The following is a 123000-nucleotide window of genomic DNA, read 5'->3' as shown; positions in this document are numbered from 1 at the left end:
TCACCTGAAATGCTCACAGTGCTTCTGCACTTCGTAGCCAAATGTCATGACCTCAAAGAGCCAGTCATGACAGAACCGACTTGTTCTGCGAATTTAACTGTAGAATGTTTTCCTCTGATGATATTCTATTGTGAAAGACACATCTTTTTCGACGATACCTTGAATAAGGAAAGTAGCATCGTAGTAGCACTTAAATGGCACTTACTAGCACTTTGTAGTTTAACTTTCTTGAAGAAATTGTACTTTCTTGATTCTTGTTGTTCTGAGTTTGTACTCATGGTTGAATGCACTTATTGTAAGTCGCTTTGGATAAAAGCATCAGCTAAATGAAATGTAATGTAATGTAATGAAAGAACTTGTGTAGAGAAATCAGACAAATGCGGACAACAGGTGGATGATGGTAAGAAAGATGAATGCACTCACAGACATAACATGTCAAAAAACAGTTAATTCTTGTGAAATCTCAGGGATCCTACAAGATGATGGTGATAAGTCCATAATATGTCATTATTTTCTCTTCATTCAATCTAATCACAAAAATTACAAGAGAAGAATATATATTGTTTGTGTAAACATGTCTCATGCAACATCGATAGCTGTGTCTCTAATTTTCAGCATTTTGTGACATAATAACATTTATATTATTACTGAACTCTCCACAACTATATTGGTTTCCGATGTTCTTGCTTTTGACCAATTAAAAAATAAGTAAACAATAAGTTTAAGTATATTCGATGTATTTGTATATTGAGGTAAATTACAATGTAAAGTGGCAAAATAATGATTTTAAAATGAAAGTCTACATTACCACATGTTGCACAAAAAAAAGCGCAATATATATTTTTATATTATTATTATTAGTAGTAGTATTAGTAAAAGCAGTAGCATCCTAAAACAGGACTTTTATTTTGAAATCTAGAATACCCGAACCTGATTGGTGCATTTCGCTCTGACGCGGCCACGGAAAAATGGCCACGCAAGCGAATGGAATCACAACATTGCATTTGAAGTGTCTCTACTTGCCCTCTTATCGATTAATTCCAGCTATTGAATTTACCCTTTCACATTGAGGATGCTTCTAACTATCGCTGAGGGGCAGCGATGTTCCAGAAAACGTGAAGTATTTAGTTGCGTGTAGATGAAAACATGCTGCTGGTCGCTGTGAAAGCTAACCGACAGCAAACGGAACTAGCTAGCAAACGGCTGTTCGGCTGTGATGTCTGTCACCGTGGAAAGTAAGAGAAATACTCTCGTTGTGTCTAAAAGCTTTGTTATATGTGCTGTTTAGATTCACAAGGTAGCCCCTCTGGCATTAAGAAAACAACAAAAAACAGCTAAATAATGTACTGTTCAGAGGAAGTCATTGAAGTTGTTGTGTGTTTTATTTCAGATGACAAGAAGACGAGGGAGACGGTTAGCTAACAGCATGTGACACACACACGAGCTGTCTGCTCACACACGCACAAACACACCCCTACACCCCTCCTCCCCAAACAAAAACAAAGTTGCGTGTCAAAGATGCCTCGTCTGGAAGAGCTGGCCAACGTTGTCCTCAGGGTGCCGAGCATACTGGTGCTGGACCTGCTGTACAAATGTGACATTGAAGGCTTGACGGAGCACCTCAAGGCCAAGAATGAAGACATGCTCTTCAAGTACAAATATGTCATCTGGAACATGTACTACTTTGGTAAGCATGCACATGAGACAGTGAAGAACATAGCAGTCACGTACACAGTTTTAAACAGGGCAGAGGGGATTTGACTCTTTTGCACTTAACTAAATCAGAGTTCATCTCTAAAATGTCAGCTATTGAGCCGCTTGGTGTTCAGTCTGATTTAATGGGCATTCATCCTGATTAAAGTCTTGTGAAGAAGAAAAGATGTCAGCCCAAAATAAAAGCGTAGGTTTCACTGAGGGTTTTATTCTCCTAAAGGTCTAAAGGTGATTTCAGTTGGATGATCTGCAGGTATTATCTTAAAATATACTACATCCTGAAAGAAAACAACAAATACAAGTATTTGTATGGACTAATCAAAGAATTACCTAAAACATAGAACATATAGTTTAATCAGAACTACGGACTGATAATTATGTGGGGACTAAATTATTTCTGTTTTTTAACTACTGTCTTTGGTAACTGGACAAATAGAGAATGAAACTAAGTTTTAAACTGTCTATTATTTATTAAGCTATTTAGTAGAAGTATACGTATTGCTTTTGACCCTTTCCATGTATCTATAAACAATTTACACAAGATCACAAGGAAGAAAAGGTTTTTACGGTAGCCTTTTTTTATTGTGTCTGTATAAAGCACGTTTTACTTTCTTTCTTCTGTTCGGTTTAGAACAATGATAAGCAGTAAAAACATATACAGTATATATATTCCCTAGAGCTGCAGCTATGAGCCTTTTAATAGAATAGTTGATTGACAGAAAGTTAATCAGCAGCTATTTTGCTGATGGATTTTATTGTTTTACTTGTCAGATGTTAGGAGTTGCTGCTTTTAATTGTTCATAAAACTGAACTGTTCGTTGGACAAAACAAGATATTTGAAAACGACACCTGACGTTTTTGACAAAACTGCAGATTAATCAATGATGAAAGTTATCCTGAGTTGAAGTCACGAGTTTAACGCAACGTAGTTGTGTAAATTGCCAGCGTAGTCGGTCTGATTATTAAAGTCAAAGACACCAAAATTGTGATTCAGACATTCAGAATTTGCAAAGATACCAAAGATCTGATGACAAGAGTTGGATGTGAATTCACTTTCTAGCGTGTAAGTATCTTCCCTCTTGGCTTGATCAAAACCAGAAAACATAAAGTGAACATTTTCATTTGTCTGCCAGGTCATCTGCTGAACCTGGTGGTGTTGGTTTTGCCGTTGAGACACATTGTGACGCTCTACCTCCATATCCTCGCTGCTCTTCTCCTGTACATGGGGCATCAGATTTCCAAGTGAGATGCCATACTATTACTACTAGAATTACTACTGTGCTTCAAAGCTGGATCAGTTTTCTCTCCTCACAAAGCTTGGCTGCAGTCTCTCTCTGTGTATCCAGTTTCCTTCAGCCTGATATTTAATTTTAGAAGACGGAGTACTGTATCATGTGTCGTAACATGAGAACAGACAGTGGTATCTTCAAAGGCTTTAGGCTTGTTGCTATAAGAAGAGAAAAACCTTCCTTATTTGGACGGAAATTAATGACAAAATTAATGAAAATACAAAAATACATTAGAAATATCCAAACGCATGAATTAACATAAAAAGTGAAAAATTAATCTTTCACTGTCGCCTCAGGATTTATTTTACTGGTGAAGAATATTTTCCTCATGTTTCTCATTTATTGCTCAGTTAATTCATGTATTTTTTTTAATTTCTCAAAGTTTTTTAAATTTATTTACATAGCCAGTAGTGATAATAATGTCAAAACAAGTACTAATTCCAAAAAACAAGCTAACGCTACGTACGTTTTCTTTTCTTGGCACAAAACAAGCAGCATACTTATGTCATTATAAACCAGTTTATTTATGTTTATTTCACAGGGATTATGTTCGCGAGGAGCTGCAGAACGGTTATGAAGGAGCGGTGTACCTTGATTATCTGGCCTTCAACAGATTTGTCTCTTCAATGACGAGTGAGTCCTAAAACCAGACTTGCATGTTACATATGTAGCTTTTAGGCTCCTTTAGGTTCGTATTCATTCACTAATTTTGTTTGCCGCCTCTCGAATATGAACCTAGAAGGTTACATTTCTTTCCCTTTCCAAGCTATGGGTTGGAAAAATCCTCTTATTCCACAATGTCTGACAGGAATAGATACTCTGTATGAGCTTCTTTCACTCTTAAAAACTATTGGACTTTATGTTTTTATGGCTGCATCCATCCGTCATTATTCCAGAAATCTTCTGCCTCGATTATACACATTTCCCTAAAATAGATCCTGACTAATGTTTGCTATGTTTGGAAACTTCAGCTTCTCTAGAATTTAAGTTTTGGTCAGTGGGTTTGAACAGCAGGTAAACTGGTTCACCAATGCAGAATATAGAAAAGTGTGAAAATGCATTAAGCTAAATGTGTGCACAAATAGAGGTTCTCAAAAGCAAAATTGATACTAGTGTTGGAATCTTGTGCTGATCTTCAACGGGACGTTTGTAATACTGAAATATTAATTTATTCACTTACCTCAGAAAACATCAATGGTGTTTAGTGCTAAACATTTTTTAGTTATTAGTCAGCAGCTCTCATGAACATTTAATTTGTGTCTAGTCGTGAAAGCTTGACAGGGGTCCTAATTTTCTGTTCAGGTCAGATTATTCTCAGCACGCTGTGTGCTTTCCTGATGAAGACCAGAAAGGTGTGGTTGTTCTCCGCTCACATGCTCCCCCTGCTGGCCAGACTCTGCGGTGCTTGTCACGCCACGCTGCTGGCCGTCAACACTTTCTCCATGGGACTGACTGGCGCGGGAATCACCGTGTTCCTCCTCTCGCATCTCTTCGTGCCGTATCGGCTCGCGAAGGCCGCCTATTCAGAGCTGCTGCAGCTGGAGGTGCTCTTATTCTGAAATGTGTTTGTGTTGAGGCATCTTCACAAAGCATCCTGTTTCCCTGAGGAGTTTGTAGATGCTTAAGTCCTAAATGCAAAAAAACGCTGCTTCAGTTAAAAAATAGTTTGAGTGAATTCTGGTCCACAAGGGATATTTTAAACTCAATGATAAAGGTCACATAGGATTATTTGTAAAATTATTGTTTTTATTATTTTAGTAGTATAGTATATTGTAGTATTATTTAGTTATATTGTTTGTTTGTTGTAGTTAGATGATCTGGTGAGGATAAATTATATCCTGTAGCAGAAAATGTCCAAGACATTTCTAAAGAAAAATTTAAATAAATTTCATAAAATATGTATATTATATTTATATATTTATACAATATAAGTAACTTCAGTTGTTGTCGAAGTTGTTGACTTTTTTACTGTAGCATTACTCAGGATGGTTAATTTATCTTTTTATTGTATCAATACCCTTATTTAGAAACATTCATCTTCTCACTACACAGGTATATTTAATAATAAATATATCAAAACTCATTTTAAGTGCAGATATTAGAGATTGTTTTACTTCCCAAGTGTAAATAATCTAAGGTTACATTATAAACAGGTTTGTTTTCTCTGATTTTGTAGGTTTCTTTGGTCACATTTTGAAATCTTTTAGGACTATGATAGAACAAGACCCACAGTCACAAAAGATACAAATATGCTGGTTATTCTTAATGCTTTTTGTCCACTGTGTGTCCTGTTTTTTTTTCACACTCCTCGTCTCTGGTTTCCCGTCCCTCAGGTGATCGAGCTGTACCGACTTCTGGCTGTGGGAATCTCCCTGTGGAACCAGTTTGCCGTCCCAGTACTCTTCAGCGTCTTCTGGTTTGTTCTGTTCGTCGTCCAGGTGTACTCAGACACCATGTCTGGAAAAATCTCAGCAGGCCATCAGGGAATCATGTTCTTCCTGCTCACGAGGTGTGATGTTATAATGCGGATTATTAATATTCCTTTGTGTGTGTTTGTAACACACGTTGTATTTAGTGTTTAAAGTATTTAGTGTTTAATTTAGTGTCTTCTTTGCTTCTTTTTTATTGAACCCTACAGTGTCTCTGAATGTTGTGCCACTCCGTACTCTCTTCTGGGTCTGTCCTTCGTGGTGTCCTATCTCGCTCTGGGACTGCTCAACCTATGCAAGTTTTACCTGGGAGGTTATGCAGCTGTTCAGAGCGAGAACGTCATGCACAGGTGAGATAATGTCTACCTGTTTACATCCCCAATAAACTCCCTTTGGTCCACATTTTAACCTGCGATAACAGATATTTTTGGCGGACTTGTGGCAAGACATATTATACAGCGAACAGTTGCTTATTTACACATACAGCAGTTATGGCGGAATGTTGGTATGCATTTGGAAAATGTTCTTTCTATTTTTAAAAACAAAGTTACATAATGCTTTACAGGATATAGATGCAAAAATAAAAAATAGTTGTCTCTTTAGCTGCTAAATTCGTCACTTTGTTCACCAGCTAGTCGCTCTGTCTGTCTGCTGTGTAGCAGGTAGCTGAGAAAGAATGAACCAACATGATGAAGTTCAAATCAGACAGGTAAACAATGAGCTGAAACTCACTGAGGGGAGCTGCTGATTAAATGTTGATTCATCGCTATGAGATACCCTGAGAAAATAGATTATTTAAGTATATTTACGTCTGTTGGTTTCTTCAATATATCTCCTATTGTCCTTGTGTCCTTACATATCTTTTAACTATATTACTCTTTATTTAATTACTATTGTATGTTCTTTGTTCTTTATTTTAATTATATTTCATGTGTCTTTTAATTATGTAAAGCACACTGTGTTCGAAATGTGCTGTAAAAAACGTGTAAATAGCCTCTTTCTGATGGTGTCAGTGACCACTAGGGGGCGCTCAAGTCACAGAGTGGCTGGAGACAATGCGGGTGATTTCCAAAGACACAAAGATTCCAAAGATTTCTTTCTGATCATTAAGATGGCAACTACTTTTTATTACTGCCGATTATTTTCTTGATTTATGGATTCTTGTTTTGTTTATAAAATGACATAAAATTGTGGAAAATGTCAAAAATCCCATCTTAATATGCAGTGTTCTGTTTAACCAACATTTCAAAACTATATATACAAAATGTATTAAATGATAAATTGGTTTAAAGTTATTATCAACTTATCTTACAAGCATCATTATTTTAACCCTGATTTATTAGTAGAGCAGTAGCCAATAAGCACACAGCAAAGCGAGCTAAATAGAAAAAACGAAAAGGAAAAAAGTGGTGGTGTATCGCTCCAGATGAAATCAGCAGTATACAACAAGTCTAAAGTCAAAGAGCTGCCCCTCTACGTTACATCTGCTCTATCATGATTATAACTATTGACCCTCCTCTTCTTCAGAGGTGTGACCGAGGGCGTCACCCTGCTCCTGCTCGCTCTCCAGACGGGCCTGTTAGATATGCAGGCGCTGCAGCGCACCTTCCTCCTCAGCATCATCCTCTTCATCGTGGTGACCTCGACCCTGCAGTCAATGATTGAAATAACAGACCCGGTTATTCTGGCCTTGGGTGCGTCCCGCAACAGGTAATGGCAACAAGAAGCTTGCGGAGTTAAATATTTAAAATGCACAAAGTACAAAACAAATTTGGAAGTTCTCTGAGGATTTTGCGTTGTTCTGTTTGTTTCCTCTGTGCTTCTAGGAGTGTGTGGAAACACTTGCGTGGCCTCAGCATGTGTCTGCTTCTGCTGGTTTTCCCTGTGTTCATGGCTTATAAAATCTCCCAGTTCTTCCACATGGACTTCTGGCTCCTTATACTGGTGTCTAGCTGCATGCTGACTTCCCTTCAGGTATGACTTTATGTGTCTTTCTTCTTGTTGCTGAATAAAATAAAAGAAAGTTCCATGACATATGAAAATAAATTAAATAACTAATAAACCTGCAACTTATAAAGTTACTTTGGAATAAAATATCTTATTGTATTCACATGTTCCTGCTGAGATTGATTTTCTTTTACATTGTTGAGATTATTAATAATTTTTTGACAAAAGGTCTTATTTGTCAGACATATTCCATCACTTATCTCGTCAGTTTTCTCACAATCTGCTCAATCAATGACAGCAGTTTGAATGTGGACAGTTTGATTGAGACACAATTTATTATTCATAATATTTCCATGTGGAGAAACCAGACGGCGAGATAAAGTAGCCGACTTGGTCCCTCTCACACATTGTAATGCCACTTTTCCATCGTATACATTGATTTTAATTAATGCATATTTTTATTAGTTTGCCTGAATTGACTGTTAACATGTAGTGAATTATTGTAAATATTTTATAATATTTAAAATCACACCTAATCCAGAACTTTTGTACTTAAGAGTCATTAGATCTTATTGCTTTATTGATTGACATCTTCACTGTAAGGTATGTCAAGACATGCCACACTGATGGTTAATTGATTTACCTGAAACTTAAATGCACTCTTCATCAACAGAAATAAACAAGGTAATTATAAGGGGGAACATGTTATTAATCATGTTTTGGTTTTAAATGAAAGATTAATCTTTTGCCGAATTTCATATATATTCCTGTGAAGAATTCCATAATGTCATATTTTCTCTAAACATTAGTTTGCATTACTTGTCAGTGACGTTTAAATAATCAAATTACAGGGGATTTTCACATTTTCCTCATTTGACCACCCTGAAGATAATTAATTCGTTAAGCCCATTAACATCTGTGTGGCATATATGGAAAACGCAGATACTGTAAAACCTTTTGGATCAAGTTGTTCCCTTAAGCCTCTATGTTTAGAATGAGATAAATCCTGAAGTTGACGCCCCACAGTGGCCGTATCGAATAAGACACTGACTGAAGTGAATTATTTGTAATATTCTGTTATTTCCAGGTTACAGGCACGATGCTGATCTACTCCCTTTTCATGGTGGAGCTGTTCCGCAGCGACCCCATCGAGAGCCTGGACGAAGTGATCTACTGGGTGAACGCCGTCAGCAGGGTGCTGGAGTTCGTGGTGGCGCTCTGTGTGGTGGCGTACGGCACCTGGGAGTCGCTGTTTGGCGAGTGGAGCTGGATGGGCGCCTCCGTCATTATCATCCACTCGTACTTCAACGTTTGGCTCCGAGCTCAGTCTGGCTGGAAGAGCTTCCTGCTCAGACAGGAAGCGGCGAAGAAGATCAACTCCCTCCCCAGAGCCACGGCTCAGCAGCTGCAGCAACGCAACGACGTCTGTTCCATCTGCTTCCAGGTCAGTCCCACTGGCAACAAACTGCACAACCTGCTGTAACATCCAGCCATGACAACTGATTTTAGAGATCATGGAGTGTCTGCACTGACTAAGCCATAAAGGACGGGCAGTACACGTGTGCAAGGGTTTCGTAGTGTCATAATTACAGGGTTGTACCCAATAGTTTGAAGCTTCATTCATCATGTTGACAATCCAAATCTACATTCCAATGCAGCTCCTTTTATATTTTTATTTTTCATGTCTATTCATTCTGTTTGAACCCGGTATTTCTGCACAGCTGCAAGTAAATATTAGGCTACACTAATAGTATTAGTAGTATATACTAGTTTACGTTTTATCCAACTTGTGTGATCCAAACATTTCAGATAACTCTAGAGCGTCGTAAAGTCTCAAAGTAAAAATGTATTGAAATAAATTGATGTAATCTTTTTATTCTGCCTCACGCTTGTCGCACGTAAAGGACAAACATATACTTTTTTCCCCCTTTTTTATTTTTGGGTGATGACAAAATATATGACAACATACATTCAAAGATTCATTCGATATACCTGAAGCTTCGAATGTAAAAAATGACATCCGGTACAGCCAAACATAATTTGCTATATTACTGACAACATTATTGACTCTATCTGAATTAAAGTTCAATACGAGAGGTTTTCACGACTAAAATATAACGTTTTCTTTTTCTCCAGTGTTGCAGTTGACTCCTCCAGTTCTATTTAAGACTTTTTCCATCTACGTTTTACTGAAGTGTACATTGATGCAAGTAATTCATTCTTTTGTTTCTAATGAAAAGATTAGAAACTTTGATCTGACAAAACAAAGCAGCCTACAAGCAGTTTATAGTTAAAAGACAATCTGTCTTAGTTGTTATCACACAGAGCGCGTCAGCAACAAACAGAGAGTAAAATGTTTAGCTTTTCTTCACCTGGGATGTAAGAATTTGTTAAGACTTTATTTATTATCCACATCCCAAAAAACATATTCATACCAAAAATATCATCACAATATCCACATGAGGGTAGAGTTAAACCTTCAGTGATATCTGAGAGTGTTGTCAAGCTCCACATTCCTGTGTTCTTTGGGTTCTTAGGCTGTTTTTTTTGTTGTTAAAACTGGTTAATGATGTTTGTTTGTCCTTGACATGACGACAAGTTTATTGCCAAGGAAGCAGCGACAGAATAGTCTAGATAATAACAGAGAGCATTTGTAGAGAAGATGTTAGCGCTGCCATTAACTCGCTCAAGTTGCTTTTTTTTTTTTAAAGAAAAGATAAATTAATATAATACTTTATTAATCCTCATTGAGGATATTTACTTGTTGTATTAACACAGAGACTGAGAGCTAAAAAAAAATTATGAATAAAATAAACTAAGATGACAGTAAAAAACAACATTACAAATACTATTCTAATAGTGCAACTGTGTGTGTGTGTGTGTACATTTGTGTTATATGAATACATAAAGTCTACAGATATTGTTGTCAAGTGAAATATGTCTCTCCTCCTCTCAGGAAATGACCTCCGCTGTGATCACATACTGCGGACATTTCTTCCATGGCAACTGCCTCCGCAAGTGGCTATATGTGCAGGAGTCCTGCCCCATGTGCCACCAAACGGTGCGACCCACCCCGACAGATCAGAGTCCGGCTTCAGGCGATGCCCCGGCAGCTCAAACGGCGAGAGACGCGGGTCCGGAACCGGCTGCGCATCAAGAGGGAGATCAGAACCAGGACAGCGGCTCGTCCCAGGAGACGCAGAGCGATGCTGCAACACCTCATCCCACTGAGCAGCGGGAGGAGGAAGAGGAGGAGGAGACTAAAAGCTTTGAGGCTGGAGATTGTGAGAGGGAAGATAAAGACCAACCAGCTGATACTCACGGGGGAGCTGTCCACGGTCTTCGTTTCAGCTCCAGTGGAGACTTCGTTGGATTTGTCAGCCCAGTGTCCAGCTGCTCTTCAGGGGACATTCCTAGTTCCCATGTGCTGCTGGGTAAGACCTCTCCTAACATGCACAACGAAGGCAAGGACTCACCGCCGTCATCGACTCGCAATGACGTGAATGAGTGCACGGTGGAGGACCAATCTGACTCTAATGGAGCAGAACTTGTAGACAGGAATACGTTCTGTCCTGGAGAGCCACGAAACGGTGATTGTGATGAACATGACAGCCGTGAAGGTACATCTAAATCATGGAAGGACCGTGAATCGCCAGAATCAAACAAAAATCATGAGGCATCTGGTACGAGCCTTGTGGATCGCCAAACGTCTGTCAAATCGTGTAATGAAAACTCAGAACTCTTAGGCGCAACTGATGATCCTCAAAGTCATAAAGGTAGCGGCACATATTCGGACTTGAAGCCGGATGGACTCGGAGAGGATGAAACTATTCCACAGATGCCCCTGTCCTCCTCAGATGCCACCTTCTCTTGCACAGACAACAGGGACTGACTGCCTTGCACCAGTGCCTTGGAAGGGAGTAAAAGGGTGATTCCTCCACAACGGGGAATCAAAACACATTTGCCTTCTCTCTTTGAACCAATCGAGAAATGTCTTTTTACCAGAAAGTGTAATGAATGTGCTTCAGTTTGGCAAATAACATGCTTCCCGATTAAATAGGATTGTGTTGGGTTAAAATCGCACTCTTATTGTCTAACTGTGAAAAAAAAGAGAAATATATAATTCATAGAAATTATGTGTAACTACAAAGCAATTATCTTGCATCAATATTTACCAAACTGTAGCAGGTTACAAGTAAAGATATTTACTTTGAGAAATTGCATTTGATTTATTCTCATTTTTTTCCCAGTCTTTTCTGTTGTACTCATGTCTCGCATTTTTGTGAACGCAATGTGGCAAAAGGAAAAACCTCCGCATTTTAGCATCCGCCTTTTATACTGCGAAGGTTCTCTGTCTTCCAGTATTAAATTACTGCTGTGAACATGTACCTTTTTCCCCTGTAGTTTCAAAATTAATGCATTTATGACCGTTGCACAGGGAGGTTGACGTTGCGTGCCAGATTTATGAAGTCTAAACAGAACATTACTTCTGTAGTCGAAAGCTAAAACAGCCGAGGTTATAATTTTTTTTGTCTGTTGATTCTGAGATAAAGTCTTCAGCATTACTGTAAAGTTTCACACACAGTGAAGTATAATCACAAAATGCTAGAAATAGTATTTATCTTAAATATGTTATGCTTGTTGGGACTTTTCTTTCTTTGCTACACGTTTAAGCAATGTGCTCCCTAACACACAGCTACTGCAGTAATGTATGAAGGATTTTCTTTTTAAAAAATCGTCAATTTTTATTTTTGTTGAGTTTTCCCTGGTATTTTTATTTTTTTAGTGTCACATTTTAAAATGGAATTTTCATCAAAAATTAAACTAAGTTTGAAATTGTATACAGTATTCCTATAATGTGATGTTACACAGCTCCACGTCTGCTGTATGGTAATTTAATTAAATGGCAAGTCAGCAAAATATCAGCAGAAATAAGGAAGTGTGTCTGGTATTTAGCCCACACTCCCTGATATAAATGGGGTGGACAAAATAATAGAAACACCTTTGAGTATAACCCAGTACAATTGAACAGCACATCGAATCCACAACTCTCGAAAACAAACTGTTGTATTAGACTGCATTAGTTTTAGCCAGGTGTACCTAATAAACTGGCAAAATCTTCATTCGAGAAGCTATAATCAGACAATGTTTAGCATTTTTGCACGAGAGGTGATACAAACAATTGATATAATTGAGTTTATAAAAGAGTTTTATTTATTTATAATTAGTTATTGACTTATTGTCTTAACTGTGTGTACCAACTAACCGTTGCAGCTGTAAATAACATTATTGAGGCTCGGTTCCATTTTATTGCCCCAGTTGGTTGTGACAATAAAGCTGTCAGACTCAGGAGCATAAAAGGGACGCAGACTTCATTAAGAAATACTCGTAAAAGTAGCATTACCACAGTGTATAAATACTTTCTTAGAAGTAAAAGTCCCACATTCAAATGTCTAATTAAGTGAAAGTGTCATATTAACGTCAAACTAGACTTAAGTACCAAAACTAAAAGTATTAATTTTGCAAAAATGGCCATTTCAGAGCAATAAATATATAATTTGATTATGATTATTGATGCTTTCGTGTGTACATCAGTTTATTATTTCAGCTGGTAAAAGTGGGGCTATTTATGGGTTGCTTGTGCATACTCCTCTGGGGATCAATGACGTCTATTGATATGATATAGGTAATATAATTTGATTATTACATTTTATTATCTAAATCTTGAAAGTAAAGTTATCAAATAAATGTAGTAAAAAGTGCAATATTTGCCTCTGAATTGTGGACTATAATTATAGTAGCAAAAAATAATAAATACTCTAATTGACTATGGTTAGTTGTAGTTAAGTTATATTCCACCACTCTATTTTATTTAATTTTTTAGGGGATTTTATTTTAACATGTGGGATTTTTGTTTGTTTGTCCATAACCATAATTATAATTAAAACAATACAATTAGAAATAATTGTGATTAACCATGGACCGGTCTGACTGCATCGACACATCCGCCCCGTCACCCGGCTGCGGACCGCCTCCCCAGGATAAAGCCTCCGATACACGCACACAGCCGCTAGTTGGCCAACGGCAGAGGAGCTTTTTTGTCGTCCGGGGTTACTTCAGTTGGCACGCGTACTCATTCAGCCTCAACCAGGGGGTGGAAAAATACGGATAATCCCATATAAAGAGTCGAAACTACCGGGAAAAGCGACTGTTACCACAGGACAACCGTTAACGCCTGTTGTTCGGCCGGCTATCTTGTGTCGCCAACTCCGCGCATACGTAGTTTTACCCCCGCTAGCTTCGAGAAGAAAGGCCGTCGAGTTGACCCGGCGTCCATTATTTAACGGAGAGCGGAATCACCCTGGCACATCACGATTGCCCCTCTCTGCGTGGATCGGACAACCTTCGGAATCAAATAGGAACGAGCGTCGAGCGAGAGGATGGCTTTGAAACGGATCCACAAGGTAAGGACGACGTCGACCTAACTGTTAGTAGCGCTTGCTGCGCTAGCCTCCCCACACAGCGGTTACCGACTACTGTATCCGGTGGGGGAAACATGGCGGTGAAACGAGCCTTAAGTTTGTATTTGTGTGCGGTCATTTGTTGTGTCTTTTTTTTGTATTGAGGGTTGAGTGAGTTGACGATAGTTTTACGGATGTGGCTTCACGTCTGATGGGCTAACACCGCTAAGCTAGTTTAGCGAGCAGTTTCGGTTCCAGGTTCCGTGTGTTGGTCGAAGTCAAATGACGGATTAAAAGGAGAGAGGCCGCATGGATTGCTCAATAGTTAATTATTTTACGTAAACACCCTTATGATTGGACTGGTGTCTAGTGTTTCCAGCTTTTAAACGTTAATAGTTAAAAAAAAAAAAAATAGAACAAACGTGTTATACCAGCGGCGATACTCGTCGTTACCAGAACCCGTGACTCACATATGAGTGAGCAGTCGGAGCCGGCTTCATGATGCACTTCCCTGGTATGTGATCGTATTTGTTCGGTGCCATTGCACATCGCAGGGTGTGTTTTGATCGGGTCAGAGTAGAGTAAACACACCCTGAAGTGTTCCCTCTGCTGTTTACTAGGTTCTTATTTCAAGGAAACTCATAAACTTTCTTGTGAAACTGTGCCTCCACCGCACTCTGACGCAGCTGTGGCCCTAAAGTGAACGTTAGAGGTTGTAGTACACGTGCTGTTTAACTAGGGGGGGGGGGGGTTGATGATGATGATGATTATAACAACAAGAGGGCCCTTCTTTCCCTGAGCTAGTGCAGAGAAGGAAGAGATGGCAACATTCATACACAGGATGTTAAGTGCTAGTCAGCATTTGATCCTCATTGTTTTGGTTCTGAAGATTACTGTAGTCTAATTGATTTATTGTGCTGAACTTCTTCTCCTTACAGGAGCTTAACGACCTGGCTCGTGATCCCCCAGCACAGTGCTCAGCCGGCCCGGTGGGAGATGACAGTAAGTCTCTCCAAAGTTTTTAGTGCTGTTTGTCAGAAATGTCAGAACATTGTTGTTACGGTTACCCACAGACCAAAGATACACCCTCAACTATTTTCTCACTCATGTAGGAAAAATAACCATAATTAATCTTCACATTTAAGAAGCAGGAATACATTGTTTTTACTTTTTAAAATAACCAAAACAACTAGTCGGCCAATAAAAGGAGTTGCTGATACATTTTCTCGCGATGGACTAATCGTTTAGCTGACAGTGTGGTGAGGGAACCGTCAAAACTAAAATGGCAGCAAATATATTTTGGAGATGGAACTTATCTGAAAGCTTGAATTTAACAGAAATCATTATATTTCATGTTTAAATGAACTTGAAAAGCACAGATGGATGTAGGTATCGTGCCGAGAACTGACTACATTGGTCATTATTACCGCCACCCTAAGTAGAGTAATGGAACGTATAGTAAAACAAACACATTACCACCACAGACTATGAAAATGTTTTCCCTACAAAGGGAAATGGTGTTACTTGTATGCTGTAAAGACAGCTTAGAAAACTAGTTTCTGTCAGATCGCATACCTTCTCCTTTCCCTGTTTCCTTACATCTACTTTCTGTTCTCCGCAGTGTTTCACTGGCAAGCCACAATCATGGGACCTGTAAGTAGATCTTTATGCCGTAATTGTTGGTCTCTTTTTTTACGTTAAAGCAGCATGATGGTGTACCTGGCTTCCTTTTTTAAAGGTTAACATTTGACTTGATAATGAGACTCTGTGGACAAGTGGTTTTTAGATTATTCTATACAAAAATATGGAAATGTCATTCTTGCTTTTCAGAGTGACAGTCCATATCAGGGAGGAGTTTTCTTCTTGACAATTCATTTTCCAACAGACTACCCCTTCAAACCCCCCAAGGTAAGCTGATTCACACCCGAACAAAGACTCCTTTTCTTTTCCCCGCTTTGATACATTGGCGATATCTGTTTTATCCTTCACGCAACAGACACAAGTCTTGTTTACAACATTAAAATAATGAATTAATAGGAACTGGCTTCAAACATTGTATGTATATAAAAACTCATTTTGTACATATTTTTGTAAAACAGTTCCTCTAAAGTGAAACCAAGCAAAGCAGTTTGGAGTCATGAACCTATTTTGATTGTTTACAACCCTCTTAAAGTAATACCGGTCTTTCCAGCAGTTGATAGTGTCATTGGAGTCAAATATCTCTCCCTCCTGTCGGAATTTTTATTGCACAACATTGACCTGCTGTTCGCCCTATCTTACCTGTCTTTACTGTTTTGTTTTTTTTGTGTGTCCTTATTTCCTTCCAGGTTGCATTTACAACAAGAATTTACCACCCAAATATTAACAGTAACGGCAGTATCTGTCTGGATATTCTCAGATCACAGTGGTCTCCTGCACTTACTATTTCTAAAGGTACGGGCCATCATACGAGAACACTGCTCAAACGTCAATCTTGTGAACTATTAGATGACGTCAGTCTGTGACGTGCCAAATACATATCAAGAAAAACAAGACATGACTGCATTTAAACTGTGAAATATGTTTGGAATTTTTGCTTTGTACTTGCATTAATGTGATTTGTGGACACTTAACTAATGAAAGTTTTTTTTTAACCTGCTAAATAAGATCTGTGCTATTAAATGTGACATTTCTAAATACTGTGGCCTATAAAGGGTCTTGTTAATTCTTTATTTGTAGATAACTGTCAGTCAGTTTCATTCAAATGAGGCTCGTAGATGGGCTAAAATCCGTATTTGGTATTTTAATGTCCTCTTTTGAAAAATATTTGTGTTCTGTTTCTTGTAGTTCTTCTCTCCATTTGCTCACTCCTATGTGACCCAAACCCCGATGACCCACTAGTGCCAGAGATCGCACAAATCTACAAAACAGATAGTACGAAGTAAGTGTGAATGCGTTTTAACATTTCTCTAAATATGAACCAACCTTTTTTTCTCTCCCTAAAAGGAACAACTGCGTTCTAAACTTAATATCAGTTTATTAGGTACACCTGCAATGCAGTTTAATGCAACAGCCCAATCATCACTTTTAGAGAGTTGTTACTTCAAATTAACGAGGATTTTGGAGGCGGCAGCTTGTTTATGCTGTTAAGCCTACTCTCGCTGAAATAGACTCGGGGGGCAAAATAATGGAAACAACTTTCTGCATAATGCAGCAGAATGTAACAGCACTACAAACTACAGCCTCCAAAATTACCACAAATCAGCACCTCTCAAACAGTGAAGATACAACTACCTTCATGAAAGGATTTATTGCAGCACTGTTGTATTTTACTGCTTTTTTTCCTTTGCTACGTATACCTACTAAACTAGTAGCTGATTTGTATATTTTATGATTTGTAATCCACAATAAGCGCGACCTTCAGACGCCTAGTTGAATGATTATGTAACCTAGTTTTTTCTCTGTCAGGTACAATAAACTAGCTCAGGAGTGGACAACAAAGTATGCCTTGCTTTAGGGTAAGGGCAAGAGCCAGTGCTGCATCTTGAAGGGTGTTCTGGGTTTGGACTGTTGTGTTTGTGATTCTCTGGGCTCACTGACGGAACTGTAATTCTCTTGAGTCCCGCTTTTTACGTGCACTTTGATAACCTGTGGATGAAGCCTGATGCTGTAAATGCAGACGTTTACGAAAATATTTCAACCCAACCCATTGGTAAAATGGTCTCTTGCTATTGCGGACCAGAGAACTGAGGATCCACTTCGTCTGAATCAAAAAGTCCTGCAACTGTTTTCTGTTACGTAAATATCTGTTCCCACAGATTTCAAAACTAAAACCAAAAGGGTTTAACGGTCCAGAATCACCAATTTGACATCAAATAACTGTTTGTCTTTTTAAGAAGTTGCACTTGAACACACCTGAAAGACTGCAGATATATGTTTTGGGCATGTAGTGGAATTGCCCTAATATGTATACTGTTATCGTTATGGCCCACTGGCAGGTGTAAACATAACATCCGTCACAGTTCATAATGGGTCTGCCTTTAAATTTCTCAGTTTTTGTTGTGTTGTAAAGCTGTTCTCAGAAGGGACCGGACTGAAAAGGGGTTCATGATGCTGCATTCAAGGACACGCCAACAGTTGGTTGCCAAACAGATTGCAGAACTGCATTCATGAGCTATAATGTCTGAAACTGAATCCTAGTAGACAAACAATAAGGACCATTTGACTTTGTTTCCAGTTATCATGCTAATCATCAAGGTTGCAGTTAACAATTCTTATATATTAATCTTCCGACTGTTCCCTAAAAGATTTGTTTTGTAGAAGAAGAAAAAAAAAACATCCTATTTTCATTGACGCCATCTAATGTATTTAATTTTAATCTGAAGTCCAAAACCCCAAGATCTTCCGTTTGCTATTTTTGCTTTAACAAAACGTAACTTATCTTTGCAGCTCAACTCTCCACAATTACTGGAAATGCACACCTTCATTTATTTGAGTTATGTTGTGGCCATTTCAAATTTAGATAAATTGAATTGTGTAGGCCGGCATGCGTAACGAGCCTAAAAATATATTCTCAGTGGTTAGTTAACCGTTACTGAAATAAAGAAATATAGTATTTGATACTTAAATGCTTTTTTTTTTTATTATATCCTCTGGGAATGAGCTTTTGATTATTGTAACCGAGAAGCTGAGTTTTCTGTGCATGTAAACATATTCACTAACTCAGCATGAAATGGTTTGGTGTGGTAAAACTATAATTATCCTTTGTCAAAGAAGTATTGCACAGTTTTCAAATTAAGAAATAGTTTAGTTTGTACTTAGTGTATTTTTATTATGAAGTTCTTTAAACAAAGAATACAGATTTATAAAATGACCGACATCAAATGTTTTTATGCCGAACATGAGAAGTGTTTGCTTGAAGCTTCCTAAAGTAATTTTCCTTTTTTTTTCTCTTCTCTTTGCAGATACACCAAAATGGCAAAAGACTGGACACACAAATACGCAATGTGATTGCATCATTTGGAAAGCTGGTGGAAAATGTTGTTGCTGGTTCAAACAAAAAAACATACAGGATTTTGTTTTACTTTTTCACTTGTTTCTTTTCTCTCTTTTTTTTGGTTAATCAGAGCATTTTACCCTCCTCCTTTTTCCACCTGCGCGCTTATAAGAAGATAGTGTTTTCTCTCTAGGACACGTGCCAGTTTTCTGTGAAGTTTTAACTCATTTTATACGGAGTTTAAAAAAATAAAATAAAAACTGAACGCTCTACTTGAGCTGATGACGTTTACTCGGCACACACTTAGTAGAATCTGATGCTACTGGTCTCCTGAACACCATCCGCCCCGTTTATGATCCAGCTGGTTGACTGGCTGCACCCTGTGCGATTTTGATATTTACTTTATTCTAAGCTGGATTTCTCAAAGCACTTACAGAGAAGCCCGTCTTTTGCCATACCTGTAAACTCTGAATTTTAAAGTTTAAATTTGGTGAAATTCTGCTGCATTTCTTTTTCTTTCTTTTTTGAAAGTGATTTAAAAAAAATCCGATCTGAAAGATTTGGCAAAACTGGTTTCGTGGCTCGTGTATCCTCATGGACTGGTGTGATGTCAGTATGTTCTTCTGATCTTTAGTATAGGAATCCATTACCTGAGGAAAGAAGTGTATCTTATTCCACTATCAAAGTGTGTGTCCAGAGAAGCACAGCAGTATATATCAATGTTAAGAAAACAAAATATAAGAACTTCAATGTTGTATTTTATGCATGTTAATGAAAGTAGGCTATTATATCTGATGTGTTTCTGCAAATTTAAGTGGATTGGAAGGCTGAACAGTTGGAAGAAATGTGGTTCCCCTGAAAAGGCTTTCTATTTCTTTTTCATTACTTAGAAGCAAGTAGATGAGCTATTAGTCTTACGCCCAATCAAACACTGTCTTCTTGTAGCCCTAAAATATTGATGCAAAGCAAATGGTTGATAATCAACTTGTGGCTCTGTTTCTTTTTAGTTTTCCCTTCAATAAAGTTACTTAAAACCATGCAACAAATCGGGTATTGTGTATTATTTTTTTCTTGTAAAAATTTAAACACTTGTTTAAATACAAAGGTTCTTGGAAACTGATGTCACAGTTTAGTTTAGCATTTATATCCCAGATTCATCATTTTGATAAACATTGTGCCTGTAACACAAAGGTGGAGCGCCGTCAGCTGTCTTAATAAAGTCTTTAATGTTTCAGCAATCTCTTTTTTTTTTTTTTCCAAATTCCAACGAGGTTAATGACTTTGCATATTTATATTTTCCCTCTGGGAAACTGCCATATAATTTTGTCAAATGTATGATTTCAGTTTGCAAAAAACAAGCATCTCACTGTGACTGATCATAAATAAGTAACCTTCTGGCAGTATATATTTATGCTAATAGCTTATAGACTTTGAATGCAGCACTTTTAATTGTAACATTATTTAACACTAATTATTTTACTTGAGTAAAAACTACATTTGTAGACTGAATTATTTTTCCCCCACCGAAGAATGCAACAGTATTCTTTTAGGTTCTCAAAAATGTATGAATTGTCCAATATTATCAAAATACTAATAACTTTATTTTCTTTATTACTACAATACTACATTATTTATTATTTATTTTAACATGCTATTTGGATTCCACACAATAAGCGGTCGCGCGTTACATTTTAAATCTCGGATTTCGCGCGAAGACTTTGATCACATGACTGTCACGAGGAGTTCACATTACAAACCCGGAAGAGCCTGTCCACAAACGACAACAAAACCCAGATGGTACTTCTGAAGAGGATTCCCGCGACTTACTTCGTCAAAAAAACTAACTAAAAACTATGACTCTGTGTGGGAACTCTAAATGTGTTGTATTGTGTTTGTTTTTGGGAGTTTCATCGGGACTTGGTTCAGTAGCTCTGAGTCTGAACGGTAAATGGAGTCTTTCAAACTCCGACGGTTCCGTGTCGCTGCCCGCTGAGGTTCCCGGATGTGTTCATTCAGCTTTACAGCAACAGGGATTTATCCAGGTACGTAAATAGAGTACTGCACGGGGGATTTATACCTACATCTTGTCAAGATCAACTCCCTTTATCCTATTTAATTACAACATGCAATATATATATAAATAATGTTAACTTAGTATTTATATCTCAATAAAATAGATGTACAAATATATATATATATAAATATATATATATATATATATATATATATATATTTGTACATCTATTTTATTGAGATATAAATACTAAGTTAACATTATTTATATATATATATATATATATATATATATATATATATATATATATATATATATTCACTAGTATAAAAAAAAAATAAAACACGTCTAGATTTTCATCTTGGGAATTTATAGACAATATAAATAAGTAAGTAAACGAGAAACTAAAATGATTTATACATTTGTTTAATCTTTTATTTTGAGGCGAAATTTTCTAAATCCTGGATACTGCCCTTTTGTTTGGCATAAAATAGCAGGGGTCAGTAATGTATCAGTGTGTACTGAAAGGAATTAAATAGAAAAAGAGGTCAATCATTTTGTACTTTTCTTTCAGGACCCATACTTCAGATTTAACGATGTTTCTTATCGGTGGATTGCCTTTGACAACTGGACGTACACGACCACGTTTACCGGCTCAACCCAGCTGAGGTCGGTATGATGATTTACGTGATTGTTTTAAAGCATCTTTCCTGTTCCCGACTCACCTGTGGTGTTCATCCACAGAGCCAGTCAGAAGGTGCTGCTGGTCTTTGACGGCGTTGACACTGTTGCATCGATTTGGCTCAATGGACTCGCTGTCGGGAAGACGGACAACATGTTTCGTAGATATGTATGTTCACTGGAAAACAAGCAGTTCACGATGCACTGTGCACATTTTCTTACATGCACCACTTGTTTGCTTTCTTTCATCTGCTTTTGGTGTGTAGGACTTCCCAGTCAGCGACTTGCTGAAGGACGGGGATAATGTGCTGAAAGTGAGCTTGTTGTCTCCGATTCTTTATGCGTCTGAGCGGAGGAAAGCTCACTCCGCCTACAGAGTTCCTCCTGAATGTCCTCCAGATGTCCAGAAGGGGGAATGTCACGTCAATTTCATCAGAAAAGTAAGAAAGTCCTGAAAGTAAAACAAATGAGTCAAATCAGATACATTTTATCCAATAGATCTTTTAAAACTATTATGTGACAGACTGGATTGGATCTAAAAGTTTGTTCCAAGAAGATTAGTTAATTGTTTTGATGCTAAAAAAAAAAGAATAGGATGATCTCCATCTGATTTGAAAGGTGATTTTATGTATGACACCTGGTTTGGATGTTGGAAAGATAAAGCCAGAAAATCATCACACTGGATGGATAATAGAATGATAGATATATGTAAATAAAAATGGTATTAACATTTTATTTATTCAAAGTTTTGCATTTTATTCAGAGCATTGACAACATCGGTGAAATGTATTGTTTTAATAATTTTGGGCCTATTTAATAATTATTTAAACAGGAGTTTTTTTTCTCCAATTCTGATTTGCAATGTGCAGTATTTTGTTTTATTTTTGCATCTGCACTAAAAACTAACCGTCGTCTCACCCCAACCTGTGCTTTCCCCCTCATTTTCAAATTGTAAACCTCCTGGTTCACTTTTAAAGTTAAATGTCCTTAGAGGGCAAACATGTCAGCTTAAAAAAAGCCATAAAAATACTAGATATTAATATTATATTCCACTTTCACTGACTTAAATTGTGTAACCAACATCTGTCCTGATCATAACTTGCAAATATGAATATGTTTTTAGAATGTAATCCTTTAGATGCCTGTCTGTTTACATAATGCCACTGTTGTTTTTTTTAATGGACTAAATGCTTGATTTATTGATTTATTTCTACTTTTCCATCGTCTGGGATTTGTCAATGATTAGCAGAAATATTGACTTTAATGCATTTAAACTTTTTGCGCAGGAAACCAGAAAAATAACATTTATTTGTCCCATAAATATGAGAAATGGCTCATTGTGGTGGAAAATAGGTAAAACTACATGTTAAAGGCAGGTCTTAGATTGATATAAAATAATGTATGACTTCATGTTTTAATGCGGACATGTATTGGCTACAAAGTTCATTATATTTTTATTATGAAGTTGAACTTCCAAAAATCTAAAAACCCTTGCCAAATGTTTGCCGTATGCATTATAATTTAAAAGCCAAAAATGTCCCGAGTGGAACACAAGGGTTAATAAATGTAGAATCAGTCTCACACCTTTATCACCTTCACTCAAATTTTAACAGCGATCTAAAACTCAGTTTCTCTGTTCTGCTGAAGGAACAAAGCTCTTTCAGTTGGGATTGGGGCCCTTCGTTCCCCACGATGGGACTGTGGAAGGGAGTCCAACTGGAGGCGGTTGATGTCCTGCAGCTCATCCAGGTTTCCTCTGTTCCCCTACGCAGTACGTCTCATCTAATCTTCATCACCAAGCTTGTGTTGGGAAAAAACACAAAAACTAAGGAATACTGTTGAACATAGGGAGGATTTGAGGCAGCATGATGCGATTTAGTTCAACAGCACCACAAACTGTAGCTTATAAAATGTCCATATAATTTAGACTGAATTCGATTAATATTGGGGTCTCTAACAAGTTGACAGCTGAGCGTAGATTGGAATTTTATTTTGAAAATCACATTTTCAGAATAAATCTAAAGTTATTTTCCGTTTTCTTGCAGTACTACTTTGTCTCACCCTAAATGAAATAATCTAATCTGTGTTTTTCCGTCTTTTATTTATTGTCTATATACTTTGTTTGTCTGTCTAGATCTCAGCCTCTCTCAGTGGAGAGTCCAGGTTGAGCTTCTCGTCCATGCGGTCCAGACAACTAATGGGCAAATCATTCTCTCCATACCCGAGCTGGACTCAGAGCAGATCCTGCAGACACAGTTTCTCCCAGGAAAGACCAAGAACAGTTTCACCCTAAACATCAATACGGTACTCCATACAATTTGGTCAAACAGTTTTTAGATTTTCAGTTTGAGAGGAATATCCTCCTGTGCTTTCGAAAGACGAAGTTGTGAATTGTTTTAAAGAGGCTGCCCTGTTTAAATGTATGTTATGTGTGCGACCATCTCACTGAAGTGTTTTGAGAGCTTTTCTTTCTACCTCCAGAGCAGCCAGGTGAAGCTGTGGTGGCCCAACGGACACGGAGACCAACCCTTTTATCGTCTCACTGTCCGAGGCTTTCAGGGTCGGTTTTTGATCCTGAATACAGATTTAAAGGTTAGAGTTCACTAACAGTCTCCTGGTGTGCTATTTAGGCATTTAGCTGCAGAGTGTATTGTGAAATAAGTTCATCAGTAAAATCGTTTGACATCCAATAGAAGATTAGATTATACTCATGATGCCTCGAGAGTCATGATAAGTTACTGATTTATACAGCACACATTGTTACGCAGGAAAACAACAACGACCATGTTTTTGTTAAGATTAATTTATACATGTAAAAGTAAATCACTGGGTGGCGCTGCAGCAGTGAAATAGAAAGGAGCTGCTCCAGTGAGGGTATTTCAAATCCCGGTCTTGTTATGAACACCAACAGCATTTCTTTATTTGGTAAATGTTGCTCATGGCATGACTAGCGCTGCAACTAATGATTGTTTTCATAATCGAATAATTTATTAATTGGCGACTATTTTCTTGAAAAATCGTTCTCCATCCCAGTTTCTCAAGTTGATGTCATTAAAAGTCTTGTTTTGTCAGTCCAAACCCCAAAGATATTCAGTTAAATATGATACAAAACAGAGGAAAGCAGGAAATCTCCATATTTAAGAGGCTGAAAATCAGCATTCTCTGCCATTTTTTGCTTTAAATTACTTTGACGATTATCAAAATAGTTGGTGATTTTTTTAATTTTTCTCTTGCTCGACTAATCGTTGCAGCTCTAGAAAAGAAAAAAATTTAAAGACATCAGTTGCGAAAAACACACTCCTGTGCACGATTTACAGACATGTTTTTAAATGTCTGGGTGCTAAGGTTAAAAATCTTGGGGCATCTTTTTTCTACCTACTTCTAACTGAAATCTTGTTATTGTTCCCCTAAAGAAAAAACAACTAAATTCATAATGAGTGTGTTTTACAGTGTTTGATGAAAACCTCTCCTGCAGGTGTATTTTCGCTCAGTAGAACTTGTCCAGGAGCCAGTTGTCGGCTCTCCAGGCTTGAGCTTTTATTTTCGCATCAATGGGAAACCAATTTTCCTCAAAGGCTCCAACTGGATCCCAGCCCACTCCTTCCAGGACCACGTGACTCCTGCTGTGTGAGTTTAGTTTGAAAAGCTTTTTTTCCACACCTTTTTTCTTGATTCTTCTGAGTCCGGCCGAGTGGACCGACCTGCTCTCTGTTTGTCTCGCAGCTTAAGGAACTTGTTGCAGTCGGCCGTGGACGCGAGCATGAACGCCCTCAGGGTCTGGGGAGGAGGAGTGTATGAACAGGATCTTTTCTACAGCATCTGTGATGAGATGGGAATCATGGTAACTACTGGCGTCCTCTCGTGAGATCAATATAGTATTTTATGTACCATTTCATATGCAGAAATAGCAATACAATAGTAATGGGTGGTTACAGGTGACATTTAACAGATTAGGTCGCCTAAAAAAAAGGAATCCCTGATAAATGATATTTCCTCCCAATGCTGCCTGCACAATTGATCTATGTTTTCTGTTTCATTTTGTAATTGGCTTCTAGACTTTTGCACTATTGTGATTGCTTGTGTTTCTTCTTGGACACTAAGTGTTCAGTTCATTTTAACGCTTGGTCCCACAGCAGAAGTCCATGTACAAACCAAGTATTTTGTAAAGCTTTTGATACAAAGATGTGACAGATGTTTTCACAGACAGATAAAAAATAAAGCATAAATCAGAAAGTAAAGTTCCCTTTTAATCATCACTGTAACAAACCAGTACTGAAGAAATGCAGAGTGTTTCAGGACAGATAATGAAATGTTTCTGTATGATTTTGACTGTGTCATTACTTAGGCTCAAAGTGTTAAAATTGGTGTCTTTAGGTTTGGCAGGACTTCATGTTTGCCTGTGCAATGTATCCCACTGAGGACGACTTCATACTGACAGTCAGAGAAGAAGTCATCCAACAGGTGAGCGGTGTATTTATTTCATCTTTTATTTCATCATAGAATATGTCGTATCTGGAGAATTCATATAAACCACATGGAAAGATTACAAAAACACATTTTACACGGCAAATCACCCAAAACACGTTTTAAAATGCCATAAAATACACATATTTTTGCAGCATTTGAAGCTACTTTGAGGCATTCAAAACTTTTTTGTTGCATCCTGTCTCGACATTAAATGTACTTGTTTTGGTTTTTACTCTTCAGGTCCAGCGCCTCAAGTCTCATCCCTCCATAATCACTTGGAGTGGGAACAACGAAAACGAAGCTGCTCTGGCAACAGACTGGTTCAACATCCCAGTTTCTCAGAGACCTACATACCTGAAAGACTATGTGACGCTGTATGTGAACAACATAAAGGCGGTCGTTCAAGAGGTGAGAGTCAAATTATACGTCAAGTCTAAGAAATGGTTTTACATTTTTAATAGATAACTGATGGTTAAAATAGTTAAATGCTTATAAGCGGGTGACTTCCTTGTCATCGATCGGTGGGTCCAATCAGCTGACCCGTTTTTAGTTTGATCTTTTGCTGAAACCGTGTTCATCATTTTCACATTGAACTTGTTTATATTTTGGACTCCCGCATTGGGAAAGTGAGTTAAGCATACGTTATAAAACAGGAGACCATCATCAGCATAAAAAGAAATCAGAAACATATGAAGGAACCTTCAGGGCGAGGAAAATCCAGAAACATCAGCAATTGTTACTTACAATTGCTACTTACTGTAAACATTCAAAGTTGGCCCCGGCTCAGACGCACACATCACCTGATCGAACTTAAGGAAAGTCATAGTTAGGATTTATGTTTTTGTAAAGGAAAAATGACAATGCAAAAGATATTTAATCATTTACCAACGTTTCTCTGTACCATAAAGAAGTCTGTCATGTCGAAACATTGGTAAATATCGTTTGCATCGTGGCTACGAGTGTGCAGCTGTTTTTCCTTTACACTTATGTTTTCACTGTAGTCAGCACTGCTGTGATTTTCCCTCTCTCATCCCAGATTTATGTTTTTAAAAGCTTTATCATGACCATCTTAATTTCTCCTTCAGGAGGACCAGAGTCGCCCGTTCCTCGTCTCCAGCCCAACAAACGGGGCTGAATCAGAGCAAGAGGGCTGGGTGGCAGCGAACCCCTACGACCCGCACTACGGGGACACACACTTCTACAGCTACACTCTGGACTGCTGGGATTGGAGGACTTTCCCTCGAACACGTTTCGCCTCCGAGTATGGCTTCCAGTCCTGGCCGTCCTTCTCCACTCTGCTCCCGGTGACTGAATAAACCTTTCCAGTTGTGTTGGTTTTTCTTGGTGGTTTTATAAGCAGATTTAAATCAAAGAATTTTCAATGTGTTTGGATCTCTTTTGTGCCAATTTTTATAGTTTTGGGATGTCACATCCAACACATTTCCTAGGCTGCATTCCTTTAAAAAAAAAATACAATGGGGTACTTTAATTCTTTTTTTTAAATTAAGAGGCAAGAATACATTCTGACTACTGCTACTATTAATACATACATAGTTTATTAATAAATAAATAAGAATAAAAACAAAATTTCAAGACAGGAAGATATTAAATAAAACTAGATCAAATGAAACTGTGATGACATAGTGATCTAATTAAGAAAGCAGGCTTTCTGAGGTAAATGCTGACTTTTTCCATCACACCAAAGAAGTTTATTGTTGTTTTTTTAGGTGGTGTAACGTTTCCATCTATTTTGTGATCTTTCAGGTCTCCATCAAAGAGGACTGGAGCTACAACAGTAATTTCTCTTCCCACCGTCAACACCATGAGGATGGAAACCAGCAGATGTTACTGCAGGCTGCTCTACACTTCAAGCTGCCAAACTCCACGGATCCCTTGAAAAGATTTACAGATACACTCTACATCACTCAGGTAAATCACACAAACTACCCTTGACTTGTGTCAAACAATAACCCCTTCCTTTAAACCACCAACAACAACCACCCATCAAATGCAATTCTTTCAGAAATCTCCCAATGTCAGAAGTTCGAGATAACAAATCGCAGCATGGACTTTTTTTACGGGGTTCCTCAAGGTCTTGGTGTCCTAATGCATTATTTTGGAAGGACTTTTGGCCCTTTTTTATCAAATAAATAATTGCTCCAAAATTGAGACATAAGTGAGCATGGGGTTGGCATCACATACGTCCATTACAATGTCCTAAGCTCTTTTACACTTTAGCATATCATTCCAATGAATGAATGAATAATAATACTTTTTATTGATGATTTAAGACTAGAACAACTTCTCGTCGACAGTTGTCCTGCTGTCAGGGGATCTTTATGGGGTAAAGATCCCCTGCCTCCCACCCCATACCGCTCTAAAAGAAAGAAGTGGTTGACAGGTTGAAAAATGCAGTTTACACGTAGGAATGATCACGTTTCATGTCCAGGTCATGCAGGCTGAGTGTGTGAAGACACAGACTGAGTTTTATCGGCGAAGTCAGAGTGAGATCATTGAGGGCAAAGGTCGAACTATGGGCGCTCTGTACTGGCAGCTGAACGATGTTTGGCAAGCACCTTCCTGGTCATCGATCGGTGAGTGAACGCCTACTCAGCACACACATTTTTGAGTGAAGTGCATTGATCAAAATCTATTATAATGAAAATATGTTCACGATCAATCCAATAATAATTTCTTTGTGTGTGCAGAGTTTGGTGGGAAGTGGAAAATGCTGCATTATTTTGCGCAGAACTTCTTTGCCGCCGTCCTGCCAGTCAGCTTCGAGGATGGCGACACACTGTTCATCTACGCCGTCTCAGACCTGAGTCACGACCTGAAGCTCAGGGCTGTGGTGCGTTTTCAACTGTAAACTGTCTCTTTGCATTGCATTCATTGTGCAGGCAGTGTTTGTCCAAACCACTTACAATGAGCACATTCAAACTCCAAAGGAACAAAAAGCTGAATGTAAAAAAAGAAAAAACTGCATCCCTCTCAAACAAACAACTGGAAGTGTACTCGGTGAGATAACACAAGTGAGCTCTCCACACAATTCAACAATAAGAAAAATATACTGCATTAATAGAAAACACGATTACCAAACAGACATTCAATTAAGTTTCCCCGATAGTTAGAAATAATAACTATGATTTAATTCATTACTTTTCTCCTTTCCTCTTACTTTTGAAGTTTTCAGTGCAGAATTTCCTTTAACTTAAAATAGAAAGATAATTTACAAAAGTGCATTTAACACTGGAGTTATAACAATAGGGCGTGGTAGGACCAGCACTGTACAATTTGGATTTAAGCTGCTAATTTATGATGGTTTTCTTTAAATTGCATGTTGACAAGATTTCAAATTTCATTCCTGGATACTGATAAAACACTACACAATAAATCCAAGCGAGTTATTCACATAATAATAAATACATAATAATAAATAATAAATAATTAGAAATAAAATAAAGATGCAACGCAACTTAGAAAACAGTTATTATTATTCCTCATTTATAATTATTATTATTCTCATTGCTTTTGTTGAACATAAAAATGTTAACGCTTCTCTGGGTGTGTGGAAGCTCTCTGAGGCAAATTTGGGATTTTGGGCTATGCAAAATAAATTGAATTGAATTGAACTCGAGATTTAAACCGATCCTATAACTGATCCTAACATCAGTTCTTCACCTCCTCCGTTTTAGTAACCTTTACTGGCTATTTTTAATCAAATGTGTGACACGTGTGCAGAAACCGGTCTGTTCTTTTGTGTATCAGGTGTCCGTGTACTCCTGGTCTGATCTGGATCCGGTGTGCACGCTGAAGTCGGACCTGCTCACGGTCTCTGGAGGCAGCGCTGCGACCATTTTTAAACAGCCAGTCGCCGCCCTGCTGGCAGGATGTGGAAGCTGCACCCGCCTCACCTGCCTGCTCACCTTCCACCTGGAGGACAGCGGCGGCCAGCAGGGTCCCACCAACCACCACTTCTTGTGCTCACCCAAAGACGCTCAGGGACTCCAGAGACCCAACATCACAGTAAGACACCGTGTTCAAAAGCCTGCTTTTATCTATCTATCTATTTATCTATCTATCTATCTATCTATCTATCTATCTATCTATCTATCTATCTATCCTCTCTATCTATCTATCTATCTATCTATCTATCTATCCTCTCTATCTACCCATTCGTTTATTCATACACTGATTTAAAATAACACATAGAAGCAGTGAGGGAAGAGTATATTAATCTATAATCTATAGCGGGGTGTCACATTGACCTCGATGGAAAACGTCATGAGGTCAAGGAAAGATGTGAAGGACAATTCATGAAGACTTAGAAGAGGACAACTTTATTTATAACACATGAGCAAACAGAATCACACTTCAAGGAAGAAAGGTTTTAATTGATCCATAATGTACAAATAAACAGCAACGACGGATGTTACAGGACGTTTTCACTGCAGACATTTTTATGTGTCATTCCCGGTTGAACACAGGTGTGGTTAATAACATTAATTACGGCCATGTTCCATTTAGATGTGCCCTGGTATTGTGCAGGCTGCCTCACTGGAATGACTTTGACGCACTCAATAATTAATTTGATAAATTGCATGACATGACAAAAAAAGCTGTGGGGAAAAGGGCTAATTGACAAACAAATGGTGCGTCACTTTAAATGTTGCTGCCGCAAGGAATTGTGGGACAGTATTATCTCCTGTGTTCCCTATGCTAATAAGAAAGGAAGCATTTAAGCACCTTTCCTTGGCATTTAGAGGATTCAGCAAGCTCTTTATCATGGCTGCTACTTCTATACGTCCAGGTCTTTTCACTCAGTTAGGAACCTTTAGCCACAAAAGACTATTCGACCACAGCCTATGTATTTCAAGTGTGTGTGTGTGTGTGTGTTTCCCTGCAGGCCAAGGTGCAGGAGGATGAGGCCGGCTACAGCGTCACCCTCCACTCTGCCTCTGTGGCTGCCTTCGTCTGGCTCGATGTGGGAAACATCCCTGGACGCTTCGGCTCCAACGGCTTCCTGATGCCTTCTAGAAACAGGACGGTCCGTTTTACCGCTTGGCGTAACACCAGCGTCGCGGAACTCTCCAGATCGCTCACCGTCACGTCTTTAAGGGACGTATACTGACCTGAGACCAGCCAGCCTCCGCGTGGAGGCAATTGACTGTCTTGTTTGACCTTTGTGGGTTTTTGAGTGTCAGAAAGTTTTTTTTTTGGGACTCAAGCTGACACTTATTACCAATTTTCTAAATATTAAAACTTGTTTTCTTGCCGAACCAAATCTTTTTTTTCTTCTTATAGGAGCAGAAAAGCCTCCGAAAACGGCAGTTAGACCTGCACATTTCCAAACAAAGGAAACTATTGAAGGTGGTTTTAGCAGCTCAAGGCAACAGGGTGACCCACTGTATTCAGTCAGTAAGGAAACGTTGGCACACGGCAGGCTTTTTTGTGAAGCATTCATTCACTCAAAAAAACATTGGACGAAGGAATGAAATGAGATTTTGATAAAGGTGACCAAGCCAATATAAATCTCTCACGTCTTTGATTATTTAGCTGCTGAAACAGACGAATAATTCATTAATTAAGTTAAATTAAATTAAATGGCAAATTGTCTCATTTCCTGCACTGATCAGAAGACAAAATATAATCTAAACCGGTTTTGATCTTTCAGATAAATTTGTGTATGTGTAAATGTGTTTGTACTGAATGTAGATACATTTGTATAGCTTTGTTGTTGGGCAGCAAACAGTTGTATTCTATTTAAATAAGTTGTATCAACTGCAATTCAGCATTTGTAAAATACAAATTACAAAAATAAATATTTTTTTATTAAATCAAATCTGCTTCTATTCTGATCTTTATATGTTTTAGTGTATCACTCTCAAGTCCTCCAACTTCATGGAAGTGCTTCACTAAACCTCTGCAGTAATAAACAGAAACAGGTTTATTGCCAAGTAGCTTTTCACATACATGGAATTTACCTTGCAGGTATTTTGATGCAAAATGCTCTCTATAAAGTCAGAGAAAAGAAAAAGTCGTTCAATGTTTAAAAGTCGTTCAATGTTTAAAATGAAGAAGATGGAATCTGAATCGGCTTTATTGACCAACTATGGGAACACATACAAGCAATTTGACTCTGAACAAAGTTTGGTAAAAAAAACTAATAGTTTCATACAAGTACAGGATTTCTTTGACTGATTTATTTTATTGTCAGATCTGTAAAACAGATTCTCTAAAAGAATCACACAAAGTCTTGTATACCATAGATGTGCTCATAAGTTTCTTGGACCGAATACTTTTCAGACCAAAACGACTGATTAGTCGACTAACAAACTAAAAGGAGACAAAAAAGGAAGGAATACATATTGAATGGGTAGCCAAAAGTAGTAGAAAAAAATTAAGTGATCTAAGGCGTAAGAAGAGTTTATTAATGCAACTTATTTACTTCAAGCCCTTTGCTTTGATGTCTTTCATTCAAGGATTCAAGGATCATTTATTGTCATTGTGCAACAGGGATGCAACGAAATGCAGTTGTTGAACATTTGCAACACAAGAAAAATATGACAAACAAAACACACAAAAAACGTTGTGCATTCCTGTAGTGCATTGTTTTTTAATCCGATGTAAACAGCAGCAGCACAAACAATTCCCTTTGCAGATAATATGGCTGACAGCTTAATACACACATGTGGTGATCATCAGCTGCCACCAGGGGGCGACGCGACTTTTAAACACACGTTTAATGTTTATGATTTCTTCATTCCAGCTGTGTTATAATTGAGACTCACGACATACTGTGCGCGTGTGTGCGCGTGCGGGCGTGCGTGCGGGCGTGCGTATGTGTGTGCGTGCGTGTGCGTGTGCGTGCGTGTGTGTGTGTGTGTGTGTGTGTGTGTGTGTGTGTGTGTGTGTGTGTGTGTGTGTGTGTGTGTGTGTGTGTGTGAACGTGAGCGGGTTGCATTCCAAGTGAGAAAGTGGGTCACAAAAGAAAGCATTGAGACCCAGAGTGCACGCGGTCTGTCCCCTCCATGTTTTTCCTTCATGGTTCTGCAGACTGATCTTTGAACCCGATCTACCTCCGATAGTCCCTCAGAGCTCATCACGACTGACTGCTGCTCCCTTCAAATAACTCAATCAGGCTGGAAGAACCCGCAAACACGTTGTCTCCTCCGACTGTAACATGGATCTGATCCTGGACCGAGAACAAACTACACGGATTTCTTGATTTTCTTTCTCTCAGTAAACTGCGATCAGAGCAGCAGAAGTAGCGGATTTATTTACTGAAGGAAACAGCAGACAAAAACAGCAGCCATGATTAAGTTAATATGTTTAATTACGAGCGTTTTAGTTTGTATTCCAAAGTCTCAGAGTATAAACGTGACTGACGCGGATGGAAACGTATTTCTAGAGAACATTTTACTCTATTATGGTGAAAATAAATCAATCTCAATGGAGAATCTGGATAATTTACTGCTGGTAATCTCAGACAGAAAATCTCAGGCATTAACTGAGGGGAATCCACTGGCAGGCCAGGAGGTGAGCACATTTATGTTTGATTCAACTAATTGATCATTTACACAACATACTGAAGGGAAATTATCTTATTAGTGATATAATATGGCGTGAAACAGACTTTTTAAGTAGAAAAAAACTTAACTCAGAGCTTATTACGTTATTATATATAATTTGTTTTCTTTATAAAGTAATCAACACGTTAATAAATGCCTGACACATTCTGTCTAATATTTATTTATATTATCATATTATTATATATATTTAACTTAATTAATGTATTTAATAATGCAATAATTAACAAAACATGTTTCTTTATTGAATTGGGATCTTCAATAACATTACATTTATGTAACTGTGTACAAGTCTTATAGTTATTATAGTGTACTGTGTACAAGACTTATAGTTCTTATAGCTTTACCTTCAATATACTCTTTTCTACACTATATGTTAAGGATGACTTCATAATGTCATTCTTGAATCCTAAAAACATAACTTACATTGCACGTTTTATACACAAAGATGAAACATACATCCACAAGAAAACAGATGCAAGAAAAAGCAGGAAGGATTTTAGAGACAAAATAGAGATTGAGAAACAATAATAAAGTTATTTTAATGTTGTCTCTCTGCCCCTCAGTGTCCCTCATCTGAGCAGATCTTGTCCCACTTTGGGCTCAGTAATGTCAGTCAGCTGACTGTGGGACATCTGGGGAGGATCTGCCCCGCTGTGTTGACCCAGGTGCTGCTGCCCTCCTGCCCCTACACCGACTCCAAAACGCCGCAGCCCCTCGACTACTCTGGTGAGTTGCTTCATCACAACGCAGGTTTATTTGTCGAGACCCCCGCTACACAGATAATTCACAGTTCATGAGGGTTTGTTGCCTTGAATCTGGCAGAGATGATTACTCAGTCACTGTGGATGGAGGATACTCCTTGAGGATAGTGGTGCCTTTTTTCTTTCTTTCCCTTGTAAACCCTAAAAAACAAAAGATATGAATCTGGACACTGATTGGCTGAAGTTTCATCTAACGCAGAGTTCAAATCAGAGCTTCTTCTTTTTTCTCTCTTCTCTGTTTCTTATCTTCACTCTCTCTTTTCATTGTTCAGAAATCATTTAAAATACAACTAACTATTACAACCTATGACACAAACAACAACTTATACATTTTTAGGTAGAATTTAGATTATTACAACATTTTACCCATTAAGTCGCTATTTGATCGTGGCAAGAAAAAGTTAATAAACTAACTATGAAATAAAAGAAATATGGTGCTTTCCAGGTCTTGTTCATTTTAAAATGAATCACAGTTCTCGTTAAAGGGTGTGTACGGTCGTGAAAAACCTGGAATTCAAAAATAGCAAATTATAGGTTTGTATAGAGAAGTTTTGGAAAACTATATAAACCCTAAAGGTTATGGAAATTTGCTTCACAAAGACCTGTATAAAAGAATACATGTGGTTCAGTTCAGCTCGACTATGAATATAAAAATATATATTGGTTGTAGAATACTTTGAATGCAGATCAGTTACGTCACTTGAAGTCAGTCAATGAGACAAAATGTTCATGAGTCAGAGAATGTCATGACAATTTACCTCAAGAGCATTTTGGAAAAATCATGGAAATCCTACACATGCTGATACTTCTTTGCTATCAATAATAGTGTGGCACCAAAACTGAATATAGGCTTTAGTTTGGCAAAAATAATCTCACCACAAAGACTTGTTTCCAAAGTAAAGCATGAGCTTTAAATCTCTTCAACATGGACAGAGAAACATAGAAACATCTCAAACAAAAATTACAACATCATAATATGTACAATATATATATAAAAAAAACAGTGTTTCTGAAGAAGCAAATTAAGAAGCAGATGCAGAGATCAGAGACGTTTGTAATGTGGAGTTTCAGCTTCTTCTGCATCTCAAGTTTTTGGAGGCGGACCTGGAGATTTTGTCACCATAGTCTAAAATGGGAAAGGCTGTCATTTTAACCAGGGTGTGCTTTGTAGAGTGGGGACAGGGGGCTTTGTTACGGCCCAGAAAACCAAATTATTGATCTGACTTTGGAGAGCACTGCAGTGAGTTTATGTGCGTGTTAAAGGTGGGCGTTCTGTCTCGCCAGATAGCAAATATTTCTAGGAGATTTTGAGAGTGCAGGTAGTTTGTGATGTCGGTTTCAGAGAAGGTGAATGTTGGAGAAAGCATGTTGGATACTATTAAAGCTGTGCTGCAGGGAAGTCAGGGAGGAGCTAGATGTAAGATGGTATCGTCGGAATATAATGGCTGTGCGACCCACCTGCAGCATGAGCAACATTGTTTCTGTAGATTTTGAACGGACCCTCGAGGAACACCCTTGAACAGGGACAGTGGGTCAGAGACGTAACTCTCAGCTCTCACATATCCTACACACCCAGTAAAAAAGCTGTTAACATGCCTCTGACAGACCCAGGTCCTTGAGCCTATTAAGCAGACGACATGGTCCAAAGAATCAAAGGCCGAGTCAACAAACACAGAGAGTCACACAGTACTCTTTTCAATCGATGGCACATACGCTACCGTTCAAAAGTTTGGGGTCACCCAGACAAATTTTCAGTTTCTTCGCAATTTCTCGCATGCAATAGCCTTCATTTCTAAGAACAAGAATAGAATGGCGAGTTTCACATGAAACTCGCCAGTCAGACGCCTAGAATAATCATTTACCACATTAACAATGTATAATGTATTTCTGATTAATTTAATGTTATCTTCATTGAAAAAAACAGTGCTTTTCTTTGAAAAATAAGGACATTTCTAAGTGACCCCAAACTTTTGAACAGTAGTGTACGTCCTCGCACAAGTTGGCAAAATGTGAATCTGTAAAGTGAATATTGTTGGTTTCATTCCACAACATGAAGTAGTATGATAAGATAAAATAATCCTTTATTAGTCCGGCAGTGGGGAAATTGCAAGATTACAGCAGCAGACAGGTAAAGTGCACACAAGAGACACATAGTAAAGTAAAATAAAAAAAAACAAGTAATATAAATATAAGTAAACAATAAAACAGTAATAAAAGCAGTACACATAATCCACAATACAGTAATAAAAACAGTAAAAAGAATCCACAATGATAGATGTCAATATGGCTTAGTTCAGTGGTGGAATAAGGACTTAAAGTATGTGTACTTGAGTATTTCCATTTTATGATACTTTACTTGTAAAATACAATATCTGAATCTTAATACTTCTTCTGGCTTAGTGACTGCTAATCTGCTTTATTGTCAACCCATCAATGTTTAAGTCCTCTCTTTGTTTCTAAGTAAATTAAAACGTTAAGTGTTTGATCCTCTTATTGGATCCTCATATTTGAATCTGGACCTTTCGTCTCAGGTCATCTCTCTTTCTCTCTGTATTACTTGGCTTCACTCACGACTTTCAAATTCAAGTCAAGTCAATTTGTATTGATATAGCCCATAAATAGAACATAAATTTGCCTCAGGGGCTTTACAATCTGTACAACACACAACATACTCTGTCATCTTCGACCCTCGCTGCAGATAAATGAGTAAAACTAAATAAAGGTGAACCCATCACGTCGTGTCCTGGATTGACTCTCAGAGCCGATGACCTCTCGGATTCAAACACTCCCTCCTCAGTGCTGTTGACAGTTACAACCAACTGTGACTGTTGTTCATGATGCATGCTGTTTCTTCTCTCTGCAAATAAATAGTTTTGTATCTTTTGTTGAATTAAAATGTCTGTTTGATAACTCGGTTGTAATGCATGTTAAAAAATATAGGTTTACAGGATGGAGGTACTTTTGAAAAAAGTGTTTTTTCCCAAATAATGGAAAATAATATGACAAAAAAAAAGATACTTTAAAATCTGGGCTATGTGGTTGAAGATCAATTTAGTGATGTTGTAATCTTGCGCAATATCTTTGAGGCTAATTTAACAATCATAACCACACGTGCTGGTTCCCACGCTGTTACAGAGAGCTGCAGGAATGATGAGGTCAACCCAGAAGTTAGCATCTCACTGGGAAGGGCAAAGGGATTTTTTTCATTAGATACTTATGTATTTGAGTAGGATCCTATCATACACAATATTTGACATTAATCAGCAGACAAATGAGTATCAATGAGATGTCCTCTTCCAATCACTGTTGACCAGGAGCTGGATTAAAAGGGGCTTTGACCTTAATTCCTCTACAGTCTTTCAAATTCTACTTTTGTTCTTTTAAACACGTTCCTGAGAAACAAAAGTCTCCTTAAAGTGACATATAACCAACTCAAGCAGCTGCAACAACAGCTTTTGTTTATAATGAAGAGAAGAACATTTGATTGAAAAGATGAGCAGTGATACTACATTTAGCTCATTAAATAAGGAAAAATAGAGCTAAAAAAGAACAGAAACTTCCCAAACAGGATGCAAAGACACCACAACAACAAGCCGAACGCAATAAAAATCACCGCAAAATGTAGCACTATATTGTGCACTAACTGTTAATCCTTCATTTGTGCCTTGACAGTGTGGGGTTATGGCTTTCTGGCGGTCACTGTGATCAACCTGGCGTCTCTGCTCGGCCTCTTCCTGATCCCCTTCACCAAGAAGTCTTATTTCCCAAAAGTGCTGACCTACTTCATCGGCCTCGCCATCGGGACACTCTTCTCCAACGCTGTGCTCCAGCTCATACCAGAGGTTTGTAAGCCATGAAGCGGGCAACGTGCTTTCATGTTTTGAGGGTGTTTTAGTGCTTCATAAAAGGAGGTTTTGTTTTCTAACACGCCGCTAACATTCTCCTGTTAATCCACAGGCTCTGGGGTTTGATCCCAAGTTGGATAACTACGTGGAGAATGCAGTTGGAATATTTGGAGGGTTTTATCTCTTATTCTTCGTGGAGAAGATACTGAAAATGGCTCTTCGCGTTGACGTTGAGGTAAGATATCAGTGCGGCGAGGGAGTTTACTAAGTTCATTAGATTCAAAGCAATTTGCTTTTATTGCAGAGATATTCTTTTTCCGGAGTTTTATAACTGCCACTGAATTTATTTGCAAAATAGGCTGCTAATGAGGGCAATTACCGGTACACTTTATGGGAGTCATTCACATTATTTCTTCCTGTTGTTTCTGTTAATCATTCTGGGTCATGGACACAAGGGTCACAGATTATGACCTTCAACCAATCTAAAATGTGTATGACTTCACAGCTTCTGTATTGTTAACTTTAAACTAACAGGGCTTTTAAAAATTAGGAAACAGGACACAAAAAAAACCTGTTTTGGTGAAAAAGTCCATGAGAATCGAAATGTTAGAATAAAGCTATACAGGACAAGAATAGTTTGACATTTTGGGAAATATGCTAGGTTAGTAGTAGTAGTTTTGAATCTTTGCTGTAAATATTATGTTTGACATATTTGTGTCATAAAGTACTGCAGACTTAAACATTTTGATTATCCCCTCAGTTGATTAAACCTTCATGGGGTTTCTCTCTGTCCATCATCGGCTGACTCAATGTTCTCAGACATCAACTCTCCTGCTTTTCTGACGACTTTGCTTTGTCTCGGGTGTCCTCAGCATGGCCACAGCCACTTCGCTCCTGCCGAGCGGCCTCAAGAAAACTCCCTCCATAACGGAGACTTAGTGGAGAAAAAGGACTCCATCGGTTTGACCAACATCAACACCATCACCACAGACAAGAGCAGCCCGAACACACAGGCGAACGTGGCAGCTTCTCAGGTACCAGTGCCTGCTCTCCTGGCTGAATTGTGCTTTTATTTTAAGCCTCTTGACATTGATCAACTACGTGTGCACACATGTCACCTTAGTCAACGCAGCAATCACCCTTGTACTCAAATCATCGTTTATCTAGTGAGTAGTCTTAAAGATAAGCTAATAAAAACAGTGAGTCCTCTTAAGTCATTGTGTGCGTGATAGAGCTCTGGCTCTCTATCACAGAAGCACCTGACTGAATGCATCATGGACTATAAATGCACGATCGTATTAAAAACGTCTTATCAGTTGTATCGACGCGCAGAGATATACATTTTGGCAACATGAACAGTATTATAGAATATGTCCTTGTCCTGGTTTACCTGCAAGCTCAGATGTTTAGTTTTTTACATAAGAGTAATTTATTGAGCTGTTATCAGTGACACGAGGCGATTAGCGCTGCTGTTAATGTTTAATGGTGAAATCTCTCGTGTCATGTGGAGAAGTCTTGCATGGAAGGGATCAAAATACTCAACAAACAGACTGGTGCCGGTGTCACCGAGGGATGAAGGACTCGGATCCTTCCTCTCCTGGTAAATGCTGGAATTGTCTGACTTGAGCACAAAGACTCGTTGTTTGGCCGAGGCTAATAAAAGGGCTGTTTTGTCAATGCCGCCTGTCTTCAACCAAGGCCTAAGGCTGTGTTTATGCCCTCATGCTCTCCAGTTTCTCATTAAAAACACTTGTGCCATTATGTTTGTAACTGATAAGATCCCATGTGAAATGTGGCACATTCATTTGAGGGAAATATTTCCTGTAGTTTGATTAATTAGTATCTGTTACATTTTGTGGATCCAAGGCAGACAGGTTTTGTTGTTTAAAGCTTTTAGAATTTCCTCAAAGTATTGTAAGGAATCCCACTGACTAGCACCACCAAGAGGTTTCCGGTGAAATGTCTCAACAACTATTCGATGGTTGCAAATACATTTAGTCCAGAGATATCCATGTCCCTCTCAGGAGGAATTGTAATGTCTTTGATTATTCTTAACTAAGTAATTGTGCAATACTTTGGTACATGTGAGTTAGATAGATGAATCAAAAAGCCCAACTAGGTAAAAGATGATTCCTTTTTATTTAATTCAGTTTCTCCACCAGAAGTCCCTGACAAGTGATCCGCTAAGTGAAAAAAAAAAATAAAGCAATCAGACACACTTTTAATTTATAATCTACATCTCTAGTTAGTAAAATCAATGATAAAATGCCTGAAAGGAGACATATTATGCAACTTTTCAGGTTCATACTTGAAAAAACACTATCAAATCAAATATTGCAGGACACTGGCAGCTCTGCACAGCTCCTTCAGCCACCAGAGCTGATTCATCCCCAGTGTCTGAGGGAGAAGTACCGAAAGTCCTTCCTTCTCGCTGCTGTCAGGCTGCATAACAAGCTGAGCTCAAAGTAGACCACAAACACTTATAACACTTTAATCACTTTTGGCCACTTTAATTACATTCATCTGGTGCAATATATAATACATTTAAGTACTTGTTTACACTTAAACAAAAACAAATATTCCGTCTGTATATTTAATATTGCTACTGTATTCTTCTTTACTGTTTTTATTACTGTTTTACTGTTTATTTATATCACTTGATTTTTTATTTTATTTACTATGTGTCCTTTACTATGTGTCACTGCTGCTGTACTCCTGCAATTTCCCCGCTGCGGGACTAATAAAGGATTATCTTATCTTATCTTATCTTATTTACTGATATAAGATTCTCAAAAAAAAGATTTTCTGGGTCCTGTTTATCTCAGTTTGTAAGATGTCTGGCTCTCCAGATATCCAAATACATGCACAACAGCACTGACTAAATTAGTTTTATACATCCCCATTCACAAGTTATTGATCAGATGCCAAAAGCTACATTTTTAACTTTGTCCTCAGATTTCTGGCTGATTTGAACTTTGTTGTTTTCTTTGTGGCTCACTGAATCCACATAAGTCATTGTTTACATATCGCTCTACTTTGGTGTAATCAAACAGCAGCTGTAGTCGTGGGCCTTCAACCCGTCTCGTCTCTCTTCCAGAGCGCCCAGGTGCCTGGTGTGATGTGCCACTGGCTGCGTGGGAAAAACATCTCCAGCATCAAGACGGTGGCGTGGATGATAACGCTGAGCGACGCAGTGCACAACTTCATCGACGGTCTGGCAATCGGAGCCTCGTTCACCGTGTCGGTTCTGACGGGGTTCAGCACGTCCACCGCCATCGTGTGTGAGGAGTTTCCACACGAGCTGGGTGAGTGAGTCTCTGAACCGACTCAACCCGATCAGTCATTACAAACATGTGCTGTCCAACATCACTCCAATCCGAAGAGTTTTATTTTGGGATTCTGGTGGAGATTCGAAAAGTTCCCAAAGATGCCCAATATTTCAGGCTGAATTTGGATAAATGTGTCTCCAAGACATCTATATGTCTTCATTTGAATGGCATCAGTTTAAACATCACATATCTCCAGTGAAGCTGGATCAGGCTTGTACAGAATATGTGATTCTGTGAGACAGAGGGGAATAAAATAAAATAAATCTTGAACAGGGAAATTAGGATTTAAGGAATTAAAAACAGGTGATATCTTTTCACTTACACTGAAAGGGCCACTTGGAATCTATAATCTTTATCGATCTCTACTGGCATACTGCAGAATTGCACCCACACTTTTACTGAATATTCTCCGATGAAGGATTTTGTTTCAACTCCATAAACTGAATAAACTAAAAAGTACAAACCACTGTAATGTAATTCAAAATAACAGTCATGCTCTTCTTTTAATGAGGGGGACAATATTAGAAACACAACAACTAGACACTATTGTATTGCATTATATTTTACAGATGTTTCTATTAGTCTGGCCACTTAAATATAACGAAAAAAGAAGATGCTTTGTATCTTTACAACATATCACGTGATGTAAAAACTGTTTCTTTTAAAAATATATCTTTAGCATTTTCCCACTTTATTGAACAGCTGATAAATAAGAATAGACAGGAAATGAGGGGACAAACTATGGTTTTATGGTATTTGTCTTAAAAACGTGTTTTTCGGCTTTTATTTAGCAGAAATAAAAATACTACTTATTAAACACCTCATGATTTTTCTTTGGTTTTAAGTCTTACTGATTGCATTCTTAAACTCAAATCATTAAGTTCAGTCAAACATTCTTTTAATCAAACAGTTATATAACAAACTGTTTCACAGAGTAAAATGACTCCCATTGCTTTTAAAATAATGCTTGAACTGCCTGTTTACCGTTTACATGTTTGTGTTTGGTTTCTTCAGGTGACTTCGTTATCCTGCTGAATGCTGGTATGACCGTCCCACAAGCCGTTTTCTTCAACATGCTGTCAGCAGTGTCGTGTTACGTCGGTCTTGTGTTTGGCATCCTGCTCGGAAGCAACTTTGCTCCCAATGCAATCTTTGCCATCGCAGGAGGAATGTTCCTGTACATTGCACTGGCAGACATGGTAAGTTAGATTACACAACTGGAGGAAGCTCTGCACGTGAAAGATTGCTGTTCTATTTGCACTTTCAGTTGTACAACACTGGTCTTCTGTTAGTATTAGTTAATGCTAATTTATATATTTGTTATTGTCATCAGACTCCAGGAAAAGACCAAAACAAGCAATGTTAGTCTGTCTTTTAAGACTTTCTGACTTCCCCTCTGTCTTAGTGACACTCAGCCCAAAGTCCATTGATCCCTACTAAAGATGTAAATCTTTAAAGCTGCTATAATAAATATATGTACCTTAACAATGGATCAAATGACAACGCATTTGTAAAAGGTGGTACTTATAGTGACAAACCCACAGAAAGTTATCCGCTGACTCTGCAGTTCCCCCAGCTCTCCTCAGCATTTGTTAGACAAATTGTTACTCAACATCGGTTGTAAAATCATCAATCAGGACATTTATTCTTGCAAGAAAGAGCAAGATTAAAATTACAAGGAATTGCGTACAAATTGCACATCCAAGTCTGCTCAAAGAACTTCCTATGAGCTTGGTTTATATAGCCACAGATAACACACACACAATACAGGAGTCTTTGAAGCAGAGTAGTTCACATGACGTCTGTGAACTGTCTTGAACTCGTCCCCATCTGACGTTTGTGTCTACGGATGTCACCTTGACTCTCTGAACCGCTCATCCTATTCAGAGTCAGCTGTTTAGACATGAGTGGCTGAGATAGTAATGGAGAAGAATCATACAGGAGTCGCAGACCTCATGGATACTCTGTGCACACTTTGTACAGAAAATCTGAACATTCTAAAAGTTTTCTCAACAGTGTTTTAGTGTCTTTCAGCTAATTTGTTTTGCAGAAATATTCAACTCATTTGGTGGCCAGAAACTCAAAATGAATGCTAATGTTACCATATAACAACTTAATGAAGTGATGTTAATGTTGTGTTAGAGGTTGTTGTGCTGCCCCTGAGATGCCAGACAATAATAATAATATTAATAATTAATAATAATAATACTTACTAGAAAGGCTGTGAAATTATCAAAACAATAATGCAATTGTATTTTTGATATCTGATTATTTTTCTTCATCTCAGTTTCCAGAGATGGACAACATATTAAAAGAACAGAAGCGGACTTCCACCAAGATCATCTTCTTCGCGATCCAGAACGCAGGTCTGCTCACCGGATTCGCCATCATACTGCTGATCACCATGTTTGCTGGGGAGATCAACCTTGGATAGAAGGGCGAGAGACAAATGAACAAAAACTGGAAAGCAAAATATATTTTCTAAATGAGCTGCTTCTGTTTCTGCTCACTCAGCTGGGCGGTAAAGTGAATAAATGTTTTGTACAAACAAAACCAAAATGTTTAAAGGAAAGATAATACTTTTATCTATCTTTCGACTATCAAGTTAGTGGAAAGTTTGCACCATTAAAAAGGGAAAATCTCTACAATCATTTGATGTATGAACTCTAATCAAGTTGTGTTTTTCAGGAGACAATAAATTATTTTGTCAGTCTTCATGTTGTGTGAAATATCTCACATTTATTGTAACTATAAGCGTTGTTATTGTGACAACAGTTGTTGTTTTGTATTTTAGCAGTGTTTTACCTCTGGGTTTGTGACCTTAAGTGGTTCTTTTTATTACGTTTTTGAATATAGTTTGTATTTTGATGTCAAATTTGGTAAAGCTCCTGTACCATAAGGCAAAATGTAACAAAAACCACCACCACCAGTTTAAATGACTCAGTAGGTTCAAAGTACTTGAACCTGGTTGAGGAGCGGTTGCAAGTAGACCTTGGTTTGTTTTAAAGGTTCATAAGCCCAAAAGGTTGGGAAACACTGCTGCAGAGAATCATTCCTTATCTGTTTAAAATATACGCCGAGTTTCTTTTCTCACTCAAAGTAAATACTGTCATTACTTTTTGCCTACAACAAATAATTGTACATTTAATCATACGTACGCAGTGCTAGTTATGATCAATACTTTAAGGTTGAACCATAATAGGCTCGGAGTTTGCATAATGCTATATTTAATTTAATTCCCTTTTATACAATTTGATTAAACTGGGTGTTGGTCTGTGATGCCAATACGTAATATAAACAGGAAGTGGAACAAGCTGAGTTTAGGGACATCGTAATGCGCGTAACTATCTAAACCTGGAGTAAAATAATGAGCCTAACATCGCTTTAACCTAGTACTTATTCCGCGTATGCATATATTAAGAATGTAGGGTTTGATGGAGACTGAAGTTTTGACAATATTAAACAATTAAACAATCCTATGAAAAATAACAAGAATCCTATACTGGACTGAGGGACGTTTGATTTTACCATTCTCACGACAGTCCCTGAATACATCAAATCCGAGGTTGAAGGGGAATAAGAGACAAATGAAACGAGACGTTACTGACTTCTGCGAACTTTGCTACCTTCGGCGTCTCTCTCTTTACACTCATGCGCTCAGCTCACCTAGAACCCGCGGGCACAAAGTATTAAATAAAACACGGTAAGTTTATTTACTTTTGTTTATTCCCGCAGAGCAAATCAATATCCAATACGCAGCAGCTTTGAAGCTAGCACCCGTTAGCTGTCTGTTAATCAGTGGACTTAGGGTTAGTGTTTGTCGTCTTTGATTCTAACTACGTTCGTTTTTGTGTCATAAATATTGATTTTGTTAAATGTTGAAGGACTACGTGATGACATTGTTCAATGGCGAGCAAAGTTGGCGTTACTGACTTCACCTGGCTTTTGGTTAAGAGCCGTTCTCACGTCAACTGGCTCACGTTACGTTTGAGGGTCATTGGCTGTTTAGCATCCAGCGCTGACTTAGCGTTACGCAATGATTAATATTCGTTTTTATTGATTAGGTTAACGAGGTTGTCCCACTCTGATAAGAGTACACACCATAAATTATTAAAGCCACACACAGAATGTAACAAAGTCAGTTTTAATGAACAGTATCACTGTGTTTTTCTACAATAATTCCCTTTTCGAAAAATAGGTCGTTTTCAGACTCTTTGAATATGAATGTATTACAATGTAAACACATTATTATCGATATTGTATTTGTGGTCTACCTACTCCACTGCTATTGGATTTTTTTAAACGGATCGATATCAATATTTTAGTTAACTCATTATTACATTAACACATGACATGAACCTAAATTGATGAGGATCCCTCAAACCTAATTATAATTAATGATAATAACATTATTTCATTTTTCACAATTTCTTGTTACATATAATTAATCCAAAATGTACCAGATGTTCCTATGAAATGTTAAGAAGTATATAAAGTTTCAGAAATGTGCCAGTACTTATCAGCTCTACTTAGTATGTATGTATGTTACTGTATACCTGCCACCCCTGATACATATATTACAAGTTACCAGAGCCCAAAGTGATATCTTCAAGTTTCCTTTCAAGTAGTAGATTTTAAACTATTTGCACCACAGTTTATTTTTGTAGGGACAGGCTTCAGGCCACTGTGATGCTTAAAAGACACAAAATTTAAGGACACAATAATTAATATATAATTGCAAACTAATTTATCTAGTTGTTTGTAGAATTTTGCCACCACACACATTTTGACCTCCTGTTGTTATTTTTTCAAAGCGGGGCTGAGCCATGGCCAGTATTCAGATCCGGAGGTATCTGGACGCCGATGCCGAGGCGGTGAAGGAGGTCTTCACCATGGGGATGAGCGAGCACATGCCTTCATCCTTCATGCACCTCCTGAAACAGCCGCCGACCCAAATGGTGCTCATGTGCGTGTTCTGCGCTCTCATGACCAGCTCCAAGTCCTTCCTGCTACCCATCCTCGCTGTCACCCTCCTCCTAGCCGGGGCCAGGCAGTTTGTCGTCTACACCTTCAACCGTTACATCGACACCTCCTTCAGGCAGGACCTCAACGACATCAACGCAAACTACATGGAGAAGAAGGACTCTTGTTTTTGGGTGGCTGAAGTTGAAGGCCAGGTGGTCGGCATTGTGGCCTGTCGTCCTAACGAGAATGCACCAACGTGCTTGGAGTTGAAACGCATGTCTGTACTCCGCAGTCACCGCAGGATGGGCATCGCTAAGACCCTGTGTCGTACAGTAGCTGGCTTTACCCGTGACAGAGGTTATGCAGCGGTCATCCTGTACACGTCTGTTGTGCAGACAGACGCTCAGAAGCTGTATGAGCACATGGGCTTCGAGAAGATAAGAGAGTTTGTTGTTCCAGGGCTGGCTGCCAAAATCGCAAACTTCACTCTGATTGAATATAGACTTGATTTACAGAAAGATGGGAAAAGTGATTGAGTGGTCTTTAAAGTGAGACACGCAAGGACTGTGTGACATTTCGCAGCGACGACACTGTCCATTTACCCAGTTTCTATGCTTGTGCTTTCCCATCATGCATTTCTCTTCAGGCAGCCAAACACTCGGGACAGGTCAGGCGACACATTATCCACAAGAGGAACTGTTTACTATACACACATGCAGTAAAAAGGTCAGGCATGTTTCCTCTTCTTACAAACACACAAAAAACAGATTGATCATTTGTATTATTCTTAGTTGTTGGGAATATCTGCTAAGGCTCATTTGATTATTTAATTACACTTAGAATAAGCAAATAGATATGAACATGCTCTTACGATTTCCTAGCATTCATTTATTTTGTATTATCACTAGGAATGCACCGATCCGATACTTTGAATGACCAATCCACATAAAACACAGTTATCAATTGGTTTAGTTTTATTCAATCATGGCCAACATCGTTTTAAGTGCCAGATCATGGTCTCATGGTCTTATGTAACCTGACATTAAAATGATTCCAATCATTTTTACAAAGGCAGGTCTACAGATTTTAAATTTGGAGAATAAGAGAGCAGTGGTATTCGATTGGTACTCTGTATCATAATTGGTAGGTAACGGGGTAGAGAAGTTGGGACTGGTGCATTCCTAGTCCTGTTATTGCCCTGTGGTCAGTTTACCAAAACCATGTCCTGAGATGATGTTGCAGTACAAATTAGATGGTTGTGAATCTGTGAACACTAAAGTGCTTGAGATATTTGGGAAGTTGCAGGTCTGATTTTAGGATTTTAATGCTTTAATAGCATACTGCACATTCTTTTCATATCAGCAAAAAAAGACTAAGAAGAAAAGGCTGTGCTGCTCTCAACTTTGAGGTTTTGCAGTACACTTAATGCACAGAGGTATAAAAGTATTGTCCCCTGACATATTTGATAAGCGTGTATTATTTCTACTTCACCTTTTCATCTAAAAATACCCATTCTTTCAGTTTCCCCTTTTCTGCTAAGGAGCTATGATATATCTCCAGAACAATCTCACCAGTTGTCAGATATGTTCATTACCAGGAATAGGAATGTGCTCGGGTGAACTGTTTTCCAGGTGCTCACTCTGAAACAAAGCCCTACAGCTTTAATTTTTTTTCACCACATTTGTTCTGCTGGAGGTCGAAAAGAGAGTCTGGCACCTGTTCAGCCAAACAGGAAGAACAAGTCTCTGCTTTATGCGAGCCGGAGGAAGGTTGTGGCCACAGGGGGCGAGGATCCTGCCGGGAACTGAACCACTTTTTGATGGGTTCGGGCAATACTGAAGTTTTGCCCCGGGCTTTGTTTTGCATCCAGGATGCTACACAGTTCCTGACTGATGCTCACACGTTGGGAAGTTGTCAGATTGTTTTATTTTTGTTTCATATCAAATTTGTGATTTAAATCAGGATTCAAGGAACATCCGCTTTTGGATTCATGGTCCCAAGGATAAATATGTCTGCCAGGTTAGAAAGTGAACACAGACACAAAATAATAAAATACAGAGAATGTATAGAAATATGTAGAACAATTGCTAAAAAAAACACACACACAGACAAACTTGCATAGAAGAAATGTGGATGCACAAGCAATGTAGGTGAATTATTTTTTCATTACCACAGTTGATTTTTTTTTTTTTGTTTATTCTCAAATTGTTTTGTCTTTTACTTTTCCATGTTTTGTTTTTTATGGAGAAATATATAAATGTGTACATTTTCCATGTCAATTTCCCTTGTCTTCCTCAGTATTATTATTAATATTTTTTTATGGATTTTTTTTTAAACATAATATATCAAAAGTTAATTCAACATTAGTACTTGTTTAGCTTACAGTTTAAACGCATGAAAAAAGAGAAACATGACACTTTTCAGTGGTATTATGTACAAAATTATCTATTAAATCATTATTCACACTACATTATCCATCTGTGTTAAAACCTTGTCAGCTTTCTTAACAGTGAATTCAGTATTTATCTTATTACACTTTAAACAATATATCAGCGGTCTGCTCTGTCTGTGTGAAGCGGGCCTCGTCAGGCAGCAGCTCGGACACCTCAGGACGGATGTGTCCGGTCAGACCTCCAAGGATGGATGTAGCCGGTCGGGGGACGAAGCTGAGCCGTTAGCCGGATTTTAGGACACAAACGGGTACGATTCAACACTCTCATGTCATCAATGATCAATGGGCGATGAATCCAAAACGCACACACACCTGTTTAGAAATGTAACACGTGTGTGTGTGTCTTGTTAATTTACTCGATATTTTTTTGGATTTGAGAAAGCCAGGCGAAGCTAACGGCTCCTCTTGCTAGCAGCTGGCCAGGGAGTGTCCCAACTGACACCTGACAGCGACTAACATGCGCCATAAAAGGGAGGATTTTATACACCAGTCACAGCCGTCAAAACACACAATTTGCACATTTAAACTGCTCAATAAGGGAGATTATTACGCATTTATTACACATTTAATGATTAATTCTAGTCAATTATTTTGGCTGTGTGGCTCCCGATGGGCAGCTCTAATTGGGATAATTATGGCTTTATTCTCGTTTGGATTAGTAAAACTACAATCCAGATTGTTTTCCCTCTTTTCTCATCCAATTATGGTTAATCTGTCGGGAGAGAATGGGCACGTGGGGTTGCAGCCACACCCGTGCTGTGAATTACTATAATTGCCACCAGACATAACCGGCAGATTATTGGTATTATTTAACAGCTAGATTATTTGGTGGATTATAAATTGCTAATAAAGTAAAATAAATGACTGAAACATCATTAATGTGGTGAGTGAGGCATTAGGTTATCTATATAGCTGTAGTCTCACTAGATGGCACCAGATTACAGATTCAGCTCTTTTAGGCATTTTTATTTACATTTTGTCAGGATTTGTTTTGTTAACCATTGTGTTAAAGTTGAGCACTTTCATTATAATTTGATACACATTGGCATGAAGTCTATGAATAAACTGGCTCCGTCCTTGTTTTTCTATGGATGACCTATTTTTTTTTTTGTTGAGACCAGACTGAATATCATTAGCATGCATGTAGTGGAAAGGAAGCTCAGCATATCAGTCACAGAGCTATTTATTATATTATATTCTTATATTGTCAATTCATCTACAAATAAATGTGTCGGCTAATTAATCATAGAAAAAAAGACAACCCATGTGATATCTTCAAATTGCTTTTGTGACTGACAAACAATTAATTACCCAGATATATTTAATTTACAATAATCTAGAATATAATTATAAAAAAACAGCAAACCTTCCCATTTGAGTGAATGTTTAGTGACTGAAAATTTTTAATATTCAAGAAATATTTTTTAATTATTTTGTTTTATATAATTTATTGCTAACAAAATGCTACATGTATTTTATGTGGGCTACATAGTTATAGTCTCCTGCCTTTTACATATTAGAGCTGAAACCATAAATCAATCAATTAGTTGATTGAAAGCAAAATGAATCTGCAACAATTTAGATAATCGTTTAATTTTTTTAAGATAAAATGCAAAGAAAATGTCATTCCAGCTACCCAAATAAGTAAATATTTGTTATTTTCTTTAAGCGTAATCTTGATAAACTTAATATCTTTCAGTTTTAAACAAAACAAGTCTTTTGTCATCTTGGGCTCTGTGAATTGTAATGGGCATTTTATTTACTACTAAACTATAATCATATGTTCATTAAGAAAATAATGTTAACAGTCATTAGTTGCAGCCCTACTTAGTTTGTGAACAAATAAAACATAAAGGTTGTGCCGTAATTTAGAGAGAAAAGGAACTGATTATTATTTGATTATCACAAACTAGTTATACTTTCACCTTTTTATTAAAACATAACCACCACATACAATCAGGCAGCGCAAAGTCACACTGATGTAAAGACGATCACTTCTGGTGTTTTAATGTGGAATAGATGTCTTTAGTGATATTGATTTAATCAACAGTTTGAACCATTTATCAGGAAAAATGATATGCTGATTACTACTATCTAAATAGTTAGTTTTCTGACAGTAAGTCATATTACGAAAACAATCTGAAGACGTCACTTTGAGATCTGGAAGCTAACATTGAGTATTATCATTAATTTTCATATCAATTGAACAAATTACTAACCATTGACTTCATTAAAAGAAGAAAAAAACCGAATCAAATAAAAAAGTTATTTGCAGCCCTAAATTAAACTCTGTTTTGGAATTCTTTACCTTGACGACACACTGATGATACCTTGATGACGTAGCAGTTTGCATATCAGCCCATGATTCAGCTTCCAGGACGTAGACGTGCTCACTGCGCATCTTTACCTTGTTTGGAGGCGTTAATGTGTCGCTCCTGGACCTGCAGACCGGCGGAGGTGCAGTGTGGTCGTGATGCGTCACCTCTGTTCCTGCAGCCTTCCTGTGTTTCGGTCTAAAAAAAGGCTCCCAGCAGCAGACGGTGTTTGACTGAGCTGGTAACGCCTCTTTCTCTGCTATTGTCCCCCTTTTTCTTTTAAGGAGGCAGTTCTTAGATTTTTTTTTGGCGGTCTGCTGGTTGTCTCCTTATTATCAAGGGAGATAAAGGCTCCCCCTTTCTCCTCTACCTCCCACAAATCCCCAACACCCGTCTTTCGGTGCTGCCTTCATCATTTGCATAAAAGGGTGCAAAGAGACTGCATGTGCATTTAAACAAAAATAAATAAATCTCTAAACATCCTCAACTGTGTATAACTCCAGCATCTGGAATATTGAGCTTCCAAACTTTATATTTCATTTTGGGAGTTTTATTTACAGGCCCTGAAGCCCCAAACATACTGCCTCAATCAGGACTTCCCTGGTGTAGGTTTAGTGCTAATGCTGAGCCGACAGGCAGTACATGTTGTTGTCCTGCTCCATGTTTGGCTGCTGAAGCTTTATGAGTGTTGCATTATTCGGTAAAAGAAATAAATCCCACCCTGAAGGCTGAGTTCCACTTTGTTCTGATGCTGAAATGCATACTCTTACAACATCTCTTATCAGCCTCTAAGCTGAAAGCTTTTACACATAAACCCTGCAGCGTTTGCTTTTATTTAGAAAAAAAAGATGACAACACAGAAATAGAAGGGAATGAGAGTTTAAAAAAAAAGCCCCAGCCATGCAGTTAGCTGATAAAAGCTGATAAAGGAGAGTTAATCCTCGCTCTGTGACGGGGCCACGGCACCAGGCAGGGCCCTAATGCAATCCGCTGGCTTTTGCTTAGTGTGCTGCATTACAGAGCATCACCTGGGCCTTTTGTGTTCAACCACAATGAAACAGCATTGAGTCGAACTGGTCCTCCCTCCCCGGTTGGAAAATGCTTTCATGCCGGCCTGCGTTTTTGTTTCCTCTTCTGGCAGAAGAAACAAAGTGAAATTTTTCCTGTAGAAATTTGACAGTAATCTGCCTCGCAATGATACATCTGAGCTCTTTAATAATATCCCATTGCTGCATTGATGGTCTTAAAGGCGTTGTTTTTATTGACTGATTCATCATTCATAACTGAAGTGATTAATATGGCATTTTGGGCTTTACTTATTTGTCTTATCAGGACTTTAAATGCTTTTTGATTGAGCATTCCTGCGACTCCAAACCTCTGCATCATGCCAAATGTATGCACGGGCATACTTTGAGGACTTGCGATGGGAATAATGACTGTCAAGTTTATTTTGAGAAGCTTTTAAGAGGTGTATTTGCAGGCTTTAGGACCCAGTTCCTCAGTCTGGGCCTAAACCACACTCCCTCCTGCAGAAGCCAGTGCAGACACTAGCACAGTGCAGTGCTGCCGCTCAGCTGATGCACTCACAGCAGACCGAGCTTTGATGTTTTTCCCACCCCCTTCTTTGCTCTGCCGCTTTCCTCCGCTCCATTCATCAGGGCGGAGGTGGATCGTCCACCGTCTGCCCCTCAGAAACTTTCTGACGGAGCCTAAAAGCTCCCCGCCAGCTTTTCCTCTGGCGGCAGCAGCAGCTGAGAGGAGGGACGGGGACTTTGGAGAGCCGAGGCTGTGCTGGATCAGGAGAGGGATGGTGTGATTCTATTAAGAGAGGAAGAGAGACTCTCCGGCAGCATCATCTAACCCCCCACACTCCTCTCCTAGACCCCCTTCTGTCTGGCCGACGCTCTCCCCAATAACACTCCTGCAGTCCAGACAGGCGGTCTGGGGGGTTGGTCTGGAAACATGTCACAAACTAGGAGGAACACGTACACACGGGTGAGTGTGTAGAAGGTGTTTATCTATCCTAGTAAGGTGAATGAAGGGGCCGGACTGTGCTGTTTAAGTTGGTCCTCATCGTTGCGCCATTGTTTCTGTTATGTCTGCTCAATTTGTTTCACTCTGTCATCGGCTCCGTGTCGTTTCCTACTTTGAATGGTGGGGTTTCTAATCCATTCCACCGCTGCATTCCTCTGTCTGAATTGTCGCCTCTTTGTTCGGCTCAGATGCCCCTCCGGATTCAACGTAGCCGCTGTGATGTTAAGATTCAGACCTCTGTGACGGCTCCGCTCTCTAAAGTAGGAGTTGATACGTGACAGTAGGACCACAGGGCTTTTTGTTATCATGAGAAACTGGACACACAATCCGTGAGCACCCTAGGACGTCCTGTTTGCCATCCGTCTCTGAGTCAGGCAGCTTTCCTGTCACCGGGAGGGATGACATCAGCGCTCCTACTGTACCTTTCTCGTTTCTTTATTCAGATCACACACAAAAAAAACTCCTCACATATCAAGAAGAGATGCTTACTTTGTAATTCAGCCTGCACAGCATGAGGACGATCTATTAAAATCGTGTGCATGACAGCGTTTCAGTCGTTTCCTTTCTTTTCTTCGAGAAAACAAAGCCATACCTTCTGATACCAACGCCGGGTGTTACAGTACTGCAAATGAGGCGGTGTCACTGTTTTTTTAATCTTCTTTTAATCCTTAACGTCAACATGAGCTTGCGTGCTTTAAGAGTAGAATGTCACTAAATAATTCAGCACGTCCTCCTCGGGTCGTCTCTTCCTTCAGCACATGGCAAACAGGTCGGAGCAACAATGACTGAACAACCCCGAAGGCTTCGTTACGGACTGTTGGCTGGAGCAAAGCGGCCCATTCAAAACTCTTTTGTTTGAGTTGTTTTGTGACTTTGAAGATGACAGAATTCATAAACCCCCAAGGATGTTTGACTGCAGATTGTTGTCAGGTGCATGTGAGTTTCACCGAAGCACCGTAAACCAAAGATTCATGCCTCCGTTTTGAATCTGGAGGGATGTTGCTGCACAGAACCAGCTCAAAAGTCTTCTTCCATATTGGTCATGAATTATGAGCTAGGTTAATTAGGCTTCAAGTGATCATGGGAGTTCAGGATTTGTATAACTGCTGCTGCTGAAAAGTGATGTTCATAAAAGAACAGCATCTGTAAAGTGATGTCTGGTTGTATATGTCAGCACTAAAAGTGGAGCAGAACCAGAAGAAGACATGGTCATTTCTTCGCTTCTTGATTTTTTTCATTCAGTTGCAATGGCAAAAGAAAAGTGGGTACATTTAAGATATCTTGGTAGAGAAAGAAACTGATATTGTAGCTATGAGTTATGCCAGATAGCCAGTTCAGTCTAATACAAGATAAGATACTTCTTTATTATTTGAGGTAGTTTGCATTGTCGAGCTGAGAAAAGAAACAAGTGACGATTTCGGTGTTGATGTTGATATTTGGTAAATCTGTTGTTCAGCGGCTGTGGTTGAGAAATGTAAATCGTTCAAAATGCCCCATAAGAAGTGACACCATGTTAAAGCTTATGTTTATAGAGCACCAAAGCAAAACACCCTCTATCTGACCACATTCCAACCTATACACACTTAGATTAAATATCCTCAACTTGTGCAATATGGCTGGCTGACTATTAACTGGCCTGCAGGTTTAACCACCACAAATTACAGTTTGATGTATTTTTTTTACCTCGTCTCCTTTCCAGTTCATAATGGCCAACCCCTTTGCATTGCTCTCTGTGTCACTGCTGTTTGCACTGCTGGTCTAGGGAAGGACAAAGATATATGATCCCTCACTGGCTTCCCCCTAACTTTTCAACAGTGCCAGTTGTATTTGTTGCAACACATGACCAAGCAGAAGTCCAATTGGTAGCTTTGTGTAAGGATGGGCTATAATTATTGTTTATTGTGTCCATGAATTAGCTTATTGCAGATATATATTAGTGTAAATAGTGCCCAATAAGTAGTAAGAAATTGAAGCGGAGCAATGTAAAGTGATGGAAGAAATAATAGTAATTCCACAAAGAAATACTCTCACAAGTAAAAGTCCTGAATAAACAATCTTCAACTTTTAACTGGTTATGAAACGTAATATCTCAATGTAATATTGATGCCTCTATATGACCTACCAGAACCAGGACTGAGCGGGCAGACTGTCAGAGCAGTAAACAGAGAATCTGGTGCTCGAAGACACTGCTTTTGTCAACATGAACTGACAAAATCAACACAAAATTAAAGTTCCTTGAAGGAGCTTTAAGTAGAAGTACATTAGTATTGTCATCAAAATATATTTAAAGTATCAAAATACAAAAATACTCCCCCATCCCCCTTATCAATACAATACAATGACATATATATATATATATATATATATATATATATATATATATAATGTCTTGTATTGATAATCTGAACATACAAACGCAACTGAAGTCCACTGTAAAATGCTCACAATATAAAGGTTCCGTATCAAAAGTACTTATTTTTATTATTAAACCAAATATTATTGCTATTTATATGATTTCCAGAATCGTAAAAAAATTAATTAGTTATTTGCTAATTAGTGATGACTAGATGATAATTTTTTTCCAAGTTAATACAAGTTATTCAAAGGTCAACAAAGGCCAAAAAGGTGTATTTATAAGTTGTCAACAAGTGAAGCAATGGAGACCTTAAGGAGGTCTTAAAGTAGAGTCCGAAATAGAAATGCTTGGATCATAAAACATGATCACAGAAACCTGCTGTGGAAGATTATAATATTTCATATTTTAGAAGACCTTCATGTTGCTGCTGTCCTTCTGTTTTGGTTCACTGTCCTTAACCTTCTGAAGGTAAACACAAAGGCAGTGTGTGTTTACATTAGCTCAAGGAGAGCCTGTTCTCTCGCAGAGTAATAATATCTGCTCCTCTCTGTTCTGCTGAGTCACCATCACTTCTAGGGCATCTCACTGTAAATTGGGTTATGCAGGCAGGATTATTTGATTACGAAATATTGCGGTCCATCTTGAAACGTTTTTTTTACTGTGTGATTTTGTTTGTTTCCCACACATCATCGTGTTGCCATGGATCTGTCACAAAAGCTGGAAAGCAAGAGCGGTGCTGATTTTAAGCGTGATTTTGACATTTAGAGAGTGCAACCGAGGAATAACTGTTTTTTGTTCAGTCTTTTTCCCTCAGAAGCTCGTCTCTGTGTGCTGACGTGGTCCTGTCAAAGATCCTTTTGATGGATCATAGCAGTCATACAGATAAATGTATGTTCTGGTTGTCTATGATGTATCCGATAAAGCAGTGATTGAACCTCTAGCCAGATCATGAAAGCTTTACCTTTTGCTTGAGGGTCATTTCCTCGTGGGGGTGATAATCACAACATGAAGGTGACGATGACTAATTTAACCCAAGCAAGCCTACGGTTATCAGATTGGGGTTAAATTGTGCTTTAGAGAGAAATTGAACGCCACAAGATGTTTGATAAGCTGTTAAAATGTACAGTATATACATTACGTAAACTTTCTGGCATCTGTTCTTGTAGAAGCCGGTATAGTTGAGCTGTTGAGCACAGCACACGTAACACCAGTAAATGCATAGACTGAGTCAGTCTGTAATGCATTTGGCCACATTAGCAATAAATGCATTTTCTTAAAAGAAGTTTTATAAATGCTAATGGTCTAGGGCAGCTTTTATCTTAATAGTAAATTGAAATGAAGATGGATTGTTAAGAATGCACTGGTTTGGGAAAAGAAGATGTGTACATAGTTGTGATAGGATGGCCCTCTAGTTTTCGGAATAACCCTCATATCCATCAAACCTTCTTTGGAGGTCATGTTAAATCCCATTTTTAATGTTTAGAGTCAAAGCAGAGATTATATAACAGACATGGACATCGAGACATCACACTGTTTTGTGGACTGAGGTTTTAAAGCCTTCAGCGTTTTGTCCGTCGCCATCTTTGATTTTGGACGTCTTCATCTGGGATTTTTTGCCACCAGTGACCATATTTGAACAGCGTAAGGACTCAGGAGTGATGTAGAGACACTGTATACTGTTCAGTTAGCCATCTGTCTATCACAAGGTAGCCTCCGCCCTAAAGCATACCCTGCTTTATGGTCTATTTTACTCTAAATGGGCCATCATTTACTAAGTAAACATCATTCTGTATTGAAGAAGACTTGAATCTAGTGACTGAGACTATAAACTCATGTTTACAATGTTTCCTTAGGTAATAAATCAAGAGAGACTTAACTTCTATACAATCAGACTCATTTTTGCAAACAGGGGAGTCGCCCCTTTATGGCCGTTAAAGAGAATGATAGTTTAAGGCACTTCTGCATTGGCTTCCCTGATCAGAACGAGCAGTTGTTGCCTGGGTCAGAGACCGTCCCAAAGGGTTACTACAGGCATGTAGTATTGTGCTTTAAAGTCGGGGGTCTTGTGGTCAAATTTGGTGCTGCTGGGGCCAGGATGACCCAAATTGAAATCCCTAGTATTCATCTGTCCGCAAAACCACGAGATCCTACACTTCCCAAAATGCAACTTGATAGTGTCTTTCGTTCCCTGTCTGGTAAACACCCACGACTTTCAAGCAGTGCCCCTTCTAACAGCACCAAGGCGAACATGTTTTCACAGTGTGTGTTTTCTTCGTCCCACCTCAGACCACCAGCAGCGGCAGCAGCAGCAGGATGAGCTCGGACGGGGGCGGGCGGCCCGTCAAAGTGGGCTCCCTGGTGGAGGTGATCGGGAAGGGGCAGCGCGGCACGGTGGCCTACATCGGCAACACTCTCTTCGCCTCCGGGAAATGGGTGGGAGTCATCCTGGACGAGGCCAAGGGCAAGAACGACGGCACCGTGCAGGGCAAGCGCTACTTCACCTGCGAGGAGAATCGTGGGATATTTGTGAGACAATCGCAGGTAACAAGAAAAATCATTTGCTGTACTTTTCTGTCATGTCTAGTTCTATAAATACAAAGCACCCAACCAGTACAACCCCCATCTATCTATTGTTTAGTTTTTTACTTGTTTGAGATTCTGTTTTTATTTTCATTTGACGCAGTGGGTTTGTGTGGGTGTTGATATTTTCCTCTGTTGTCTGCACGCCACCAGCTTTTTTTCTACTGCTTCAGGCTGTGTGTTTGGTTCTTTTGGGATGTGAAACGGCTTTATTTTTTACTCTCAGACAAAATACTGCAAAATACCCCTGCATATGCATTACAATAGGTTATCTATGGTGGCCTGGAAGAGACAATACATCCCAAGGGAAAGAAAGGATACGATTGAGATTTTGTTTTGTTTCATTTCATCGGGATTTAATGAGCTCCTGTAACTTTCTCATGTGAAAACAAAAACTCAGAGAGCATGGTCAGCAGAGTTAAAGGTTAATTTGCTGTTTTTCATTGTAAACCAACCAAAAGTTATTTTTACAATGTTTGTATCCTTGAGGTCCAGCATGTAGAATGCATTTGCTTCTTCATACAACATTTGCAAAAACCATTTTCAAATCCTGCATTGTTTACATCCAGCAGTCTTCTTCTTCCCTCTCTCTACTGGTACAGTGCAGCATTTTCTTGGGTGCATTTTACCACCTGTGGTATAATGTGCAGACATTGACAGCAGTGAGACCTTGTGTGTGTGTGCACAAGACAAACAACACGGGGCAAAAACTGCTACTAGAGGTCTAAATCTTCACAGGGCGCCTTTTAAACTTTACATTTAAAATAGTTTTCTTCTGTGAGGTTTGGTTATACAATTTTTTGCTTGATGAATGCCACTTGTAGATGTATGTTTGTAAGGTTTGACCACCCGCATAACCGACATCCCGCAAAAAGCTTCCCACGTTTCATTCATAAAAATGTCTGAAGTAAAAAAAAAAAATGTAATCAATCATTTTAAATCAGAGGATGAAAACAGAACTAATGTAATGGCGTCAGTATGAAACAAAGCTGTAGATGCTGTGTCCCCACAGCGCTGAGACAGAGAGTAGGAATGGTTTGACATGAAGTTTGATACAAAACGTGTCTCTCTAAAATAAAGCAGCCCTTAAATAACACTAAATAACACCTGTTACGGACAAGGACTCGAAAAATACATTCCATCACAAGTGATGTTGCATCGTTGGAGCATGAGAATAGTCCCACTAACTAACCAATAAATTGTGCAAGTTCTCTTGCCAAAATTCTCACGGCAAAAAATGTGGCTAAGTGGTTAGCATGCCTGTCTTTCAATCAGAGGGTTGATGGTTCGCGCCCCGGCCCTGGCTCCGCTAGTCCATGTCGTTGTGTTCTTAACCCCTAATTGCTCACCGTTGCTGTGTCTATGGTGTATAGAGAGCAAACATGTAAGTCGCTGTGGATAAAAGCGTCAGCTAAATGAAATCTAATGTAATGATTCTGATAATCGAATGAACATCACAACTTTCTATTTTTTGGGGTTCCCCTTTAACGTTGGTCAGCTCTGACAGTTGTAGCAGTAAAAGTCACTGGAGGACTTAACTAACTGTCTCACTGCTTTCCGTCTGTCTCAGATCCAGCTGGTGGACGACGGGGCCGACACAACGTCTCCAGAGACGCCGGAGCCCGGCACCGGCAAGGTTCCCAAACGAGGTAAGGACACACACATCCAGGTGGTTCTGTCCATGGTCGTCATTCACCAATAGTTTTCAGTATTCTGATGGTAAACAAGTTTAAGACTTGGGAAACATTTTGCACACGGAGTAAACTTTTTCTCTTTCTGCATCTTAAGAGTAGCATTAATGTTTATTTGTCATCACCAAATCGTACATGTATCAGTGTGTAAGTGCCCTTAAGCAAGGCAGTGTAACCCCACCTGCTCTCCCACTATAGCTCACACTGGGTTCTGCTAAAGGACTGAAATATAAATGTGCTTCAGTAAATATCTCATTTCAGGGTCTGGTTTCATATTGAGTGTCGATGAGTCATCATCTCTCCACAAGGTTGTGGGTGTGAATCCCTCTGCATGCGCCGCTGGTCTGTTGAAGCTCTGTAGATATTCTGTTTGTGTCTAACTAAACTGCAGGTTTAACAACAACACGTCGTCTTTCTACCTGCTGACAGCAAACATCTTCTTTTTACCCCCGTCAGAGTACACAGGAGTTTTTCTTTATTTTTAGACTAAGAGATGAGAGACAAAACAATCATAGAAATCAGGCACCAGATTTAAACTGTTTTGGGTACAACAGCTAGATAATAACAACATAATTCACTTTCAACAGGTCAAGTCTCAGCAATCATGAGAAATTAATGTAATACCAGTTGATATAACAATCTCCCCACAGTGGCCATTTATAGTTCTGGAGCTTTTGATATTAAGAAGAAGAAGAAGAAAGTATCCTTTATTAATCCCTTTGGGGAAATTATTCTCTGCATTTAAACCATCCTTAGTGATTAAGGAGGCATCATCATCTGCTGAAGAATATTGTGCAATAATAATAATATATTTTTAACTTTCAAAACAAAGTTAGTGTTTTACAGTAAAAACAAATAAGTAAAACAATTAAAATACAAGATAGGAAAATAATAAAATGTTTTTAATATTATTGTGTAAATTTGTATTTTGATGCTTTTTTCCTTGAAACTTTCATGCCATTAAAGCCACATTTAATTTAATTAAAAAACAAATGCGTTGCTGCTGTTTCCAAGTTCAAGAATTAACTTTCAATCTCATTCAGCTAAAGTTTGTAACGATTAAATTGTATGTTTGAAATACTTGATAACGTTAAGTATAAGAACTCTCACTGTATATAAAATCCCCTATTTTCTACCTGATCAATGTTAAGAGAGTAACAGTGACTTACTCTAACTTTGCTTGTTCAAGTCTTTATTAATGAACATGAGCGCAAGTGACGCTTTCTCGTGCTGCTCAATCAATCAATTTCATCATTTGCATTATTAGAGAGAACAACATGCACAAGGTAAATATTCCACAACGTTCACAATTCGTTCCTAGTTTATCAAACAGATTCATCTCGTTGTGCTGCAGCAGTCTTTGAGATTCAGACTTGTGCCGGGCTGATTCAGAAATCTAACGAGGTGCGACCTCGTTAAATGCAACCTCGTTAGATTGACTATGTGACACTTTCTCACTTGGATTTCTGTTGGCAAAAGATCAAACATAAAAAAATAACAACATGGGAAACACGTTGACATTGTTCCACCTTTCAGTCCTGTTTATGGATTTATTTGCAGCTCTGTTCAGATGTCGTTATTTTGAGTTTTGTATAATGTCCATTCTTTCCATTTTTCTTCCAGTTTAGCTTCTTGTAGGCTTTAAAATATTTATCAGTTTTTTCTATTAAGAAGATTTCTTTAACGATTATCAGCTGTTGATCTTTTGTCTATTTTCCTAACTTCTCCCAGTTCCTTGTATTGGTTCTTCTACTTACCGCAAACTGTAATTTAACTGAATATATCTAGTTTTTTTTTAAGTATTTTAAGCACCATTCATTAAAACACATTATTTTCTGCTCAAGCAGGTTTTTCCACATCTGACTATGACTGTGAAAGTATCCGTGTTGAGCATGTGGTGAACAGACAATAAGTCATGTTGACATTAATCTGTTTGCACCAGGATCTTTGTGGGACTTTACACCTTGTTCAAGATAATAAACACTGATGATTATATTGATTTACGTTTCTCTTTTTTAATCTCCTCAGAGATCCTGGAGACGCCCAAATCCACTAAACTGGTGAGTCAGATAACGATAAGTTCCCCTGCAGGAAATCAGGAACGAAACACACACACACTCACACTCACACACACACACACACACACACACACACACACACACACACACACACACTCACACTCACACTCACACTCACACACACACACACACACACACACTCTCTCTGTTATCGAGAGTAAACCCTGTGTGTTGCTGATGAATGAAATAATGCCACACCTGCTCTGCTGTTTCAGCCTTTACCAGAGAAATTCTTTCTTTTTCCCAGGTTGTTTGAAGTGAACGTGTTGGAAGATGCTTCATAGCTCTTTAATTAGTATATTTATTTTACTCAACAGTATGTTTTAATTCACTCTAAATTAAAGTGCATTACATGTGCAGTAGTTGTTGACACTGAAGTAGAGACACACTGACAATCTGCAATGTAGAAGTAGTCATTTACAGTAAAAAGGAGTAATACAAATATTATAAACCATGCGATTAACTCTTCTTTTATATATGCCTGTAAAAGGATGGAGAAGAATCTCCGTTCATTAATTGAAATACTGATTTTAAAATAAAATTTGATAAGAAATAACATTTTTAGATAATCTTAAATAATCTTAGACAAACTGTGTCAAAGCAAATCAGAGCTGAAGGTTCTGTTTTCATATCTGACCAGCAGAGGGCGACATCTTCCTATAAATACACTCGCTGTGTGTTGTGATGCACAGACAGATTATTTATTTAGTGAGAGTCGTTACTTTACACAAAATGAATATTTGTGTCTATTTATGCTGAGTCAGCTGCAGCTGGCATTTTTCTCAGTAGAGTGGTTTGACTCAACCCTGAACTGCATCGCGTTAAAGCAAAAGATGAATAATAATATTATTATAATTAATGGTTAATCGTATTTTCAGTCCTCTCTTGATTTAAATCTGTCAAACAATAATAATTCTGCTCTCCTGGAATCAGTCCAGGTTTTATTGAATTGAGGATTAAATGTCAACCTGCTCATAATTTTACAGTTGATATGTTATTCTATTCTAATATTTATATGGATATAAACACATTATTTATTATTCTGACCCAAATTGTTATTGTGAAGAGCTCTTGGTTCACATTATTGTTAGTTTATTCTGTGAAAAAACACAACAGTACCTAAGACTAATTGAACACAATATTCATGCAATGAAGGCATCATAATCTATTTCATATTATTGAATTCTACAATAATACATCAGACGTGTTTGACACGTTTTAGTAATATTTTTGTACGTGCAGTTTGTCAAAAAGAAAATGAACTGAATGAAGAAATGTGTGTGAAAGTGGATGAAGATATGTACTGTATATTTGATTAAGGTCTTTGATCCGCCATCGAGGAGCAGCGACTCCCCTCAGTCCCTGTCACCCCCAGCATGCCTCTGAAAAACTCTTGACCTTTAACCTCCACCCTTCCTCCCACCCTTCCTTCCTCACTTCCTTCCCTTCTTTCCTTCGACCACGCAGCGAGGAGTGAAGCCCAAAAAGGTGTTGCATGTTTCTCTAACCTCGGTACAGTGGTGATGTTATGGTGATGACTGTAGTAACCGTGGCTCTGAACGGCCTCGCTGCTGCATGGCACCCGGGCCTCGCCGCTCATTTTTTACACATGATCCCTCGCAGTTCACCACACTGCCCATCCGTAGTCTTGTTGCCGAACAGCTTTATGTTTATGTGAGAGCGAAAGTGAGCGAGTGAAAGGAGCAAGAGGTGTCACCTGACCTCTCCTCACCGTGCGCTCCCCTCTGGTCTGTTTGGTTCAGCTCTGTGGCTCTTGGTGTGTGTGTTTGTTTGTCTGCACGCTGAAGTCATCTCGGCATCCGTTCATCCAGGAAAACAATTGATTTTGTGTTTATTTCTTTGTGCATCAGAAGCACTGACATGTTTCATCCAAAAGTCAGGTTTTGAGAGCTCTCAATAATATGTAAACCTGGGGTTTGTGACATTTAGAGAGGAGATTGCATTCAAAGAACTGCAGCTGAATGCAGTCAGCTTCTTTTTTTTTAGCTCTTTTGGTTTCCCACGTGTTTTCTCTGCGATGTCACATGTAAAAGTAAAACGATGTTAAAATGTTCGTATTTGCTTTTTTTCCTCAGTTTATGTGATTGTAAATTCAATATCTTTAAGTTTGGGATTGTTGGTCACATAAAACAAGTCAATACATACATTTTTTTGCTATATTTGTACTCTGAAAGTTGAATCAATTAATCATAAAAATCACCAGATTCATTGAAGATTCAGATTCATTCAAATATAATTGTTAGCTGCAGTCCAAGTTTAGGGCCACTGTCTTATTGTAACCGCTTTACTCTCTACTGTCGGTAAGCCTCAATATTTTATATGTGAAAAAAAACTTTTTTCTGTACTTTTCCATGCGTTTTGGTAAAACAAGTACAAGTTTTAGGCTCAAATCTATTCTAACTATCAAAGCATGCCGTATACATTTGTGGGTGTTCAATCCTAAAATCTTTGTTTTCTTGCAGCGTGTTCATTTAGAAAATTTGAAGATTTTTTTTACATCGAGTCAAGCCATAATGTTTTATGTGGATTCATCTCGACTCGGTTTATGCCGACAGTCCAGTTCTCTCTAACATCATTCTCCGCTGACTCATACGTGCTGATAAATGTCAGAAGGTGACCGAGGTGAAATCAGACGCCCTCCCGCCTGCAGAGAACAAACCTGCTGCAAAGTATGGATTTCCTGTCAGCTCGGTTCTACTTTATCGTCTCCTGTTCGGCTGACTTTCAACCTCAGGAGCTCAGTTTGGTTTCAACATGGAGGCCTGAATGTTCAGATCTAACCGAGGGATGTGAGAAGTTAAATGTCACAGACGACTCTCAGAACAGGCAGGAAAAAGCAAAAATAGGCAAGGCAAGTTTATTTGTATAGCACATTTCAACAACAAGGCAATTCAAAGTGCTTCACATAAAACCATTAAAAGCATCAAAACATAACATAAAAGAAAACAAGATAGATGATTCTTCCTAATTACAGTAAAGACAGAAAATATAAAGTGAAAACTAAGTTATAGGACCAAAATCACATTGATTTATTATCCAGTCTTTTATTTTAAATAAGACATGCTGTTTTTATGGAACCACAAATGACTCAATAATTAATTAATAAATGTATGAATTCATTAATAAATAGATAGATACATTAATAAATGAATAGATGAATGAACGTATAAATGAAAAAGTAAATAGATAAATAATTAAATGAATACATTAATACACAAATGAATGAATGAGTTAATACATTAACAAATTAATTAATAAAATAAATACAGTGTGAATCAATTTAGTAAATCAACAAATCTCAAGTTGTCATTCTTTTTTCATAGTAATACGATCATGATTGTATGAATGAAGTCTGTTTTCATTTCAAAATGTCATGTTTCATGATGGCAGAGTTGTCGGCAATAACACTTTCTTTGTTGCTGACAAAACTAAGAAGAGTGAGTGAGAGGAACAAATATTTGATCTCACTTTCAAATGACACTTTAATTCGTTGTACTTTTACTGATGTCAGATGTGATAAACTTCTTCTGCATCACACTGTCTCTCGAGTTTCCCCAAGTACAGGAAATAGCAGTCAGCGCTTTGCTCAGTCAGTGCAAGCCGAGCGCGTCGGGCGATGCTGCGTTTGTGCTTCCTGAGCGGTCATTTCATCCCCTTGTTGTCCTGCTGGAGGCTGCAGAGCCGTGACCGCAGAGGCCGCGTGTGTGTGTGTGTGTGTGTGTGAGTGCTCTGGGAAACCAGGAACTAGATACATCTCCCCCCATCATCCTCTCCGTGTGTCTCCCTTCATCACTTCAGCGGTGGATGTCGTCTCAGAGCAGCACTTAGTCTGTGTGAGCGGTTTACAGAGAAAGATGTTTAATATTTCAACAGGACAGATTTCCCTCCGCTGCTCTGTAACGGATACATGTGAACAGGTTTTCTCTCCGCTTCAGCAGCCTGAACTCTTAAGTTCTGCTTCAGTCTTTCTTATAACAATCGCTCTTCTTCTGTAATCAATTCTTTATCAAATATTCTTACAAAAGAACACAACCTTGCTGTATTTACTATAACCTTATCGAATTTCATCACGGCCATCTCAAATTATTCACCGCCCATTTTCGTGCCCACAATGTAAAAGTATTTCAGGTTTAAAGCTCACAGCTAATCAAAGTATTTAATTAATCCTCTTATGTCCCTCTCACGCCTGCTGAGCTGTTGGTGCAGAAAAGCAGATTAGTGGAGCAGAGGAAGATATTATGAAAGCTACTCAAATGGCTCAAGGAATGAACTGACCTATTAAATTCTTATACTAAAATCCCCTTTCTTACTACAAGCAGTATTACATCTAAAGCTCAAGACTAATGTTTTGTTTTAGTCTTGAAACTCAATGTTTTCATCCATTTTGCAAGGATTCTACTTTTATGGAACAATGACTTTAAAGTTAATTGTATCCATATTGTTCACCCCTAATGACTGCAACTGAGTTCACATTCATTGCATAATTTAATGTGAAATTCATGTAATTGATGTATGAAACTACAGGACCTAATGGGAGGAAATAATTTAACTTAATTTAAGCAAAAGTGTCAAGCGAGCAGCATAAAAGCATCAATATAACAACAGCTAAAACAAACATAAACAGGTTAATGCTGTTTGCTACCCACCAAGAAGCAACTTGTAATATGAGCAATTATAATTAAGTTTAGGATGATGTTTTTTGTTTTAGAATTGTATATTTTTCTGTTATTTTTTTTTTTTTACCTGCATTCTTTATATTTCCCGCTTGGTACAGCAACTGCTGCACAGCAGTTTCCCTTATTTATTTTAGTTTATCTAAAAGTGACTATGCCTAGTCAAAGACAACTGTCACATGCTACAAGTCTATACATATAATATCCAGGTAAGACACATTAACATATACACTATACAAAATAAGTAAAAACAAAACATTTATAATAAATATCCTTAAAAACTGACTTGAGTTCACCAAAACTAATCCCCTCAATTTCAATGCCTCTGCACAAAAAATAAAAATCTACAAGGCATTTACAACTTTTTAATTTGTATTACAGATCATCTGTCCTCATTGTTTTTGTCAGCCTCATTTTAATGAGCCATAGGAGAGCTCTGCGAGTGTTGCCAGGCGACAAGAGAGGCTTGCATCGCATCGGCGTTGCTGCTCATTTTCCTCTCTCACCTCCGTTTACAGCCCCGCCCTCCTCCGTCTTGCATCCTCTTCTCTGTTTGTCCCCTGTCACTCACCGTCTCACCCCCTCCCTCCTCCCTGTCTGTCTGCGGTAGCGAGTGGATTGAGGAGCAGCGAGCACGGGGAGGGAGAGAGGGAGGAGGCTGCACAGTGATGTAATGCGGGAACAGGGCATTGGCTGGGCTGGAAAATCACAATAAGCTGAGCGAGAAAGGGGGGGAAGTGAGACAGGAGGGGAGGAGAGGAAGGTTAGGGGAGGCGAGGCGTCTCCTGTGAGCAGAAGCAGGTCGGAGGCTCTCGGCAGCGAGATGTCCGAGTCGTAAACGGGGGAGAAAGGAGGGGAAGACGCCGACTCAGGGCTCCGGCAAACGGATTATGAGAGAAGCTGAGGAGGAGGACATAAAGGAGGACGATAGCAGGAGGACAGAGGAAGGGAGGGGGAGCCTGGGAAAAAATCGCCGCGGCCATTTGCACCACTGCAGCTTCCCGGCCTGAGTGGCTGCCTGTCTGCCTGTTCGGCTTCAGCTGTCTGTCTCTCTGTCTCTCTGTCTGTCTATCCTGGTCTCTGTGGATCGAGCATCGTTCCCTGTTTGATCCCCTTCCTGTGTGTGTGTATTTCTTGGTGACTGTGTGTTGTGTGTGTGTCTTCTTCTCTTGCAAATATGATGAGACAGACTCCTGCACCCCGGAAGGTACAGAACTCCATATAATCGTCCTTATCTGTTAGGAGGAAGATGTTGTTGTTGTTGTTGTTGTTGTCGTTGTTGTCGCCACCATTCATTTGTTTTGTTGGCAGAGCTGCTGTAAAGGTCATGCTTGAAAGTTTCAGTTCCTCTTTTCGTTTTGGTGGGAATTGCCCTTTTTTTTCCCCCTTAAGCAAAATCTGATTCCCAGTTTGGAAGTAGAAGTGTAGCTGCAGCTTGTTTGTGCCCTTATTTCATTATTTTGTCAGTTTATTTTGTGCGTGGCTCTGATTTTTGCAGAATTAATCCATACCTATAGATGTTTGTGCAGAATCTTTTTTACTTTTATTTCAGTGACGTTCAGTTGTGTTTCTGTCTCCAGCACAAGCTTTTATCTTTTATTTGGCCTCATCATGAAGAAGCCTTTTTTTTTTTTTTACAAGCTGAATGATTTTTTTGGTCCATCAGAGCTGAATCAAATGATTTCACACTTGGTTGCAGATGTAGCAAACAGGCTGCACGTGATTTCAGTACAGCCTGTTCTCGTATCTACAGCAGGACACTATAGCTTAAGAGGGCTGTCAGCTCTTATTTGGTACAGCTGTTAGCTCGGGCTAATTTCTGCTGAATGGTCCGGCTCTAATCCAATAAAGAACGATAACTAGCCAAAGAGACGGCCATGCCCAAGCTGAGAGAGACTTCAGATCGTTCTGCATGAATGCAGTGGAAGGAAAGAAGTGTCTGTAAAGAGCTGGGTTACTTTGTGTTTAGATAACTAAGAGAATAGTCTTGTAGTTTGATCACCATGCAGGGTAGAAAGAATGTTAATGTACAACATTTACTTACCTCAATATACATATAAAATATTTAATCATCTATATTTAAGTTCATTTTTCAGGTCCATAAATTCCTCAACATTTCCTGGTAATGTCCTTTTGAGTTTCCTGGAAAGAACAATGTAATTTGTAACTACACAGACGTTGTTCAATCAGCACGACAGAATTATGCTCCGGTGAACCTCGTCTGCGCGAGACACAAAGCAGTCATTTAGGATACAATGGCCGTACCAGTCTCAATGTTCATGTTGTTTCTGTGTTTGGTGACGGGGGTGGAAGAGATGAGGACAAGAGAGATGAGGGGGGAACACAGCAGAGTAGAGATCTGTCGGGACGTTACACGATAATAATGGATTCACTGTGGTACATTTCGCAGGTTTTTATTGTCAGTTTCATGCAAACCATCTTGTCCTTTTGTCTGTGATTTCCAGTTTAAAATGAACTTTGCCTTGAATCACTAACCCTGGCTGTTTGTGTCCTTCCCTTCCCTCCTCCTCGCCTGCCCTTTGACCTTTTTCCACTTCCTCCTCTTCTTCTCCTCACTCAGACCACGGCCAGAAGGCCCAAGGTGAGCCCAGCCCTCAAAGTCTTCAGGGCTTCCTATTTCTACCACTTTTAATCATTTTATTATGTGTGATTGTTGATTTACTTCATGAAGCAGCTTGTGTGTTTGTATGAGTGATGCCAAGACAGCTGTGACTATACATCACCCGACATGACGCCAAATCCATTCTATCATTATTTTGGTTAATAGCAACAACATGTTTCTAGTTGCACATTGGTGTGTTTCTACTTTATATTCATACGTACAACATCCATTCTGTTTCTTATCTCCATCAAGATTTTTAACATATAAAATGCTTTGTTTGCTTTTTGATTATGGTTTTATGTGTTTTCAATGTAATAAATCTTCTATTTGGTCCATCATGGAGGTCAATAATTGTCAGTTAGCGAATAAAGAAACAGACAAGAAGTTCTCAACGGTTCATTATACACGTTGTCATGTTTTTTTCTCATTATTTCTTCCCCTTGTTTATTTTCCTTTTCAGCAGCCCACCCGACCTGCAGGTGGGAAGGGGACTGCGTCGGGCTCGGCCTCGGCCTCTGCTGGCGAGATGAGCAGCAGCGAGCCCAGCACGCCGGCCCAGACGCCTTTGGCGGCTCCGGTCATCCCCACCCTCCACTCCCCAGGAAACCCTGCGGCCCCCATCCCCAGCAAGGTCAGTTATCCGCTTTCACACATCAAGCTGTGGTCACAGTTACAGGGAAAGACAGCTTGCCAATGGGTTTCGGACAAGGTGCATTCATAATATACTGAGAAAATATGCGGTAAATGCTTAAATTTGAGATTTGATAGGTTTTTACATGTAAGAAATAGGTGACCAATGGCAGCTATGATGAATCATTTTGCTCTATAAAACACATGTCTTTAAGAAGGACGGCACATGACACTGTTGTATTGTAACACTATGCACATCGTGCCAACAAGCCCAAAGACGTGTTAAGACTCTTAGTGCAATGACGAGCCATCGGAGCAGAAGTGTGGGAGTCAAATCAGATGTGACATTTGCTTTTCTATAGCTCCTCTAAATATACAGGCTTTTTGACACCGCTGTCAGTTTGTGTTGGCATCATAAGAAAAACTAATCTGAAAGGGCCCAAGGCTTTAACTGGTGTCTTAAAATACATAAAGAAACATAAAAAAAAATTAAAAAAATGATTTTCCAATCTAATAAAAAGGGAAAAACTGATTTGATTATAAGTCGTAATGTAGCACCAATCTTTTAGTTGTATAATCCATCCATCCATTTATTTTCTAAACAGCTTATCCTCTTGTTGGTCACAGATGGCTGCAGTGTATCCCAGCATACACTGGGTTAGTGGCTGGATATTCCTGTACAGATTGTGAGTTTACTAAAGGGCTGACTATTTTTTTAGAGGATTGTTTATCATTTAAAATCACAAAACATGGAAACAGAAACATGTTTTTTTTAAGAGCAACAGCTAAGTGACAACTTGCTTGCACTGCCAACTGGTGGTGAATACATACTTTGTCCACAAGATAACAGTCTGTAAATCTATAGTGTGATCGCACAAGAAATGCAACAAAAATTAAGTATACTTAATAAAGCAGACAGTATGCATACTTAATAGGCTGGTTTTTGAGTGTACATTGATGCATACCATTCCCCCACAATGCAAAGCACAAATGGAATGGAAATGGAGGAGCTGCTTACTGCTGGAAAAATAAAATAAAGTGTGTGGTGACAAAAAGTAACAATATTTTAAAACAACTTTTTTTCTTATTGCATTTCAGGAAAACCATTTTGATGTATATTTAGGGAGTTTAGTGTAATCCAATGTCACATAGTTAGTTATCTAGAGAGGTTAGTAGTTAGTACTTTTTCTCCATACAAGGTCAAGTATGGATTTCTTTCTCATTATATAATTGGTAAAACAGCAAAAAGAAATTCAGATAATTTTGAACAGTCATTTGGATCCTTTGAGCTGTAGGAGGTTTCAGGTGTATACAGTATATACTGCTTTTAATCATTAGTAGAAGCTGCTTCATGTTTTTGTTAAAAAGTGGTAATTTGTGTTCAGTTTCCATCTTCTACTTCTCAGAAATGAGAAGAAGCCGTTTCAGTGATTATCTCTGGAGCACATGGCTAATAAAGCGTGATTTAAGATGGGCAAGCATTAGTACATTTGATCTAGTTAAGTTGTGTAATTGTCTGTGAACTCTTTGTTAATCATGAACTGTGTACAGGTTGAATCACTGGCGACACAATCTGCGAAAAACCTGCGAAAAAACAAAAGCACAAGTACGCCAGCATGTACTTTAATTTGTGGTTAAATGTCACAAATGACCATTTAAACATTTAGTAAAAGTCAGCTGCCGTCTGGTGTCTTATTTAAAGGCCAACAGAATCGCTCTGATTCATATTTTATCCCCTCAGGAGGATGTCACTATGGAAACACAGGTGCAGTGATGTGGTGTGACGTGAAGATATTTTTGCATATTGAAGTGTTTTCTCTCACTAACATTTTAACAAGCTGTCGAAGGTGTGACTTCCAGTCTTTAATTGCTGTGTGTGAGACTGTTCACAGCCTGGGTGTCTTTATTTTAGAATTAAATTAAGATCTCCTGCTTTTAAGTAGTGTGTGTGTGTGTGTGTGTGTGTGTGTGTGTGTGTGTGTGTGAGTGTGTGTGTGTGTGTGTGTGTGTGTGTGTGTGTGTGTGTGTGTGTTAAATGTGTAAGAGCAAGTATGTAAAGTGTGTCCTTCCCGCCGAGGCATGTGTGCGCCTTAATGCTGACTTTCTCCACTCCACAGGTAGAGTCACTGCATGGCAAGTGGAATTAAAGTTTCCTAAGACATAAAAAGATGAAAGTTGTTGTTACCTTAGAGTGAAAAATGTACTCTTGATCCACTCACTGCAACGATTAAAGAATGAAAAACTGAAGTAATGGAGGACTGAATCCCCCATTTTTAACCTTTTTAAAAATTATTTAAATGTGTGATTACTAATTAAATATCTCCATCTTCTCCCATCTGTCCTCCATTTTCAAATATCTCCCTTTTCCTCATCTCATCCTGCAGGAGGAGGAGGCGCTGCGTGTGCAAGTGAAGGACCTGGACGAGAAGCTGGAGACGCTGAAGATGAAGCGAACGGAGGACAAGGCCAAGCTGAAGGAGCTGGAGAAGCACAAGATCCAGCTGGAGCAGCTGCAGGAGTGGAAGACAAAGATGCAGGAGCAGCAGGCCGAGCTGCAGAAACAACTCAAAGAGGCCAAGAGGGTGAGAAACAAGAGATGAATGACTAGATGTTCAGGGAGATGTTGTTTGATGAATGGATGGATGTTACTATCCACAAAATGGCTGCAGAAACAAGTGAGGGAAAGTCAAGATGATATCAATGTAGCAGATTTTTGGCAATGACATTCTATGATCTCAGGTTCCCTCCAAAAGTGATCCTACAGATATCTATTTGAAATAAAATCCAATACATCCAATACAATATGTACTATAAAATACAATATAATACTGTGGTAGCCAGACAAGCAATAGTGAAATGTGTAAACTGTTTGTAAACACGTGCTTCACACTTTGTGCCAGAACTCTGTTCTCAAAAATAGTTTTTAAAGACAGATGCTGATATATTTAGTTTGGAACATCTCATACTTTGCACTGTGGTTCAGTGCCCTTCAATATATATTTATTTTCAATCAATTTCTTACTCTGAACAATTGGATTCTACATGAAACAGTTTGGGTTATTTGTCTTGAAAGGTTTTAGTATTTGTGTTTTTGATTTTGCTTTTCCTGCTGGTTTAAAGTGGCTCAGTTGGAAAGAATGTGAATGTAAATCTGATGGGTTTTTTTTATCTTTAGAGTTTAATGTCAATCAAATCTGATCAAACTACACCCACACAGTCCACACAAGAGTTTTACTCTTCATAAAATAAGGATAACTTTAACTTTTATTCTTTCTTATTTAGTTACAAATATTGAATGTTATAGGTTTATAGTTTTTATATAAACAAATATTAAAGGCAATCATGTTTTTCTTCCAAGAACAGATCAGGCTGGAGGAGACATTTAAACTAATATGACACAAACCCACACTAAATAAATCGTATAAATATTATTATCTCCATAAGGCAGAATGGTCAACCATGCCTATTGAGCAGCAGGAAAATCAGATATAATACTGCCATTAAATTAAGAATTAACTTGATTTAAAGGCACAAAACCAGCAATGAAGTAAAACATAGTAATGCATAAAGAGAGAAACATTTCCTGGCAGGTTTTAAAGATTGTACTAAGACGATATACACCAGTGAACATAATTAACTAAACATGATACTCTGTGTGTAGGAGGCAAAAGAAGCCCTGGAGGCAAAGGAGCATTACATGGAGGAGATGTCGGACACGGCGGATGCGATCGAGATGGCCACGCTGGATAAGGAGATGGCCGAGGAGAGGGCGGAGTCTCTGCAGCTGGAGGTCGACTCCCACAAGGAGAAAGTGGACGAGCTCACCATGGACCTGGAGATCCTCAAGCACGAGATCGAGGAGAAAGGTTCGGCTGAGACGTGAAAACACGTTTTAACATCTGTTCTCCACATTTTTTACCCTGCATGTGAGAACTGGCGTGATAATTATTTTTCACATGTTGATGTCACCTCTTCACAACAGCCAACACTGGCTTTTCTTTCTGCTTTAATACTTAATTGTTGAATAAATAAGGCCAAACAAAGAAAATTCAGAAACTAACCTGTGAACAGAATGGAACAAAATTAAATAATTATGTTTCTGCACTCATAGATTATACATTTCAAGGTTGTATAAAAACATGCATAAATTATTTTCGTGTTCGGTTTCTGTAAAATAGCACAGGAGCAGAAATAACAGATGTTCACTGAGGAGCGGCTCGATGGCATTTTAAACTCGTTGCAGGCCAACGTGTTTGAAATGCCATCGAGCCGCTCATCAGTGAAGAGGCTGATTTCTCCATTCTAGAAACTTTTGTTTTGTTTAATTACAACTGCAGCTAACGGTTATCAGAGAACTCAAAAGGTGCCATTCGGTGTAATTCGTCATTGTTTGCTGACGTACATTAGAAGTCACTCTTGTTTTTTGTGTTACTCACAGGTTCGGATGGTGCCGCCTCCAGTTACCATGTGAAACAGCTGGAGGAGCAGAATGGGAGGCTGAAGGAGGCACTGGTCAGGTGTGTAGGGGTGTGAGTGTGAGTGTGTGAGTGTGAGTTTGTGTGCACACTATTCACCCTGCAGGGACATTCATGAATGCCTCTGTCATGTTGCTTTATTGAAGTTGACAATGAATAAGGAAAAGAAATGTGAAGAGATGCAAATTAAACAAAATGTTGATCTTTTTTTTAATTATTATATATTTTTTTAGAATTAATTAATTAATTAATTGTAATCTATTTATATACACTTCCCACATTAACAAAACAAAGGAAAAAAAGCACAAGTAGGCCAGCAAAATGCATTTTAGCCACCTAAAAAAAAAAAATCTATATCAGTTTAAAGTGTACGTTACTTTAAGAATATTTTCACCATTTTGTCTTGCCGACGGCTAGCGCTTTCCGACGGGGAACTTTAATTGCACCTAAAGCGTGTCTATGCTCTCTTCAAAAGGCACAAGACTCTGTTGACAAAAAACTCTCTGTTCAGTTCCATGTTGGAAATATTCAAAATATAGTGCTCACTTAAACTTATATAGATTTTTTAAATTGCCTAAAAAATGGGTCTAAACAAGAGGGGGTGGAGATGATCCCAACAGCCTTCAGCTTGATGAGAACAGACTGCTGCTGACAGAGCCTCAGTTTGGCATTGAATTAGCACGAAAATGCATTTATACTTCATTTTCTTTGTGTCAGCAATACTGGTAGTACATATGAATAGTCCCTCTACAAGTTTGCAAGACTATAAGCCTTTTTAATATAGTATATAGTATATATATCATAAATATTTTCAGTCTCAAAATGGAAAAACGCCTAGACGTTTCATTTGAAAAACATGTGTAAAATATACATTTTCTGTGATATTGTTAGCTGCTTTTTACTTAGACTAGAAAAGGCTTCAGGCTATGGTCCCAATGTGTTTTCCAGTTCATGAGTCCCATTTATAGTCATCTACAGGCATCTATTTGCAAAGAAATGTTCAGGCGAAAATAAAAACCTTACACTTTAGTGTGTTCAAACTTATATAACTCAGTGTCAGCAGCACTTAAAGCGATTCTGACTGAGGGAAAAAAAGCTTTAGTGTTACCTTTAAAAAGAGACCAAGACCATGCATTTACTCCAAATAGTACAATACAGCTTGCAATTTACTTTGGGTATACCTTGATGGGCGTTTTTCTGCAAATATTTTACAGGAACGCTAAGAGGTTAAGTCATAAAAAACAGGAGAGAATTTTTTTGCAGTGTAGTAGTTGTAGAATGGAGTATGGATTCCGGTGTTTGAGTATCTTTTATTTATCCTGATCCAGATCCTAATGGTCTGTTTTCTCTTGTGTTTCAGGATGCGTGACCTGTCGTCGTCAGAGAAGCAGGAACATGTGAAGCTGCAGAAGCAGATGGAGAAGAAGAACGTGGAGCTGGACACTCTGAGGAGCCAGAAGGAAAAATTGCAGGAGGAGATGACGGTGGCAGAAAAGACCATCGACGAGCTCAAAGAACAGGTCAGCGCTTTCATCACAAAGAGCTTCTGAGCTGTTGCAGGGACATAAATCATTCTGCAGTTCGCTAGCATCAGTGTTTTCACTGAATATTTCTGTTACAATCAGATGAGAAGATTTTTCCCAGGAAACTTATGTGAACTTTTAAAGCTGATATGTCCATGTTGATGTAACAAGCCAAGTAATAATATGATGATGATGTGCTTTGTTTCAGGTGGATGCAGCCTTGGGGGCGGAGGAGATGGTGGAGATGCTGACCGAGAGGAACCTGGACCTGGAGGAGAAAGTCAGGGAGATGAGGGAGACGGTCACTGACCTGGTGAGTGACATCATCAGTTCATTGAGTTTAAATTAACTTAAATATGAGAGATGAGTTAAATTAGGTTGATAAATAAAACATTAATAACTAACAGGACTGTAGGAGGTCAGAGGAAGTTGAAGTGCTACAGTTTGCTGACTCATTTCATTATTGATCTGGAGCAAAGTCATTCATTGTATGTGCTGCCCTCTGGTGTTTGTTTTTGTTCATTTACTATTTGACTTATGGTTTAAATATACATTTTTTAGGTACTATTAGTGTTTGAATTAGTCCACCTGTTATCCATTGACCTTGGTCTGGACAAATAACCATTGTCTTGGGCAAAAGTAATAACTTACAGTATGTGCAGAGATTTTATGATAAAACCGACACGGAGACATATGTTTTTGTTACTAGATAAATGCGCCAAAACTGTTTGCCGCAAATTTGTTATACATTTTGCTCTCATATCAATAGCTCACAAAATGAACAACCTAAGAATACTAATGTAATAACGTCACACTATAATGCCAGTAATTTCTGACGTTTTAGACTTGAGCTATTACATCATCAACCAAAGCATCAAGTGAGTTAACGAGCGGTATTAGTAAAGTCGTGGCCAACCGAGGAAATGTGGATATGAGTTCATTTCTATATATGATTATATATGATTCCAGTGAGGACCCTGTTTTTTTGTCTCCACCGTCCAGGAAGCTATAAACGAGATGAACGACGAGCTGCAGGAGAACGCCAGAGAGACGGAGCTGGAGCTGAGGGAGATGTTGGATCTGGGCACCTCGAAAGTCCGAGAGTCCGAGAAACACGTTGAGGCGGCGCAGGAGACTGTCGCTGACTACCAGCAGACCATCAAGAAATACCGCGAGCTCACAGCTCATCTGCAGGTACGGACCCAGTGAACACGCGGCACGTAGTTTGCTCGTACATGTTCCTGTTTGATGATCCTCCTTCTGTGTGTTGGTTTTCAGGAGGTGAACAGAGAGCTGACCAGCCAGCAAGAAGCCTCAGCAGAGCTGCAGCAGCAGGCGCCGGCGGAGATGTTTGACTTCAAGATTAAGTTTGCAGAGACGAAGGCCTACGCCAAGGTCAATAAGAGCTGTTGGGTCTGAATAATGAGTTCTCAGTGGTGCGATAATGTCAAATGTGATTCAGTGTCAACCGGAATGTCTTTTCTTTTTAAAGCTTTCTTTTGGTTTTCTGTGAGTAGAGTTGTTGTTTTTTTAATTCAGGATCTACATATAATTTTTTATGTTTACCGAGTTGTAAAACAGTGTGATATAGATTAGTTCTACGTTGTGTTTTACGTTCGTTTAGGCGATTGAGATGGAGCTGAGGAAGATGGAGGTGGGTCAGGCCAACAGACACGTTTCTCTTCTGACCGCCTTCATGCCAGAGTCCTTCCTTCGCCATGGCGGAGACCACGACTGCGTCCTGGTGCTGCTGCTCATCCCCAGACTCGTCTGCAAGGTGAACGTCGCACAGTTTACTGTTTTGAGCACGCTGTTAAAGTGAGTCCTCCTGGATTTCACCGAAAAATAAAGAAATCTATGCGTAAAGGACAAACGTCAAACTGAGATATGGATTGTTCAAAAGAGGCTTCAAATCAATACTTTAAACTTTTTTTGATTTACCTTATTTGCGTCTGTCTGCGTGTCTGCAGGCCGAGCTGATCAGCAAACAGGCCCAGGAGAAGTTTGACCTGAACGAGAACTGTGTGGAGCGGGCCGGGCTGAAGGGAGCCATCGGGGAGCAGCTGAGCTTCGCCGGCGGTCTGGTTTACTCGCTAAGTCTGCTGCAGGCCACGCTGCACAAATACGAGCAGTAAGTTTCAGCTGAGACAAAGACGTAAGGCAGGAGAGAGTCTGAGCACTGAGAGATGACTATAGGTTTATCTCGGTTGGATTTGAACTTTTATTTAATTAAAATCAGTAAACTCAGCTGCATCTCAGTCTTCTCCTTTGGGGGAAACATCTCTCCTGTGGAGTTTGTTGGTGGGATTCTGCACACAAAAATAAACTTAATCTTCAGCTTCATTTTTGTGACACTCAACACATCGACTAATTCATATTTTTCAATGGATTGAATATATTTATTGTTGTTACCACACAACTTAAAATTAAAACTGGAGTGCGGAACTTTTGGAAGTGCAAGTAATCAATTATACAATTACGGTCGAGGCTGTTAATGACTGTGTGCGCGTGTGTGTGTGTGTGTGTGTCAGAGCTCTGTCTCAGTGCGGTGTGGATGTCTATAAGAAGATCGGCTCTCTGTACCCGGAGATGAGCGTCCATGAACGTTCTCTGGATTTCCTCATCGACCTGCTGCACAAAGACCAGCTGGACGAGACGGTCAACGTGGAGCCGCTCACCAAGGCCATTAAATACTATCAGGTACACGCACGGTTATATTTTTTGGTTTAATTATTTCAGTTGCATCCAATGAAACACATTTACAAAAAAACTGTTTTTTACAGTTAAAGCTGAAACAGTGAATAGTCGATTAATTTACAGTGATATGAAGTATAATAGTGATATTATGTGTGGGTATGAATTTTGCTTGTTTTGACCCACACACACAAGCTTGCGTGGTTGACGCTAGAAACTGAGATCTCAAACATGGATCTGAGTCTGCTTTACAAATGTTTTATGGAGGAAGAAAATGTTTGACCTCAAGGGTACACCCAATGATTGCTGGTAAAAGAAACACTAAATGTAAACACAAGTTAGTTTTGTTTAAAAGAAAACTCCACAGGGAACCTTTAAGTCACTTCACATCAAGTATGAAAAACGTACAGGCTGCAAATATACACAGTGTCATGACTTGATTTTCGGTTCAGCAGTAGTATTTCTGATGTAATGTATTTCAAACCTAATTTTCTTCTGCAGTCATATTTGTATTGCAACATACAGTTGCATATAAGAACATCACAATGCTAGTGTTGAAATGTTTATGATGACATAAACATCTTCCACTCAAAATGACTCGTCTCTCAGCACCTGTACAGCATCCACCTGGCCGATCAGAACGAGGACTGCACCATGCAGCTGGCTGATCACATCAGAGTGAGTACCAACATCTGAACTCAGTAAAAACACTAAATAAACCTCTTCACCGGTCTGTTTACGTCACGTTTCTCACCTGCAGATAATAATGAACACGATGGCTGTGCATTTAGCAGCTTGAACATCATCGCTACCAGTTTAACGTCCTACCTGTTGTGTCCATGTGCAGTTTACCCAGAGTGCCTTGGACTGCATGGCGGTGGAGGTCGGTCGTCTGCGGGCGTTCCTGCATACGGGTCAGGAGAAGGCCGACCTCGCCGTGCTGCTGAAGGACCTGGAGACGTCCTGCAGCGACATCCGACAGTTCTGCAAGAAGATTCGCCGCAGGATGCCGGGAACAGACGCGCCGGGCATCCCGGCGGCTCTCACCTTTGGGCACCAGGTAACCACGGCAACCAAACCTCCTCGCTGTCGACTTGCCGGCTGATTTGTCTCCCTGGTTCACGTCCGAGCTTACATTACTTAATCGTGTCAGAAGCATTCAATGAGGCGAAGGTTATATATATGTATATATGTGGTATAATTTAAGTCATGTTAACCTTTGGCCTGCAGGTGTGCGACACACTCTCTGACTGCAGGAAACACCTGACCTGGGTGGTGGCGGTGTTGCAGGAAGTGGCGGCAGCTGGAGCTCAGATGATGTCGCCTCTTGGTGAACAGGAGGGGCTGGCAGCCGTTAAACTGGAGGACGTGGCGTTCAAGGCAGGAGAGCAGGTGATACACAGTACTTCAGGTTATCTGCATTGGAAACGACTCTAAACAACAAAGATGAATCCAAAACAAAAATCAGTCAAACCATTTAGTTTATGTTCAGGACCATAATATGTGTTGTAGTTACGTGGAGCAAGTGACAGAAACATGTAATTTGTACCTGTAACAGACCCACAGTGAGCAACACAAACTACCAGGTTATTGACGAGCATACCATCGTTTTCAGATTTATGGATCGCAGGGCGCCAACCCCTACGACTGTCTGCGGCAGTCCTGTGGCATGGTCATAGCAACCATGAACAAGATGGCCACCGCCATGCAGGAGGGAGAATATGACTCGGAGAGGCCTCAAAACCAGGTGATTCAGTGTCAAGAGGAAGTTCTGCATGTCGCTGTTCAGCTCTGAAGACGTCTTGGTGGTTCTCTCCTCGACGTGAATGCAGCAGCAGGTTCTAATTCTGACGTTCTGCTCGTTAATCCATCAGAACCCTCCGCCTGTGGATCTGCGAGCGGCAGCTCTTCGAGCTGAAATCACCGACGCCGAAGGTCTCGGCTTGAAGCTGGAGGACAGAGAGACGGTCATCAAAGAGCTGAAGAAGTCTCTTAAGATCAAAGTGGGTAAACGTCCTACCTGCTGAAACGTGCAGCGGCTTCAGGGAGTATAAAAATCATACCGACTCCGGTGCTTCTTCTATTTAGCTTACATTTTTTGGATAATAAATAAATGGATAATCAATCAAATCTACCAGATTGAAGTTTTTTGTTGCGAGTAGACGCAGGGTCATGTGTTCACATTCCTAACAGCACTGTACATAGCACTAGAAATGAAATAAAACAATTAAAAAGGTAATGGTGGATTCAGCAGTAGTCAGTTATGATGTACTTTTACTACTTATTAAAACCCAATAAACTTGCAGCAATAACTCGCCTAACCTGCCACTCCTTTGATCGTTAATCGTCCATATTTTTTCTTTTTTTCTCAAAGATACCAAACGTTCTGTAATCCCATGCTGAATATATTAACACTCTTTTGTCTTCTCAGACTTTTCTGATAAACCTTAAAAGTCTTAATTACCTTCCAACAGCCAAATGATAAATCGATCAGTCCAAACTAATCTAATTGGCAGATTAATCAACAAGGAAAAGTGTAGACATGTTTATTGCATGGAACCTGTTTGTGTGTGTTTTCAGGGAGAGGAGCTGAGCGAGGCCAGTGTCCGTCTCAGTCTGCTGGAGAAGAAGCTGGACAGTTCGTCCAAAGACGCAGACGAACGCGTTGAAAAGATTCAGACTCGACTGGACGAGGCCCAGACTCTGCTGAAGAAGAAGGAAAAGTAAGAACTAACGGACGCAGACTCCGACAGGAAGTCACGTTCCGTCACAGAAGTCTACAGCTGAGCCGTGTTGTGCTTCTCTCCGCAGGGAGTTCGAGGAGACGATGGACGCTCTGCAGGCCGACATCGACCAGCTGGAGGCGGAGAAGGCCGAGCTGAAGCAGCGAATCAGCAGCCAATCCAAGATGACCATCGACGGGCTCCGAGGAACCGGCCCGTCAGGAATCGCTTCCATCGTCACGGGAGGTGAGTGGCAGGAAAACCACACGACATGTACATCTACAACGAGCTGAGCAATCTGAAGGAGCCATGTTACTACACGTGTTTTATATCGGTGTTAGTTTAGCACTTATTTTAACAGACTCAAAATCTATCTAACAAACGTCGTTTTAACTTCAAGTACGTAACTTTTTCTTCTTAATCTCTTACTTCACCTTCTGCAGAGGAACAAAAAGGTATCGACCTGCTGGTGATCCTGCATGCGCATGCTTCTTTTAGAAATAATGAAATGTTTTAATTGTGCATTGGGTGACGGCTGTTCGATACTACATGCATGTTTTATTTATTAAGGGTTTCTGCAGGTCTTGAAAAGTTGATTTACAGAAGTCCTAAATATTTGTAAATGGCTATAAAATGTTTGGCTAGCCAATGCACACTTGCTTTTAAAAGTGGGATTGTTAGTGTAGGAGTCTGTTTTTATGCTTTTTGTTGAGCAAACACTGTAGATGCAGTAACTAGGAAGCTCATCAGCTCAGAATGGTGTCAACTTTAGAAAACAACTTTATTTTAATAGAGTAATTATTACATCTGCTGCTTATCCAGATCCAGGTTGTTAATTTAATTATATCATTAGAAGTTATTGTTATATACTGCTGCGAAGTTCTAAAAATGTGATAATCAATACGTACATTTAGGCCATATTGTCATTACTGGTTTTCCATCGTACTTTCATACTGGACAGTTTGGGTTTGGTATTAAAACGTTTTTTAAAGTATTGTGTTAAACCTACAGGAACCCTGTTATTAAACCATTATGAAAGGTTTCACATACATATCTATCTATTTGAAGTACATTGCATAAATCTGCATCCTCTGGCATGTGCTTGATCGTAATCCATATTTATATTATCTTCTTTAAAATGTCCTCTGTAATTATTAATAATTACAACAGAAAGGAAAACAGAATGATGATGGTTTGACATATTGGTGGAAGAAAAGAAGTATTCAGAGTGTTGACTTGTTGGGTCGTTTATTCTGCAAAACTGCGTCCTGTTTCTATAAACACTTCACAGGATTAGCGTGTCAAATCTTAATCTGCAACAGCAACTGTCAGATAAAAAGTACAATGTCGAACTCTGAAATGTAGTGGAGAATAATTAATTAACATTTTTGTATGCACACTTAAAAAGTTCAACATTTAAATTATTGCCTCTGTAAACAAATAGTTTATTTGGTTTTCATTTAAACTGAGATTATAAAAGGTGGCTATACATGGTCACTCCATGTATAAAAGAAGGTTTGGGTTCAGTCAGCTGTTCAGAACGTTAATCTGCTCTTTCCCTCCAGCAGCCAACGTGATGCCCGGCACCGGTTCGGGTGTCCAGGTGATCGATTCTCCTCTGCTGACTCAGCAGATTGAAGCTCAGAGACACTGCATCAAACACCTGAAGAACGACAACAACAGAATGAAGGTACGAGTCCTCTCTCCACCATCTCCCGTTATACAGACTCTTCTATATTTCACCATGAGGGTGGTAGTGACATCATCATATCCCCACGTTCAGGGTGAACCTCATCATAATAAACCTGGAGATTTATATCCTTGAGTCCTAAATGTACATTAAATGCCCTGAATTGATATCGCCCTTAATGGGCTGTTAACATCAAGAATGAGGAAAATAATCAAACTAATGAAGTTTGCATTTAAAGTTTAAAAATAATATCTTTTTGAATTTTAGAATTCCAGTTTGAGTGATACCGATGGGAGGAAGTGACTGGGAATGCAGCTTTTGTCCTCAGATTGTCCTCCAACATGTGTTAAACATTTAAAATCTATTGTGTCCATGTTTTGTCTCGCAGGCTGAGAAGATGCGCGCTCAGCTCGCCGCTCTTCCTCCTCTTCACGTGACCAAACTTCCCTCCAGAGACGGCGGTCGCCCTGAGGTGCTCTCCAGCGCCCTCTACCGCAAGACCGACCAGCTGCTGGAGACTCTGCTGCAAATGAGTGCCAACGTCAAGGTGGTGGACATCACTGGGAGATCTCCGGGTATGCAAGTGATATGTTTTTATACAATGCTATGACTTTTGACATACTATACTGTGGCAGTTAAAATTACATTTTTATTGATCACATAACTTTTTTACATAATGCCTTTTCTTTGACAATTCTAGGACATACTGTACTACGATATTTTTTGTGACATACTATGAGTATGACTTTTTACAAGATACTATACTATGCCTAAAGCATAGTATAGTATCTTGTAAAAAGTCACAAATCATACAAAATGTATATTTTATTTATTTGACATACAATGACATTTTATGACGTTTTGATGTCATAAAAACTAAAAGAAAATGAGTATGTCATTATTATTAATAAAAAGCCATATTATGCTTTTTCATAAAAAAAATAGTATAGTATGTTAAAATATATAAAAACGTCATAAAAGTTGAAGTATAGTATTTCAGTAAAAATTCATACTGTATGACTTTCTTTGCACACTAAACCGTGAATGGAACTCCATATTAATCCCTAAATGAAGAACAGACTTGTTATTGTGTGTGCTGCAGTGACCCCTGGTGCTCAGCTCCTGGAACAGACGGCTAGATTACAGTCCCTCAGCGACACTCTGGGCAGACTGAAGGTAGGTACGCACACGCACACACTTAAAGTACTCGCCTAACAGGCTGATTCAGGACCAGTTCAAATGTCCTCCTCTTTTCTGTTCACTCTGTCAGGACGAAGTAGCCGAGCACGTCGTCCACCAGCACCCTGGAGCTCGAGTCTCGTCTGATTTTGCGACGTTCCCTTCAACCTTGTTTGTTAAGGTAAGAGCTTCAGAAGCACCTGTTAGACACACACTATTTATATACACATGCAATGGTTTCTTTAATGACTTTTAAATGACGTATCTCGTCTGACTACGTTGTTGTGGCCGTATATATAAATAAAAAAAATCCCCAAACAGTAACAGCTCTCCAAATAAACTAAAATAATGCAGATACTAACTTTTTCTAAATGGTTTCTATACCTGCTTCTATACCTTTTTTTTTTTTTTTTAAATATATGCCACTAGCTGTCATCTTGTTTTCCTTTTATTAGGAGCATGGTTAGAAGTCTTAAAAAGCAGAAGTGAAAAGGATCTCACCACAATCCACATGCTGAACCCTTTTTTTTGTCTTCAGGCGAAGGAGGAGAAGCAGGGCGACACGGTGCTGGTGGGTCGGGTCACGGTGCCGTGTAACCGCGGCCAAGAGCAGGTCCATCGCCTCGTCCTTTCGCAGGCTCAGCTGCAGAAAGTTCACAGTCTGCTGCAGACCTAAACCCCGTCTGATCCTGCCTGCTGCACCAACACCACCACCACCCAACAGCTTGGCAGCCTGGTTTCCACTCCAGGGCCAAACAAGTCAAACAGGAGGTATTTCAGATCACTAGTGGAGAGATTACAACCTGCAGGAAGTTATCTTCTTCGAAATGCAAGTTGATCTGTGACGGTCAGGGCTGTAGTTTGAGACCAGCGTCATCTCAAAGTCACTTTGGACTTCATGCCCCTGTTCGGTCTGTTTTAACGCTGCCTCGTCTTGGTCTGGGCCTTTTGGGTAAGAGACGATTCGTGATTGTTTCACACAAAAGTGCATCATTCAATGATAACTGCTTCTCAAATGTGAGGACTTTCTGCTTTTCTTTGTCTTTTATTATAACAGTAAACTGAACATTTTTGGGTGTTCAAAAGAAATCTGAAGATGCCACTCCCTCAAGACGTTTCACTTTTTCTTTTGCATTTTATCGACAAAACAATTAATCAGGAGAAGAATTGTTATAACCACTACTTGTAGGCCTAACTACAGTTGTTAATTACTACAAATATTTTAGCAAAATCTTCTTAAGATCAGGAAAACAGCATATTAATTTAGAATTATACACAACAGAGGGAAACTACCAACATCAGATTTTCTTTTCTGTAAAACCTCCCAATGACATAAGTGGCAACATTCGGGCATTTCCGATTATTGATCTCAAATCTAAATCATATGAGACTGAACTTGGTTTTCAAGGTGATTTGGATTAGACGGATGTTTCTCGACTACAGCCCTGAATACTGTAAATTAAAGACTGGGTGAGGCTACATTTAGTTTTATGGCCAGAATAGAAAAGGAAGAGATACTTGTAACTGCACTGCTGCATGCTGCCCAGATTCACAGATTGTATTTGTTGTGTAGTGAATATTTATGAACCTCTTCGTTGGCCCCGGTGTGGATGCTGCACGTTGTGGTTTATATTAGGCCAGAACACCATTTATATGTTACACTGTTAAAGCTACACAGTATTAGCGGGATCATGACTGTGTTGTAATTTTAATCAGGTGTCGCATACTCCATTTTTATAACTTAACCGTCTAAAGGAAAGAAGGATTATGCGATTGAGAAATTGTGGCTATTTTACTGCGGTTTGATTAAAGAGACCTTTTGCACATATTTCAAGTCCTGAGTGGCCGATGGAACCACAGGGGAGAACGAAATCCTTGAATGTAACTTTATTTCACTGACGTTTTGATGACAAAATGATTCTAGCAAAGAAGTCAGCATGCGAGAAAACTCCGGAACGCGTCGAGGATTTAGCATTTCGCTCTGTGGTTCGATTGAAACCGTGACGGCACAGAACTAAAAGAAAATCTGATTAACCTCGAGGGATTTACTGTGTAAAACACGGATACAATTATTTTGCTTCTGCAGATTTGTCACGTTTTAATTTAAAAACTTAAATGAAGCATCATGGTTTACATTATTTATTACACTTATGGTGTAAAGTCCTGGAAGTTGTTACTTTTACACGCTGGTTGTATTGGTAAAGTTGCTGAATTACAAAAATCCAGAAATGTGTTTATAACTTTTTGTTCTGCTGAGATTCCTGTTGCTGTTTCAAACTTCTTCCGAGCCTTAACGGGCCGAGAGCCTCGTGGTAAAGAGAAGTCGCCTGCCTTACGTTTGATTTGTTTAGAACAAACCTCGTTTCAAGCAAAACTACATCTTTGCCAAAGAATCTTTTGTTTCTCTTCACCAGTTAGTTTATTAATCCATGCTAATTGTTTTATTATTGATTTGTTAGACTATGTTTACACAGTAAACTGCCATCACTTGAAGTTTTATTTTATAATTAATTTAATGAATGGGCATCTACATAACTGTAGTTTAAGAGGGGAAATGCAGACATTAATTTATTCTTTCTGTTATTTATCTGTGCAGCTGATCTGCAGCTCGTCGAACTTGTCTTACCGTTTCCCTCGTGTGGCTTCCTGCTGTTGCACAACCGATAACCGATCAATAAAGACATTAACGCCAGTGTATCTTTGTCGGCTTTCACTGTCTCCATTCAAAGCATGGAATTTAGCAAAAATGTTAAAAGAATCTGGTTTATTTTTTATTTTTTTACATTAAAACACATTTTCAAGGATTAAAACATTCTATTGTAGAAGTAGAAAAATGTAAAAATATTTGTATCTAATGAGTAGAACTCTACATAATCTTTCGAATATCAACTAAAACAATTTGATCGCAAATAAATAAAAAGTATCTTTTAGTTAGGTTAGGTAGTTTTGTTATAAAAAAAATGGTATAAAATGCTTTCACATCATTGATTTAATCTAGATTAAAAAAAAGAGTTGACTGGTTTGATCACTGCCAGGCGGTTCTTCTGCTCAGGACGCGGTTAGTGATCCTCTGAAAGACAGAAAAACAGCAACCAGCTTTTAAAGAAAAGGTGTCGGATTAATTTTTTTCGACTTTGTGAATGAGAACAGCCGTTTGTGTTTCACCTTGTTGTAGAGTTGAGCGTTCAGCCGGTAAGATCGATACTCTGCTTTTCTCCTCTCCTCCTCTCTCCTTATCTGCACCTCCGGAAGACTCTCATAAATCCTGGTGAAGACAGTGAAACTTAGTATTCTGCAACATCTGAGTTCAACAAAAGTACTGCAGCACCAGTGATGAGGTAGAACGTCATAATAATACTCATAATACCTAAACATTTAACACAACGGCTGTATTTGAAACGTCAGGAGGTCATTAGTTCCCAAATCAATAAACAGATCTTACATTCCTTGCTTTTAACCATTTTAAAAACACTAATCAATATGAAATCTAGTCCAAATGGTAATATTTTATACTCTAGTACTATTAGTAGTATTTAATGTTCCTATTGTTTCATGCTTGTCATACAAATTCGAAAAATCCCCCGCAATCGTCTTAAAATCGATCGTATTCATACTATTTTTCATTAAAATAATAAATCACTTATTTTACATTTTGAAATAAAGAAAATGTATTCAAAGCAAATTTAAATCGTACTGTTTGGATCTCTGTATCATCTCTTTTCTGGGAACAGCCCTCCTGAGCAGAGCGGGGCCTAAACACACGGATGAAAGAAAAAATAACTCATTTAAAACACAGACGTGGGTTTAACAATGCCTGTGCAGAAACTGTAAGGAACAGTTATCTGGATACATAAAACAGCAGTGAGACAGAACATTAGCGACACCTCAGTTAACGGGCTCTGTACACTAAAAATGGGGATTAAGTATTCCCCTCGTGGTATCTGTTTCCGGTTACCTGCGGGCTTTGACAGCCTCCCTGGTCCTCCGGGCCGACTGAAGAGTTGGTCTCTGTCTCTGCTGAAGACTTCCTGTAGCTTCCTCTCCTCCACCTGCAGAGCCAGGCGCCTCACCCTCCGCCTGGACTGAGAGATGAACTTTGGACGACGCATCTCCAGAGCCTCCTGCAGGATTGAAGAGGATCATGCATGTTTTTAAAAACACAAAAAGGATCAAGAAGATTTGATTGTTTGAATATCAAAAATAGTGTGAGTGAGTGAGTGAGTGAGTGAGTGTGAGTGAGTGTGTGTGTGTGTGTGTGTGTGTGTGTGTGTGTGTGTGTGTGTTAGGTAATCCGAGCTTCTCTGTGATTTATTTACGTAGCCGGCCTTTTAGTGCTTGGGAAAAATTGTTTTAATTATTCATATGTACATAACAAGCCAAGGCTGTGCAGGAACCAGAAAAAAAAGTTTCCACATCACAAAGAACATTTTCCTCTCTTCCTCAATGTACAAATAAACATTCTGCCCAAACAAGATCCTGTTAGGCAACGTTTTGGGAAGAAAAAGACAAACTGACCTGAAGAGAGATGCGAGCCAGACCAGAGGACATGGTTTTGGTTTCTGGACCTGAATCGGGTTCAGCATGTTCGTTCCCGTCCTCATGGACTTGTCTCGGTCTCAGCGGTTCCCTCCATGGCTGGGTTCTGCTGTATGGTTCAAACCAGGCGGCGCTCGGCTTCCACGGCGACTCCTCTTCCTCTGGCCGGTTCTCCTTCCTCACCTCTGACCTCAGGCCGTCAGCAGCGATGAACCATGAAACACCTGGAAAGGACCAGGAAAGTTCAAACCAGACAAAATCAATAAAAAACAATTTGGTTTTACTCTGGTGTTAAAAATATACTGTGTACATACAGCGATAGTTAAGAGCACAGACACCAAATTTGTACTCTGACGTACCTTCAGGGAAAGTCTTTGGTGGGCTTCTCTTGCTCTTCCTCTTTTTTTGTGACCCCTGACTCTTCAAGGGGCTCCTCCGCCCTCCTCTTCCTCTCTCCACGCTGGACGAGCGAGAGGAGATCTGGGGGGACGTTCTGGCTTCACCAGGTGAAGGGAAAGTGGTTCCAACATCTCTTGTGTGGCGTCGGATCCCATTACTGACGAGCTCCGGGTCGCCTGAGGAACAAGAGAGCAACAGTGTGAAGAATCTTTTCAAGAATTACTTTTGTTGCAACTTTAAAAGTATAAAAAACATCTTAACTTTAAAACGGGAAACAAAATTCCCGGGTTACCGTTTAGCTGTTGAGCTAACACCAGAACATTTACGTCAATGCCATTAAAATGTATAGTTGCTTCCTTCAAATAAAATAATTACTTGACTCATTCTTCCATTTTAGCAAGTAACTCTTCTTCTGCTGCACTGACCTGCCTGGATGCCTCTGCTGACCATTTTGACAGCCTTCTTGGCTGCCAGAGTCCTGGAGGGGCCGCGGTGTGACGGGAGGCTGTAAGTGCTCATTGATGTTGGAGAATCAGCCTCAACCTGAAGGCGAAGATGAAATTACAAACATTTAGAGCGGTTCAATACCTGAAATAAGTCACTATATTCACGTGTCACTTTATTCTGTGCACCAGTAGAGAACTATTTCACAGAACCCATTTGGACATGCCGCAGTAGGAAAAGGCACAGGTGTAAATATTAAATGAATGCAACCTGCAAAAAGATTTTTGAAATTGTGTTCAAGTTCCTTTGGTGAACTTTAGCAGCTTATAATGAAGATATCATTTGGGTAAAACACTATATTTTGACTGCTCTTGTCAGACCGTGCTGATACTTGAACAAAGAAAGGTGTAGTGGTGAATTATGGTTCCATGTTTAAATAAAATGTATTTCCAAGGGTCTTGTGTTAAGGGGCGGTTAACCAAATAGAGCTATGTTTATTGCACTTGGTACATGATTATTCTTATACATCTGGAATTGAATTAGTTTTTACAGGCAATTAAATGCAGATATACTTACTGTGGACTCATCAGTGCCGGTGGTCTCTAGAAGTGTGGTGAGGTGAGGCGGCTCTTTGTGGCTTTCTCTCCTCTGTTCCTTCCCTTCTTTCTGCTTCTTGATGGTGCCGTACAGTTTACTGAGGCCGCCGCTCGTTGTCAGGTGCTGGACTCGGTGGGCTCCGAAGGCTCGGATCAGACGCGCTGTGTCCACAGTGGACATGGAGCCGGAGCCGGAGCCGGTGGACAAGGTCTCCAACTCGTCTCTGTCTGCGGGACAGAGGTGATGACTCTGGTAGGAGCCCTGTGAGAAGCTGGAGGTGAAGGTGCGGCGGCTGTCCTCGTCTGCAGGTTGAGACGTTGTCTGGACCTGAAGACTCTGCGTCCCGGCCTGAAGAGGGACGGCAGGTTCACCTTCGACCTTTCTACCGCCTCTGACTTTCCTCTCAGCTCCTCTGGCCTCACATCCTACGCTCCTCTTCACCTCTCCAACATTCTCTCCTCTTCTGGCTGGCGTGCCTTCTTGTAGTTCTGACGTGTCTGTACCCTGTGAGCTATGAATGAGACGGGACAGGCGTTCCAGCCGCCGAAGCAGTGATGCCTCTCTGTTGCTGGTTGGTCGGGACTCCTCCAGGCTCCACCGATCACAGAACCTCTCCCACAGCTGGTCCAGAGGACCGCTGCTCTGGCGAGCAGCAGGATGAGGGAGGCGAGAGTCCCTCCTCTCCTGGTCGACCTCCCCTCCTGCCTGGGGGGCGGGGCTTTGGCCTGGGCTGGTCCCCTGGTCTCTCTTGGAGGCTCTCTGGGTGCTCAATAAAGGCACTCTGGCAGCCGATACCTGAGAAGATGGTTTTGGAGCTTGAGACCCAGTTGTTTGTGAGGTTCCATCTGTTGATACAGAGGTACCTATGATGAGAGAGAGAGGTAACAGGTGTTACTTCTGAATTAGGATAAGAGTTTAAGAGGCTGAACAAGATTCTTTGGAAATCATCTGCTCCCGGGAGCCACACACCTTAATGCCTTGTTGTCCAAGAAAGTTTATAAAACAAGCCGGTTCTTGGATCCCTTGTTGCTCCATTTAGTTTGGTATACATTTATTATTCTTTACGCATAAGATGTCCAGAAACTGAATATTACTTCAATTATCACTCTCCCTCCTATTTCGGTTCTCCTCCATGCTGCTTCTGTTAGTTGGTTTTTCTCTCAGTCTCATTTATCTTCTCACTTTCTTTTCCCATCAGAGTATAACGGGTTATACTGTGCATCTCTTTCGTTTCTCGCTTTCTGCGACAGCAAGAAATGCCCGGACGTAAACTACATTAGCAATGTCTGAGTAAGAGACACGAGTGTACCGGATATACTCAATGATGATGACGAGTGACGCAAGTACAGTTAAGATTATGCTTGCATATATATATACATATATATATATATATACACATATATATATATACACATATATATATATACACATATATATATATATATATATATATATTGTACTGTATAAATATATTAAACACTAAATGTATCTAATAATTATAATTTGCCATAAAACAATATTGGAACATATTAAGTTGAGTGGAAGAGGTAATGTTGACTTTCATTTGTGATCAAAAGATTATTGTAGTTTACTTCAGTGAGAACAGTCTGCTGATAACAGCACACTTAATCGTTATTTACACGTTTTGTTTCTTTTAATATGTAAATAACGATTGCCAAGCCCATTGTTTTATACGTGTCTAAGTAAAAGTCTAATAAGAGTGAGGCAGAAAACAAACTAGATCTATCCATCTAATTTTTTTTTCGTGTCTACAACCCAAATAAAAATAACCTATGATTTATTGGACAGTGTTTAGTAATATGTTTCCTGGAAGCATGTCACACAATACAACTTCATGAGTATGCGCACTGTTTGCGTGAGTGCTCGGCTCACCTCTGTGTCCCGGCTCGTGCATTTTGAAGGTGGCTGTTTTCAGCCTCTTGCTGTAGATGCCCTCAGAGTGTCTGATGGAGACTGCGCGGTCCAACCCAGCGTCTCTGTGCCCGAGGACCTGGCTGCTGAAGCGTGGGGGCACAGCGTCGTCCGAGCCTGGTCAAAACCCAAAAGTGTCCGTTTACATCATGGTGCTACTCATAAGACTGTAAAACTAGATTGTCCACATTTCTGAGATGACGGGTTAATAACGCTGCAGGAAAAGTGACCAGGATTCTTCATTTTGTCCCCTTTCAGTTAGCAATGAACAGAAGATGTTCAAAGATATTGAGTTTGAGTCTGCAGTCCCCTCTCTCCCTCCGTCTCTCTGCTGGGGCCCCTTTGTCTCACTCTGCCCCTGAACATGAATAATGAATGCACTGCCTGGTGTAGGTTACAATAGACCAGCTGCTCCCCACACAGGCACCAGGGAAAAGAGAGCAGAGCCTCCGCATTCAACTGACAATTCAATTCTCTAGATTTAATAAACTAATTTCATGACCTTTTCTACTATTTGATGAGTGATAGCTGCAAGATGCAAGAAGCAGTCAGGTTATTTCCCCAAGAGCCATTTTCTTCAGTTGTCTTGAGCTTGTGTCATTTGACACAAGCCTGTTGTTCATAGGTTCATGCTTTTCTTATCCATTATATTTTTTGATTTTTATGATTTTACTTAACACTATTTCTAATGTATTTTCCTGCCTACAAATATGAGAAATACATTATTCAATCCGCCCCACAGTTGAGGGTCAGTTCAATGCACCTGTAGCGCGCTCAGCCCTCACTTAACTCTATCAGCCAACATTAGCCTCATATTTTAGCTTTAAGACCCATATTTTAATCCCCTTTTCATCATCTGTGATCGGAAAATTCAGACTGACTTTTAGTCAGTAATGGAGTGGAAACGCAACCAAAATTCAATGTGACCTCTTATATTTGAGAGGAATGTACCTGGGTGAGTGCTCTCCATGGTGGTGTCAGAAGGGTCGGTTGAGGAGACATCAGCTTCTGTTTGAGGCATGTAGAAAAGCTCCTCACTTCCATGGGGTTTATAAGGTAACAGAACAGGCACTGCTATCAGAAAGGTGAGAAAGCATCTTTACCAAATCACAGAATATCTAGAATAAAGCCATGTTTACAACTTATGATCTAATGCAGCATCAGAACGTGTAGCCTGATCGAAGCAAATATCATAAAACACAAATAAACGTACACAGTATGTTCTCGTCCATCCTCTAGTTTAGAACTCAGCCCTCATTTATAGTGTGATAAACAGAATAGTGATGGGATAGGAACTGAACTATAAAACTGTAAACTCCTCCTGTTAATTAACTAAAAATAAGTCTCATAATGCGCTGTATATTTCATAACAAGCCTACCTGGTGTTTCACTAGTGAAAGGTCTTTGTGACACAACAACTCTGTGAGGCGTAGATGTCGAGGTCTTCTGTCCTCGAGGGACAGCGGCTTTGAACAGGGTGAACGTCTCGGCTCTTTCAGGCACCCGCTGTCTTTTTGGCTCTCTGGTGTCGTACCACTCTGGTGGACTGGACAAACCGACTCCTTCATCCGGACTGCTGGTGGCAGAAGAGTGTCTGAGGGGGACGAATTCTTTACGTGGTCGCGGTGTAACGGCATCAACATGACTGGAGTGGACAGCGATGGTCGAGCTGTGATCAGTGGCTTTGGGGGACAGAGTGAGATGGACATGCGAGACGTGACCTGTCGTGGCTACGGGTTCAGATGTGGATGAACCTGTGGCCTGTTTGGCTTCATGACTAACACCAGAAACAGAGCTGTCCTGGACGGATAAGTCATCATCTCGCCTGAAAGATTGTGTGTTGTCGTCTTCAGCGTTCACATCCTCCCTACCTAAACCCAGCGAGGGCGGAGGAGGGCCTTCCAACTGGCCTCCTACAGTGTCTTGTCTCTTCAGATTCCCTGATGCAGTCAGGTTACTGCTTGGTTCAAAGACCAATGCCGGCTTCCTGGCTGCCTCATCCTCTTCTTCATCCATGGAAGGGTTCACCACCCTGTTAACTTTAGGGTGTTGCACCGCTTTGGTGGAGAGCTCAGTCAGGTGGAGCTGCTCTGGCGCTGGACTGAGGGAAGGCGCAGGCGACGTGGAGGGAGAAGGGGAGGTGGAGCGCCTGCAGCTGGTGATGGTGATAGATGTGAGAGCCTGAAGGTTTGTCCTAGGGAGGGTTACCCGTTCTCTGGCTGCGATCTCTTGTATTAGAGTCTGTAGATCTGGGCGAAGAGGGTTTTGAAGCTGCACACTGGAGTCAGAGAGCTTTATGCTAAAGCCCTGCAGCGTCTGGGACGGCTGGTTGTTGGGGTCACCAATGGGAGTGGGTGACTCCGCTTGCTGAGGTGGATCTGGCCACTTTAGGACTCGAACACTGGACGCTGCACTGCTCTCTGTGCTCCCCAGACTCTGAAAGGTGAAGCAAAATCAAGAAGTATGTTTTTAAACTGTGAGACCAAGCAAGGTCCTAGTTCATGTTATCCTGTGAATTCAATCATGAGCTGCAAACATCAAAAGAAAAACCTTTTGCACTGCAAAATTGCTCTGGAAACATTATTAATTAATGTTTCCAAAAGTCTGACATGCATTCGTTGACACAACATTCCCGTTACCTTTAGCATGAGACGTGTACTGTCCAGAGATTGAGGGTAGACGTCGAAATGACAACAATTTATTTTTGTCAATATTCAAAAGATTGAAAAAAGGAATTGCATGGCAAAATGAACATTTGTTATTGTTAATTTCCAGTACTTTATAAATGTTTTATAATAACAAAGAGCTCTTCACCAGTGGTTTACCTTTATGGGTTTTTTTAACAGCAGCTCTCTCTTGATCTCTTCAATCCTCTTTCGGTCTTCTTTGTCCAACTCCAGAGGCTCACACTGCTGTCCTGATATCTTCAGCTTAATCCACTCTGCAACATGCAAACTATTATGCTTGTGCAGATGATTTGTTGGAAACGTTTATCTGGATGTTTAACCATGAAAACGTATTAAACTTAGAGTTTAAAATGTTAACAATGTGTGAATCCTCCTACCTCTGGCTTTGCTCTCCTCTTGGTCAGTGGTGCTGGATGTACTGGACACCACTGTGGCTGGAGATTCACTCTGCAGCAACTTGACCACTCTGATTGCAAGCGAGCTCCTACTGCTTCCATCACTCATCACACCCTGATCATTGTCCTCGAAGGTGGGTGAGGAGGGGTTACTCCATTCACGACCTTCCAAAGTAGTCTGTTTTCCCACCTCTGTGTCTGCAGAAGTATATGTGAGCTGTTGTGTGCTCAAAACTGGTGAAGGCGTGCTGACCGGTGGCTGTGGTGGGACTGTGCTGTCAGGGGGAGCAGCACTGCAGCCCTCAGGCTCTGCCCGCCGGGCTGATTGGGAGTGGACAATGGACAGCCCTGAACCTCTACCAACAGTGTCATCTTGTGGTCGTCTGTATGCACTGGCTGTCGGTGCAGTCACAAGAGCTTGTATGGATGAATTATTAGGTTGCCCCAAAGAAGTCATACTATCTTGACCAATCAAGCCTTCTCTCAGTTTCTCTGAGGTCAGCATGGAGTCGGACGTGGACCTGGACCACAGTAGAGCGCGTTGAGTTCTGGGATCCTCCGTGGCAGAGGAGGAGGAGAATAAGGGGTTCTGGAGCCCGCTGGTTTTCTTCCTTAGTGAGCGGAAGATGTCCTCATCGTCAGAGAGTAAACAGGATGCTGCAGGGGAGGCTGAGGAAGCCTCAGAAGACCCAGCAGAGAACACGTTCTCTGCCTGGGAGAGACGTTTGCGAATCTCCAAAAAGGCCGCGGAGCTAACGGTAGAAAGTTCTGCACTTTGCTCCAAACTACGGTTCACTTGCGAGGGAGACTCCAAGTCTCCAAGCTGGATGGTATTGTGGCTGCTGGTTAAGCTGCTTTTCATATGCTGTTGCTGGGTGGAAGGATAAGAGTCTTCATCAGGCAAGGAGAAGGTTGCCAGTCTGCGTTTACTCTGGGTAGCTTCTGTGTCTGAAAAAGGAGAAGCCCGCCTAGTCCAGTCTGGGACAGATACACCTGGACCAAGACTGTCCAGGCTCGACGGTATGGATACACTGGAGTCCACTGACAGAATGCTGCACCTTGAAAACTCTCTTTCATGGGGACTGCCACCTGAAAATACAATATGCAGAGTTTTTTTTGTGCAAATAAACCATATTGCTTCATATGGGGAATACAAGTAAATTTACCAATTAACAGTTGGTAAAAGGATCCATTAATCTTTTAAGTGGAGAAAATTAAAAAAGTTAATGAAATGTGTAATAACACCATAGTACAACCACAACAAGTTTAAGACCAGGCGTACAACATGCTGTAACTTTTTATTTGGGCCTATTTATGCAGTGTATGATGACTGCAGGTAATGGCATTTACTTGGATACTTTTCTAGATATTTGGTTCTCAGCTCAACCAAACCAACTGGTTTGGACTGGTCAAATTGTTGTGGCCCAATGAAAATTCTACGTTCCATATAAGTTATATATTTCTTTTAGAACGTTAGTTGCAAAAGTACCTTCAGAGATTTGTGTGCTCCTGGTTGGTGTTCCAACTGATCCTTCAAGTGTACAGAGCTCAGTGGGAGAGAATTCAGGCTCTCTGATTGGCCCTCTGGGTGTGAATGGAGTTAAAATTGTTGAGGGAGACTGGTCAATACCCAGGTTACGAAGATACAACTGCAAGAAAAATAAATACAATATCAGAATCAGGTATATACAAATCTACACAATTTGACCCATATTCCCTACATAGTGCACACTGAATGAAATTAACTGCGACATCTTTTAATGTATTATCTGCTGAAACTGTATTTGCATTAACAACTTCATAAGTTTCCAGTCTTAAACCTATTTAAATATATTTTTACAAAATCCTTTGCTTGTTTATATAGGATTTTCAGTTTTTCAATTACCGGAATTCGCTCTTCAATGTTGAGCTCCCGCGTCCTGGGCAGAGGTGGTGGCGTTGATAGTTTTGAAGTCCAGTGTGGTGCGTAGTTATCGACCTCCAGGCTGACAACAGAAGACGCTCCAGTTCCTAATTTCATTCCACTGTTGTAACTATCTTGGGAACTTGAGTGTGTCAAATCTCGATCAAGTGACACGTCACTGAAAAGACCGAGGCTCAGAAGAGGCGAAGGTTGAACTGTGGCGCTCGGCTGATGATGGACATCATCCTGAATCTGACTGTTCTCTTCTTCTGCAGGTCTTTTTTTCTGCCGATCTTTCTGGACCGACGTGACGATGGTGCTAAGAGAGGACTGGGACTGTGACCTGCCAAAGGGTGAGGCAGAGGGTCTTGTTGCAGACCCAGTGTTATCTTTGTCACTTGGATCCCTGCCCACCGCCTCCCCTCTTCTTGAAGGAGAGCCATAGGGAGCTGTGGAGGAGCTCTCTGGGACATTCTGATTGACAGCACTTGAAACAGCAGGCTGTTGTAAACTCCTCACCTGCTGACTCAGGATGTGATTCAGGGGATCAGATACTGCATCGTAAGCTTTCTTTTTAGGAGAGATGCCAGAAAACCCTTGTAGTGCCAAGCTATCAAATAGTGACGGGTTGCCTGAACTCTGATTTGCCCTCCAAGCGTCTACTTTCTGCATATAGTTAAGACTCGGGAGACACTGGACTTCTGCAGAGGTAGCTTCCTCTTGGCTTTGATTTGCTTCGTCTGGGGAATGGACATCAGCCATAGGAACATCTGGCTGTGGAGAGATCCCTGTGTTTGACTGATAAGAGTTATTATTAGATTCTATGACAGCAAGTTGCCCTAATTTAGCCTTGGCGCTAGATTTTGGTGGAGCCTTGAAAACTCCCGGAGTGGACTGAGACTGTGGAAGGAAACCAAGGTAGGACCCATCAATCCCTGTTTGGTTCCCTGAGAACCAGAAGTCTTGCTCTCTGTGGCCCCGTTCAACTCCTGCTGAAAACGCTCCTGTCCATTGCAGGCCACCCATATTCGTTCTGGTCTCGCTCTGCTTGCCTTCAGACATCCCTGTGGGATATTGTGTGAAAGGTGGACCGGGTGATGTCAGACTTTTCCGCTGTTGGCTTTTAGATCCAGCTTCACGTCTGCTGCACCGCTCTACCTCTGACAGCAGCTCTCTGTGTAACTCGTCACTACTGTCATCAGGTTTAGTGTTACGGCACCCCGTGGTGATGTTACAGACCTCAAACGACAAGGTTCGTGATTGGTCAGGGTAGAAATCTTTGTCGGGTTGTTGCGTCTGCGGCTCGGGAAAAGAAGCTGCCCCGGGAGGACCTTCTCTTCTAACCATGCTTTGGTCAGTGGCTGGTTTACAAACGTCCGTGCTTTTAGATTGTTCGGCATAAGATGCAGCGGCCTTCACAGAGGTCTTTGAGGTGGAGGAAACAGCACTACTGCTGCTGCTGCTTGGCATACCAATATCTTTCTGAAGGAGTTTCAGAAGATGCTGGGCAGGAATATCTTTACTCAGAAAGAATGTCTCATCTTCAGCAGCCTCTCCTACTGGCTTATCTGGAGGGTCAGTGCACATCTCAAAGTCCTTCTCTCTGCTACTGGCACCATCTCTGGATGGTACTCCCGGTCTGTCAGCGGTGGCAATCGGTGGGGAGTGAACAGTTTCCTCTCGTATGCCTTCTCCTATTACTGACAAACTGTGCTGGGAAAGAGAGCAGCAGCTGCTCACTCCTTCAGACAGGATGGTCACCTGGGCCAAAGGGTGCTGGGACAGTGAAACACACTCAGGGGCCCGAGTGGTGCGATCCTGGGGTGGAAAGGGAAATCTCTCTGATGCCACGGAAAAGTCAGGGTACGCCCTTTAAAAATAAGTAATGAATACATTTAGAAACTTCTGAACAATCAAATGACATGTTATAGAAAAGTATGTCCACAGAACCAATAATTGTCTTTCAATCAATCTTTTTCGTTTGTTTGTTTTTTACCTTAAAGGGACAAATTCGTGGTCACTTTGCTGGAAAAAAGAATACTCAGTGAAGTGGTGTTCCACTCCAGAATTTGAAGGCAACAGTGAAAGGGCTGGAGACAAGTTACTGTCCTGAAGTTCTGATGACAACAAAAATCCTGAATGTTACTCACAAGCACCGTAAACACAGTTACAAATTACAACTGCAGTATAAATCTTACAAACGTATATTATTACGTTATGAATTATCCATACCAACACTGATATCATGAAATCATAAGACAGAAATATGTACATTCCATAAATTACTGTTTATATTTTCAGTGATTGGGTGAAATTCATTGTTTTATTCAATGCATATACCTGACTGTAAAGAACGCCCCCGTGGCTGTTGAGGCTCCCACCCATCGGTTTCCAGCCTGTGCTGCCTCTGCTCCTGACTGGCATGTCTATGAGCTCCCGGTGGACTTAAGGATGTTTGTCCAACAGACTGACTCGCATCTTCATCTGCTGACAATTGAGGAGGTGCCGCCTCCCTCTGTGAACCAAATCACCAAACAAAGTGACTCACTATCACCGTCCTATTTTGCCCTTTAACACAGCTGAGTAACCAATTATGGACAACCTCTGGAGGCTCAAAACAACAAATGGTGGTAACAGACATGATCTGCAGCCTCTAGAGTTGGTAGTGGAAAGGAGCTGTACAAACTGTGATCCTGTAAAATGTCTCTTATATCCTGTTGCTCTTCCTGAGGTTTCTTCCATTTTAAAAGGTTTTTTTTTCAATATTTGAATCAAGGGACGAAGGACAGACGGTGTCCTGCTGTACAGATTGTGTTATTTTGCTCTATCAATCAAATTGACTTGACTATCTACCCAAGAATTCCTGAAACTAATCTCAATTGCTTGGATATGATGGCAGACAAAATAATGCAAACACTTCATGGGACATTACTGATTATGCAGTATTTGTCAAACACCTATTGTTTGTGTTCGTCACATCCTGCAGTGCAGTTTGTGAACTATTATGCTGTTGTTTTTGTCATTGCACTGTTTAGCTGACCTCTTAAACTAGCAGTTGTATCAACAAAGAGATTGATGACAACTTAAAGTCTGTAAATGCTGCTAAAGGACGGGCAATTTAATACAACCCCCTTTTGTAGAAATGGTCACATTTACACAAAATAAGTAACTTTCCCATGAAGAGTTTAACTAGCTGGATTCCTTATTATATGTATAACATGTAGCGTTAGTTGATAAGCATAGCAAAAAGGTTATAGCAACTCAAGCTGCGGGGAACAGGTTAGTGAGCTTGTTAAGACCTGGATGACCTGCACACAGATTGCTCACAATAACAACTCGCATCTGAGTAATTTTGGAAGCGCAATACTACATCAGACGATGCCGTTTTAACGTTGTGTTGACCGTCTGTCCTCCAGACCGCTAATTCGCGGGCCAACAACTCTGGAAAAAAAAGACAGTTAGCAACGGATAACGTTGGTTACACGTTGACGTGAGACAGATTTATCCGGCTGTGATCGACACGGACAACATACAATGCGACACAACCTAAATGTTCGCAACAGGAATAAAGTTAAAGTTATGTAAATTACCTCTCGGGGCTCCATGTTGTTATTGTTGTTGTTATGAATCCCTCACAGTAAGCGCATTGCCTCCTGCTCGTATCCAAGAAGCGTTGCTAGGAATTGTAGAGGGGGGAAAAAACCCGGAAACTAGCGCGGGAGGGCAGAGAGCGCGAGAGCGATGTGGCTGATTTGAACTGAAGATCGCAAAAGATCGTCTATTAACCAGATGGATCGCTCGCTCACGTTTCAGATAAAATAAGATAATCCTTTAAAGCAACATAATTATTCCGGTTAAAACATATATGGGAGTCCACCCCGCCCCCTTTCAGGTGCCTGCCGTAATTTAAAATGTCACCGAATATTATAACATGTTGTTTTGTTTAGTTGTATTGTCAATTGTTCAGTTCCTCAGAAATAAAACAGAGTTAAACCTTTTCGCGTGTTACCCGTCTCTAATTTAAATAGCAATACGCTTGTCGTTTTGTTATGTTTCACACGTCCCTGAATTGTATATTGGATTTATTTTTAATATTTATATTATGTAGTGTATAGCACAACATGATATTTGTTTGGATACCCTGACTAAAATAGGAGGTTCTATACAATTTCAGCAGAATAAGAATCAGACTTAGAATTAGACGTGTGTGTGTGTGTGTGTGTGTGTGTGTGTGTGTGTGTGTGTGTGTGTGTGTGTGTGTGTGTGTGTGTGTGTGTGTGTGTGTGTGTGTGTATTTTGTCATGGACAAAAATTAAATAACAATACAATAATATCTAAACAAGTCAGGTGTTGTAACTAAATAACCCACGGGATAGGTCTGCAGTAATGTCTGTATTCATTTTAATAAGAATATCTTATTTGTTAACAATTCGAGTGTTTTTCTTTTTCTATTCTTTTAAATCCATGGCTGGAATAACTCATTAGGATTAAAGCATGGTAACTAGTTTGGGTAATCGGATTAATTGCATATATGGTAGGAACAATGTACAATATCTTATATATTATAATGATTTGTTTTATTTCATTATAATTGTACGATAATATATATTATTTACATTAGTTGAACGTAGTTTATCTGTGGCCCATGACAGCACAAACGCAGCGTACCCAGGGAGTTTTCGCCCTCAGATAGACTTCCAGGCATCCTTTCCACTTCCGCTTACTTTACAATGATTGACAGGCCCGACATCCAATCATGGCCCCTGAACTACAACACAAATAACTCACTACCATGTCATTGGATCCTCTTGGAGGCGGGCATCAACTTGAGAGGTTAAATCCAGGGCAACGAACGCCCCCAATCAATACGGAAAAGAAGAAGAAGACGAAGAAAACAGTGGTAGCACAGAACTATTACATTTACCTTCAACGTGAAAGATACAAATACCCCCAGAAACGTTTTGTAACAGCTGCGGGAAACCGGCGTAAAGACATTTAGCTACAATCATGTCTAAAAAGAAGGACACAGTTAAAGGTGAGACTGCATCTTTCGGTGGTTTTGATGTTCGTCGCTGAGTTTCATTTCACTGTCGCTGAGTCAAATGTGACGCCGGTTAGCTCCCTAGCTAGCGAGCTAATGATGTGGCCGATGTAACTACCTACATCACTTCTGCGTTGTATCCTTAAAGGCCTACGTTTAATAAAACCATTCATGTATTTGCCCCCTTTTTCTACCTTTTCAGGTGGCGCTCCTTTAGTTAGAATTCGAGAAAACTCCAGACTTATGCGCACACACGTGAGTATGAGTCAAGTTGGGGGAAACTTGTATTGTGTTATTATTGTGGCATAACAGGCCTTTCCGTGTTTAAGTCTGTAATTGGTAGCATGTCACCAGTTATACCTCTGCAAAAAGTCCCACATGGCAGCTTATTTTCACAACAATCAGATCAAAGCTCACTGTAATGCTGTAACACTGTATTACAGAATCTCAGGGGACATCTAGGCTAAACTTTACAATATCAATATTACCTCTCAGTTCCAATGGTAACTGCTTCAGATAACAGCCAAAACGTGTTTGATTGTAGGTCATATACAGTTTATTATAGTTAGCAGTTAAGACTTTTACATACGTTGGATTGGATGAATGGTTCTGTCTACATAATGTCAGAAAATACAGAAGAATGTCCATTTCAAATTCTTAGATCTTCCAATTGCGGCATTTTATTTTAAAACCAAATAAATGGACTTAGGAAATGTACAGGACTGTAATCAGTGAATGTTTTGTAGTTATGCTTGAAAAACGACCCACATAATTAATCATCAAAAAATGTGGACTAATATATGATTAGACTGATTGTTTCAGCTCTGATTACAAAGTGATTGAGGTCCCAGAGGTTATCTTGTCTCAAAGTTAAAATGTCAATCAAGCTCTTGTAACTGCTGTGTATAACAACCCAAAAATCTAGCAGATGACTAAAGGGTTACGCAGTATGTTACTTATAGCAGTATTTAGTTCATATTTTTTGCACGTTGTGTGGCTACAGCACGGACACGTTAAATCAATGGTCTTTTCTCTATCACAGGAATCTATGGTAGATTTCATAAATGGACGTCATTCCGGAGGCTCTATCCTGGAAGTCTTTGCCTCTGGATTATTAGGTACATTTTTTTTTTTTAATGAACAGGCTTTTACAGGTTATTATAGTGACGGTGGAGATCAAACACATCCAGTATAAGTGGATGTGAGATCAAACACACCCAATATAAGTGGATGTACAAGTACATTTAGTTGATTTTACTTCTCAGAGATGTTGACTGTTAGACAGGTTGATGGCTGGAAACGCACTTTTACTGAATTCTCGGTCAGTTCCTGAGTCATCCTGGGAATCCCCTTGTCTGTGACTATATTTTTTTATATCTGCATCAGCAAGGAGACGGCATGTTGCTGGTGGAGCCATGTTCTTAACCTCGTTCTGTGCCCCTCAACCCCAGCAAGCTACCCAGCAAGTAGACCGGCTCTTCTTGAATGATTGAATCTGCTGGTCTTGTCAGTATACTACCTCTGCCAAGATTCTTGATTGCAGTGATGGCAAATGGCTCTTTACAAATATATTTTTATTATTTATTTATTTTTCAATAGTTTTGGTAACTTGAGATTCATATGCTGGTTAGTGATTAGGCTTGATCTTAGTTTTCCCTTTTCAATCAATCATTTATTAATGACCACCTGACCAAGATCAGTGTTGGCTCATTACAGAAGAACGCATAACGGTAACAGAAGTGTGAGACCCCTAAGCAGAGCTTGCATCGGAGAAAACCTCATAGCTGCCAACCCTTTCCCCCTTTTCTTCTTTGGGTCATCGTTGATTTTAGAGCTAGTAGTGAGAGAGTAAGAGAGTAGTGCTGCAGTATCGCTACGTGGTAATTACACATTGTCATGAGTCAAGTATCGAGACCAAAGTGAGCCTACCACACCCTCGTAATTGGTCGTGTAAAATACAAATTGCATCCTGTTTAATATTTAACTCGGCTCTCTACTGTTCATCTGTTTCTCTTGAGCTGTTTGCAAAGGGTTATGGGTAGCCTCACAGGATAAAAATAAGGAGGAGTTTGGGGGGGAAGGAGGTGATGAGCGTTTTGTAGACTTACTGAGGATGAAGGAGCAGATCAACTGGGTCAGACCAACTTACCCAGTGAAGTCCTTTTTATTGACGTTTTGAGTACGAGATCGTACATTATCTGCAGTCAGAAGATGGCAGCAGAAGGTTCAGATGGCACTAAAATAAATGAATGGCATATTTTTTGTATTTGTCTTTATCTCCCAGGTTTAGATTTTTTAAGGACCTTTGAAGGTGAACTGGAGGACGACATCATTTATTCTGACGACGACGACTATAATAATAATAATGATGAAGATGATGATCATTTTCATGCACAAAATGCTTCTTGCAAGTCTTTAGAACCACATCCACGAATAAAGCAACTCACTGACGAGGTATTACACTTCTGTTTCTCTTCTTTGAAAATGAAACCAAAAAGTTAACTTTATTTATCCCTAGTTTGTAAAATTGTATAACTTTCTGACTTGTTTTTATTTCCCAGGAGGCTGATAAGCATGCAAAGGAACTGATCGAAGAAGAGGAACGACGTAAGGAGAAAACTGAGAAGAACAAGCGTAAGAAATTGGTCCGTGTCATAATTATCAGGATTTAACATTTTGTTCAAGTGTTATTGCTTTTTTCTTTGACAGCGGCTCAAAGCATATTTTGTCTTTTCTGTTGCAGCGTAAAAAAGAAAAAAAACGGTTAGAAAAGGAGAGTGCAGTAAAAGACATTTTACCTGTAAGACTTGTTTTGCTCATATTGCTGTGAATTACAACAAATGCACATTTAGCCTGGAGATAAAATCCAGACGGTAAGGACTTTTCAAAACCTTCTTTGTCATTTCAGGAGCAAGAAAAAGGGAAGTCAGACTCCTCAGCAATTCAGGAAGAAATTCCTGTTATTGAAAGTATTGCAGCAGAACCAAATGATTCTCCTGAACCTGAGAAAACACAAAGTGGAACAGAGGCGGCTGGATGTGATGAGAACAGTGCTAATAATAAAGAAGAAACTCCTGGGGAGATTAATACAACCAAAGATGGGGAGCCAAAGGTTTGTGGGATTTTTACATTTCTGTTTGTCACATCGTGGAGCACTATTTTAAAAAAGAAAGTGAACCCTTCAATTATTTTTACGGTGGTGCAGACATAATGACTCACCACCAGTAATTAATGGGATGGTGATCACATAGAACGTGAAATGACTTCTCAAGAAGAATAAATTGTAAACTGTCATTGTCATACCTTTTGGAAATAGTTTGAAGTGATCAGTTGAATAGTTTAGTCCTTGTTTTTAAAAATTATGCCGAAAGCAGTGATTGATCACAGCTGGTGTTGGTTTCACAAAGACCTAAACTCGTCTGTTGCGTTACACCCATAGACTGTATATAAGAAGTGTTTGTGGACTACAGTTTTGAAGCCTCATGATCGGCATCTTGTTTTTTTGCAACCAGTAATGTCACAAGAAGGAGAAGAAGACTTGAAACTAGAGATTGAGACTCATGTTTACGATGTTTACTGAGGGAATAAATCAAGAGAGAAGTAGGCCATGTTTTTTAATAAAAATATATTCATTACTCCTATTTAACTCTATCTTTGTGAAATCGGCTCAAGCTTTTAAACATTTGTCTGTTTTGGGATAATTATTGTCGCCTTTTTGTTTTCATTTTGCCTTCATTATTTTCTGCAGGATTTGGATTTAAATAATTCATATGCTTCTACAACAAAATTGGTGGCAGAGGTGTGTAACGAGAGACCTGCGAGGGAAAGAAAAAAGAAAAAAACTAAATTACTGGAGGTTCCACAGTCCAAGGAGGAAAAGCCAAAAGTTGTTGAGGAACCTGAAGTTCAAAAGAAGAAGGAAGAGAAACCTGAAGCCAATAAAGAGGTGGGAACAAAGAAAGCATAGTATTTAAGGCATACGCTTATCCAAATATTGACCTCCAGAATTGCTTTACAGATTATTTGAACTTAATCTTTAAGTTATTTATGTTTTCTAAAGTTATATCGGTCACTTTTAAAAAATGGATAATGCACTACATTTTTCCTATAACTGTCTCACTCTTCAATTAGATTTGTGAAAGCACCTTTTTTATTTTTATATGGTCAAATGATAACTGATTGGGCCATCATAACTTGATATTCGACAAAAAGCTACATGCAAATGTATAGTTTCCTGTATTGCTCGGCATACTTCACAGACGGACTAACTTTAACAGGCAATCATGGACCCCACTTCGGAAGAGTTGGCCAAAAGAAGTAGAGTGAGAGCTGGTGAGTTATATTTCACATTAACGTCACTTTGACAAAAACAAACGCTTGAAAGCTCTGAAGCAGGCGCGACCTCGCTCTTTCTTCCAGGTATTGGAAATCAATTGGCTGCTTCCGGACAGTACGAGATGGCTGTAAAATGCTTCACCGACGCTATTAAATACAACCCAAAGGAATTTAAGTAAGCGCGTGGACTTGAATTGACTCCAGACTTCATGTTCCCACACAGAAGCAGGGACTAGTAATTACCAAGAATTACGTTTACTCTGTTTCAGGTTATTTGGAAATCGGTCCCTGTGTTATGAAAGAATACAGCAGTATGAAAACGCTCTCAGGGATGCTGATCTAGCGCTCTCCATGGAGCCCAACTGGATAAAAGGTTTATTTAGGAAAGGGAAAGCTCTCTGTGGGCTCAAGGTAAATCACTGCTCCTGTATCCAGTTAACTCTGCTTACACAGTGATCCTTTTTATTATTATTTTTTGACTCATTAAATATATTTGAAAAAAGCTGATTTATCCTTCACTTTATCTCCAGAGATACTACGAGGCCTCGCTGATCTATAAGGAAGTGTTGAAGCTGGAAAGTTCGAGTGCTGAAGCCATACATGAGCTGAAACGAGCGCAGACCTTGCACCTCATGGTAGGAGACGCTCATGTTTACAGTTTACAAGGCAAATCAAAAATGGCACGCAACATTTTGCATGTTGTTGGCGTGGAATGAGAACAAATGGCGATGTCAGGAAAAGCTACATTAATGCACACTTAATGATACGGGATAGATGAGTAATGTGGGCTAAGACCGAATGGTCACCCACTTCTGGACCAGTTTTAAATTGGATGCGTTTTGTCCGCTAGCTGTGGTTTGAATTTTAGATGCTGATAAACGGTCAGAATATCAGTCAGCTGTAGCTTTACAGAGACAGTGTGTAGCATTTAGGGGGCTCATTGACAGACATTGAATATGATATTAAGTATTTCTTAAGTGTATAAAGAAAATGAGAAATGTAAAGTTTTCACTACCGTACATGTTTCATGTAGCCCAGAATGTACAAACTAAACGCCTGCTCTCCATTGGGGCCGTTTGCGTAGTTCTTCGACATGCTTGGCACACGGGAGGTTTCAGTTGGTTGTGATCTGCAATCTCACCACGAGATGCCGCCAGATGAGAACACACTGGCCCTTTTTTTTTTTTTTTTTATAAATTGTCTGTACGCTGGTATTACGTCAACTCGGGAAGATGTCTTTGTTCGTCCATTGTAGGAAATGGGATTCACCTGGGCACAGAGCTCTGAGGCCTTGAAAACGCACGCCACACTGGAGCAAGCCGTCGAAGCTCTGTTTGGTGATCAACGTAATCCGGGTCCTGGAGGTAAACGTCCCAAAATGTTCCTCAGAGTTGTGACCTGTGTCTTCAGTGATGTTCTGCTATTTTAACTTTTAATTTTTTTGTTATGGCGCTCTTCAGGTGCCAGTTATGACAACACAGACCAACCAGCGGTGCAGGAAGAAAACAACGACACGGGAGAGTGGACTGTCCTACAAACAAGTCGTCCCAGAATGCAGCAGGTCAAAGAGTTCGACGATTTCTTTCAAAGCAGATCAAATTCACAGTCTCCGACGCCTCGTTCAAAGAATTCTGTGAAACCGTAAGACGACATATTTATCAGTAGTTCTGTTTTTTTAACATGTTTAAAAACAAATGTTACCTCTGGTAATCCAGTGGTTCCCAACCTTTATTAGGCCTGTAATCCTGTGTGACCCCTCATAACAGGTTGCTTATGTCTTGTAGATTGTGTCCTTTATGAAAGCCTGAAGGTAATACTATTAACAATTGTACAAAGCAAAAGACAAGCCAGAAGAATGTAGTCTATCAGGTTTTTTGAGATAATTCGTGCCTCCCCTTTAGGTTGGGAACTGCTGCTCTAATGCTCATTGTTATCGGTAAACCGTGTCTCATTTTGGATTTTAGAAATGCTGAAATATGCACAGATGTGCAACAGCTGTTTGGTATTTCATACATGCAGTATATTTGTGTTTTTTGAAAACAGTGTTTTAACGGGATGTTAATTTGTATTTTTACTAAACAAATATTGTGCCATTGAGCAATAACCGATGTTGATGTGGAGCGTTCACATATTTTGCTGAATTGTACCAAGAGTGCAAAATGATTTTTAACTTGTTTATTAATCTCTTCTGTTTTGTGTAAAGGGACAACATGTTCTCCGTTTGGGTTGGCTCCTTGGGTCCTGCTGTCACCTACTCCACACTCCACGAGGTCTTCAGCAGGTAAGGTACCGCAGTTCGATCTCCTTCACGCCTCCAAGCTTGTTTTTGTTTGAGGATGACATTCGGCACTTCGACTGAATTGGATGTTGTCTGAGTTTAGTTTCACAAGAGATGCAGAATAATGGAAAATGGCAGTTTTGAGTACACAGAATAAAAATAATAAAGCGGTAAAATAAGATCTACATTTGCAGATATTTAAACAGCTGCAGTTTGAGTTTCTGGATTATTCTCATTTTAGCGTTTCATTTAGATTCCAATAAATATTTTGGATAGAAAAATTCCATTATGCATAAACTGAATTATTGAGGATTTTGACCACCAGAAGGCTCAAATGTGTAGACTGTGCTTGTTATTTATTGCTGCTGAAGTGGCGTGTTGACTGTATTCTGCATTATTGACTCGGAGCTGTGAAGCAAATCGCCCCACAGGGATGTTAAAGACTTTGTGTGCTGCCTTTTCTCTCGCAGAGCCGGGACTGTCTACAGCATCAAGATGCTGCTGGAACACCAGTGTGCCTTCGTGAACTACACCCAAAAAGAGGACTGTGACCGAGCCATCCAGTGTATTAATGTATGTATCTGTTTACTTTTACTGATATTTGCCGATTTAAATGTTTTGGCCATTATCTGATGTGACAATCTTGAGCCACGTACAGCTTGTGTCATGATATATATTGTAATATTCCTTGTTGTAAATAATAATCTTCATGAGAGTGAGATTGCCTGGTGGAAAGGCACATTATCTTTCATCCATTAGAAGCATCATGTTTTACATCTAACTTTGACCTAAGTCTTCAGCTGGAGCCACAAAATGAAGACAATGTTGTTAGAAGTAAATCAGAAAATATTTTAGGGTGTCTGTATTTGGCATGTTGTAGAGCAGGAGGTTGGAAGTTTGGAGGAAACTATTTTGGATTGTGTGTCATTTAAAACGATGACTGACAACCGCATCTATTTAACTCTGTAAAGTTATTCATGTTTTGAACTGTCTGCTTCTCTAAAACAGTTATTTTCCCCATCACACAAATCCAACTCTGACAAATCTTATCAGTTCGTTTCGGTTTCTCATTTTCTGTTCCAAGCTGTGGCTCTTTGGCTGAGCTCTGTTGGGCTACAGATGTTAAATGTCCGTTTCCTCTCCAGGGGATGGTGGTAGAGGGCGCTCCACTCACCGTGCGATATCCCAGTAAAGTCCACAGTGGACTCGGCATGTCCAGGTCAACTCCCTCTGACCCCTTTTCACGCCTCGGGTAAGAATACGATATAATTTTCCATCTAACACTTTTCTAAGTGTAATGAGATGGAAGAAATCTACATTTCAGTCGTATATTGTTTTAAAAGTAAAAAAAAAAAACGAAGGATGTAAGAAGGTTGTTTTTTTGCATCTGCATTAATAGTTTTGATTTTATAAAAGTATAAAATATGTAGTATTAGATTGACTTTGTTTGTAAAAGTTATTCTGCTTATTTGTTACCATTATTTAGAGGTAAAAAGAAAAGGTGTCATTTCACTGACGCGTTTTAAACTTTGACATGTGTCCCTAGACTTGACATTGTTTTCCCGTTGCAGCCTGTACAAGAAGGAGTGCTTTTTCTGGAGGACCACAGGCTGCACAAGGCAGGACTGCACCTTCCGACATGTCCCAGAGCACAAGAACCTTGACAAGGACAAATTCACCAGTAGACTGGGAGGTATCCACCTGTAGGAAATCAGAAATAAAAAGCATGCATTGTTTCCGTTTGACGTTGGAAAAAAAAAAATACAAATTGTGTTTTGAATTCTGTTGCTTTTTTGGAAATGTTTGCACCATGATGTCCCACCATTGTTGTACAAATATGAAGAACGCATCATACTACTGCATTTTAGTAATAATTCATGTGCATTGTACTTTGAGCATTCCTTTACTAAAGGATTTTTTTCAGGGATTATCTAATCTATTTGAAGATTGTGTTAAAACACTTAATTGTTTTCTTTTGCTTTGTTTTAAAATTGATTTAACAGGTTTCCTGTTTTTTTTTTTTTCAGTCACCTCTAGGTGGCGCCATTACCTTTTATCCCTCAACTTTGGGGTTGCAAACTATTCTGCTTTCATTTTAAAGGCTGTGATTAATAAGTAGTATTGCCATCGGCAACATTTAATGTGCCACGTTTAATTTTGAAACTACTCTGTAAATCTGGGGCGGTTGAGTTCAGTGGTTATGTATATTATGTTTAAAATATGTAATGTTATGTATGTTGGAGGATACTATTTAAGTGTAGTGATGTTTGGACACAAACTGTCATACAAATAAGTGCCTTTTAGTAGCACTGTGGCTGCAGTTGATCATGGGTCAGCTCAGAAGGAATAAAAGCCTGAACTTTAAGAGTGTTAATGTCTTGCCATACATTAATATACACGGTACAAGACCAAAGACTTGGTGCAGGTGGACCAGTATAGATGGGCCTGGATGTGACTCTCAAAGAATACTAAAGTCAGCCACATGATAAGCTGCACAAGGCTAAAGCTAAAGAATGTAATTTGGGTTATCACTGAGGTCAGAGGAAGCACCACTAAAACATCTCCACATTAATCCCTGCAGCAGCTCTGTGTCCTGTTGCAGTGTCCTTGAGAGAGAAGCCCTCGTCTCAGGTCAGCCTAAGTTAGAGTAAAGTGCCAGTTAAACGCCTGAAAAGCAACTTTTGTCCCTGAGATTTTATCTGAAGCGAGGTTCTTCTAAGCCTAAAATGCCTCCCTTCATTCTCCCACACGGTGTCTCTTCTCCTGTTAATGTGGGTGGGATTTGTGTAGATCCCTCTACCCTAAAGCACAGCAGGTTTGTTATTTGACTCGCACAAGTTCAAGGTCACTTTCATGACCCAAGTTATGAAATGTTTTGGGTGTGAATTACAAAGAGCTGAATAATAACTTTAAGAAAAGAGGTAGAAGCAGTGGAAAGAAAAGCATTAAGCTGTGGAAAGTGCTTAGTCTTGACCTTGCAGGCAGAGCAGCTGTACTCGTGGGCATTAATTGGCTGATGGTGGCATACCTCACCAAGCCCTCCTGATCTGTGTGAGATTTGAGAGCATGAAAGGCCTGTAATACTAATAACATGAACTCTGGTTGAACCCATAAGCAGGGGGACATTACCAACTTGCAAAATGGGCCTATATTTAATCGTACTGGTCCGCTAGGCTTTGCTCCCGCTAGAAACCTGTTGAGATGCAGATAAAGACCGATAAGAGGTTAGCGTTCGACATCCCGGACAAAGCCGATCCCTTACTTAACTAAAGCAAACACCGGGAAGATTAAGTGCATCTTGTTAAAAGGCTGCGTGGTTTGTGGAGCTTTCAACAGATTTCTCTTTCCTCTCAACGGGAGAGAAAAAGGAGAACAAGAAAAACACAGTAACAGACGTGACATGTTGCTCTCCCACTCCTTTTTGATGTATGGCTATGCAGCAAAATCTCCCTATAGAGAAGTTTTGAGTCAGAGTAATTGAGTGCATTGCTTTTAGCGCAGGGATACGTAATCTAATTTTTATTCTAATTCTTTGGTTTCTCCCTGCTGGTAACTAAACTATTGATGTGACATGAGGGAGTATAGCTGACTCGCACTGTATATTAACAGTCTGATTTGTTTCTTAGAAAGGCAAAATAAATGCTCCACTGCAGCTTTGCAGCCGCTCGGCTCAAACTTCATAACCTTCCCAGCAGGGCCGCTGCTGTTTGCTTGTCGTCCTTTTTTTAAAGGAATGCCACTTCAAACATATCAGTGTGTGTATTGTGGAGCAACAAAGCTATCATCCTTTTTTATTTTTGCTTTCCTTGCAACAAATTCTTGTAGGAGGAGTTTTGTTATACCCCCTTAAAGGTTATTTATCAATTTAGAGTTTGGATTTATTTCACCAGATACATTTCTGCCTGTATGCTTTTGTCTGTTCTCTTGTATCTGCTTTTAAAGTGGTTTTATCAATGTTTAAATCTAAATCCTACAGTTATAGGGGATGTTACTTAAAGCTGTTAATCAAATGTAAAAACAAGAAGATTAGCATTGTTTTTTGTGTTCTTTTCCCTCAATTTAAACTTCAATTATTAAGGAATATTTACAGTTATAGAGATAATAACTTTCAGAAGTGTTTATATTACCAAGATGTATCTTGTAGTCTTTGTTAAGACCAAAAGTATCTTCTTCTTTTTAACATACCATTAACCCTTACAATTTCAAGCAGAAATCCTGGCTTTTCCTCAATATAATAAAACATTTAAAGAATTGAGATATGCTTGAAAATTCTGTCAAGTCTATTTAAAAAAAAAAAAAAAAAGCCAAGATGACCAATAATTTCATTTAAAAAGTGACCATCCTAATTATTCTGAAATGTAAATGTATAACTGGACCAAACTATTGCGTCTGCAGATTGTAACGAGTGAGATCAAACTCCGCTCAACGAGATGCTGTGGTTGGAGACTCACAATGGGGAGGCATCTGCTTCACTGCAGTGTCTTCCTTTGCTGGATTCCTTTGTTGCACTGTGATATGAATGCAGTAATTGTCACAATGAGAAATTGACCTTCCCTTTTAATTCAGACAGAGGCCCCCTTAACAAGTTAAAATAGCGCAAACCCAATTAGGGAATTGATTGCTTGCTTTAATTTTCCTCATTTGCATCAGGGTCATATAGGGGAGATAAATTCATGTCTAGTCTTTTGTCCACACTGTCATTCCTGGTTGTTGAGCATCTCTGGCAAATAAATTAGCTGAAGTCTTTTGTCTCCTGTTGATGGAGTCATCTCTGATAATCTGCTGTTAAACACCTCCAGGATGAAAGACCTTCAGGAGATTAATGCTAACTACTTTACGGATATAGATGTGTTCACGTTACCAAGATAATTGGATGCATCATTCTGCACTGCTGTGCTTTACCATCGTATTAAAGTTGTATTCCAGATTTTAAATGTGATTATTATGTTAACCAGTTTCTTTTTGATGAAAAACTCAGTGTGAATTGTTCTCGCTGTCAACAAATCCCTCCATGAAAAGGCCCAAATCAACAGTTCATTAGTTCATCTCTGACTTCTGTCACAGCTTTCCAACTCCTACTGGTTCCTACAAAATACTTAAATCTTGTATTATACTTTCATCTAAATAAGGCTCTGGTATTTCCTAAAACAGCTGGGCACTGTAGTTTTCAGTAAACACAAAAGGAAGTAGATTATACACGTGGGGGACTATTATCAGCTGTGGATGAATACATATGTGGTGCGCTGTGAGTATTTACGATGCGTGAGTCAAAAATAAACAGTGGCCATGTTAAGAGGATTTGGAGAGTACTACTATGTTATGTATTGTTGCATAAAGCCTTTTGTGGCTCGAGTGAGCGGTGGGAAGTCGGATAAATTACCTCAAGTGATGTCACTTGAGTCAGCGCTGTTGGGGGGGGAAAAGACCACAAGTTAGAGTGAGGGTGCCAGACCTCTGTAGCCAGCTCCTCGTCTCAAGCTAGCAGCCCAGGACTACAATAGTTGCTACTAGCATAACACAGAATCGTCAACCAAACTGTCAGTGGCCAGGTAGCATTGTGGGTAATGTAGGCTCTGGGTTTTGACAAGGAACAAGAATGTGGGGAATAATAATTAAAAAAAGATATCTCTGGTTATAAAAAAGAAAAGAAAACCTGTTTATTGTGAAGCTGACTGTTCAGAGTGCAGTTCTCTCTAATCATTAGATGCGTGTTGCCAAGCGCAGCTGTGTGACTTGTGTGTTCCTAATAGTTTTTGACAACAATGGAGCTCTGTCGCAGAGGAATACGATATTTCTGGCTCTGGATACACAAACAATACTTGTTAGTTTGATCAGTTGATTGTTGATTTTAGTCTTTTCATGGGATTTGTTGACAAAAAGACAAAAATAAAATATCACCAGATAATAACTTTTCACATAATTTGTTTTGAATAAAAAGCCGTGATATGATTACAAACACTGGTATGGTCTTTGTAACATCCTTGTGTTTATGTTCAATAAAATGGTCTGCATCCATAATGCACACCTGTTTTATTTTTTTACATCTGAATACATTATTAAAGGATGCAGGTTTTAATGTGTATCTGTGCACTTTTATGTCCCCCGACAGACTGTAGGGTGACAGGGAGGATAATGGCATTGACTCCCTTTGTCGTCTTCCCCTGATGAATGGCAGTTTAAAGGTTGAATCTCGCTTCTCTTTCATCTCCTTCAGACGTGCACAGGCACAAATTCTAAGTCTTGTTACTTTATTTTGGTCTTTGCCTCTGTGATCGATTTGAGAAATGGCCTGTTTGGGAGCAAAGTGTTATTAACATGATTAGAGGCTTGTAAACAGAAACAAACAAAAAAAGGCCGTTGGCTTTCCTCAAGGCAGCACTCAACACACCGTGATGTGAAGCCGGGCATGCACCAACCTGTGTTTCCTTCAAGTATTTACGTGGCTTAATGGGCCAAGAAATATGTGGCCTGTGTGCGTTGTAATCATTAAAACCTCCAGTCAGGTTGTATTTCATCCTGCTATTGACCTACGTATCTGGAGGCAACATGTTCAAGGGCATGAAAAATGTCACGGCCTCGTAAATCCTCTCATTGTTGCCTCAAGGAGTTTGACTTCCAATAATTGATGCCCACTTCCATACATCACCGCTGTTCATTGCTGCAGAACCCCTAATGCTAAATCTCACACATTGTCCGGTGACGTTTTGTGTCGTTCATTTTTCACAAAAAAAAAATATAACCCCCACAACACCAAACTAAATAATGTCACCATTAATCTGCAGGTTATTCCTTGGACTGTAATTTATAACAGGAGACACTTGTAATAAAGCCTTGCCCTCCAGGCTTTTACCGAAGATAGAGCTTCCTCTTGAAATTAAACCTGCTTCCTTTAATACAGATAATGCTGAGTGGCAGGCCAGCTCAGTTCAAGTCTTAGGTGTTTTATGAATGGATGTGGTAAATATAATTCACCGCTACAGCGTCAGTGTAGTCAAACTTGTCCTCGTTACAGAACCCGTTTGCAACACAGAGCTTTATTGTTTAAATACCTTGTGTACGAGTGTGACAAGGCAAACAAGGGGATTTGCTTTCTAGTGTTTACCACCCATTTAGGAAGCACTGAGGAGGCTGTTTATCTCTTTTCTGGTTACAGAGGCCGCGTAGCAACCAGGATGTCTGAGACGATTTAAGACTTCCTCCTGCTCGCCTTCTTGGTTTCCCCCCCTGTTTGAAAATGCTGCAGAGGATCCATCTATTTCTCCCGTTGTAATGAACCTCCCTGGGGGCCTGGGCAAACCATGTGAAGACGCCATAGTACCAGAGCGATTCATTACCTCGGAAATGTGAGCTTTTGTTCCGTTTTCAGCAGAGCCCCATTAATCTTGGGCTGCTGGCATGCAGGCCAGGTACCGTTAGGTAATTACAGTTAATCATCATTCAGACATGCACATGGTCCGCGGGCTCCTCAGTGGCTTCCAGAGGCAAATATTCGCTCTTGTTTACCCCCCCCCCCCTCCTACACTGTACAATTTCCCAGTTGCACCACAAAGAAGCCTCATTTCTTTCTCTTCTTTTTTTTTGTCCCGGTAACCGAACCACGGGCGTTTTTTGTAATCGTGTCCAAGAAGATTTGGCTCCAGTTGTGCAGCAGCCTCCCCTGCACAAACAAGTAAACATCCCAGCTCCGCCTCCCCTCCAAACATTTACACTATCCAGCTGTCCATGTTGCACGGTTACTGAAGCCTACTGCTCACCTGCCGTTCATGATTGCCATTAATGGACGGATTACAAGACGGATGATTTTCAGGAGCAACAAGCAGAAGCAGACCATCTGTATCTCGGCAGAGGAACACGCAGAGACGGATAACTTCATCGCCCAGGGTTTCCTCCTGAAATAATAGATGACATAGATGTTTAGAGCTAAAACTATAGATCACTGCTTAAGCTGAACAGCAAAGAATTAATCTGCAAAAACTGTTTTAACTATTGGATGGATTTCCATGGAATGATTTGCAGCCATTCATGGTCCCGAAAGGATAAATCTTACCGACTTTACCTGTCATCATGAGATTAGCATTTTTTTTATTTTTATAAAAGGTCCAACAACTATTGCAGTGATTGGCATGAACTTCATTGATTCTCTGACTTTTCATCTCCCATCATCTTGTCAAAACTTGAATTTGTATTTGGTTCATGAACAAATATCTGCGAAACTACTGACTTTCCCATCAGCCTCAGCTAAACTAAGTAGCATATGGTAGCATGCTAACTCACTAAATTAAAATGGTGAACAGTATACCAGTTAAACATCAGCATTGTTAATGAGTCTGTTAGCATGCTGATGTTAGCATTTAGCTCAAAGTAAGTACAGCATCAAGCTGTAGGTTCTTAGTCTTGTTTCAATCAAAAATGCAAACAAATGAAATAATTCCTGCTTCTCAAAGGAGAACATTTGCTCATTTTACTCTTAAAGGGATTGTTCGGAATATTTGAAGTGAAGGAAAATGTATTTTAGCCACCTAAAAGTAAGGCTCACCAAAAAAAATATATATTTTACGCTATAATTAGAATATTTTCTCAGCTCTACCTTGCCATCAGACAGCCCTTTTTGCTGGGGAACTAAAGCCGTTATCTATGTTCTCTTCAAAGTCACATGACTCCTTTGACAAAAACTGTAATTATACCTTGCAGAACACAGGAGTTGTTTTACCGCTGCCTCGATCTGTTTGTTTGTGTTTTTGTGTGACTTGTATGTGTGGTGAATAACAGGGGTATAAAGGTTTGAGTTCCCCTATGGTAACGGCTGTCCGACTGCAAGGTAAAGTTGTGAAAAGAATCTAAATATTGCACTTAATTTCATTTTTTTCTTCAGGTGGCTCCAATATGTTTGCTGCTGCCCCCGTCCACAGCAGTATACTGCTTTGCTTCTGTCCCCCGAAACCTGTTTGTTTCTCCAAACCTGGGGGACACGCCGACTGTGATCAACTGAAGATAAATCACTGACTATAAGAACCTCATGCAGACACACTTCAAAACACCCAAACTATCCCTTTAATATCTTTATATCTTAATATATTTGGGGTTTCAAATGTTAGTCAGACTAAACAAGCAATCTAGATGTGTCAACTTGAACATTGGGATGCCTATTTTTCACAATTTTTTGATGTTTTACAAACCGAAACCATTATAATGTATGAAAACAATTAATTGCACTCATTTTTATATTAAAATCCCAGTTAAGTGTACAGGACTGCTGGTTGATTTAGTTGAAAGTGTAATAATAGCCCAGATTGCATTTATTATATAATTCTTCGGGAAAAGAAGATTTCCATTCTGAGAATAATGAAGCATTTCTTTTATCATTTATCGTTCATTGTTCAGCATCTCTGAAATGTAAGACTGTTATGATTTGCCAAAAAGGGGCATAAAGGAAAAATCTATTATATCATCAATGTGTATTTTCCTTTTTGGTGTACCATTTTTTTTACTTTCAACTGTAGGTGGAGAGAAAGGTACTGGTATTATAGGATGAAAGAGAAACAGGGCTATCCACTAGAAAAAAAGACAAAGACCAGTTTGTGCACCAACTGCAACAGGAAATGTACCAGAATGTGTGTATAAGGGTCACAACTCTCTGAAGCTGAATGTTGATGCAAAACTGTGGCTTACCACAGAAGCCTTTGCATATAGATTCTAATTATGTTGTTTACTGTACTGAAGCCTTCAGGGGAACGTTTAACCTCAAACTGTGCTACTTTACTTTTCTGCTGTGATACGTATTGTTTTTTATTACAACAAACCCCTTCAGCTGTGCAGTTCCCCAGAAGACCATCCAGTCAGTCATCCATTCAACACCAGCATCGAGGGAAAACTGTGAAGACTGTTGATCAGCTCGCTGTTGCACATTCCTCTAAAGACCAGACACAAGCTCTCGGGGTATTGATTAACATTTTAGATATGAGCAAAGAAGAGAATCAATGTGTGCCGTCCTATTAGCCAAACGTGCCCTTTGCGGTCTGCTGTTTGTAATTTGAATCGAGATAATCCCAGCGCTTGAAGGCTGTAGCAGTAAATAAGATAGTTTTAGTCTGGTTGACCTCATTCAAGAAGAACAAAAGCAAGCTCAAACAAGACCGTGCTGTTGTTTGCTTTACTTGATAGAAGAAAAAAAACGGAGATCGTAGTGATGGCAAAGTACTCTGAGGACATTTGGGTCCTGTTTGTCGGAAATAAGGAATGAGTGAGGTTTGTTATCTGATGTCAGAAGAGAGAAGAAAGCTTCTTTTTTTCAGGTTTGTTTCGCACCTGTTGGGTTGCGTAAACAAAAGGAGGGAGAAGATGGAAGATGTGCCAGTGTTGCAGACACGCCGACTCAAACAAAATCACAAGGGTGCCGAATCTTTCTTTTTCTACATTATAAAAAAAAACCTCCTGTGAGCAAGGAACCAAGTCTCCTTTGGGTTAATGAGATAAGATCTATAAAGTATCAGTCTGCTATTCTTAATGTCAACACATCAGTGATGGTCACACACATTTTTATTGTCGAGGTGCATTCCAAAGAACTGTGAATTATGTCCCCTTTAAATATTCTAATGTATAACATTAGCAAAAGGTAGTTTCGAGCCTGAGTTGGCCCGTTGGTATTAGGTAATTAATAGGTATTAAGATAAAACTGATAGCCGACTTGGGCTTGAAACATACTGTTTGCTAATGTTATACAAAATAATAATGTAAAAGGAGCTTTCAACAGTGTTGCATTTCTTTGCGAAACACAAATCCCATTAAATCACTCAAATCCAGCCATGAACTGCTCCTGAGATTCAACCTTTAAACTTCCATTTATCAGGGAAGACAACAAAAGGGGGTCAATGCCATTATCCTCCCGCTCACCCTACGCTCCCTGTGTGGGAACATAAACATGCACATATTCACATAAACACCTGCACACTTGAATAATTCATTCAGATAAAAAAGGAACAGGAGTGAACATTATGGATGCAGGCCGGCAGTATTACTGAACATGTGCGGAAAACATAAATAGCATCGGTGTTTTAAGGACCATAGTCGTGTTTTGGTATTTTAAGCTACATAAACTACCGACATATATATATATATATATATATATATATATATATACATACATATATATATATATACAAATGTCAGCGGTATATATATATATATATATATATATATATATATATATATATATATATATATATATATATATTACCGCTGACATTTGTAGTGCTTCCTTTTTTCCAGGTAATCAAAGGGAGGAAACATTTTTTTCAGATAAATCTAGTGATATTCAATTTTCATATTAACAACTATTGCACGTGTATCAAAGTCTGATATATTGTATTGCCATAGAGCTCCATTGTTGTCTGCAAATTATTGAAATCAAGTCACACTGTTACTCTGGGTGACATGTTCCTTCATTACCATAAACACACACACCATAGTTTATTTTGACTCATCCCTCACACACCGTCCTGCTGCCCCAAATACTCACTATAAGAAAGAAAGTATCCTTTTATTAATCCCCTTGGGGAAATTCTTCTCTGCATTTGACCCATCCCTGGATGGGGGCGGTGGGCACCCCTGGGTTGGGTGTCTTGCTCAGGGACACTTTGACATGTGAGCTATGGGGGGACTGGGGATCGAGCCGGCTACCTTGTGGTTGCAGGACGACCACTCATCCCCCTGAGCTACAGCCGCACCTATAAGTCACCAAATGTGGATTAATTCGCAGATAGAAATAGTGTCCAACAAATACACTATTTATTTGAGTGACATTTGCCACAAAATACAGTCGCTGCGAGGATTATTTAAAAGGTGCTTAATAAGAGATTGGGAGCATGCTGATTGCGTGAGCCGGCGGCTCGTTACTATCGGTGCTAACAGCGCAAACAGAACAAAAACTCCGCCAAGTGACGTTTGCCTGAGGGGGAACCAGAGGGTTGGTGCTACGCTCGGGGCGGCATTATTAGTATAGACAGTAAACTAGCCAGAGGGGCACGCTCACGTGTACTAACATGCACTACAAGGCACGCTCTGCCGGCCCGGCGATGTCAACAAAGCAGGGAGAAGCTCTGGTAACAACACACACGTTCTCATTCTCTGCTCAGGTGGACATTACTCTTCTGTGTCTTTACAAAGCAAATCGTTATTTGCTGCCATATCAATGCTCTGAATGTCGTATATCGGGCTGGACTCGTCAGTAGTTTCCTGTGAACAAGGAAGTTTATTGTAAAAACTCTGTATGCTTGGAACTGCTGTGGAAATTGCTTTGGTAGGAAAATACACGAAAAATGAGGAGTAACCTTTTCTTTAGAACCGTTGTTTAAGGGAGCATTGCATATATTGCCCCTTGAACGCTTTTAAAAATGACACTATGTATTTGTATTTATATTTTCAGTAAGAACCAATGGTCTTGTGGAAAGAGAGCCACGGGCAAGGAAGGGAGGTCAGAAAGAGACGGATTGTCATGTTGTTTTTGGTCTTTTCATGGGATTTGTTGACAATGAGAAAGATTTGGAATAACACCAGCCTTATCCTTCACAGTTTTAGGGGTATTTGTACAGGTATCGTTCAAATTATGATGAAGTCATGCAGAAACAAGCTCCCGATTCTACAAGTTCAGGACCATATCTTTCTCAATGAAGCCTCACCGATTGTTTGCTTTTACCTTTGTGTCCTCCTCACCCCGCTGCCACCTTAAGCCGCAAGACACCTGTCCCTTTGTGTGGCACACACACACACACACACACACACACACACACACACACACACACACACACACACACACACACACACTGAAAACCTCTGGGGGGTTTTGTCATTTGGCACATTTTTTATGTTGAATAAAAAAAAAGACAAAATGAAAGAGCGAGGAGGGAGCAGAGAGGGCGCAATCTAGGCTTTCCACTCCAGTGAAAGGCACTCTTTGTTGAGCACTCCCTCCCCACACACAACCCCTCCCTCCATATCCACCCTTCATCCCCCTCCCTACCTCCCTCCCTCCTCCTCCAAAGCCCAGGCGGATTTTTCATTAAATGCTATCACGAATGTGACTGGTCCTATTCATGGGCAGATGGAGGGCTGGAGACCAATACCTTCACTGGAGAATGACAGGAATCTGGGCTGTAGGTGAAGGTCCGGGTGGATGGACCGCGCAGACCTGACGAAAACAGGAGGGGGGAGGCTTTTGCCAAGGTTTTATTTGTGTTCAAGGGCTTCCCCAATTCCGAATATGTATGATTTATTCCTCTGGACCGATGTGTTCTCACTCTGATTTTCTCCGGTCAGACCTCCTTTGTTTGCGGAGAAAAGAAAAACAACCTCACATTTGTTCCATTCAATGGTAGCTCAGTGTCTCCTCTAAGTAAGACCTCCTTGTCCTCATTTTCTTTTAAAAAGCTACTTCAAGAGTTAAGAGCCCTCTGCCTAAACAAAACAACATATTGTGCCACTGTTTCCTCAGACAAACAAGGTGACCAGATCCATCCGCTGTTCATTTCTCACCAAAGAAAAGAGATGAACCTCTCATATTGTTAGAGAGCGGTCGATTATGTCGCGGGACAATGGGAGGCAGCGGGTTGGAAGAAAACACAAACAATGATTTCCGCAACAGCAATTTAATCCTCTGGCGTTAAAACCTGACACAAAGTGGACAAAGGCGAGGAGGCTGGCACGAATAAACCACTGAATCTGAAGATTTAGCACACAAAAAAGAAAAAAAAGAAGAGGATCCTTTGTGTAAAAAAGGGCCTTTATCTGCTTTTGAAGTCTGTGAGACCTGCCAGCCGTCCTCGGCCTGTCTTTGTAACCGGCCCCAATGTCCCACAGCAAACCACCACCTCGCTTTCATCTGCCCGTCATCTTAGGGGGCAATTAATGCCATTCAGGTCCACCCACTACACGCAGAGAGAGGGGGGATGTGTGTGTGGGGGGGGAGGTAGTGGGATGGCTCCTCTACTTGTTGAAGCAGGGACTTGACAACAGTTTAGTGGAGCCTAATTTCTCCTCTCCCCGTTATTTTTTATATTTGATTGGGCTTCTGTTTACGGGCAGGCAGCGTGGAAACCAGCCAGGCTGTTGCTTAATGAATATTTCACTGCCTCCACACAATAAGCCTCCCATGATAGCCCTGTGAATAATGCCCCGCTCTGCTCTGCAATAACTCCGGCTCATACTTGATGAACCTGCATGTGAGGAGAAGCCCCGGGTTTTTTATCGTTGACCT

At 39.7% G+C, this 123000-nt stretch overlaps 7 protein-coding genes across 8 annotated transcripts; all 7 read left to right on the top strand.

Moving 5' to 3' along the window:
- Positions 1-1518: 1518 nt before the first annotated feature.
- LOC306743499 (RING finger protein 145) lies at positions 1519-12211 on the top strand (the record flags this gene model as incomplete). The annotated part of the gene is made up of 10 exons (XM_079226014.1): positions 1519-1687; positions 2847-2955; positions 3544-3635; positions 4305-4546; positions 5336-5511; positions 5641-5781; positions 6959-7141; positions 7258-7405; positions 8466-8822; positions 10335-12211. The coding sequence occupies 10 exons, from the start codon at positions 1519-1521 to the stop codon at positions 11268-11270; spliced, it is 2553 nt and encodes an 850-aa protein (XP_079082140.1). The 3' UTR covers positions 11271-12211.
- A 1266-nt stretch (positions 12212-13477) lies between these two features.
- Positions 13478-19851, top strand: LOC306746049 (ubiquitin-conjugating enzyme E2 D2-like). Of its 2 annotated transcripts, XM_079228914.1 has the most exons (8): positions 13478-13842; positions 14778-14841; positions 15461-15492; positions 15670-15747; positions 16167-16272; positions 16666-16759; positions 17287-17336; positions 18783-19851. In XM_079228914.1, exons 1-7 carry the CDS (start codon positions 13819-13821, stop codon positions 17333-17335), a joined length of 447 nt encoding a protein of 148 aa, XP_079085040.1. In that variant the 5' UTR covers positions 13478-13818; the 3' UTR covers position 17336; positions 18783-19851. The 2 variants fall into 2 exon arrangements, with proteins under 2 accessions (XP_079085040.1, XP_079085041.1); XM_079228915.1 differs by lacking the exon at positions 17287-17336.
- manba (mannosidase, beta A, lysosomal) lies at positions 19409-31771 on the top strand (the record flags this gene model as incomplete). Its single annotated transcript, XM_079219422.1, has 18 exons — positions 19409-19427; positions 20720-20856; positions 21403-21497; positions 21573-21678; positions 21776-21949; positions 23157-23280; positions 23644-23813; positions 23991-24101; positions 24985-25136; positions 25233-25350; positions 25884-25970; positions 26217-26384; positions 27062-27280; positions 27741-27905; positions 28426-28570; positions 28685-28827; positions 29745-30002; positions 30883-31771. The coding sequence occupies 18 exons, from the start codon at positions 19409-19411 to the stop codon at positions 31105-31107; spliced, it is 2616 nt and encodes an 871-aa protein (XP_079075548.1). The 3' UTR covers positions 31108-31771.
- Positions 31772-32057: 286 nt separating this feature from the next.
- slc39a8 (solute carrier family 39 member 8) lies at positions 32058-43937 on the top strand (the record flags this gene model as incomplete). The annotated part of the gene is made up of 9 exons (XM_079219307.1): positions 32058-32129; positions 33342-33515; positions 34132-34294; positions 38002-38171; positions 38287-38409; positions 39047-39208; positions 41272-41479; positions 42518-42702; positions 43791-43937. The coding sequence occupies 9 exons, from the start codon at positions 32058-32060 to the stop codon at positions 43935-43937; spliced, it is 1404 nt and encodes a 467-aa protein (XP_079075433.1).
- A 2392-nt stretch (positions 43938-46329) lies between these two features.
- Positions 46330-47004, top strand: LOC306746467 (putative N-acetyltransferase camello; the record flags this gene model as incomplete). Its single annotated transcript, XM_079229384.1, has 1 exon — positions 46330-47004. One exon carries the CDS (start codon positions 46330-46332, stop codon positions 47002-47004), a length of 675 nt encoding a protein of 224 aa, XP_079085510.1.
- Positions 47005-53197: 6193 nt separating this feature from the next.
- dctn1b (dynactin 1b) lies at positions 53198-86897 on the top strand (the record flags this gene model as incomplete). Its single annotated transcript, XM_079229372.1, has 27 exons — positions 53198-53230; positions 57912-58166; positions 59776-59874; positions 69752-69922; positions 72306-72503; positions 73583-73787; positions 74360-74438; positions 75757-75916; positions 76128-76232; positions 76922-77113; positions 77198-77314; positions 77544-77696; positions 77890-78050; positions 78451-78619; positions 79223-79291; positions 79461-79673; positions 79844-80005; positions 80229-80360; positions 80491-80616; positions 81194-81336; positions 81425-81582; positions 82902-83026; positions 83415-83601; positions 84129-84202; positions 84297-84386; positions 84744-84976; positions 86802-86897. 26 exons carry the CDS (start codon positions 53198-53200, stop codon positions 84879-84881), a joined length of 3714 nt encoding a protein of 1237 aa, XP_079085498.1. The 3' UTR covers positions 84882-84976; positions 86802-86897.
- Positions 86898-101979: 15082 nt separating this feature from the next.
- On the top strand, positions 101980-111061 carry LOC306734658 (uncharacterized protein). The gene is made up of 18 exons (XM_079216023.1): positions 101980-102133; positions 102342-102394; positions 103182-103257; positions 104424-104593; positions 104701-104784; positions 104883-104939; positions 105048-105251; positions 105888-106085; positions 106417-106471; positions 106559-106649; positions 106744-106885; positions 107005-107109; positions 107730-107838; positions 107935-108115; positions 108678-108755; positions 109223-109325; positions 109898-110004; positions 110324-111061. The coding sequence occupies exons 1-18, from the start codon at positions 102106-102108 to the stop codon at positions 110457-110459; spliced, it is 1977 nt and encodes a 658-aa protein (XP_079072149.1). The 5' UTR covers positions 101980-102105; the 3' UTR covers positions 110460-111061.
- The last annotated feature ends 11939 nt before the right edge of the window (positions 111062-123000 follow it).

The sequence above is a fragment of the Taurulus bubalis genome (genome assembly GCF_910589615.1).
Source record: "Taurulus bubalis genome assembly, chromosome: 1".
Taxonomy (NCBI): domain Eukaryota; kingdom Metazoa; phylum Chordata; class Actinopteri; order Perciformes; family Cottidae; genus Taurulus; species Taurulus bubalis.
Note: the sequence above shows the minus strand (reverse complement) of the source record. Positions and strands in the feature narration are given on the sequence as shown.

What these genes read in the sequence shown, in the direction of transcription:
- LOC306746049 (XM_079228914.1), top strand. Translation starts at nt 13,819, where the DNA reads ATGGCTTTGAAACGGATCCACAAG. An exon ending in CTTTGAAACGGATCCACAAG is followed by an intron (nt 13,843 to 14,777) that starts GTAAGGACGACG and finishes TTCTCCTTACAG; the next exon opens with GAGCTTAACGACCTGGCTCG. An exon ending in TACAAAACAGATAGTACGAA is followed by an intron (nt 16,760 to 17,286) that starts GTAAGTGTGAAT and finishes TTTCTCTGTCAG; the next exon opens with GTACAATAAACTAGCTCAGG.
- LOC306734658 (XM_079216023.1), top strand. Translation starts at nt 102,106, where the DNA reads ATGTCTAAAAAGAAGGACACAGTTAAAG. An exon ending in TAAAGCAACTCACTGACGAG is followed by an intron (nt 104,594 to 104,700) that starts GTATTACACTTC and finishes TTTATTTCCCAG; the next exon opens with GAGGCTGATAAGCATGCAAA. An exon ending in CCAAAGATGGGGAGCCAAAG is followed by an intron (nt 105,252 to 105,887) that starts GTTTGTGGGATT and finishes TATTTTCTGCAG; the next exon opens with GATTTGGATTTAAATAATTC.